This window comes from Phocoena sinus, chromosome 1 (genome assembly GCF_008692025.1).
Source record: "Phocoena sinus isolate mPhoSin1 chromosome 1, mPhoSin1.pri, whole genome shotgun sequence".
NCBI lineage: Eukaryota > Metazoa > Chordata > Mammalia > Artiodactyla > Phocoenidae > Phocoena > Phocoena sinus.
In genome coordinates this window covers 120,842,122-120,986,300 of record NC_045763.1, presented here as the reverse complement: position 1 = coordinate 120,986,300, position 144,179 = coordinate 120,842,122, and the positions used below count along the sequence as shown (strand labels likewise).

Genomic DNA, 144,179 nt, shown 5'->3' with positions numbered 1-144,179 from the left:
AGCTGGTCTGGTGAAAGTGGGTGTTAAAACTTGAAGCTCCATGACTCAGTCCTCCTAGATGAAGCTGTTAACCCCAGGGAATGGCTCAGATTAAACAGTCTATAATTCCAACATCATCAAACTGATTTGTATGCAGTTTTGGACTGTCATACTTAACTATATAAAATGAGACAAACCTGAATTTAGTTCTGAATTTCAAGTCACCTGAATTTTTTTTTTAACATTTACAAATCAAAACATGATGGTGCCCTTCCAAACTCAACTTTCAGAGATTTCAAAAAAAGTACATGCTAAATTCTAGGACACTTTTATCCTTTACCTAGGGTGGGCCTTAAGGGCACTCTGAGACCTCTCCATGACCCAACTCTGTTCTACCCCAGGGAAGAGAGGCATCTCCCTCTGCTAGATAAACTTTTCCTCACAGGATTTATGGCCACCCACTCTCAGGCCTGCAGGTCAAGGCACAAATGAAAAAGAAGGTCCCGGAGGGGAATTGCTAACATTAATGAGACAATCAGGGTTTTGGCCCTGAGGTTAAATGTCTTTGAAGATTTCAGGTTATATCTCAGGGAAAATGTTTCTAGCTGTGGTTCCTACAGCAACCTAAATTCTAATCTCATTCTCCCTAATGAATGACATAACAATTCTTGGCAAGTCTTTTTCCCCTTTCTGAAGACTCAGCTTTCTCATATTTGAAGGAGATTGGCTCCCTACAGGCTACACTGAGGGGCTCCAGTGACTAAGAAGATAAATAGAAGTAAAGTGCAAGTTTCTTAATAAAGGGGTGTTGCTGGAATATCAAGTCCTATCATGATTCACAGAGGAATTTGCCCCAAACATAGGTTCTTGGGGAATCATTAAGGCTCAGCTGTGTGTACCAAAGGAGGAGTGAGGGCTGAGCCTTCTTGCTGATGTATATGGTTTCACTGTTATCAAGTCAACATTGCACATAATGAAGGGGCACAGCAACCGTCACTGAATTGATGACTGAGTTGTTCATCCAATACTTACATGGTGAAAGTGGAATGTTAAGTGCTTTTTAACAGTCACTGAGCACATTAGAGCATTTACATCATGGTCCTTTTGTCTCTTACCAAGTTCCTAGTAAATAAGTATGGCATTGAAGTTAAATGGGGAACACTATTGAACTCAAATTTCTCCACCTAGGAGTTCTAGGACTAAACTGCAAGAGAATTGAAACTTTGGGGAAAAGCAATGAGTTGAAAATGAATAGAGCCCTAGTTCAACTGGTCTTGTGCCTGGCTTTTTCAGAGATGCTTTGCTGGGACCAGATTCCTTAAAGTGCATGGAATTCCACCACACCTCTGACACAGTGCTATCTGTAACAATTGACCATTGAGATGGCCACCAGTGAGGCAGACTAATCACATAATGCTGAAGTTGGCTTTTGTTGGGGGCGGGGGGAGAACTTAGCAAGAGAGACCCATGTACATGCTCATTAAGAATTACATATTTATGATAAATGATTAAAATATCATGTAAATAAGCATGCAGGTAGGTTCAACATGAGCCTGACCTCTGTAGATTTTACCAGCCTTTCACATTTTCCCCAGTCTTTTCACATCTTGTAGTGTGACAGAATCAATATATCTGATAGAAACACACTTCACTTCCCTAAATGATATAATTGAGTAAACATTTTATTAGCCTGCATTTTATTGGCTTAAACCCCCTTTAACTTAACACTTCCACGCATTGACAGTACAGTAATAACAGATGTTTCTAGCCCTGCATATGAGGTACAGCAATATCTCAATGGGTTTTTTGATTTCTAAAGAAAGATTATCTTGTGTTGAATTCATTTTTGGTTTTACATGTGTTTTATGGTCTATACAGGGTGAGCAAACTATGGCTCATTGGTCAAATCCGGCCTGCCATCTGCTTTTGTAAAAAATATTGGAGCACATCTACACCCATTCATTCATATATTGTCTATACCTGCTTTTGCATTACTATGTCAGAGTTGAGTGTTTGTGACAGAGACCATGTGCAGTGCGAAGCCTAAAATATCGACTATCTGGACCTTTTTTGAAACAGTTTGCCAATCCATGGTCAATACTAATTTGAAAATTAGCATTCTTGGCATGATCTATGTAGTAAGCAACAGTGTGCCAGAGACTGCTCATCTCATGAGAGCTGATTGTGTACATCTCTTCTCACCTATTCATTTTGTGATGTCCTGTTGGCAGCTGGAAATTAGCCATGGTTGGAGTATTCACACCAACGAACACCACAAATCAGATTATTTTTCCACAAAGAGCTGGTCATTAAATCTTTTCTGGCACACCATTGGTAGTAACCCTTTATTAGTCAGAACCCCTACTTAAGCTAGATAATAGATGTGCTGCCTTAGGACAGACATCTAATTAGCAATGTGGACCCAATCTACATTAAAGAACCTCACTGGATTTTGAAATATTTAATTTTGCTAATTAAAAAAACAATTCAGGGCTTCCCTGGTGGTGTAGTGGTTGAGAGTCCGCCTGCCAATGCAGGGGACACAGGTTTGTGCCCCCGTCCGGGAAGATCCCACATGCCAAGGAGCGGCTGGGCCTGTAAGCCGTGGCCGCTGAGCCTGCGCGTCCGGAGCCTGTGCTCCACAATGGGAGAGGCCACAACAGTGAGAGGCCCGCGTACCGAAAAAAAAAACAAAACAACAATTCAGCTTAACATAAAAGTCTTAGAAAACAGAAAGAAAAACATACTTGTAAGTTCACTATTATACATAATGTAATAGAAATGTTGATGTCTTTCTTCCATCCATATTATATAATTTTATTTAAAATATGGGAACATACTATTTGTAACATTTGTAATTTTGTTTTGATGGAGAATTTTTTCACATTGACAAATATTCTTCTGCAACATCATTTTGCTTGGATATCTGGTATTCTATACTATAATTTAATTAACTAAGTCTCTATTACGGTATATGAAAAAGGCTTTGATGGGAACTACTGGAAATACATATATATTCACAATTTTATACATTTATCTTAGTTAAATTCTAGGGCTTCATTTCATTAAAGCCCAAGTATTAAGGTTAAAGCTTTTTTTTTTTTTTCATTTTTCCAAGTCTACCTCACTCATTCCTTCATTAGCAAAATTAATGCAAGATTATTATACATCAGATACTTTTCTAGTACCTAGGTATAGTGCAACGAAAGAAATTAAGTTAACAAAGTAATTCTTGGAGATTGGTTCAAGATGGCAAAGTAGAAGGACATGTGCTCACTCCCTCTTATGAGAGCACCAGAATCACAATTCAATGCTGAACTGTCATCGACAGGAAGATGTTGGAACTCACCAAAAAGATACCCCACATCCAAAGACAAAGGAGAAACCACAATGAGATGGTAGGAGGGGCGCAATCACAATAAAATCAAATCCCATAACTGCTGGGTGGGTGACTCACATACTGGAGAACAATTATAGCACAGAAGCCCACCCTCTTGAGTGAAGGTTCTGAGCCCCATGTCAGGCTTCCCAAACTGGGGGTCTGGAAATGGGAGGTGGAATTCCTAGAGAATCAGACTTTGAAGACTAGTGGGATTTGACTGCAGGACTTTGAAAAGCCTGAGAGAAAAAGAGACTCCATTATGGGAGGGCACACACAAAGTATTGTGTGCATCAGGACCCAGGGGGAAGGAGCAGTGACAATATAGGAAATTGAACCAAAGTTACCTGCTAGTATTGGAGGGTCTCCTGTGTGTAGGGGTGTGGCTGTGGCTCACCGCAGGGACAAGGACACTGGAAGTAGAAGTTCTGGGAAGTACTCCTTGGTATGAGCCCTCCCGGAGTCCGCTATTAGCCCCACCAAAGAACCTATAGCCTCTAGTGCTGGGTTGCCTCAGGCCAAACAACAAACAAGGAGGGAACTCAGTCCAACCCATCAGCAGACAGGCAGGTTAAAGTTTTACTGAGCTCTGCAAACCAGAGCAACACCCAGTTCTACCACACCACCAGTCCCTCCCATCAGGAAGCTTGCACAAGCCTCTTAGATAGCCTCATCCACCAGAGAGCAGACAGAAGAAGCAAGAAGAACTACAATCCTGCAGCCTGTGGAACGAAAACCACATTCACAGAAAGACATACAAAATGAAAAGGCAGAGGACTATGTACCATATGAAGAAACAAGATAAAACCCCAGAAAAACAACTAAATGAAGTGGAGCTAAGCAATCTTCCAGAAAAAGATTTCAGAATAATGATAGTGAAGATGATACAGGACATTGGAAAAAGAATGGAGGCAAAGATTGAGAAGATGCAAGAAATGTTAAACAAAGGCCTAGAAGAATTAAAGAACAAACACCTAGAAGAATTAAAGAACAAACTGAGATGAACAATACAATAAGAGAAATGAAAAATACACTACAAGGGATTAATAGCAGAATAACTGAAGCAGAAGAACAGATAAGTGACTTGGAAGACAGAATGGTGTAATTCACTACAGCAAAACAGAATAAAGAAAAAAGAATAAAAACACATGAAGACAGCCTAAGAGACCACTGGGACAACATTAAACACACCAACATTCACATTATAGGGGTCCCAGAAGGAGAAGAGAAAGAGAAAGGGCAAGAGAAAATATTTGAAGAGATTATAGCCAAGAAATTCCCTAACATGGGAAAGGAAGTAGCTACCCAAGTCCAGGAAGGGCAGAGAGTCCCAGGGAGGAGAAGCCCAAGGAGAGATACATCAAGACACATAGTAATCAAATTGACAAAAATTAAAGACAAAGAAAAATTATAAAAAGGAACAAGGGAAAAATGACAAAAAACACACAAAGGAACTCCCATAAGGTTAACAGCTGATTTCTCAGCAGAAACTCTACAAGCCAGAAGGGAGTGGCACAATATATTTAAAGTGATGAAAGGGAAAAAACTACAACCAAGATTACTCTACCCAGCAAGTATCTCATTCAGATTTGATGGAGTAAGCAAAATCTTTACATACAAGCAAAAGTTAAGAGAATTCAGCACCACCAAACCAGCTCTACAACAAATGCTAAAGAAATTTCTCTAAGTGAGAAACACAAGAGAAGAAAAGTACCTACAAAAACAAACCCCAAACAATTAAGAAAATGGTAATAGGAACATACATATTGATAATTACCTTAAATGTGAATGGACTAAATGCTCCAACCAAAAGAAACAGGATCGCTGAATGGATACAAAAACAAGACCCATATATATGCTGTCTACAAGAGACCCACTTCAGAGCTAGGACACATATGGACTGAAAGTGAAGGGATGGAAACAGATATTCCATGAAAATGGAAATCAAAAGAAAGCTGGAGTAGTGATACACATATCACAGAAAATAGACTTTAAAATAAAGAGTGTTACAAGGGACAAAGAAGCGCACTACATAATGATCTAGGGATCAATCCAAGAAGATGATATAACAATTATAAATATATATGCATACAACATAGGAGCACCTCATTACAGTCAAATGCTAACAGCTACAAAAGAAGAAATCGACAGTAACAAAATAACAATGGGAGAATTTAACACCTTACATATACCAATGGACAGATCATCCAGAAAGAAAATTAATAAGGAAACACAAGCTTTTATTTTATTTTATTTTTTTAACATCTTTATTGGAGTATAATTACTTTACAATGGTGTGTTATTTTCTGCTTTATAACAAAGTGAATCAGCTATACATATATATATATCCCCATATCTCCTCCCTCTTACGTCTCCCTCCAACCCTCCCTCTCCCACCACTATAGGAAGTAACAAAGCACCGAGCTGATCTCCCTGTGCTATGCAGCTGCTTCCCACTAGCTATCTATTTTACATTTGGTAGTATATATAAGTCCATGCCACTCTCTCACTTCGTCCCAGCTTACCCTTCCCCCTCCCTGTGTCATCAAGTCCATTCTCTACATCTGCGTCTTTATTCCTTCCTGCAACTAGGTTCTTCAGAACCTTTTTTTTTTTTTTTTTTTTTACATTCCATGTATATGTGTTAGCATACGGTATTTATTTTCCTCTCTCTGACTTACTTCCCTCTGTATAACAGTCTCTAGGTCCATCCACCTCACTACAAATAACTCAATTTCATTTCTTTTTATGGCTGAGTAATATTCCATTGTATATATGTGCCACATCTTCTTTATCCATTCATCTGTTGATGGACACTTAGGTTGCTTCCATGTCCTGGCTATTGTATATAGAGCTGTAATGAACATTGTGGTAAATGACCTGTTTTGAATTATAGTTTTCTCAGGCTATATGCCCAGTACTGGGATTGCTGGGTTGTAAGGTAGTTCTATTCTAAGTTTTTTAAGGAACCTCCATACTGTTCTCCATAGTGGCTGTATCAATTTATATTCCCACCAACAATGGGTTCCCTTTTCTCCACACCCTCTCCAGCATTTATTGTTTGTAGATTTTTTGATAATGGCCATTCTGACTGGTGTGAGGTGATACCTCATTGTAGTTTTGATTTGCATTTCTCTAATGATCAGTGATGTTGAGCATCCTTTCATGTGTTTGTTGGCAATCTGTATATCTTCTTTGGAGAAATGTCTGTTTAGGTCTTCTGCCCATAAGCTTTGAATGGCACAATAGACCAGATAGATTTTATTGATATTTATAGGACATTCCATCCAAAAACAGCAGGTTACACTTTCTTCTCAAGTGCACACAGACATTCTCCAGGATAGATTACATCTTGGGTCACAAATCAAGCCTCAGTAAATTTAAGAAAATTGAAATCATATCAAGCATCTATCCCGACCACACCACTAAGAGATTAGAAATCAATTACAGGGAAAAAAACATAAAAAACACAAACATGTGGAGGCTAAACAATATGTTACTAAATAACCAAGAGATAACTGAAGAAATCAAAGAGGAAATCAAAAAATACGTAGAGACAAATGAGAATGAAAACACGGCAATATGAAACCTATTGGATGCAGCAAAAGCAGTTCTAAGAGGGAAGTTTATAGCAACATTCCTACCTCAAGAAACGAGAAAAATCTCAAAAGAACCATCTAACCTTACACCTAAGGGAACTGGAGAAAGAAGAACAAACAAAACCCAAAGTTACGAGAAGGAAAGATATCATAAATGTCAGAGCAAAAATAAATGCAATAGAAACAAAGAAAACAGTAGCAAAATTCAATAAAACTAAAACCTGGTTCTATGAGAAGATAAACAAAATTGATAAACCTTTAGCCAGCCTCATCCAGAAGACAAGGGAGAGGACTCAAATCAATAAAATTAGAAATGAAAAAGGAGACGTTACAAAAGACACCACAGAAATAGAAAGCATTGTAAGAGACTATTACAAGCTACTCTATGCCAATAAAATGGACAACCTGGAAGAAATAGACAAGTTCTTAGAAAGGTATAACCTTCCAAGATTGAACCAGGAAGAAATAGAAATATGAACAGACCAATCACAAGTAATGAAATTGAAACTGTGATGAAAATTCTTCCAACAGACAGAAGTCCAGGACCAGATGGCTTCACAGGTGAATTCTATCAAATATTTAGAGAAGAGCTAACACTGATCCTTCTCAAACTCTTCCCAAAAATTACAGGGGAAAGAACACTCTCAAACTCATTCTATGAGGTCACCATCACGCTGATACAAAAACCAGACAAAGATACTATCAAAAAAGAAAATTACAGACCAATATCACTGATGAATATAGATGCAAAAGTCCTCAACAAAATACTAGCAAACAGAATCCAACAACACATTAAAAGGATCATACACCATGATCAAGTGGGATTTATCCCAGGGATTCAATGGTTATTCAATAGAGGCAAATCAATCAGTGTGATACACCATATTAACAAATTGAAGAATAAAAACCATATGATCATCTCAATAGATGCAGAAAAGCTTTTGACAAAATTCAACACCTATTTATGATAAAAAATACTCCCCATTAAGTTAGCATAGAGGGAACCTACCTCAGCATAATAAAGGCCATATATGACAAACCCACTGCAAACATCATTCTCAATGGTGAAAAACTGAAAGCATTTCCTCTAAGATGAGGAACAAGACAAGGATGTCCACTCTTGCCACTATTATTCACCATAGTCTTGGAAGTCCTTGCTATGGCAATCAGAAAAGAAAAAGAAATAAAAGGAATACAAACTGGAAAAGAAGAAGTAAAACTGTCACTGTTTGCAGATGACATGATACTATATAGAGATAATCCTAAAGATGCCACCAGAAAACTACTAGAGCTAATCAATGAATTTGATAATGCTGTAGGATACAAAATTAATGCACAGGAATCTCTTGCATTCCTATACACTAAAAATGAAAGATCAGAAAGAAATTAAAGAAACAACCCCATTCACCACTGCAAAAAAAAGAATAAAATACCTAGGAAGAAACCTACCTAAGGAGGTAAAAAACCTGAACTCAGAAAACTATAAGACACTGATGAAATAAATCAAAGATGACACAAACAGATGTAGATATATACCATGTTCTTGGATTGGAGGAATTCATATTGTGAAAATCACTATACTACCCAAAGCAATCTACAGATTCAATGCAACCTCTATCAAATTACCAATGGAATCTTTTACAGAACTAGAACAAAAAATCTTAAAATTTGTATGGAGACACAAAAGACCCCAAATAGCCAAAAGAATCATGAGGGGAAAAAAAAGGAGCTGGAGGAATCAGGCTCCCTGACTTCAGACTATACTACCAAGCTGCAATAATCAAGAAAATATGGTACTGGCACAAAAACAGAAATATAGATCAATGGAACAGGATAGAAAGCCCAGAGATAAATGCACGCACCTATGGTCAACTAATCTATGACAAAGAATGCAAGGATGTACAAGGGAGAAGAGACAGTCTCTTTGGTAATGGTGCTGGGAAAACTGGACAGCTACATGTAAAAGAATGAAATTAGAACACTTCCTAGGACCAAATACAAAAATAAACTCAAAATGGATTAAAGACCTAAATGTAAGAGCGGACACTATAAAACTCTTAGAAGAAAACATAGGAAGAACACTCTTTGACATAAATCACAGCAAGATCTTTTTTGACCCACCTCCTAGAGTAATGGAAGTAAAAATAAAAATTAACATATGGAACCTGATAAAACTTAAAAGCTTTTGCACAACAAAGGAAACTATAAACAAGATGAAAAGATAACCCTCAGAATGAGAGAAAATGTTTGCAAAGGATTAACCTCCAAAATATATAAACAGCTCATGCAGCTCAATATTAAAAAAACAAACAACCAATGAAAATATGGGCAGAAGACCTAAATAGACATTTCTCCAGAGAAGATACACAGATTTCCAACAAACACATGAAAGAATGCTCAACATCACTAATCATTAGAGAAATGCAAATCAAAACTACGATGAGTTATCACCTCACACCAGTTACAATGGGCATCATCAGAAAATCTACAAACAAATGCTGGAGCAGGTGTGGAGAAAAGGAACCCTCTTACACTGTTGGTGGGAATGTAAATTGATACAGCCACTATGGAGAACAGTATGGAGATTCCTGAAAAAGCTAAAAATAAAATTACCATATGACCCAGCAATCCCACTACTGGGAATATACCCAGAGAAAAACATAATTCAAAAAGACACATGCACCCCAATGTTCATTGCAGCACTATTTACAATAGCCAGGTCATGGAATCAACCTAAATGCTCATTGGCAGATGAATGGATAAAGGAGTAGTGGTACATATATACAATTGAATATTAGCCATAAAAAGGAACGAAATTGGGTCATCTGTAGCGATGTGGATGGACCTAGAGACTGTCATACATAGTGAAGTAAGTTAGATAGAGAAAAAGAAATATCGTATATTAATGCATATATGTGGAACCTAGAAAAATGGTTCAGATGAACGGGTTTGCAAGGCAGAAATAGAGACAGATGTAGAGAATAAATGTATGGACACCAAGGGATGAAACCGGGGGGTGGGGGGGTGGTGGGATGAATTGGGAGATTGGGATTGATATATATACACTTATATGTATAAAATAGATAACTAATAAGAAACTGCTGTATAAAAAGGAAATAAATAAAAGTCAAAATAAATCTCCCATCTAGGAGTTTTCCTTTTAAATACAGTGGGTAGATGTTGTAAAAAGTAATCAATTCACAATTCAATTTTATTTGATAAAACACAAATTCACTGACTACCTACTATGTGCCAGACACTGTTAAGGAACTAAAATATCACATTTACTTGCACTGGAACTGACAGCTTAGTGAGAAAAAAAATCATGTATTAGTTATAAATCCTGGTTGCAATCAAATCCAGAGTAAACGAGCTTAAGCCAAAGGGATATGTATTATGAGGATACAAGTGTATAAGTGTATTTCAGGGAAAGCCCAATTATAGTAATAGAACTAGGCATTAAAGAAGATAATGCAACCAGGAACTCCAACTCTGTCAGCATGCTCTCTTTCTCTTGTTCCTTTTCCTTTCTTTGTGTTTACTTCAGTCTTCCTTCATGAGCAAACTTCTGTTTCTCTTTCCATTCATGGTAAACACAACTCGTGATATATATATATATATATATATATATATATATTTAATAAATTTATTTATTTATTATATTTATTTTGGGCTGCCTTGGGTCTTTGTTGCTGCATGCAGGCTTTCTCTAATTGCAGCGAGTGGGAGTTACTCTTTGTTGCAGTGTGCAGGTTTCTTATTACAGTGGCTTCTCTTGTGGCATAGCATGGGCTTTAGGCATGTGAGCTTCAGTAGTTGTGGCACGCAGGCTCAGTAGTTGTGGCACATGGGCCTAGTTGCTCCATGGCATGTGGGATCTTCCTGGACCAGGGCTCGAACCCGTGTCCCCTACATTAGAAGGAGGATTAAACACTGTGCCACCAGGGAAGCCCCTGATAGATATACTTACAGTTTATATTTCAGCAACCAAGGAAGATTGTGACTGCCAAACCCATAAACCTCAGATTGAATTATTGTGAGCAGAGTCAAGTGTCCATATGTAGTGATGTGGAAGGAAGGGAGCAGATAGGAAACTCCTAGGAGTGCCAAGCAGAATAGGTATAACTTGCCCTTTTCCTCTCCATCCCTCTGGCCCTCTGTATAACTTAGTTTGGCATTATTAGTACCTAGCTTATCCCCCTACTCCTACCTGACTCAGGAAGTTTCCCTCTGGAATTCTAGCATCCACTCTTTCATTGCTACTCACCTGTAGCAGGAGGACAGAAGCAATATGAAGATTGAGACAATGGAACGGTCTTATAGGTTTTAAGCTCAGAAGCTTTGGTTTCAAGTCCTTACTCTACCACTTACTAACCAGCAACTAGAACAAGTTGCTTAAGCCCTATGCATATACATTTTCTAACCTGTCAAAAAGGAGAGGATAGGTTTTCAATACAACAATGTAACTTCTACTAGACCCTAATTTCACATAGAAAACCAGTATAAGATATAAAAGAAAATAATATATATGTGACATACATATATTATAATAATATGGAGACAGTGGGAAGTGAACAAAAGCAAAGAAGAAACATTTTTGAAGAAGTGGCCTATCTGGGATAATTTTCCTGTTTTTACAGGCTATAGCCTGACAGCTGGCCAGAGTCAGTGCTGTGCTGAGCAGCTAGAACTCTAATAGAAATCTAGCAGTCTTTCTGAACTGAAGAACTAGAGACCAGAGTTTAAGGCAAGCACTAGAGAGTGAGAAAAAAATTCAGAAAAGAGACAGCCAGAGAGGCAAACTCCCAAATTCTGTGTACAAATTCTCTCCGAATCTCTGGCTATACTCTGAACTATGCATGCAGGAAATTGACTCAAAACATCCTGGCCAAGTCACCATATCTGAACTCAGATTGGAATGGCTATCCATGTCACAAAATTAGAATTTGAGCCCAACCAATTTAATTGCCTGCTAAAATGAAAACATAAAAAATGTTTTAAATGAATATAATAGAAACTAGAGTATGCAACAGAAATCAGAGTTTATACAACATTACATTCACAATGACTGGGGTACAATTCAAATTACTTGTTATACACAGAACTAAGACAAAATGACTGAGTCTCAAGTAAAAACACAAATAACTGAGACCACCTACAAGATCACACATATTAGAATTAGGAAATAAGAATTTCTAAAGTAACCACTGCAACTGTGTTCAATACTTTAAAAATATACATTAACAATAAATTTTATGATAGAAAATCCAAGGAAAGAAATAGAAACTATAAAAAAAAGAATTGAATGGAAATTCCAGAATTTAAAAGTAGAATATCTAAAAAAAAAATTGGACCTATTTGGAAGAATAGCAAGTGTCAATTTAGCTCTAAAGAAAGTAATAACTCAAAGTAGTCCAAGAAAGAGTCATTTTGAAGATGGCTTTTGTAAAGCTACTTTGATGAAAATAAAAGCTGATGAGTACACTTGGAAAAAATACAAAACAAAACACTGTAGGTACTTATAAGTATAATGGAGATAAAAACACTGTAGGTACTTATAAGTATAATAGAGATAAAAACAAGTTGGTTAAAATGAAGAGAGAACAATAGAAATTACTTAATCTGAAGAAGAAAGTGGAAAATTATTTTGGGGAGTGGAAAGGAGAGTTTTAAAGACCTGTGGAACAATATCAAAATGCTTAACATATCTTATCTGTCATTCCAGAAGAGGGAAGGCAGAGAATGTGGTAGAACATATTTTAGGGAATACATGTAGAAAACTTCTCATTTTAATGAAAGACATATTCACAGAATCAAGATGCAACAAATCCCAAGCAAAATACACTTGAGAACCTTACCTAGTAACATCATAGTCTGATGGGTCAAAGGCATAGATTTTTTTAAAAAGCTGGAAAGCAGCCAAGGAAAAAGAGCACAGTTCATGTAGAAAGAACAATGCATCACTTGTTTGGTTGACTTCTCATTGGAAACTATGAAGGTCAGAAGACAATAGAAGAGAGTGCACCAATAGCTTTAACATGGTGAAATTAAAAAGAGAAAACAAAAAACAAACAAAAAAATGGTTTATGCAAAGTTCTGTATGTAGCAAAAATACTATTTAAGAAGGAAAAGTCATTGAGAACATATCTGCTTTACAAGGAAAGCAAAAGTACATTCATCAGACTGAAGGGAAGCAATAGGAAGAAATAAAAAATTAAATTTTGGTAAGTATAAAAGGTTACTTTTCCTTATAATATTATTAAATTATTAGATATATTAAAATTTTATGCTTTTTCATTAAGTAAATTGCCTTCTAAGATTATAAAGTATGTAGATTTAATATCTGTGACAAATAAAGAATTAGGGATTTGGGGCACAATACATAGACCTCTATAGTTATAGGTTTCTACATTTTACAAGGAGTCATACAATATGAACTCTGATTAGGCTATGAAAAGTAAAATATACATTATAATGCCAATATCAACCACTAAAAGCAAATAATTAATAATTTAAAGAGGGACTTCCTTGGCGGTCCAGTGGTTAAGGCTCCACACTTTCACTGCAGGGGGCATGGGTTTGATCCCTGGTTGGGGAACTAAGATCCCACATGCTACACAGCATGGCCAAAAGAAAAAATTTTAAAAAAATAATTTAAAGAGAATATTTCTGTTTTCAGTAACAAATAAGATCATAATGAACCAATTTGTTTCCAGATGAGAACCATAAACTTTGGCCAAATAAGAAAAGAAACTATCTGAAAATACTGGAAAGTGAACAGAAACAAGAAGCTTCTTTTGGAGTACCCACACTAAAAGGAGGCTACTGTTTAGAGTTACTTACTTTTACTGATTTTAGGGTGAGGGCAGACACAGTCAAAATCATACAGGTACTGGAAGTACCAATGGAAAATAATGGCAGACATTCTTGCTTGGGTAATCAGAGTACCAAGTCTGGGCAACTGTGGAGACTGAAGTTGGGGTGGGGGAATCCTTCAAAGGAAAAATCAGAGAGGGATTTCTGAATTCTGTCTGGGTAATCTTTGGCTGACTTCTGAACAATACATACATGGAGCGTACGCAAACAAGCTCAGCTAAAGAAAGAATATTTAAATTAAGATTGAGAAATACCATCTGAGAAAGAGTTAGCAGTTTATGTCCAACCAAATTAAGTGCCTATTAAAACAAAAGAATCAACACTCATTAGAGAAGAATAATAGAATCCAGAGTTCCAACAACTTAATATTCGTGATGCCCAGGATATAATTCAAATTACTTTATGTATGAAACTAAAACCTAGTCTCAAGAGAAAAGACAACTAAGACCAACTCTAAAACTATCTAGATATTAAAATTAGCAGTCAAGGGTTTTCAAGTGGTTAATAAAATACTTTTCAATGAAGTAAAAGAAAATAAGTTTGCAGTACATGAAAAAGAAGGAATGTCAGCAGAAGGAAATGTTTCTTTAAATAGAAACAATAAAATAGAACCAAATGGAAATTCTAGAACTGAGAAATGCAATATTGTAATTACTGTTTTCTAAAACACTGAATGGAGATGACAGGGGAAAGTTTCAGTTAATGTTAAGCTAGATCAATAGAAATCATGCACATGAAGAACACTGAGAATAAATACATATAAAAAATAGAACTTCAAGGAACTGTTATATAGCATCAAAGTTTCTAACATATGTATAATTAGAGTCTTAGAAGGAGAGGAGAGATAGAATGGGGCAAGAAAATATTTTAGAAAATAATGGCTAAATATTTCCAAAATTTAATTCAAGACTTAAATTTACTATTTCAAGATACACAATGACAGCCAAGCAAAATGCACACAGAAAAAGTCATAAGTAGGCATATCATAGTCAACCATTAAAAAGCAAAGATGAAGAGTAAATCTTGAAAGTGTTAAAAGAAAAATTAAACATTACATGAAGAGGAAAAACAAATCAATTAAGGGTCAGTTTCTGATCAGAAGCTGCGGAAGCCAGAAGACAACAAGGTAATGCTTTTAAAATGCTGAAAGAAAAACCATCAACCCCAAACTTTACATGTAGCAAAAAGATTTCTTGAAAATGAAGAAAAAATAAAGATATTTTGGATAAAAGAAAGCCAAAACCTACACTATAGGAAATACTAAAGAAGTTCTTCAGGCTGAGGAGAAAAAAATGATCCAAATAAACAATATCAATTTTCTTGTTGGAATTAATAGAAACTTATACCCCTACAACTATAGAATGCACTTTCTTTTCAATTGTACATGGTACAATCACAAAGATATACTTCATACTGAGCTATAAAACAAGTGTATTTAAATTTTAACAATTTGAAAAAATATAGAGAATATTTTCTGACCACAATGGAATTAAGCTGGGAATCAATCAAGAAAAATATCTTTAAAATCCTGAGCATTTGGATATTAAACAATACACTTCTAAATAACTCATGGACAAAAGAAGTAAAATGATATATTATAAAAATTCTCAACTGAATGATAATAAAAATGTAATATATCAAAGTACAGAAGCAAATGAACTCCTTACAAGGAAATTTTTGAAAGAGAACAAAATTGTAGAGTAAACACTGCCTGATTTCAAGATTTATTTTAAAAAGCCAGAATAATCATGATAGTGTGATACTGGCATAAAGTTTAAAAAGTAAATTAATAGAGTAAATACCTAGCCCAGAAATGCACTTACAGTTATATGGCATTTGATTTTTGATAATGAACCTGAGCAAAGGGGGAAAGAAAAGTCTTTTCATCAAATGGTGCTAGAATAACTGAATTCTATGTGGAAAAAAATGAATCTCACAACATACACAAAAGTTAATTTGAAATACTTTATACACTTGAATATAAATACTAAAACCCTAGAACTTTTACAGGTAAAACCTGGGTTTAGATAAAGGTTTGATAGACAGTTCACAGAAATATAATTGATAAACTAGACTTCATAGTTAAATTTTTCTATCATCCAAAGATACCATTAAGAAAACAAAAACAGGGCTTCCCTGGTGGCGCAGTGGTTGAGAGTCTGCCTGCCAATGCAGGGGACACGGGTTCGAGCCCTGGTCTAGGAGGATCCCACGTGCCGCGGAGCAACTAAGCCCGTGCGCCACGGCTGGGCCTGCGCGTCTGGAGCCTGTGCTCCACAGCGGGAGAGGCCGCGGCGGCGGAGGGCCCGTGCACCGCGATGAAGAGTGGCCCCCTGCTCGCCACAACTGGAGAAAGCCCTTGCACAGAAACGAAGACCCAACACAACCAAAAATAAATTAATTAATTAAAAAAAAATATATATATATTACCTCCCTTTAAAAAAAAAAGAAAACAAAACAAAAACAACAACAAAAAAAACATGCAACAATAGGCAGGAGTGGGGGAAGGGAGAAATAGTCACAATATGTATATCTGACAAAGGATTGTATCCAGAATATATATAAACTCATACTCACCTGAATGTTTAAAATCAAAAAGAGTAAGACCAAATGTTGACAACAACATAGAGAAAGTGGTCCTCACCCATTGTTAGAGATATAAAATGGTTCAAGTACTTGAAAAAAATTTTGACAGTTTTTTATAAAACTAAAAATATGCTGACCTTATGACCTAGCAATTCTACTCCTAGGTATTTTCCCAATAAAAATGAAAGCATATGATGACAAAATCCTTGTAAATGAGTGTTCATCACAGCTTTATTTATAATACCTAAACAACTAGAAATAGCTTATATGTTCAAAAATAGGAGAATTGAGAAATTAACTGAAATAATATAATAGAATACTACTCAGCAGTGAAAATAAAGAAATTTTGGTACACACAATTTATTAGTTTTCTATTGGTGCCATAAAAAATCACCACAAATTTAGCAGTTTAAAACAGTACAAATTTACTATCATATCTTTAGGTCAGAGGTACAGAAAGGGTTTTACTATGGGTTTTACCCTTAAGTAAAACTCTTTCACGTTTCAGATCTCTCCTATCTCTTCTTCCATCTTATCTATCTCTTCTACCTTCCTTCCTCTTTCATTGTTAATGACCCATGTGATTACATTGGATTTATCAGGATAATCCAGAGCAATCTCCCTATAAGTATAACTTCCCTATATTAAAGTCCTTAATTCTGCTTATAAAGTTTTCTTGCCATATAACATAGCATATTCACAGGTTCTGGGGCTTAGAGCATGGGAATCTTTGGTTTGTCATTATTTTGCCTATCATATCAGGGTTCACTATAATATTATTTCAATCCTTTTTTGGTAATATGTTGGGAAAAAGGAGAGATGCAATAATATCTACTTTATCTAACAATAGGCTTATGGTGAAGTTCAAGTGATATAAGTAAACAATAATATAAAGTGACATTTAAGTAAAATTCATCATCCTATTCTTCTGCTTATAAACCTTTTTTTTTTAACATGAGGTATTTGTTGAATTAAAAAATAACATTCATTGAATGGATAAAAAGTAAATCTAGGATTTGAATTTTGACTTCTCTAATTTTATCCTTTCCAACTGTCTTTGATTCAATCTATGTCTTAAATATGGTAATCTTTTAGTCCTTGAAAACTCCAAATCTCTCAACTATTGGGCAATGTTATTTACTGTATCTGGAACACGCTTTACTTCCTTGGCTTTTCAAATCCTACTCCTTTCTCTCTACCATCCTATTCTTGCAATTCAGAAATGACTATTTATCTTTCAGATTATTAAACTTTTCTTTTGGGTACACTTTCCCTAAGCCCCTAAATTAAATTAGGTCCTCTTGTTGTGAACTTCATATATATTGAATAGATAAATGAGTTATTTATTTTCTCTATTCTCATACTTTATTCTAAATATAAATTTAATTCTCTCTTTTCCACAGTTAATTCTAGAGTCTATGAAGGGAGGAACATTATCTGTCTTGTTTATCACTGTAGGCATAGTGTGTATCACAGGACCTAGCAAATAATGGGTGTCCAATAAATATTTATAAAATGAATCAATGAATTAATGAATAAATTAATGAATAAGGAAAGTCAGCATTATCTTAGAACCATTATTCAACTTAGTGACCTTAAACTCCTAGTGTGCTTCTTGGACATTTTCTGATATCCTGTATCAATGTTTCCTATGAGGTACTTGGTTCACATTTTCTGCCTTAGTGAATTTCCCAAATATTCCCTCTGGACTAGAAGTCCTGTGCTTCCTGCCTGATTCATTCAGACTATCTAAACTTCTTGCTGGACGAATAGAAGATATCTGTCAAAACTGTCTTGCATAGCAAGATTTCTGGTTCTAGACCTTTCTAATCAGCCATGCTGAATTGTCCCACACCTCACTCTCAATCCTCCTAGAATAATCTTAAAAATAACAAGCTAAAGCAAGACTTACACAATGCCATCCAGTGATAGATATCTTTATTAGAGTTCTTTTTTATTTTTAACCTTTTCCCATAGGCATTTCAACTCCTTCACACTACATCCTATTATATCCTATTATTGTAATTGCCCATTGAATATATAAAGAAAATTACTGGACTGTCCCTAATATAAACACAATGAATATGTGTTGGAGACAGATGTAAGCTCTAGTGGTGCAGCTGCAACTCACACAGCACAACGCGGTGTGGGGAGATGCCAGAAAGATCCAGTTTTAGGAAATGACTGACAAAACTGCAAATAATCATTGCAGGGTAATCATGGCTCAGGGGCTGCTACACACAATTGTTGGTGTGGCTGCCTGTGAAGATGTGATTATAGGACAGAAGAGTCCATGCAGCTGGACTCACAATAGAGTAGAATTCTTTGAAGAAAATCGATGAACCACTGCAAGCTCCTAAGTCTAAGGTAAATGAAAACAGAAAGAATAGGTTTATTTTCCCTTTAGACTCTCATGTAAGCAAACTAACCACATTTCTATTGCTGATGCTGAAAAAGGGAGTTAGTTTGATGAAAGTTCAAATCTCTGGTTTCCATGTGTCTTCCAACTCAAATACACAGTGAGAAAATGGGGTGTCCCCTCCTTGGAAGTCATGAGTAAAAAAATTCCTTAATATCAGTGCACCTGATTCTCTCATCAAACCTCACCAGCTCTAGCTTGAGTTAGGATTACTTTGGAATTTAACTCTAGTCTGTGAATATACTGGGGTTATATACAAAGGAAGGAGAGACTTGATATGGGAAGAGTAGTTGGCTTATAAGTAGTCTCCTACAGCACTTAAGCATTTAAACAATGGTTCCTTATTTGGGGGTCTACAAAGTTTGAGAGTATTCTTCTGCAAAGTGTAGTACATGATACAATTGCATCAGAATTGTCAATTATTTCTGAAATATTTAGGTTCAGATTTCTTCTAGACCCAATGAACTCTGGGTTTCAGGATGTAGGGCATGTGACTCTGCATTGTAACCGCACTTTAAAGTGTTTCAAAGACACTCTAAAGTCTGAGAAGCTTACTAAATGAGGTCCATGGATGGGTTTCAAAGGACTTTCAAAATCCAAAAATTTCAGGTAAAATTTTATGCAATTGCCAAAAAGAAGGACTATAGCTTTCTAAGAATTTCAAAGCATTCGTGGCCCCCAAATGTTTTAAATCATCAGAGGACAACATCTGAAGAAGGATCTTGTTCCTGGTGAATTTACGGTTCTTGCCTTGTCACAGAAAGAATTCAGAGATGAGACAGGGAGGTCAAGAAAGTAAAGTGAGGATTTATTTAAGCAAGAATACACTCTCAGAGGGAGAGTGGGTGGTAGGTGGGTAGCTGTCCTGGGTTTTTTTTTTGGCAAGACAGTTATGAGGGGCATAAAAATGAAGGGGCAGAATATTCACTGGGGAGGAAGGGTTTGGGGGGTCATATTTCCTGATTTTCATCCCATCTCCACATTCCCCCAGCATAAGAGAGATTTTTATCTTTGTTTAGCATTTATCAGAAGTGTCATGGCATCAGTGCTTGATGGGTACTTCTTATCTGCAAGGCTAATTTCATTGTAAAGAGAACACAATGAGCAACAGATTACATTTGGATGCAGGAGATTCCTGCCTTTTCCCACTTTTCTTTGTCTGCCTCCAGGACACTTATCACCCCAAAATATGTGGTTTCCTGTCAGTCTGAATGTTCCTGCTTTTCTTTGTCTGCCCATGGAGCCCCACTGCTTACAAGATGCATGATTTCTTGCCACCTGGTCCCTGCCCCCTTTTCTCTGATCATATCTAGCTACCTGCCTGCTGTAACAGTCTGGCTTTTGTTGACTCATACCCGTGCTAACTACAGCCTTTCCCTGAAAACAACTGTGAGCCAATTCTCAGACAATCCAGATCTAAAATTGTTGGCAGGTATGAGAGCCACAGTGGAAAATCCTTCATTCCTTGCCTAATCATTTCCTTCCCTGTTTTTGCCTTCCTACTGTTGGATAAGTATATGTTCACTATCTCAAGTCCATTCTAAGTCTTAACCACCCTGACAAGGTTAGGCAATATACAAGAAGCCCTGCAATCTATCTGTATGCATCTAGAATAACTTGCTAACAATAGACATATAATCTTGAGAAACAGGTTTGAGCAGTATATACCTCTGTTAAAGTTACAACATTTTCTACCTACTTTTTTTCCTCCTTCTATGTGAGCTTCTTACTATATAATAAATATAATTCTTATACCACAAAATCAGTAAGCAATAAATGTTCACTGGTTTTATTTTCTTTAAATTAAACCTGGCCTCCAAGCTCCCAGCCCTCAGACAGGAAGAAATCAAACTTCAGCCATTACTATATTCCTTCAAATATCCAAGAATTTGCAAAGGTCCTGGGATATCTTACCCAGAAGGGCAAATTAGGCAAGGGTCCTCCAGCTATTAGGTCAAACTGATTAGCATTGAGATATCCACTGGCCCAGCCAGCATGGTCAAATTGAGTTCAGTTCTTGTGCTTTCTCCATGGCTTGTTTGGGAACAGGAAATTTTTCTGAAGTTGGGAACCCTGATGTCTTAGATCCAGCTTCCTCATATGAATCACATGAAGCCTACAGGTATTTTTACCTCCTATGGTACCCCAAAGCTACAGGCAAAGGTTCTCGCAACTTTTATAACCCTAGACCTCTATTTGTCTCCTCTCTAGTTCTGAGAAATTTCTTTTTTTCTTATTTCTTCCCATTAGTTCTTGGCTTGATCTGAATGTATGTGTCTCCTTCTCAAAATTCATGTGTTAAAGTCTTAACCCCCAAGGTGATAGAATTAAGAAGCAAGCACTTTGGGAAATGATTAGGTCATGAGGACAGAGCCCTCAAGAATGGGATTAGTACCTTTATAAAAGAGGCCAAGAGAGCTCACTTGTCCCTTTTGCCATGTGAACTTACAGCAAATAGATGACCATCTGTGAAATGGGAATAGGCCTTTACCAGACACTGAACCTACTGGCATTTTGATTATGGACTTCTTAGCCTTCAGTACTGTGGAAAATGTTTCTGTGGTTCATAAGCCACAAATTATGATATTGTGCTGTATCAGCCCAAATGGATTAGGCTCAAAATTTCTTTCCTATTATACAACCCCTCTGTATGTGCAGGTGACACTGACCCTGTTGCATTACCCTGTGGGATTTGGACATCATGGAATTCAGCACAAATGCTGACACTCCAGCAACTATCATTATTGTGAATATTAAAGTTTTATCTCTGACCCAGGAGTTTCATGTCTTCTACAAGCATCCTTGAAACTATAGAAGTCTAATATGTTAACAAGTAGGGTATAATCCCAGAGTCTGTACAATTCTTGGCACTCCTGTTTCCTGCCTGCTGGATGGAACCCCTTCACTCAATCCAATAGCAATATTTACGCCCAAACAAATCTGTTTTTGCCATATTCCTTACACACAGTATGGGATCTGCCAACAGGATTAAGGTTAGGTTCCCACAGATCCCTATCTCAAACCTTAATGCTAACTGTTCCCCAATTCTTCTTGTCTTCTTGAGAACTTGATGGTGAATTTCCAGAATACAATATACCTCAACCAGTTTGTGTTATGAAAAAAGTCTCAATCAACATTCAATGTGCAAATAGCAATTAATTAATTATATATTTTTTCAGTGTACTTACTAAGTGCCACAGATGTACAGGCTTTATTGTAAATTAAACATCTATTTTATTCATCTTTAGAGTGCATTATGATGGGAGGGTTAGAGGGACATTTATTTTTACAAAATATTTTCTAAATTTTAGTTCTACTTTCTAATTTTTTTCCTGTTTGCCTTCAGGCTCTCCTCCTCCTCTCTGCATGTTTTATGATCTTAATGGGTCATTGATCATAACAGCTCTCTTCCTGCTCATGCACAAAATCCTAACTGCCTTATGAAAGGAGCCATAACTATATTCTATGGCTCAGGGCATTTCCCAGTCTGCAGCCTCTTTTCCACTTCCCAGTTGAAACACTTTAAGTGCAACTCATAAACTTTCACCTCTCAGTTTCTTGGATATACCAATACACCCGTGTGTATATACAAACATGCATGCATATTTTTACATACAAAATAACACATTAATATGCGTATATAGTTTAGATAATATTAATAAAATTCATGTACCCAAAACCCAGCTTAAAAATAGAATATTATCAATGTACTAAAAATTACCTATATGACTTTCTCCAACCCCACCCCACCCTACAGTTAATTGCTTCTTGGAATCATTGCCTTGTTTTTGTTATTTTACTTCAACTTTATATATATTATTAAACAATATATGGTTTTAGCTTTCATGGTGTAAACTTTACATGAAAGAAATCATATGTATTATTCTGTGACTTTTCTTCCTGCAATGTTTATGGTAATAATTTTTACTGTTGTTGCATATGTGACTATATTTCATTCATTTTCACTTGAATGTTAGATTCCTGTTCTCTCTCAAGCACCTTTGGACCATTGACTCTATTGCTTTTCCTGCCTGGCTTTGGTCCCAGACAGTGATTCACACATCACTGTCAGCATTGTGCTCTATAATCTGGGCTTTTCCTATCTTCTTCCTCCTAGCTAGCCCAGAAACCCAGGATGTCCTGCACTCAAGACTCATATCTTCTTATGAGGTTCATCAAGGATCTTAGGCATCTATGAAAGCATTATTATTCCTCCATCTCTTTCCCCATCTCCTCTAGAGCAGGAGGAATAAGTCACAATCTTGCCCCACAGCACAACAAAGCCACCCATCAAGGTTTAGCTCCAGCACCCTAGTCCAAGTAAGGCAAAAAACAGGTAATAGGAGAACAGACTCAATAAGAGTTAAAAAAAAAAAACCAAAAAAACAAAAAAACCACTAGCCTATAAAGCTTATTTCAAGGATCTAAAATGAATCTTAATATTTAATTTGGATTAAGGGGAGATTGAATTAGATGTGAAAAGACCACATACTCTCATATAAAAAGATACTTCACTCCTCTCATCCCTCTACGTCTCCTCCTAATCTCCTCTCACTCCTTCCTCCTGTTCTTCATATCACATACCATGCACTTAGAACACATACTTGTTAGGCATGAGACAGTTAGATCCTATAGATCTAAACTATACCAAATACTCTCATCCCATCCTTTCTCTACTTTTTCTGTTGAGTTTTATAGGATTTGGTCTGAGACAGACTGCAGATTGGTTTTTCATGAAAGCAAATGTTGGTCCATTTAGGTTAGGAAACTGATGGGATAGGAATGTTGAAAAGGAGGGACTGGCATTAGTGAACCGGATAAGAACAAGGCCAACAGAATTTTGGCAGTTTTGCTGATTTTTGAAAACATATGCAAAACTAGATTAAAATACTCTTCAAACTAGCAAAAGCTGGGGCCAGCTTGTCTCTGCTGCAATGTTCAGGCTGGCTGGTACTTCTGACTCTGAATTTCTATTTAAGTGTCAAGTCTGACCTTTACTCAGTTTAATTCAGTAAAATTTATTGAAGCCAACTTTTACCAGGTTACTGTGCACAAAGATCCTAAAGAACATATCATTTAAATCTAAGACTATTTTTGAACATTAAGAAAAAATTCCAAAGTAAGAAAACAACAGTTCTCAGGGCTTCTTCCTTGTATGTGGCTTATCCATCTGATTTTTGTATTCATGACCAGCAATAATGACAGGCTCAGAGAGAAGGGGTAAAGGAAGAAAGGCAGAAGGAAAAGCTATAAGAAAAGAAAAAAAAAAAAAGAGGGAAAAAGAAGAGTAAGAGTTGCAAGGTGCATGAACCACATTGATGAGTATTTTGAGCCCCATCTTTCTCATTTTCTAATGAGAAGCAGCATGATGAAATGCAACGCCCATTGAGTAGGAGTTGAACGATCCTTCTTGACTTGCATGAGCAATTTCACCTCTCTGAATTTTAGTTTTCCTAGTAGTAAAATGACATGATATGACCTTATATTTCAAAATTGTTCTGAGGGTCAAATTAATGATAGTTTTTTATTTTATTTTATTTTTTTAACAAAAAAACTTCCCACCATTTTATTGACATCAAGAAATCTTATATGTAATCTTTTTTTTTTAACATCTTTATTGGAGTATAATTGCTTTACAATGGTGTGTTAGTTTCTGCTTTATAACAAAGTGAATCAGCTATACATATACCTATATCCCCATATCTCCTCCCTCTTACATCTCCCTCCCATGATCCCTATCCCACTCCTCTAGGTGGTCACAAACCACCAAGCTGATCTTCCTGAGTTATGCAGCTGCTTCCCACTAGCTATCTATTTTACATATGCTAATGTATATATGTCAATGCTTCTCTCTCCCTTGTCCCAGCTTACCCTTCCCCCTCCCCGTGTCCTCAAGTCCATTCTCTAGGCATCTTTATTCCTGTCCTGCCCCTAGGTTCTTCATAACTTTTTGTTTGTTTGTTGGTAAATAAAGGACTTTAAAAAACTCACCCATTAATTTGATCTTCAAAATTGTTCTGAGGGCCAAATTAATGACAGAGTTTTTTAAAGTCCTTTATTTACCAAAAATATAGATTTGAAAATATTTTACAGTCATATCTACATGTTTTTTTATTTTAGTGATGCTCTTCCCCAGGAGCTCTTCCTCAACAAGCATTGTGAGACCTGGGGAGATAAAAAGAGCATCATTTTACAAAGCACCAAGAGAAGAGTTAGAATTAGATGTCATAAGATCAGAGTTCACACAATCTGAATTCATGGTGGCACTGACTTGGTTCGGTGAACTATGGCAAGATGAAACATGTCCAGATTAGAAAAAACAAGGTAAAGATCATAATTATGTAAAATATTATTGCAAAATTGCTTTTCTGTAAGCCAGATGTACCTTTACATCTATTGACATGATTGTTCCAGTATCAATTTAGTACCTATAAGTTAGGGAGTTACCTCTATCCTAACCAAATTATTCACATATTATCTGTCAGCAGCATTGTGTTATATGTGTCTTCCATTCCCTGTGCTATACAAAGGTGCCAGACAGGCTGGTGTTGGCCCTATCTGAAGACCTGGTCTGTTCCTAGTCAATAAGAAATCTTGATTCCCAAAGCTATTTTGGAGACCATAGATTGTACATCTTTGCTCCATTAAGCCCTCCACTTTGGATGAGGAGGTCCTAGGCAGCACTAGTTGGAAGTAAAGAAGATTGGCTGGTATCCTCTCACCATCTCAGAGGGTCCTCACAGGCTGTATATCATATATCTTCTTATTTCTATCAGGTCTTCTTCCCAGCCAGCTGTTATAATCTAGTTTAAAATGGTATTTGACAAAGGTTTAAGGAATTAGATGTCCAAGGGATGCTACTCTTCTAATAACATATTCTAAAGAATGACAAGTTTTCAAATTCCCAAAAGAAGACACTTAAAACATGGAAATGCAACCATTCTGAAAATTTTCATTTCTCTTCGTCTTTTTGTTTCTTTAGGAGTGAAAGGAGGGTTAGGTAAGTAATTTCTATGGAGTCCCTACAATAAAAATCTGCCTGTATCACCTTTTCTTTAAACTTCCCCAAAGTAGAGCTATATTTTTGTTCCAATCAGTTCTGGGGTGATAACTTTCTTACCTAAGACAGACCAGTACTAGGTTTCAACTTGCAGTGCCACTTTATAACATGAATGAATATGTCCTTGGATTTAAATCTGTGTTCAAGCCCTGCCTCTGTTACTTGCTAGCTGTATCACTTTGGGTGAGGTCTCTAAATATTTACATCTCTGAGAGGAAGTATTGCACAGTGATTAAAACTGTGGTCTCTAAAATTAGAAAATTTGAAGTCAATTACATTTGTATTCAAGCCCCAGGTCCAGCTCTTTGTAGCCCTCTGGGAGCCACTTAACCTCCCAAAGACTCAGTTTCCTCATACATAATGTGAGGAAAATATTGTCATAAGTAATTATGACATTGGGTCATTGTGTGGATTGAATGGATATAAAGTTCTTCCACATAGTATGCTCTCCATCATGTTAACTGTTATTTTATTAGCTATTATTATATTCTTCTTCATCTGAAAAAAATGAGAGATGAAAAAATTAGGGTATTTTGAGAACATATAAATAATTATATAAGTACTAAGGTTTTTTGTATTCCTTTGTTTTTGCTATATTCAGCACATAATAATACTTCAGTAGATGGTTATTTAGTTTATAAACACTTGTGAATGTCATGTTTTGAACTTTAACAAATACTGTTTCTCTCAGTCTCTGTCTCCCCTTTAATATTATTTTCCCCCCTCTTTTTCTCCCTTTGTCTCTTCTGTTTATGCAATAAGAATCGTATTTTCTTGTGAGACCATGGTCTTAGCTGTTCTCACTCTTACTTTTCAAACACACTTGTAGCTGTTTTCATCTACAAGATTGGTTCCTGACTACAATTAAATCATATCCTCTCTTCCTCTATACTCTTTTTTTTTTAGGTGGGATTTATCACTCTTAGGTTTTTCTGGAGAGCTCGCCAAATGCATTTACTGTTAGATTCATCACATTTGCTTATCAGAGACAGAGAGATTCAGAAGCTGTGGTGGTCAAGTTGCTCCAAGACTTTGGACAATCACAACCTTTAATGAGGTGGCTAATTTCTACACACAGAGAAATGAATCAAAAGTCAGGATAGTTGTTTCCATTAAAATCAGTTCAATAGAGAATCCTCAGCTATCCATTACAAGTAAACTATTGTCTGTCTATATTCAAGACGGGTCATTTCATGGTAATAAAATCTTGACCCACTGATTTGTAGACACACAAAAAAAGTTGTTTGAAGTTGAAATAACTTTTGTTAAAAAATATTTTTCTATAGCAAGAGATGTGAGGATTATTTCAAAGACCTGTGTCTATAACTCTCCAGTGTCCAAGCTATTTGCCTATGTACAAAGTTCTTACTCAATGTCTCAAGTTGCTGGCTAAGCATTTTATAAATTCTCTAGGAGGCTCTGCATACCAGGTTTTTTTTTTAAGACATGTCCTTGAGGTTTGACTTAATCAATTGCTCCAGTAATCTGGTTCTCTCTCACCTGCCAACTGAATATACAGATTGTTGTAGAAATGTCACTGGTGAATTCTAACATAAAAATGGAATCTCCAGGCCAACTGTTCAATAAATAAAAATGCCCAAACCATGATAAGGTGGAAACACAGATGAGATCCAGGATCTTGCTGAAAGTGTCTGGTATAAAGAAAATGAAAAAAACATGCTTCAATTATTAACTAAATTGAAAAAGGTCAAGTTCCAGTGTCAAATGGTGGATGTCAAGTGAAAACTCTTAGTTGGGAAAGTACCAACCTTATTGCCTACCTAATGACACATAACTCATTCTTTTAAAACAAGAAACAAAGACTGAGGAATAAGATATTACCACTCCCAGTTGCCCTCACTAACCTAGTAGGCATTGAAGTAATTTATTGATTGTAGGACTTTATTAACTGCTCCAGTCAGTAATAATTTGGCTGGGATTTTTATATATGAGAGACTTAAAAATGGAGGAGAAAGATGTGGCTGATAGAAAGTATAAAATAATATTCATAAATATTATAAGACTAAGAAAACATCATTATTCATATTTTTAGAATGGAGTGGGGCCGAGGAAGATTATGATAAATCAGTAACCTTCCAAGATTTCCCTCCTTGCTGCCATCTCTGGTCAACTCATGTCTATTTCTAGCTCACAGCTACCATCAGTGTGATCCTCCACTGTGAAGTTCAGTTAGGAATATTCCTCTCACAGGACAGTTAGAGCCCACCCAAAGAAGAAACACTTTTTTTTTTTAATTTATCATCTTTGCAATGTATTTAATACATATGAATCCATTTATTTCAACATTTTTCAAGTGTCTACTTTGTGTCATGAACTTTCTGGAAGGTGGTGTTATAAAGATAAATCAAATATGGCTTCTCTCCTTAGGTAGCTTGTAGTTTAGTGAGACAGCCATGTAAACAAATATTCCCCTATAATTGAATAAGGGCAGTGACAGAGTTACTCACATTGGCACTGAGAAATGTGGCAAACTGGGTGCCCATTGAAAGAAAAAGTAAAGAAAAATCTAATTAAAAAGTATATATGTAAATACCTTTTAATGTAAATAGTACCTTTTTTCCCAAATTAGGAAGATGCTTCACAGCATCTACAAATCATATAGCACTAATTTTCTATTACAAATGTTACAGATGTGTTAAACTTATCAAGAAAAATTTTCCTTCAGATTGTGAGGCAAGAGAAGTGAGTTCTCATTGAACCCTTGTCATTTATTTATCTTCTCTGTCATTTATTATTTAACATCTAGTGTGTGTCAGGCACGAGACTAGGTCTCTTAATTGTTTTATAACTGATGTTAGAAAAGTCACTTGAAGACTATCTGAACCTTCACATCTGCAAATTGAGCATTATATATATATATATATTTTCTTTTAGGTTATTATAAAGATTAAGGGTCATAGAGTACATGTAGAAAATCTATACATTTGTATAACAGTAACTTGGAAAATTATCTATACAAAAACAAAATGCAGAAATGTCCCCTAATTTTCTTTAATTCATGAGCCTTTTATCTATCTACTCCTTGTTACTTTAAAGATCCCTGATACCTACTTATTCTTAATTATTTATTCCAGACTTGACATAAAGCCACACAAGAAATTTCCAGTTTCCCCTTTGAATATAGAAAAATGTAATCAACATTTTAACAACAAGAAAAAACCAGATAAACTACAAAATCTTAACTTTTCTTGAACGCATGAGAGAGCTGAGGTCACAGGACAATCAATTGCTTGAAGCTGAAGGGAAGACAGATGCCTCCAAGGAAAGATAGGACCCAAACACTGATAGAGCACAGGTGAAAGAGACTTTAGACACCACATGAGCTGCTAAGAAGAATTCAGCCTAATTTTTTTAACCAATTGTTGACAGTCATGTGTGGGCTTGAGTGAGAGTATAAACCTTCTGACTGCCAAAATACAAGGAGAGTTTGCATCACTCACATGTTCTTTTCCATGGACCTCACTGGGTGCTCACAAGGAAGATTGGGGCAAGGTGAGAGCCCTGAGAAAATCTTCCTCATGGTACAGTTGGAAGGTGGGGCACAGCAAAAGCCACAGGAAAGGATTTCTACCCAGATCCTTTCCCCTGGAGGAAAAACAGGAAATTATCATGGAAACAGAACATTTGAAACCCCCTGTTGCTACAGAAAGGAAGGATCACTGAGAAAGACCAGAAAGATGAGGAAGAAAAAGACACCAAGAAGAGAAAGATGGTGCCTATCTGAAATCGAGGCTGAACCAGGACAAAAGAGAATGACTCAAATCCCTCAGGTACACATGAGTAGGATTTATCAGCAGGCTACCAAAGGGAGAAGCAAGAGCATAGAGAACTTCTTCCTAAGTGAAGGCTCAGAGGGAAAGCTTAAAACAGAGAGTAGAACAGGAAACATGAGAAAAATCCTCCAACAAAAAAGCTCCCTTACTCAACTACCACAGAGCACAAACCAAGTTAGAGGAATTTGAAGCTGGTGGTATATTCAAGGTAACAATGTCAACAACAAAACCCATCTCAGATCAATGACTGACTAGACTGACTCAATCCCCTGTATTAAATGTCTGGCAGAAAGAGATGTGTGCTTATTTCCAGAAATAAATACTATTTAACTCAATTTCTACAGTGATGTTTGGCTTTCAACCAAAAATTATGATCAAGAAAAATAAGCAAGGTAAACAAGAAAAAAACAACACATTTTTAAGACATATAGCAATCAATAGAGAAATGTATGGTTATGACCAAGATGTTGAAATTATCAGACAGGAAATTTAAAATAACTATGTTTAATATATTAAAGCATCTAGTAGAAAAGTGAAGGGCATACATAGACAGATTTTCAGAAGGGAATGAATATTATGAGACAAAACCCAAATGACAATGTAACAAATGAGAAAAAAAATATGGTAACATATATAAAGAATGACTTTAACAGGGTCAGAAGTGAACTTGAATTTCAATAGATGAAATATAAAATCATAAAAACATGATTTTGATAAATAAAATACTGAAATACAAAGTTGAAACAGGAGATAAAAACATAATAGAACATCTAAGACCTATGGGATAATATCAAACAGTTTAATATATATTTAATGTAAATCCTATAAGAAGAGGAAATTAAAAATGAGGCAAAAAAATTTTTCAGAGGATAAAGGACAAGAATTTTCCAAAACTGATGAAAAACCTCCAAACACAGATCGAAGAACCTCAGAGAACACCAACAAGATAAACACATACACATGACAACATATTATATTCATAATTATTAAAAAACACAAATTAAAAGAAAAGTTTGAAGACAGCCAGCCCCCCTCGCTCTCCCAAAAAAGAAAACATCGTATACAAAGGAACAAAGAAAAGAATTACAGGAAATATCTCTTCAGAACCTATGCAATCTAGAAAAGAATATAATGACATTTTTAAAGGGCTGAAAGAGAAACACTGTCAACTAAGAATTCTATACTCAGTACAAATGTCTTCCAAAAGTAAAGAAGAAACAAAAACATTTTTGTAAAACAAAAACTTAGAAAATCTATTACTAACAGGTCTGCACTACAAGAAATCTTGATGTTTTTCAGGCAAAAGGAGTACAATACAAAAGAGGAACTTGAAACTCTACAAAGAAATGAAGAATGCTAGAAATAGTCTGAATGAAGGTAAATAAAATATTCATTAGTAAAACTAATGAACTGGTCTTTAAAATGATCAGTATAATTGATAAACCTCTACCCAGAAAAACTGTGAAAAGGGAGATAAGACATAAATTACAATTGTCAACATAGAAGAGGCTACATCACTACTTATAATTGTCAAGACAGAAACAATACCATCTCTGATTCTCCCCAGTATAATTAGATTACTACATGAAACCTGGGTAATTTAGCAAATTCTAAAGGTAGATGTGATGCATACTAAAGTTGGGAACAACTTTCATCTAACAAATAAGACAACTGAGAATGAAGAAGATAAGGAAATGATTTGCTAAGGTCACATGGATAGTTATTAGCAATACAGGAACATGAAATTGGGAAACCTAATATTTATTTCAGTGTGTTTCCACATAAATTTAATTTTTTCTCTTTAAAAACAAAACAATTAGTTCACCTCTTAGATGATATATTTGAATATTCCCCTATTGATTGAAAGGACAATTGAAAATATTGAAATTTATTACATAGTATAAGATCAGTCATATAATGCCAACTGATTCCAATTCAATTCAACAGCCATTTATTGAGAGCCTGCTATGATGCAATTCTTCAAAGAACGAAAGCATGATATATGTTCACTTCTCAGCTGGTGGAATCTTTTTTACCTTTGAATACATATAAAGTTTAATCTTTTCTCTCTCTTTACTTATTCTTTTATTATTATTATTATTGTTTTAACAGTTAACATGTATGAAATTCTAACAAGTGCAAATCACTACTATGGGATATGCTAGCTACATTATAGGAAGTACTTTGTTTGATCTTCCCTCACAGCACCCCTGTGAAACACTATTATTATTGTTCCCACTTTGTAAATGAGGAAAGTGATTTTTAAAAGTTAAGCAAATTGTTGAAGATCACACAGCTATTAAGTGGTAGAACAAAGGCATAAACCCCAATCAGTCTGATTCCAGAGGGCTTTAGTCTAAATAACTATGCTATAATATCTAACTTTACCCTGTTATTAGTCTATAAGTGCCTTACATGTAAAAATTATATCTAATTATTTTATGTCTTCTGTAGCTCTTAGGAGTCTTTTACCAATAGTAAGTGCTCAGTATTTATTATGAATGATTACTGGGTAATAAGTTATTTAATTAGATAGAACTTCATGAAATGAAGAACTTCATGAAAGGGGTTACAGTTTATTAGAAATTTAGTAAGTTTTCAACAATATGTAGAATTGGAAAGGACTCAGGAAAGCATTAAAGAGAAAAGAAAAAGGAAATAAGATTTCCAGGATGGTGGTGTTGCTCAGGGAAACCTCTCCCTGAAGAGGAAGCTATTAAAGTGGTCAAATAAGCAAAGACAATCAATCAAAGTGGAATAATCTTGGAATTGATCAAAGGGTTTACAACAAATTGAGAATCATTTATTCAAAAAAAAAAAAAAAACTATGGAAAGTTGTAAGAACAATGGGAGGATATTTCATTTCAGCTAAGCCTCATAGAAGAACTATTTTAGAAGGTTTAGCAGCTGAGTAGCATTTCCCATCTCTCTCAGCTCCCTTGTTTGGGAAAGTTAATCTGGGTGCTTTTGGCAGCCAATGAACATCAGTAGATCTCATTTTCTATAGTTCTATGCTGTAGAAGCCCTATGTCAGGAAGCTGAAGAGCACCCAAATTGCATTCATTTCCTGACCCCAAACTCATATTATATAGAGAGGATCTGAACATGGCAGGTAGTAAAGAAAGAAGTTCCTCTTTCCTGCATACTCTCTGCTGTCAAATAGCTGCTCAATGGCTCAGCAGCTGGTTGGCAATTCCCATGTCCCTGATCATTCTAGGCTAGAAGACCTATTGTGGTTAGATGCGGCAGCTGCTAAACATCAGAAAATTCCACTTTCTCTGGCCTATGCTATGGAAAATCTATACTAGGAGCTGGCTGCAGCATGGTGGCAGCACCAGTAGCCCCAAACACACACACATACACACACACACAGCTCCTACTATAGGGAGGATCCAAGTGGATCAGTCAGTAAAGAGTTTCCCACCAACTCCTCCCCATTTCCTCCATAGTGCAGTGGTTTTGCCCATGGGAACATCAGAGCAAGCCTCAAAGTCTATCCCTGCCATGGGACCAGACTTCGATTGGAACTGACTGCAGAAACATTTTTTTGCTCCAGGGCATTGTTGAAAACAACAGAACTATCAGTTAGCCATTAATGGAGGCTAACAACTGAGGGTGAATGTAATAAAAGAACAACGATATTTTAATAGGGATATTAGAGAAAGAGAAAATCAAAGAGAGCACAGCTAAAGCCTCAGTCATTGTTGCTGGTCAGGAACATTTTACTCATGCCCAAGGATGCAAACTCTGAGGACAAGCATTAGAGTTTGCAAATTGCAGAGGAAATAGATGTCACTGAACTAGTCTGACTGAGTCACAGTAATAATTAGTTAATTAAAAAAAGGAAAGAAATCAAGTATACAAAAGCACAATCCCCATAGAAAGAAGAATCAATATCCAGAGCTGCTACAATATACCTAAGATGTCCACTTTTCAACAACAACAAAAAAGACATTAAAAAAAAAAAACAGGAAAGTATGACCTATCTATAGGAAAGACAAACAGGCAATAAAAACTGCCACTGAGTTGATGAGAAGTTGTACATAGCAGACAATATTTCAAAAGAGCTATTATAAATATGTTCAAAGATCTAAAGGAAACCATCTTTAAAAAATTAAAGGAAGGGGTGGTAGCAATAACTCATAGCAAATATGAATAAAGAAATGGAAATTATTAAAAAGAAACAAATGGAAACTCTGAAATTGAAAAGTACAATAACTGAAATAAAAAATGTACTAAAGGACTCAACAGTAGATTTGAGCTGGCAGAAGAAAAAGTTGGTGAACTTGAAGATAGATTGATAGGGATTATGAAATCCACTTAACATAGGAAAAAAAGAATAAAGAAAGTGAAGAAAACCTCAGAGAAATGTAAGGCATAATAAAGTGCATCAACATAAGCATAATGGAAGAATCAGAAAAAAGGAGATAAAGATGTAGAAAAAAACATTTGTGTAAATAATGATGAAAACGTCCCATTGATGAAAACATTAGTCTACACATCCAAGAAGCACAAAAACCTCCAATTATGCTAGCCACAAAAGGATCCATACCCAGACACATTATATTCACCATATGTGAAGACAAAGACAAAAAAAGAGGCAGAGAAAAATAACCCACTACATACAAGGAACTCTAATGAGATTAACAACTGATTTTCACCAGAAACAATGGAGACCAGGAAGCAGTTAAGAAATATATTTAAAGTGCTAAATGAAAAAGTGTCAACCAGGATATCTACATTCAGTAAAAACATTTTTAAAAAAATGAAGGGAAAATTTCCCATGTAAAAAGAGAAATTGTGTTGCTGGTAGAATTGCATTACGATAGGTGCTAAAGGAAATTATTCAGGTTGAAATCAAGCACCATCAGAAAATAAGTTTAATGTGCACATAAAAACCAAGAACACTGGAAGAGGTAATTATGTACATAATTATGAATGACAGTATAAAAAAATAATTCTTCTCATTTCTTCTTTTGCTTTATTTAAGAGGTAAATGCATAAAACAAGATGCATAGAATTGTATTTTGGGGACTGTAACATATAGAAAATGTATTTGGAAAAAGAGCACAAAGGAGATAGATGGGCACAAAATGGTATTGAAGTATGAAATGATAATAGATGGTAACTCAAATACAAAGTAAGGAATGAAGAGAACAAGAAGTAGTAAATACAAAGGTTAATAGAACACTCTATAAAAATATACTTTCTTGCCTTTCTACTCTCAGCTTCTTTAAAAGAAAAAAATACAGTGGTAATCGTTACAACATATGTTTGGGTTAGTAACATATACAGACATAACGTAATAATAATAGCACAGAAAAACAGAGAATGGAGATATATGAGTAAAATTTCTATATCACACTAAAATTAAATTAGTATAAATTTGAAGTAGATTTTGATAACTTAAGATAGATATTGTAAGCTCTAGAGCAACAATTTAAAAATGTTAAAAAAATTATAATTATTAACTGAATTAAAATGCTACACTAGAAAATATCTAATGAATGCCAAAGGAAACAGTAATAAAACAAGAAATAAAAAATATATGAGACAGAACAAAGTGGCAGATGTAAATCCAACTGTATCAATACTAAACTTTTAACAATCCAATCATTAGTCAGATTGTCAGATTTGATAAAGATAACAAGATCCAACATTATACTATTTACAGGAGTCATGTTTTAGACTTGAAGATACAAATTGTTTGAAAGTAAAAGGATGGAAAAGCTATACCACATATACAGCACCCTTAAGAGACCTGAAATATCTATACTAATATTACACAAAATAGACTTTAAAATAAAAATATTGCTAGAGATGAAGAATAATATTTTATAATGATAAAAGACTTAATTCACTGGGTAGTTTTAACAATTATAAACATATATGTACCTAAACAACAGAAATCCAGAATATATGAAGAAACCTTGATAGAATTGAAAGGAGAAAAAGACAATTCAACAATAATAGTTGGAGACACCAGTACCTCACTTTCAGCAGTGGAAAGAATAGTATGCAGAAGATAAACAGAAAACAGAAGACTTGAACAATACTATAAATTAATTAGACTTAAAAAATATCTGTAGTACACTCCAGTCAATAACAGTAGAATATATATTCTTCCAAAGCACATGTTGAGTATTCTCCATACCATATGTTTGGCCATAAAAGGACCTCAATAAATTTACAAGGATTGAAATCATACAAAGAATGTTCTTTGATTATTACAGAAAAATATTAGAAAACAATGGCAGGTGAAAATTTGGGAAATTCACAAACAGCATAGTCCTAAATAACTAAAGGATCAAAAAAGAAATCACAAAGGGAATTAGAAAATACTGAGACAAATGAACATAAAAACACAGGTATCTCCTAAAAACAAGGACATTCTCCTACATAACCATAATATCATTAAAAAAAGAAAAAAATATCCAGGTTGAAAAAGAAAACTTAAAACTATTTCAGTTTGCATATGACACGATCTAATATATAGAAAATTCTAAGGAATCATTAAAATTATTAGAAATAATAAATGAGTTAACATGGCTTCAGGATTCAAGATCAATGCATAAAAATATATTCTTTATTTCTATTCTTTAGCAATGAGTAGACAGCAAAATCCCACCCTTCTCCATTAGCCATGATAGGTAAAGAAAAATGTCAATAAAAGCACTTTGACTGAAGAAAGAATTATAACCAACTTACATAGAATGAAACAGTTTTAAAAACTAAAGCTCCAGCTTTGCTCATTTCCCTGATTCTCAAAGATAGGTGGTTATTTTCAGTAGGGTCAGTTTTAACAAGCTAAAGAAAACAAAGAGGAAAGCGCTTTGGGCAAATAGGGGAATATTCCAGGCAGTTTTTAGTACAGAAATATTTCCTTTCCCCACATGAAGATAGAGAGTTCTAAAAAGTCCCTGTCATTGCAACAACATTCTCATGGACCAAAGAAAGCTGTGTAGAGCTGGGCAATAGCAATTTGAAACAGAAATGGAGAATGTGTGATCCATGGAAATGCTATTGATGAATTCCATGTAGGCAGGTCAGATGGTCTGTAAGGACAGAATATGGAGGGATTGCTGATGAAGAAACTAAATATTTATCATACTTAGCATCTCTGAAGTAGAAAGTGACCTGTCCAATATTGATGACTCTAGGTGACACTAACAACCAGGATGACCAAAGAAGGTAAGAGCAGAATCTGTGTAGAGACATTACACCAAACACTATGGCTGAGTACTTGACCAAAGCCTAGTGCAAAGATCTTGGGTATTAAACACTAGAATCTCATGACATTTGTCTATGTATATTATTGTCTATGTATTTTATTTCATAATGTTGTTTCCAATTATTATAGTATGTGTGTTTTGGGTTTACCATTAAAATGTCTTTTGTGTGTGTGTGTGTGTGTGTGTGTGTCCCAATATCTTTTTACTTAATCTTTGCTGACAGCAGTCACCTGCGGTTTTGTTTTGTTTTGTCTTTTTGTTTTTAATTTTTGAATTTTATATTATTTAATTTTTTATACAGCAGATTCTTATTAATCATCCATTTTATACATATCAGTGTGTATATGTAAATCCCAATCTCCCAATTCATCACATCACTCTCCCATCCCACCACTTCCCCGCTTGGTGTCCATATGTTTGTTCTCTACATCTGTGTCTCTGTTTATGCCCTGCAAACCGGTTCATCTGTACAATTTTTCTAGGTTCCACATATATGCATTAATATAACATATTTGTTTTGCTCTTTCTGACTTCACTCTGTATGACAGTCTCTAGATCCATCCACGTCTCTACAACTGTCCTGATTTCGTTCCTTTTTATGGCTGAGTAATATTCCATCGTATATATGTAACACATCTTCTTTATCCATTCATCTGTTGATGGGCATTTAGGTTGCTTCCATGACCTGGCTACTGTAAATAGTGCTGCAATGAACACTGGGGTGCATGTGTCTTTTTGAATTATGGTTTTCTCTGGGTACATGCCCAGTAGTGGGATTGCTGGGTCATATGGTAATTCTATTTTTAGTTTTTTAAGGAACCTCCATACTGGCTGTATCAATTTACGTTCCCACCAATAGTGCAAGACAGTTCCTTTTCTCCACACCCGCTCCAGCATTTGTTGTGTGTAGATTTTCTGATGTTGCCCATTCTAATTTGTATGAGGTGATACCTCATTGTAGTTTTAATTTGCATTTCTCTAATAATTAGTAATGTTGAGCAACTTTTCATGTTCTTCTTGGACATCTGTATGTCTTCTTTGGAGAAATGTCTATTTAGGTCTTCTGCCCATTTTTTCATTGGCTTGCTTGTTTTTTTAATACTGAACTGCATGAACTGTTTATACATTTTGGAGATTAATCCTTTGTATGTTGATTCATTTTCAAATATTTTCTCCCATTCTGAGGGTTATCTTTTCATCTTGTTTGTAGTTTCCTTTATCCTGCAAAAGCTTTTAAGTTTCACTAGGTCCCATTTGCTTATTTTTGTTTTTATTTCCATTACTCTAGGAGGTGGATCACAACAGATCTTGCTGTGATTTATGTCAAAGAGAGTTCTTCCTATGTTTTCATCTAAGAGTTTTATAGAATCCAGTCTTACATTTAGGTCTCACATCCATTTTGAGTTTATTTTTGTGTATGGTGTTAGGGAGTTTCTAATTTCATACTTTTACATGTAGTTGTACAGTTTTCCCAGCACAACTTCTTGAAGAGACTGTCTTTTCTCCATTGTATATCCTTGCCTCATTTGTCATAGATTAGTTGACCATAAGTGCATGGGTTTATCTCTGTGCTTTCTATCCTGTTCCATTGATCTATATTTCTGTTTTTGTGTGAGTACAATATTGTCTTGATTACTGCAGTTTTGTAGTATAGTCTGAAGTCAGGGAGTCTGATGCCTCCAGCTCCATTTTTTTCCCTCAAAACTGCTTTTGCTCTTCAGGATCTTTTGTGTCTCCATACAAATTTTAAGATTTTTTGTTCTAGTTCTGTAAAAAATGCCATTGGTAATTTGATAGAGATTGCACTTAATTTGTAGATTGCTTTGGGTAGTACAGTCATTTTCACAATACTGATTCTTCCAATCCAAGAATATGGTGTATCTCTCCACCTGTTTGTATCATCTTTAATTTCTTTCAACAGTGTCTTATAGTTTTCTGGATACAGGTATTTTGTCTCCCTAGGTAGGTTTATTCCTAGGTATTTTATTCTTTTTGTTGCAATGGTAAAAGAGAGTGTTTCCTTAATTTCTCTTTCAGATTTTTCATCATTAGCGTACAGGAATGCCAGAGATTTATGTGCATTAATTTTGTATCCTTCAACTTTACCAAATTCATTGATTAGCTCTAGTAGTCTTCTGGTGGCATCTTTAAGATTCTCTATGTAAAGTATCATGTCATCCTCAAACAGTGACAGTTTTACTTCTTCTTTTCCAATTTGTATTCCTATTATTTCTTTTTCTTTTCTGATTGCCATGACTAGGACTTCCAAAACTACATTGAATAATAGTGGCAAGAGTGGACATCCATGTCTTGTTCCTGATCTTAGTGGAAATGCTTTCACTTTTTCACCATTGAGAATAATGTTTGCTGAGGATTTGTCATATATGGCCTTTATTATGTTGAAGTAGGCTCCCTCTATGCCACTTTCTGGAGAGTTTTTTATCATAAATCGGTGTTGAATTTTGTCAAAAGCTCTTTCTGTATCTACTGAGATTATTATATGGTTTTTATCCTTCAGTTTGTTAATATGGTGTATCACATTGTTTGACTCGCATATATTGAAAAATCCTTGCATCCCTGGGATAAATCCCACTGTATCATGGTGTATAATCCTTTTAATGTGTTGTTGGATTCTGTTTGCTAGTATTTTGTTGAGGATTTTTGCGTCTATATTCATCAGTGATATTGGTCTGTAATTTTCTTTTTTTCTAATATGTTTGTCTGGTTTTGGTATCAGTGTGATGGTGACCTCATAGAATGAGTTTGGGAGTGTGGTTTCCCCTGCAGTTTTTTGCAAGAGTTTGAGGAGGATCAATGTTAGCTCTTCTTTTAAATGTTTGCTAGAATTCCCCTGTGAAGCCATCTGGTCCTGGACTTTTGTTTGTTGGAAGATTTTTAAACACAGTTTCAATTTCATTCCTTATTATTGGTCTGTTCATATTTTCTATTTCTTCCTGGTTCAGTCTTGGAAGGTTATACCTTTCTAAGAATTTGTCCATTTCTTCCAGGTTGTTCATTTTATTGGCATAGAGTTGCTTGTAGTAGTCTCTTAGGCTGCTCTGTATTTCCATGGTGTCTGTTGTAACTTCTCCTTTTTCATTTCTAATTTTATTGATTTGAGTCCTCTCCCTCTTTTTCTTGATGAGTCTGGCTAATGGTTTATAAATTTTGTTTATCTTCTCAAAGAACAAGATTTTACTTTTATTGATCTTTGATATTGTTTTCTTTGTTTCTATTTCATTTATTTCTACTTTGATCTTTATGATTTCTTTCCTTCTACTAACCTTGGGTTTTGTTTGCTCTTCTTTCTCTAGTTCCTTTAGGTGTAAGGTTAGATTGTTTATTTGAGATTTTTCTCATTTCTTGAGGTAGGCTTGTATTCCTATAAGCTTCCCTCTTAGAACTGCTTTTGTGGCATCCCATAGATTTTGGATCATCATGTTTTCATTGTTACTTGTCTCTAAGTATTTTTTGATTTTCTCTTTGATTTCTTCAGTGATCTCTTGGTTATTTAATAATGTATTGTTTAGCCTCCATGTGTTTGTGTCTTTTATGTTTCTTTTCCCTGTAATTGATTTCTAATTTCATAGCATTGTGTTCAGAAAAGATTCTTGATATGATTTCAATTTTCTTAAATTTACTGAGGCTTGATTTGTGACCCAAGATGTGATCTATCCTGGAGAATGTTCCCTGTGCATTTGAGAAGAAAGGGTAGTCTGCTCTTTTTGGATGGAATGTCCTATAAATATCAATTAAATATATCTGGTCTATTGTGTCATTTAAGGCTTGTGTTTCCTTATTAATTTTTTGTTTGGATGGTCTGTCCATTGATGTAAGTGAGATGTTAAAGTCTACCACTATTATTGTGTTACTGTTGATTTCCTCTTTTAAAGCTGTAGCAGTTGCCTTATGTGTTGAAGTGCTCTTATGTTGCGTGCTTATATATTTATAATTGTTATATCTCTTTCCGGATTGATGCCTTGATCATTATGTACTGTCCTTCCTTGTCTCTTGTAACATTCTTTATTTTAAATTCTGTTTTGTCTGATATGAGTATCGCTGCTCCAGATTTCTTTTGATTTCCATTCGCATGGAATAACTTTTTCCATCGCCTCACTTTCAGTCTCTATGTGTCCCTAGGTCTGAAGTGAGTCTCTTGTAGACAGCATATATATGGATCTTGTTTTTGTATCCATTCAGTGAGCCTGTTTCTTTTGATTGGAGCATTTAATCCATTGATGTTTAAGGTAATTATCAATATGTATGTTCCTATTACCATTTTCTTAATTGTTATGGTTTTTTTTTTGCAGGTCCTTTTCTTCTCTTGTGTTTCCCACTTAGAGAAGTTCCTTTAACATTTGTTGTAGAGCTGGTTTGGTGGTGCTGAATTCCCTTAGCTTTTGCTTGTCTGTAAAGCTTTTGATTTCTTTGTCAAATCTGAATGAGATCTTTGCTGGGTAGAGTAATCTTGGTTGTAGTTTCTTCCCTTTCATCACTTTAAATATATCATGCCAGTCCCTTCTGGTTTGTAGAGTTTCTGCTGAGAAATCAGCTGTTAACCTTATGGGAGTTCCCTTGTATGTTATTTGTTGTTTTTCCCTTGTTACTTTCAATAATTTTTCTTTGTCTTTAATTTTTGTCAATTTGATTACTATGTGTCTTGACATGTTCCTCCTTGGGTTTATCCTGCCTGGGACTCTCTGTGCTTCCTGGACTTGGGTGGTTACTTTCTTTCCCATATTAAGGAAGTTTTCAACTATAATCTCTTCAAATATTTTCTCAGGTCCTTTCTCTTTCTCTTCTCCTTCTGGGAACCGTATAATGTGAATGTTGCTGCATTTAATGTTCTACCAGAGGTCTCTTAGGCTGTCTTCATTCCTTTTCATTCTTTTTTCTTTATTCTGTTCCACAGCAGTGAATTCCACCATTCTGTCTTCCAGGTCACTTATCCATTCTTCTGCCTCAGTTATTCTGCTATTGATTATTTCTAGCGTGTTTTTCATTTCAGTTACTGCATTGTTCATCTCTGTTTGTTTGTTCTTTAATTCTTCTAAGTGTTTGTTCTAATTCTTCTATTCTTCTAGGTTTTTCTTAAGCATTTCTTGCATCTTCTCAATATTTGCCTCCATTCTTTGTGTGAGGTCCTGTATCATCTTCACTATCATTTTTCTGAATTCTTTTTCTGGAAAGTTGATCTCTACTTCATTTCATTGTTTTTCTGAGGTTTTATCTTGTTCCTTCATCTGGTACATATTCCTCCTCATTTTCATCTTGTCTATCTTTCTCTGAATGTGGTTTTTGTTCCACAGGCTGCAGGGTTGTAGTTCTTCTTGCTCCTCTGTCTGCCCTCTTATGGATGAGGCTATCTAAGAAGCTTGTGCAAGTTTCCTGTTGGGAGGGACTGGTGGTAGGTAGAGCTGGGTGTTGCTCTTGTGGGCAGAGCTCAGTAAAACTTTAATCTGCTTGTCTGCTGATGGCTGGGGTTGGGTTCCCTCCCTGTTGGTTGTTTGGCCTGAAGCAATCTAACACTGGAGACTACCTCCTCTTTGGTGGGGCTAATTGCAGACTCTGGGAGTTCTCACGCCAAAGAATACTTCCCAGAACTTCTGCTGCCTGTATCCTTGTCCTCACAGTGAGCCACAGCCAGCCCCTGCCTATGCAGGAGACCCTCCAACACTAGCAGTAGATCTGGTTCAGTCTCCTATGGAGTCACTGCTCCTTCCCCTGGGTCCCTATGTACACACTACTTTGTGTGTGCCCTCCAAGGGTGGAATCTCTGTTTCCCCCAGTCCAGTTGAAGTCCTGTAATCAAATCCCACTAGCCTTCAAAGTCTGATTCTCTAGGAATTCCTCCTCCCATTGCCAGACCCCCAGGTTGCTGGACCTCCAGGTTTGGAAGCCTGATGTGGGGCTCAGAACCTCCACTCCAATGGGTAGACTTCTGTGGTATAAGTGTTCTCCAGTTTGTGAGTCACCCACCCAGGAGTTATGGGATTTTATTTTACTGTGATTTCACCCCTCCTACCATCTCATTGTGGCTTCTCTTTGCCTTTGGATGTGGGGTATCTTTTTTGATGAGTTCCAGTGTCTTCCTGTCATTGATTGTTCAGCATTTAGTTTTTGAAAATGTTTTACTTTAAATATTAAAAAGAAAATGTCACATTAATTAGAGTTGATTATGATCACCATTGAAAGACTAATCGAGAAAGCTAGATAAGGCTGCCTTTTACAGGATGGTATTCAAATAGAGACCAATCCTTACAAAAGCATTAGCCAATTGCAACAATAGGTCTTTATATTAGTAAAACTAGACTAATAAATTAGAAAGCCCAGATTTTTCAAACTATAAAGAACTTCCTGTTTAATTTATATCACAGTGGGATAACCTGACTGATGGAATAACATGTTCTTCATCATGTGGAGGTGTTTATTTAGGAGCAAGATAGTAATTTATCAGAGATGATGTTGAAGGGGTCATGCATAGGGGAGAGTATTGTTTCACTCATTGAGAAATATTTATTGAGCACTAACTATGAGAATGGTAAATGGGCTTTTGCTGCATGGCAACTCCAATCAATTTGCAGAAGCTTCCTGGGACAATGTTGAGAGGTGACAAATGTGTAGAATGACTCTTACAATAGATTAGTAATGCTTGTCATAAAATCAAGAATAGGGAGAAATAGGTTAAGTTTTAGCTTGTTGTATTCCTGACCTACCTGTTTCCAAGCACTGTTGGATACCGAGACTACAACGGTAAATAGCAGAGGTATAGTCCCTGCTTTCATGAAACACATAGGAAGATAAAAAGACCTCTATGAATTACTACCAACTGGCTTTCTAGGATTACACTGGAAAACTTTTGTCCTAATAACTTCTCACTAAGCTTACTCTTGGGGTTAATTTGGGAAAAAATTTTCAAGTAGGAAATGAATGAATAAGAATGTTTACTATAAATACAGAAGTTTTCTGTGGGGTTATCAAGAGGTTTGCAATGTCATTTACTTCCTGAATGTCAATGAAGACCTTGTTGGGTAAAGCCCAGCAAGCAAGGAACACCCATTGAGGGAGCCTGTAGTTTCTGGAGTATCTTTTCTATTCTATAACCAGTGGATCAGAAACACCCATCTCAGGGAAGTTTTTGGTTGCTTACGTTTGTTTTATTTTTTCTGGAAGGAGCAACTACAAGTCAAGGTCAGAGGATAAGAAATAATGATATGAAGTGTCTGAGGGAAAAGATTCCTCATTAACTTAAACACTGTTGAGAGAAAGGGATGATGACATAATACCAGTTAATTGCAGAAGTCTTGATTAAGGAGTTGGAGCTACCTGGCATGAAAACAACCAAGGGAGGGAAGCAAAGAAGCAACTGCCTTGGGAAGAAGTGCACAGCCAAGCCTGCTCATGGAATGGACAACCCAAAGGAAAGTTATTAAGGCAAAAGACGTCAGAATGGTAACAGATCAAGAAAACCCTTGAGAGAGTCAGCAATGAAGATGCTGGAAGCACTGAAAGATGCCCTAGATTGTCAGTGAGATGTTGGAAGGACTTTCTGGCCCTCTCTGTACCTGACTTTAGAGGAAAATGTAAAAACTGGTAGATAAGTCATTTTATATCAGATGAAACTCACCCATGAGTAGCTCTCCAGGTGAAGGCTAAGAAACACTCTCAAACTCCCTGTAAAAAGATACCTGAATTCCTGAAATCTCCTGAAAAGAATGCTCTATTGTGACTCATTATTCCACACGCGTTGATTGGATACTAAATAAAGAAAACTGGGTCAGGCATTGTAGGTGATTCCCATAATATTTGAAAATATAATCTGTCTTCTATGAGATTTCATTCTAATTGAAAAGATAAAACAATCACTCAGTAGTATAAGAGGAGTGAAAGACAGATTTTGATAAAGGCCAAATGAGCAAGAAAAATGATTAAAATTGACCCTAAAGGTGGGAGATGAATTATTTAAGTAGAGGAGGGGAGAGAACCTCTTTCTTGAGTATCATCAAAAGACAGAAATCAAGAGTCAAAATAAATCTCCCAACATCCTCATAATAGCCTTACCCAATAATCTTATGGTTCTCTAAGTATGAAGGTGAATTTCACATATGACATGGTATCTCCTTTAAATTTAGTATCTTTACAGTCTCACTTTCCAGTATATCTCCAAGTCCTCTACATTACAGCCACATCAGTCTATTCACAGAATACAACATAACATGCACTCAATTCCATTATTTCTTACCTCTTCTCAGTCTGGAATGTCCACCTCTCTCCCCGACATCCACATCCGCAAAACATTTCTTCTCCATGAATCTTTTCTGATCCATCTAACAGGAATTAACTGCTCCTTTATCTTCAATCCAACATGTCCCTTGTAGTTTTTACTATATTCTACTTTATATCGTATTAAAATTAATTGATTGCAATCTATTTCCTCCATTAGATTGTAAACTCCTTGAGTAAAGTCATATCACTCCTTATTTGTTTTTGAAATTTCCTAGTTCCTAGTATAGTTCTTTGCAGATAGAAGGTGCTTAATCAAAGTCAACCATGCAACCAAACACCAAGCCACCTTCACCAATTTCCACACAAGCACTCTAAGTATTTTGGGATTCTGCTTTATTATCTGTTCATATAGAATATAATGCTATTTAGAGTATAGTTCTGGAGCCCAGAATGCCGGGGTTCAGATCCTGGATCAGCTACTTAAGAGCTATATGATCTTAAATAAACTAATTAATGTCTCTATGCTTCAGTTTCTTCATCTGTAAAGTGTGAATAATAACAGCACTTATAAGTTGTGAGGCTTAAATAATTTAATCAACATAAACCCCTTAGAACACAGGGTCTGTCACACAATAAGCACAGTAAATTTTAGCTATTTCCTCACAACCCTAATTAGCTAATTGTAATTCTACTTTGACTGGTAAAATTATTGTATTTGCCTGTACATACTTGAAGCAGGCACCATTGTTTGCCCAACAAATATTCTATCACTCTTTCTTGCTATTTGTTTCTTGTTATCCACCTCTGTGAAGATATATGCTTAGAGAAAGTAAACTCATCAGTTCAAAGGTAAATCCTAAATAATCTAAATGAAACATGGTAATTCCATTCTCCATGGTTTAATGGTAGGCATGTAATGAAACAATTAGAGAGATACACTGGAGAACTTCTAAATTCCTTTCTCTTTCCATCCCCACCTCTCTCATCTCCCCCTCCTCATCTTCCTCCTTCTTTTCTTTTCCCTTCCTTCCTCCCACCATCCCACCCTTTCTTTCCTTCTGTCCTTTCATTTTCTTTCTTTCTTCCTTCCTTCTTTCCTCCCTCCTTCTCACCCTCTCTTTCTTTCTTTCTTTTTCCTTTCCTCTTTGCTTCCTTCCTCTTTCTTTCTATTTCTTTCATTCTTTTTCCTTCCTTCCTTCTTTCCTTCCTTCCTTCCTTCCATCCTTCCTTCCTTCCTTCCTTCCTCCCTCCTTCCCTCCCTCCTTCTCACTCTTCCTTTTTTTCTTTCATCTTTTTTCTTCTTTCTTCCCTCCCTTCCTTCCTTCCTCCCTCCCTCCCTCTCTCTCTCCCTCTTTCTTTCCTTCTTTCTTCCTTCCCTCCTTACTTTTCAGCAAAGCAACATACCAGAAAAGACTGTTCCTCTTCTGCTCTTAACTGTGACACCTATCACTGCAGCAGCCATTTTGTGACTGAGAGTGTCATGGCCACACTGATGATAAACACACTAATGATGTCAGAGCAGAGAGAAAGAGCTTGGATCCAAACTGATATTGTTGACTCCATTTGTTTGCTAAACTTTTATACATATAAGAAACACCTATGATACCAATTTTAAGAGTACAAATTTTGGGCTCTTACCCTAAGCCCCAGAAACAGAGTAGCCAAGACAAGATGCTGGAAATTGTGATTTTTAATAAATGAGTCTTAACATCAGGGAAATTTAGAAATACTTCTTTAGTCTATCTTCAGTTTAGTTTCCTATTACTTCATCTAATACTATTTCTATTATTTCATTTCATATCCTACCTGATATAAACATTTACTCAATTATATGGTTAAGGTACCAATATTGGACTATTGTAAAATTTCAGTGAGGATAGCTCCTTGGAGTTGTAAATAGGTTTAATAATCCTTCACATTCCAACTGTGCTTAAGGGACTTGCCCCTTCCCAAGCTTCCCTATTCCTGTAATTCATGGTTGTTTTCAGTGGGCAAAGGCATCAAGGAATGTTTAAAGCAACCTTAAAAGGTAAAATCAATCATACACTCTTTTGCACTAATAGGCACTCATCTAGTAGCATGCAAGCAAATTATAAAGTGAAATGCAGCTTAACCAAGCCACACCTTAACTAGGCTCATAAAGGTACCCAACTAGCTACCTTGTCTGGATTTGATTTGCTTTCATTTTAGGATATAGTATCACCCTTTGTACCTGTTATGGGCTGAGTTGTCTCTCCAAAATTTGTATGTTGAAGTCTTAATCCCCAGTACCTCAGAATGTGACTGAATTTGGTTTAAGGTCTTGAAAGAGGTAATTAAATTAAAGTGAGGTATATGGATAGGCCCTAATCCAATATGATGGGTACCTTTGTGAGAAGAGGAGATTAGGATACAGACACACACAGAGGGAAGACCACGTGAAGACATGGAGAAGACAGCCATCTACAAGCCCAAGGAGAGATATTTTCAGAAGAAATCAACCCTGCCAACACCTTGATCTTGGACTTCTAGTATCCAGAACTGTGTGGGAAAAAAATGTCTATTGTTTAAGCCACCCAATCAGTGGTACTTTGTATGACAGCCCTAGTAAACTAACGCAGTGCCTTTTATACATGAATCTTTGCAACTTACCTTTCTACCTGCTCTGATATCTTCTGAATCATGGGCAAAGCCTGCACCTTATTTGTCAGTCTTGCCAATGACTGAGTCTATATTACGATCCTGTTTCTGCCAAAACCAGCCATTCTCGGGACTAGCATTGCAATCCGAAAAAAAGACTACACTATTTTGTAGTATCCTCTTTCTATTTAACTTTAAATTATTTGAGGGTAGAGATAGTCTTCCTGCTTGTGCATCAAAATCAATTTATGCTTGTCTGTTTTTCTCTCCACTGAGCGTGTCTTGAGGATAAAACTGTCTTGCTCAGCTTTATTATTCCAGCACCTATCACAGTGACTAGTACATAATAGGTTTGCCAAAAATGCATGTTAAAAAATGAACAGTGAATGAGTGAATGAATGAATGAAACACAAGTAACATGAAGTCCAGAGAAACAGTACACTATTACGCACCAACCAGGCATTTGATAAATATGCCAACTAGCTGACTAGCGAACAGAGCAACTCTGTAAAGATAACAAATTGCATCACTTTTCCCCAGCTAGATTGATTACATGTATTACTGTGGCTATTTCTTCCTTGCAACATTTTTCATTATAGGGAATATTAATGAGTTAACAAGAATTCTATCTCTGTTTATCTTCTTTCCCATTTTAACAAGTAATTCTAATGCTAATTGACAAATCTCTAGATTCATAATAACCTGACCACCATGAAAATAGCAGTGTGAGGCAATATTTTAAAAATTTTCTGTGCAAAAGTAATTATTGAAATTCCTTGGTAAAAATTTGGAAACATATCAATAACAAATACTATCCATCTCCAGGTAGGAAGATTTTTCAGGGTTTTCAGGTCACAACTTTTTTTTCTTTTTTTTTTCTTTTGCAGTACGCAGGCCTCCCACTGTTGTGGCCTCTCCTGTTGTGGAGCACAGGCTCTGGACACACAGGCTCAGCGGCCATGGCTCACGGGCCCAGCCGCTACGCGGCATGTGGGATCTTCCCAGACCAGGGAACGAACCTGTGTCCCCTGCATTGGCAGGCGGACTCAACCACTGCGCCACCAGGGAAGCCCCTCAGGTCACAACTTTTTAATCAATTAATCGATATATATTTATTTAGCCTCTAAAATGTTCAATGTACTATGCTAGGCATCAGTGGGGACAGAAAAAAATATGTAAATTTCTTCTTTCTTACCTCAGAGTACTTATATTTGACTGTGTTGAAAAAATATAGACAGGTGAAAAGTTTATATGTCAGAATAACACTACAGGTATTGTGAATGTCAAATAATTTATGTGTAATTTAATATGTAATAAATGATAAAAATAATTCATATGATGTAGAATTTCCTGCAAAAAGTTTCATTTTGGAGAATATATATTAAATATATTTTTGTGTATATGCATGTGTGCATAAAAAATATTGCAGGGAGTAATGAATATCAGTCTAGGAAGATAAATACCAAAATGTAACAGTAGTTGTCTTTGGGTGGTAAGGTTCTGAAATGTCTGCTTACTATATTGTGTGAATTTTTACAGTTATGCATACAATAGCTTTGTGTAATTAAAAATATGAGGCTGTGAATAGCAACTACCAAATGAGGGGGGAATATAAAGAGTAAAAGCAAAGACTTCTAAAGAAGAGGAGATAACTAGGGCTGGAATATTCAGGAAAAGCATTGTGGAGAAGGTTGGACATGAGCTAGGCTTTGAAGGATGGGTAGAACTGGGGTGATAGAAGATGCTGGAGGACACTCATATTTGCACATAAACAGTACCTTTAAGTCAACACAAAGTAACCCCACACACTGACCACCGCAAGAGTGATCCATAGGCCCCTCAAAAGTTGTTGACCCTGATACTCCAGAACATATCATTTATTCCTTGCCTTTCTTCCTGTTGCCATCTGGCCTCAGAATCTCAGTCTTGTCTCATATTTGTAAGTCTAGGACTGGTCTTTGGACTTGGCCTTGAAATTGATTTTTCCTCTTTGGCTTCTGCCCTTTCTCAAGGACCCTGACACAAATGCTCCTCTCTCAACCCACTTTAAGTAGCATACCTCACTATAACCAGCCCCAGGACCCACCCCTCTGTCCTGGTACTAGCTAGTCCCTCAGTGGGGTGTGTTTAGTCCTCATCAACCCTAGAGGAGAACATGTTTGACTCCAGACACAGGAAATGGAATGACAAAGTGTGTAATGTACAAAGCATGTTTAGAGGCCAATGTTCAGAGTTCAGAAGGAGGGTTCATCTAGGGTAAGTGAGGACAAAGCTGGGTAACATTGAGAAAGAACTTGAAGGTAAGTGTATTAGTTTCTTATTGTTGCTCTAACAAATTATCACAAACATAATACCTGAAAATAACAAAACAATATAAATTTATACGAGTGGGCTAAAATCAAGGTATTGGCAAGGTTGTATTCCTTCTGGAAGTAGCAAAGAAGAATCTGTTTCTTTGCCTTCAGCTTCTAGAGGCTGCCCACATTCCTTGACTCATAGCCCCTTCCACCTTCAAAGCCTGCAATGGCCAGTTGAGTCTTTCTCACATTAACTGACTCTGACTTTTCTTCTGCCTCTCTTTCCACTTTTAAGGACACTTGTGATTACATTGGGTTCACCCAGATAATCCAGGAGAGCCTCTCTTTCATAAAGTCAGCTGATTTTAACAACCTTAATTCCACCTGCTACCTTAATTCCTCTTTGCCATGTAATGTAACATATTCACAGGTTCTGAGCATTAGGATGTGGACATCTTTAAGAGGGCATTATTCTGCCTGTCACAGATAGATTAAAGATTTGAATTTTGTCCTCTAGATAATGGGGAAATTATCTAGAGTTGAGAGTTCTTAATAAGTTACAATGTAAAAGGAAGATTAAGATGCATAAAATCACTTGGCTCATTTATTACCAGAAAATTGTTATTTCCCCCTTAAATGATTAAATTCTAGATCATATCATCAGGAGATCCATGTCCACTTTTTGCAACTCCATTTTCACAAAGGGAAACAAGATCATAGAGATCTAAAACTGGCAAGTTACATACTACTTTGATCAAAAATTAAACCAGCAGAATTATCTGATGAGGTGAATTCCTCCCAGGCTCAAATATTCTGTGTCTGTGCACAATGATGCTTTCATTGTAGCAGATGGCAGTAGATTTGACTCAACCAATCTCAATTCTCGATCATACTATGTCTCTCTATCTTCCTATGACTTTCTGCCACCCCTCCAAAATTAATTTCAGACAGGCCTTTGTGCTTTGGCTGACATTCAAAACTGTCACCTCCATGCACACATTAACTCCAAGGCCTCTGTCATCTCTCACATTAAAATTCTATCACTAGGAGTCAGCACAGCTTGACTCAGCAAGCTAAGGGGCTGGTCTGAGCAAGATACAGTGACAGCAGGCTTCTCCTGTGACAACTTCGGTCAATTTGACAGCAATAAGTCACCCTCCTTAGAACCAGTTGCAGCTCTTGTTGACCCAAGTGGGAAGGTCATCTTTCTGAGCAATTCTCTCCCCTTCCCATGAGAAAGAAAGGCCAAGGGTTACAAGACTTAGGCTGTGAATATTTTATGGTTAAATGACCACAACAGTGAGGAGCAATTAGTGAATTCCACAATCTAGGTTTATATTCTAATTGTGAAGTATAGCTGTTTGCTAGCTTAAGAGGGACTCTTTAAAATGACAGCTCAAGAAATATACCCACAATGTGGGTAATAGGCAATTGGCAATTCTGTGTAGAATCCTGATATGGAAAATGATTTTGAAATCACCAAGTCTTCCTCAGTTTCAAGTAATGATCAGAGAGGTAAAATTTCCAGCGGCCACACTATTGATTACCACCAAGGCAACTCACCGTCTCCCTACCTTCCCCATGCCTGTCCGTTCTTGTGTGGTCTCTCATTTGGGTGTGTTGTGCAACTAATACCACGATCTGGGTTTGGAGACAAAAAATTCATGAGGATCATAGTTTAAGGATTCATTCACTCAGCTTTTAGGACTAAGTTAAATTACACACAAACACATGAAAAATGACGAACAATAAAGCATTCACTTCAAAGGTCACTTCCTCTATGAAGTCTTTTTCGGCCTCTCCCCAACTCCCGGGTAAAGTGAGTGTCTCACTCCTATATTCCCCCACTGTGGTCTTTTTTCTTAATTCAATTTAATTTTATAATATGTAAAATTGCATTGTTTAGGGCTTCCCTAAACAATGTAATGGCTGGGATTTTATTCTTAAGTGACTGTCACAACCATAACATCAGTGTCTATCATTTGGGAGGGAAGTAACAGTGAATGGCTACAGCAGACATGCCGTCCGGCTTAGAGTCAGCGGTACAATAGAATGGAGTTTTGCCCCTTTCAGAAATGAGTCTGAGCTTGGGGGGTGCCACTTAGAATACTGAGCTTGTTTCATTCTCTGTAAAATTTGGTATGAAGCACACTTCACCAAAGGTTTGTGTAGATTAAATGAGATCTTTGAAAAGAAGCTCTACAACTTTATTCCCCATTTGGAATGATTATACACCGTCTAGTTTTTCATGTAATGGACATGTTACTTTTTTAAGATAAAGTGTGGGCTATTTGGAACTCTTCTGCCTGACGTAATGCTCTTCAACCACAAGAGCACATTACCTGTAAAAACGGTCCCCATAGCTGTCTCTAGCTGCTTTTCAACTTAATTTTATCTTTAATAGAGATTTTGAGCAGAACATATCATATCACCAAATCACTACTGGAGGGGAGATTGGGATAGAGAGTACAGTGTCATGGAGAAGGAACTGTGAAGTAAACAGAAGAAAATCATCAAGTTCAAAGACTGTTATCCCAGACCTGATCTTCTCCAGACACTATTCACAGCCATCTCAGATTTCCGGGACTTCATACCACTGAAGCTGCTCTTGGGATGTCAGATTCTATCTGAAACTTGGTGTGTCAGCAAAAGACTGGCCAAATATTCAAATAAGCAGTGTTTACGAGAAACTTCATTGTAAGAAAGATGACAGAGGGGTAGACTTAGGTGACTCCATTCCAACAAGATAGATCTGTGCTGTCATATGGCAGCCAGTTGCCAAGCGAGGGTCACCATAAAAGCAATAAAAGAAATGGGAAGGCTTCTTTCTTTGATAATAACAACTAATATTTCTAGAGCACTTCAGAATTCACAGAGAAATTCATGTACATTAATTTATTTGAGCCTTTCTGCAATTCTGAATATGTTATTTTCCCCATGTTGTAGCTGAAGAAATAGAAGTTCAGAAAGATTTAGGGCTTTAATGAAGTTCATACAGCCCTTAAGCAACAGAACTGGGATTCAAATGCAGCTATGTTTATGCCAAATTTGAGGCTTTAGACTCAGAGCTGCAGGGACAGGAAATCACAGACCTGTCTGGTGATGTTTATTGTTCTCTGACCCACTGTGCACCCTTTTCCCTTTAGGTTTTGTGCTCTGCTGTGTCCCTTGCCTGAACCTCCCTATCTAACCCCTCTGGCTTATATGAAGCTTAACTAGGCCAAGTGCACTTTTTAAAAACAATTACAAGACAATTTTTTAGAGAAGTTTAGCTTTTCAGAAAAATTGATCAGAAAGTACAGAGAGCCCCCATGTAACCCCTCTCCCATCCCCCCTGAACACCCTTTCCCCTATTATTTATGTCTTTATTGTGTGGTACATTTGTTACAATTGATGAACCAGTATTGATGCATTATTATTAACTAAAGCCTACAGTTTACAACAGTGTTCATTCTGTGCTGAACATTCTGTAGATCTTGACAAATGTATGTGAGCATCATTACTGTATCACAGAGAATAGTTTCAGTGCCTAAAAGTCCCCTGTGTTCCACTTATCTGACTCTCCCCCCTTCCTCCAGTACTCCTTACAGCCACTGATTTTTTTTACTGCTTCCACAGTTTTGCCTTCTCCAGAATGTCATAGAGTTGGAATCATACAGTATGTAGATTTTTCAGATAGGCTTATTTCCACTTAGAAATATATATTTGAAGTTCCTTCATGTCTTTTCATGGCTTGATAGCCCACTCTTTTTTAGCACTGAATAATATTTCATTGTATCACAGTTTGCTTATCTACTCATCTATTGAAAGACATCTTGATCACTTCAAGTTTTATCAATTATGAATAAAGTTGCTATAAACATATGTGGATATACATAAGTTTTCAACTCCTTTGTATATACCAAGGAGCACGTATGTTTGATCATATGGTAAGACCACGTTTAGTTTTGTGAAAAACTGCCAAACTGTCTTCCAAAGTGGTTGCACCATTTTTCATTCTCCCCAGAAATGAATGAGAGTTCCTGTTGCTCCATATCCACACCAGAATTTGGTGATTTCACTGTTTTCAATTTGGCTTTTCTAAGAGGTATGTAGTAGTATCTTATTATTATATTTATTTGCATTTCCCTAATGACATATGATGTTGAGCAGTTTTTCATTTGCTTATTTGCCATCTGTATATTTTTGGTGAGGTGTCTATTCATATATTTTACCCATTAAAAAAAAAAAAACTGGTTGTTTGCTTTCTTATTAGGGAGAAAGCACTTTTTCTTTGAAATTTACTATGACCATGCCAGCATTCATGAGTCTTACCTTTCTGAATACCTGCAGCTCACATTATCTGTATAGTAATTCTCTCTCAGCTATTATGACTTCCACTAACACTTTACTTCCCATGTCTGGTACAGCCTCCCTAACTTGCTGATAAGCTTCTTCAAGGAAGGAATCAGTGTTGTACATCCCTGAACCACCCATAATATCTAACAACATGTTTTGTACATACTAGGCATTCAGAATAACGTGTACAGTAGTTCAGTTAAAACCAAGACTATGTTTTTAACCAAATTAGGATGGAACGAAGTAGAGTAGATGAGGTATCAGGATATCTGTATGCTAGTTATTAATCTTAGAGGCAATTCCTTCCTGGGCTTCAGTTTCTTTGTTGTGAAACATCTGGTATAAAGGGCAAACACTCTATGGCTACGAAATCACTTTGGATGTTTATGAAAGGAGAACTCGCTTCTACCATCCGAAAATGTTATATCATTATCACCCTATCCCCAACTTGGAAGAAGGCAAAAGCAAGATTAAAGCTTGTGTCTAACTGCAGTCAAGGACCTTTGGCTTGTAGGAGTTAGAACTTTAAATAATCCAGCAACCACTGAATTAACAGAAGTCTTAATTGGGCAGAATATCTTGTCTTTAATAGAGGCTAATAGAGAATGCAAGGTTGAAAGCAACACTGTGGACATATAACAGAAGACTCAAATAGAGTCCACTTTGGGACTGCACCAAGCCCAAGCACACAATAATTCTATTTATTCACTCAACTGATTCATTCATTCATTTATTTATTCATTCCATTTTTTCTATAACTGCAAAGTGTTAAACTCAGGACTCTTTGTATTGAAGCAGGGTATGTGCATGTGAAAAATGAAAACTGCCAGAGTCTGCAAATAAGGCTTTGTTAGGTTGTGAGATGATCCTCAGTCAATAGATTCCAGATGTGTAAGCATGTATTTGTAATTTCTTCCATTGAGGAAGGATTCTGGTAATCAAGACAAGACCTGAGAGAACAGTACAGCTAAAACAGAGGCTGTGTCAAGGACCTTTTCTGTTACTGGTTAATTACATTGTTCAAAGGGCTTATTTTATAAGATTGTTTAATATACCCAAGACTTTAGATAGTTGTGAATTATAAAATACAGGGGTAGGGAGAGAGGGAAAGAGTAGACAAAAATAAAAAACAAAGCAACAAATTCCAAGTGGTACAAAACTTCTTAAATCTTACAAATTTGTTTCAACACATGAAATAAATTGGTAGGTAGCTTTGGCAAATCTCTTGGGTGTGGAAAGGCTGCCAGAATGAATTATTGTTCTGCCTAAACTCCTCCATTAGCTGTTTGGTTGGGGTTACACCTTTGTACATGCTGAATCTCTGAGCTCTCCTCTGGATAAGAAAGCTAACAAATAGTCTCCTACACTATGAAGGGTTACTGAGAGAAATCAAATATTATTTATGTTTAACCATGTTAATTCAGTCAAGGTATATAAAAATATGAGCCATTTTCTGTATCAACACCGGAAATTGGTCTTGGAATAGGGAGGAAATCTTACTAAGCATCAATTTGTTTATAAGGTTAACTTTAGAAATTCGAACCTACTATAAAAGCAGATGCTTCTCATTTAATTTTTATTAAAGGAATTACAAATGATTTATTCAACTTTTTAAAAAATGTGTCATTTTATGTTAATATTCTGGTTATGCTCCTACACCAAGTGAATGAAAAATGAAAAATGTTAACTTTATTTCCAGGGTAATAGTGACATATTTAATTTAGAAGAAATGTGTTAAAGATAAAACCATAATAATTCTGGGAGGCATAAAAAGCACTAAAATAACTGATATATTTATTTAATAGCCCCTAAAATCAACAATTTTTCAGACATTTGGTGCATTGCAGGCATGTGGATATCTGCATTCTGAATTTCAAGTAAGTCTCCTTGATGTCCAAAATTAGGTAGATGCAATGCACCTTCGTTAGTTTCTTTTTCTTTCTTTCTTTTTTTTTTGACATTACTATAACCAAGACTTTTGGTAAACAGTGAATTATGAGTTTGGGATCATCAGAAAAAGGTTTTTTAAACAACTTTCCGGACTACAAAAAATCTCTTCAGGTAGTAGATCCATCCCAATGTCATGGCACCTAGAACAAGAGCTTCAAAGAAGGACCAAAGGACCAGTCTGCTGTTTGTGCTGTCATTGATTTCTCTGTGTATCTCTCCTGAACTTCCATGTATTCCTGTTCATGCTTTCTAGCTGTCATCGCTACTGCAAGCTCATTAATCATTTCTTCTAGCTTGTTCTGGTGAGCTTCTGTTTCCATGTCCTTTTGGAGCCTCCCCAATATCAATGGTGAACACCACTATCTTTGGCGTCATGTTGGACATTCTACTGCTAAAACAAAACTTATATGCTGCTGCTCCATCCATGTGAGCAGCAAATGTGTATTTCCCACTGGACTCCCAGTCTCCTTTATAAATTCCTTTATTATCAGGCCCTGTAATCTCCACGTCAATGTCCAGGCAGCCAGCCTCAGCCACCTCAAAGATGAGGCCCATCTTGCTGCCCGAGGTGACTCGCTTGAAGAAGCACTCCTGGGCATGAGCGTCAATGCTGACACATCAATGCTGACAAAGTAACCCAAGGCAGCGGCCAGGAGGGCGGCCAGGATTCGTTAGTTTTTATGGACTCTCAAAATAAGATTATTTGTATTTTGTTTTCCTCATAGTTTATCTACATGATAAATGTTGATAGTACAGAGACTGTTTAATTTTTATTTATTTATTTATTGGCCACGTGGCTTGTGGGATCTCAGTTCCCCGACCAGGGATGAACTCGTGCCCCCTGCAATAGGAGGGCAGAGTCCTAACAACTGGACCACCAGGGAATTCCCTGTACAGAGGCTGTTTTACATTTAACATTTCTTCTCAAGTAAATATAGTTAGAATGGCCCTTGATGCTAGAAGACACAGATGGCCCTGTGCATTATTCAGCTTTCCTCAAGTTAAACAGCCCTCAAATTTCAGTGGCTTACAGCAACAAAGGCTTATTTCTCACTCACATTACGTATTGGTGACTGTTCTGCTTCTCCTCCCTGTGTCTTCTTTATCCCAAAATCTGGAGTAAGAGAAAAGTCCCTCTCTGCTCAAGGCAGAGGAAAAGAACAAGAAGGCCGGCCAAAACTCTGTGATGACAGCTCAAAACACATTTCCTTGGCCAAACCTGATTTTAAACCAGATCCTTTGACCAAGCCTGATGTCCGGAAAGGTAAATTCCTGACCATTCCACACCTCCCACTCCCCTACCCTCCACTAAGCCTACTAGAGGAATGGGGGAAGGGAGTAATTGAGGACAATAATACAATCTGCCATACCATGACTCACATTTTTTTTAGAAAGATATGAATCTCTTGATATGGGAGAGATCATACTTGGTCTGTGTTGAACAAAATTTATGAAATTGTAGGCAATTATGATAGATTTCTTTCTTTTTTCCCTCCCTCCTTTTTTTCTTCTCTCCACCCCTCAAATTCTTTCTAAATGTTCAAGTACCCAGGAATTGCTCCAAATGATTCATCCTTTGTTCTGAAATCTAGGTAAGGCTGTGCTCACCTAAGGGTAGCTGAAGTTGAATAAAGCTATGTGGTACTGAGTGAGAGATAGGAGGAGATTATCAGTTTGAATATATATTTATCACAGAATTACAATCCCCTATATCTGTAAATATAGAATAAATCCAAGATATCAGTGGATTGATCAAGACTTTTCACATTTAATGTTTACAGGAATTGCCTGGGGATCATATTACAGATTCTGGTTGAGTGGATATAGGGTGAAGCCAAGAATTGTACATTTTCTTATAAGTTTCCAGGTAATGCTGCTTCTGCTGGCCCAGGGACCTCACATTCAGTAGCAGTGGACAAGATAACTCTTGAACTTCTTTCAAACTCTGATCCTCTGAATCTACTTCAATTAGTTTCCCACACCCATGTGGCTTAAATAAAGGTAAATAGAAAGTGTGCGTAATTTAGGGTGGTTAAACTTTTATTAAATTGCTTCTTCATGAAAGGGAGAGAGTTTTACCCATATTTTGTGTCCTTTATAACCAACAGTACTATGCCATATGGATAACTGAAACTGCACAACAGTTTGGATAAATGAACGCTAAGCATAGTTAGAGGAGAAGTGGATGCCAGAATGGAACTACGGGGCCTTTATGAATACCAAAGTAAAACTCCTTCCAGAAGAGAGCCTTGTTCCCTTTATAGACCCCATGATCATTGGGATAGTATGTTTTTTGCTAAACCATTCCTTATACTTCAACACACATCCTTGCCTCAGGGACTTCCCATGATTAAGATTTAGCATCTCAATCTTAGGAATGAGCTTCATTTACAAGGGAAAGCAAGGCCATTCAATTCCAATTAACTGCACAGTTCTTGTGTAAGAAAAACAACCTTACACTTTTAGACTATTTAAAGAAATGCAAAGTCCCCACCCTTAATTTTTCATAAAACAGAATTGTCCTGACACGGTTTTCCTGTTCTTTTGAGTCAATAAAGCCCAAAGAGTTTAAAAATAGATAATGGTTTTACATTTATCATTTGAACAAACATGGGAAATTCGGAAATAGTTGCCATGGAATTCCGGGAATAATTTTTCCATCCCCACAGTTGGCAAAGTGGTTCTTAGGGAACAGTAGACAACATAAATGCACACACTGGGGATGTCTTGGCATACAGCCTCCTAAGACACAATGTCATTTGAGGCCAATCTCATTGGGAGGGCACATTAGTGATTTAAAAAATGCTGCTAAGGAGCACGGTGATGCTTACTAGCTCAGTGAAACTTTCTCCCCTGGGGCACTGATGATTCTAAGACACCATGAGGACCTCATTTTCCACTCATACCATTTCCTTCTATTCCCAGTTGTATGTTGGCAGGAGGTAGGGAGCTGAGGGTTGAGGAACAAACCAATACTATAGAAAAGGGAAAGGTACTTAAAAGGCTACTGAACTAGAAAGTGTGTAGATCTGGGATGTAATTTCAAGTATAGAAGTTGTTAACTGTGTGACCTTGAGCAACTTATACACGACAGGCCTTGTTTCCTTATCTGTAAAGCAAGAGGATTTGATGGGATTTCTAAAGACCTTTCCAGTGTTAGCCTTCTAAATGGAAAAACAATAACAATACACACTCATTTCATTGATAGCTACATGGAAGGATTTACTGTGTAAGCATATAGGCTACATAATGTATGCAGTATGGTCTATATACATATAGAGACAAACTACACAGAAAGAAGGAAAAATAAAAACTTGTCATGGAAAGAGACTAGAACTGGAAGTCAGAAGAATTATTTCATTTATCTGTTTATTATTCATTCGTCCTCCATTTATTATTCAGAAATATTCATTGAGAGCCAATTATCTCCCACTCACTATACTGGGAACTGGAATCTGACAGTGGAAAAGACAGACTTCCCTGACCTATTGGAATTTATATTCTCCTGGGAAAGACACGTAAGATATAAATAAACAAAGAAGAAAATAAGATAATTGAAGATTGTTAAAAATTGAAGAGGAAATAAATAAGGCACAGAATTCCCAAGTTGTACAGGGGCTTGGAGTGTTTGACAAAGAGAAAAGAAGCCAGTGGGGCTAGAATGCACTGAGCAATGAAGAGAAAATGTGAGATCAAGTTGTAGTTAAGACTCAGCTCCGGCTGATACTGAGCAGGACCCTCGGGGGCTCCTGGGCACAAAAGCCTTTCTGTGTCCCCCATTTCTTGATTACAGGAAATAGGTTTCCTTCAGCCTCCAGGACCTCCCCTGAGCTCCAACGGGCAGGTTCAAACAGTTGCTAATTAGGGAAGGGAGGGGATGCCGAAACAAGGAAGAACAGTCAAGAGAAACAATAGTGCAGCCTTAGGGCGAGGTCCTGGTTCCCCATCAATTCATACATATAACAATGTCTTTGAGCTGTTTTGCAGATACTGAAATCCCCACCAGGTGGGAGAAATTAACAGTAGGCTCTCCACAAGCACTAGACACCAGACAGGTTAGAACCAAAAGGTTTATGATGCTGACTCCCACTTACCTCACCACCAACCAATCAGGAGAATGTCCACAAGCTGATCTCGCCCTTTTAAACCATTATTATAAAACTCCTCACTACCCGCTCCAGGTTGGGACACACAGTTTTGAGGGCATTAGCCTGCTGTGGCCCCCTTTGCCTGGCAAAGCAATAAAGCTATTCTTTTCTACTTCGCCCAAAACTCTGTCTCTGAAAATTAATTGGGTGTCGGGGTACAGAAGCCGGATTCAGCTTCAGTACATGGCCTTAGAAATCATAATAAGGATTTTCGATTTTAAGAGTAGAGGGGAATCATTGAGGAGTTGTAGGGATAAAAGTGACATTTTAAATCAGTCTTTCTTGCTTTTGTGTGGAGAAAGAGGGGTGTTGGACAAAGCAGAGAGAATCACTATGGACTAGTGCATTTTTATTTACCTATTATTTTACAACATTTTATGGCTAATTGGAGTCATTATTATTTTTCTGCTTAGATTTTCCCAAATTTGGCCTAGGGTGGGGAGTAGATGGGAGGAAGCTTAAAGATGACTTCTGTGCTTTTGGACTTGGCCCCTTTTGAGTGCCTCTTTGTTTTTCTTTTTTCTTTTTTCCTCCAAAACAAAATGTCCATTTTGTACTTTCCCTGACCTAGGCCAGAAATCAGCCGTTTCTTCAGGAGTGCATATTCCCTTGAGTGAGAATAATATCTAGAAATCAATATTTGGGCTCAGAGTATGTTTATTTCTATGGAATGTCATTGTTTGTAGGTCCTTCAACTAAATTTTTAGTCACATTCAGGAAGGCTTCCTCTATTCCCAGTTTATAAAGGAATTTACCCGTTTCCTAATACTTAGATTTAAAAAAAAATTTTAATCTCTGATTCATTGGAATTTAGGTTGATGAACAGTGGAAGGTTTACCAATTTTATCTTTTACAGAATAGCTATCTAGTTGTCTCAGCATTGTTTATTAATAGGTCATTTTTCTCCAGTGATTTGATATACTACTTTTACCATTTACCAAATTTCCAAGGTCTAATTCTGGACTTTCTCTGTTGTTTCACTGCTCAGTATATCCATTCATGGGCCATACTATCTTTATTTTAAAGTCTTTATGGGACATTTTAATATCTGTAGCGTTGACCCTCAGTCATTGATCATTATTGGCCTATTTCTTGGCTATTACTTCTCACTTATTTTTTCATATTAAATGCAGAATCAACTTATCTTGTTTCAGAAAAAAAAAAGTGTAGCTATTTAGGTTAGGATCACTTTCATTTATAACTTGGGGAGAAGCATCATCTTTGTGAAGCCAAATTACCCTATGGAAGAACATTGGATAATTATTTGTTCAAAACTACTTTTGCATCCTCCATGACTTTTTAAGTGTTTCCTTCATATAGATTTTAAACATTTCTAATTAAGTTTACTCTTAGTATTTTATCATTTTTTTTGTTCTTCTGTTAACTCTTTTAATTTGTTATTATGTTTATATATAAAAAGTTTTACTTTTTTTATTATGGTAGAACCATCATAAAAGTTTCCACCTTAATCCTTTTAAATGCATAGTTCACTAATGTTCAATATATTCACACTGTTGTGAAACTAATCTCTAGAACCTTTTCATCTTGAAGAATTGAAATTCTATACTCGTTAAACAACAATTATCCTCTGCCCCTTCCCTTAGGCCCTGCTAACCACCATTCTACTTTCTACATGTATGAAGTTAACTACTTGCGATACCTCACCTGAGTGGAATCATACAGTATTTGCTCTTTTGTGACTGACTCATTTCACTTAGTAAAATGTCCTCAGAGTCCATCCATGTTGTAGCAGGTGATAGGATTTCCTTCCTTTTTAAGACCACATAGTATTCCATTGTATGTATATATCACATTTTGTTTAGCCATTCATTCATTGATAGACATTTGAGTTGCTTCCACCTCCTAGCTATTGTGAATAGTTCTGCTATGAACATGTGTATGCAAATGTCTCTTTAAGACTCTTCTTTCAATTATTTTAGATATATACCCAGATATGTGATTGCTAGATCATATGAAACTCTAGTTTTGTTGTTGTTATTGTTTTGAAGAACTGTCATACTGTTTTCTATAACAGTTGCACTATTTTAAAATTCTACCAGCAGTGCCCAAGAGTTCCAACTGCTCCACATTCCTACCAATACTTGTTATTTTTTGTTTGTTTGTTTTTCAGAGTAGCCTCCCTAATGGGGTGAAGTGACATCTCATTGTGCTTTTAATTTGCATTTTACTGTTGATTACTAATGTTGAGCCTCTTTTCATATGCTTGTGGACCATTTCTATGTTATCTTTGGAGAGATAACAAGCTGCATGATGTGGCCAAAAATTAAATAAATAAATAAGACTAGTGCTTTTTATATAATTAAATATTCTGCAACTCTACTAATTTTAAATGATTTATATTGTATTTCAATAAACTGTCATGGGTTTTCTATATATACAACCATGTCATAACATCTACAAATAAAGGCATTTTTAACTCATCCTTTCTATTTTTGTGATTCTGCTTTTGTACTTTTATCAGAATATGTGATCTAAAAGCTCCAGTTCTGTAGTAATTGATAATGAACTGGCCATTTTTTTTTTTTTTTTTTTTTTTCTGGCCATTTTTTTGGTGCCAGACATCAGAAAGAAGATTTCAGTGTTTCCCATTTTAGATGTCATCTTTTGGATGGAGTATATATCTTTTATCATGTTAAGAAAACTATTCCTCGATTACTTTTATTATGTGTTTTTATTGAGAAAGTGAATTAAATTTTGTAAATGTGTTTCCAGCATATATGAATATGAACATATGACTTTTTTCCATTGAGCTAATAATAGGGTGAAATATATTAGTGGACTTTGTAATATTAATCTACCTTGCATTTCTGGTATAAATTCTATTTTGTCCCCATATATTATTTTCTTAATGTACTGTTGGCTGCTGTGATCATATTTATTTTGGACTATTGTGTCAGTATTTATAATTGAGAGTTGTCTATAGATTTGAGGAGAGCAATTTTTAAATCAAGTTTTGTTTATAATGTTACATTCTTTTTGTCAGAAAGATTTGGATGAGTTCCTTCTTTTTTCATGATTTTGTAAAAATAGCACTGGACTTTGAAATTTCCATAGAATTTCCCTGTAAAATCACCTTGACCTGCTGTTTTGTGAGTTGTGGGGAGTAGAAAGTAACTCTGGTAACTTTCTCCATTTCTTCTATAAAAATTGGTCTTTTTCTTTTTCTATTTTTTTTTTAATGGAGTCAGTTTTGGCAAAGTATGTTTTTCTAGAGAATTATCCACTTTTGCATTATTTAAATCTCCTCTCTTTCAATGGTTTTCTTTGTCATTTTTTATCTTGTGTATTTGTGTTTTCTCCCACCCTCGTCCCATAAACAATCTTAACTTTTTATTTATTAGATTAGGAATGATAGTTTAATTTTGTTTTTGTTACCAGATATTGACAATGATAAGGCTATTTTTCTCTTTTCTACTTCATTATATTTTGCTTTTATTCTTATTACCTCTATTTTGCTCTCCTTATTAACTGAATTATTCTGTTTTCCAAATTTTTGGATTAGATATTTAATTCATATTTTCATTTTTATTAATATGTATACTTAAGACTATAAAATTTCCTCCAATCACAGCTTTAACTGTATAAAGATATATAGATTCCGATACATAATGTCTTTAACCATTATTATTATTTTATTTTTATTTTTTATTTTTTGCTGTATGTGGGCCTCTCACTGTTGTGGCCTCTCCCGTTGCGGAGCACAGGCTCCGGACGTGCAGGCTCAGCAGCCGTGGCTCACGGGCCCAGCCGCTCCATGGCATGTGGGATCTTCCTGGACTGGGGCACGAACCCACGTCCCCTGCATCGGCAGGCAGACTCTGAACCACTGCGCCACCAGGGAAGCCCATTAACCATTATTTTTTATAATGTCTGTGATAAAGGTTTGTATTTCCTCTTTTGAACTGAGGTTTTTGCATAATAATGAGAGAATATTTTGTATAATATTCTGTGTAATTTATTGAATTTTTTGTGACCCAATATGTGGAGAATTGGTGAATTTTTATAAATATCCAATATGCATTAGGAAATAAGATCTATTCTCTATTATCAGGGTGCAAATATGTCCATCTTATTTATTATGTTGCTTGCGTCCTCTTTATCCTTACTTGTTTTTATTCATTTTACTTTTCTCAGTCTGAGTATGGTGTGCCAAAGTCTTCTAATGTTTGTTTGCTTCTGTCTCCTTGCATTTCCTGAAGTTTCTGCTTTAGGAAGGTGGCTGATATGCAGAAAGTTTCTGTCTTATCTTTTCTGTGAATTGTGGCCATTACCTTTATAAGATTTTCTTCTTTGTCTTATCTCTTTTAGTTCTGAATTCTACCTTATCAGATACACAATCACAGTCCTGTTTTCATTTTCCTTTCATTTGCCTTTGTTCATTTCTTTATTTTTCAGCTTTCTTCACCTCCTTGTTTTAGTTGTGTCTCCAGTGTACTGCAGAGAGGTTGGTTTTGCTTTGTGAGCCAATTTGAAAATATTTTCTTTTAACACCTGAGTTAAGCTTATTTGCATTTATTGATTATAATATGTTTCATTTCAGCTCAATCAATTATTTTACTGTATCATCATATTGTTTCATTACAAAGTTACTTGAACTGTGTGATCTCTTTTTCCTCTCTTTTTTCTTAACATTGTATTTTGTTTTGTGTTTCTTTTATTATTTAAGAAGGCTTGGATTCATGACCAAGTTGTTACCTCATACTGATGCCTTTATATGTCTAGAGTCTCTTTTTTCTTTACCTATTTTTGACTACTCTGCTTGTCAGCTTTAAATGATATTCTCTGATTCTGTTCTGCCTCATTCTTCTCTCTTCTCTGCTTTCCCCACTTATTTTCTCAATTAGTTGCAAATTAAAGTTTGTAAAGTTCTTTGTCTTTATGTTATGTTGCAAGACAAGATAAGGGTGATTTTATTTGCGCCCCTTGTTCATCTGGACTTTTTGTTTGTTTTTTTGAGGCTGTGTGGAGAGATTCTAATTTAGGCTGCTGCCATTATCCTATGGACCTGGAAGTTTCTCATAGATTTTTATGAGAATTAAATGAGCTAATCTATGTGAAAGTAAAGATCACTGATTACCCTTTGGTGCAAAGATTTTAGTAATTTTTTTCTTGCATTTAGAGATAACACACTTTTTCTAACTACTGTCTATTAACCCTTTTATGGGAAGTATTTTGCCACCTACCACTTCCTAACATGCTCTCTATTTTGCTGTGTGGAAACTTTCTGATTTGATACGTAGAAAAGTGCAAGAGGTTGAGGGCAGGGTGATGTCTCATTGGGCTCCCCTGGAGAGAGTAAGAAGAAATGAACAAGCTGGAAGAGAAAAAGCTCCAAAGAGGAAGATAAATTGATAAAAAAGAAAATAGGGAGGAAATAAATTGTCAGTTCTCTTGCATTCTACTTAAATTTGCTGTAGGCTGTAGACAAGGCTGAAAAATCCATTGGTTTTCAATGCACCAACTAGCTTAGGTTAAAAATAAGAACACCAGAAAACCTTTTGAGCAATAGCTATATTTAGTTAACTTATTATTTCAAGAAGGCATCACACTCGAACTCTAAAGAATAACAATATTATAGTCAATGACCTCTTGAGGTTTAAAATATATGAGAAAATAAGCACTAGTTTAACATTATGTTCACAACAGCCTAAGAACTTTGAATTTCTGTCATCTGCATTTTAAACACGAGAGACCATGAAGATTCAGATTCAGAGAGGTTGAGTGAATGGGAGAAAATCACATAGGTAAAACAGGGCAGAGCAGTGACTTGATTTAAAGGTTTCTTTGTTCCAATATAATATAATTTAAGAAGATAAAGAAGGGCAAGAGGAGTGGCAGTAACAGACATGTACTAAATGCTTAGAGGACAAGAAAGTTACTTGTGGTCAGAATGGTCTGAGAAGACATTTCAGAAAACGTTGGATTTATAGATTCCCTTCCAGTGCAAGGCACATCTGTGTTCATAACTCCTGTGTATCCCACTTGTTGCTGGCTGGGCCAGCATTGCAAAGCATACTTAGCATCTCTTCGGCTCTGTGACTTAACCAGGAATGGCTCTTCCTTCTTAAAAAAAAGAAATGTTTTCTTTGCACAGAGACCTTCATGCAGGAACCCCTTTTAAATTAGAGATTGTAATTAATATTATCTCTGGGTCCTGAGAGGGGAGCTTGATTGAGAGTGTAGGAATAGAGAGTGACAAGATATCGATTGCCTGTTATCTGATCAGGAGGGCTAGTGTTTGAATTCACTTGGAGGAATAAAGAAGGTCTATGAACTGATCCTTTGAGCCAGATAAACACCAGCAGGGTGTGAAGTGGTTTCTTGGCATGACCTAAGGCTGAATTTGCTTTGAGAACTGGGGTGTTATAAATATCAGAACAGCAGGGGATAGAAGTGGTTCTAATGGAATTAGATGAGATTATTGACAGGACCTGGCTCTGGAAGTGTCTCTTCAACTCCCCAGAGGTGATATTCCTGTTAAACCCATTATTTAAAATTGAGAATAAGAGAACAGAACCAAGGGGTGACAAAGAAAAGTTGGTCAGCCCAAAGTTCAAGCAAATCTCAAGTAATCTCCATTTCTGTATCCAGGCGTATGGCAATATCCTAGATCATTAGAACAGAAAGAACTCAAAGGAAAATGGTTCCATTAGTTCCATTTTATAGATGAAGAAACAGAGTTCTCACTGCTCAACCTCTGCCTTACTCTCCCAAAATAAAATTAGAATATTTGGCCCAATGACAGAATTGAAACCAGACTCTAAAGCTTTGAAAGGCTTCTTTTCAGGGCAGCTATTTATGGATTACTCCAAAGTAGAAGATAGGTGATGGGGAGGAAAAGCTCAGAGTACCAGAAATACCTGCGTTTGAATCTCACTTTCATTACCTATCTTGAGCTGTGTGGTTGTGGGGAAAATCACTTATCTGTATTGAAACTCAGTTTTTTTATCCATAAAGTCTAGATAGTAATCCTTACCTTGTAGAAAAAGCTAAGTGGAAGGAATGATTAGTTCTACTTCAAGAAGGCACATAAAAAGGGCATTTTAATCTGTTCATCAAAGACAGGTTGAGGCTGTGGGAAAGGAGGCAGTAGAGAATGGATGTCTTAGGCAGAGGAAATTCAGAAGCAAAGTCATGACTAAGAAAGAATACAAGATGTAGGGAGATAGTACTTTGTGGTTGAGATTTTAGTGCCATAAGGAGTTTAGACTTTATCTGGTGATAGCAGTAGTAGTAGTAGAAGAAATAATATATAGCATTTATTGAGTGTGTATTACAGACAAGGCACCATTCTAAGAATTTTACATTTATTGTCACATTTAATCCTTACAATAACACTGTCAGGTAGGTACTCTGGTCTTCATTGTACAGATGAGAAAACCGAGACACAGAAAAGTTAGGTTATTTGCTCAAGGTCACATACAGAGCAAGTTCAGAATCTGAGCGACAAAAGACATTGAGAGAAAACCAAAATATTCTTAAGCAAGGTAGTAGAAGAGCCAGCTCTGTGTGTGTATACATCATATATATATATACATATATATATGTATATATATATATACATATATATATATTCATATATATACATATATAAGTAAATATATATGTAAATATATATATATATATAGGCATGGACCTGAGTAAAGAAAGCTTGGACCTAGGGAGAGGCAGAGGAACCAATTAGAAATATGATATAATAATCCAGGCAAGAGATGACGGCAGTTAGAACAAAGGCAGCAGGTAAAAATAATGAGGTGAGTGACAGAAAATATATTTAGGAGATAAACTTGACAAACTTGACAATGCAAAGTGAGAACCATCAAGGATTACTGTAAGATGAGGAAATTGGATGGATGGTGATGATAATATAAACCCAATAGGTAAGAATATTTTAAAACAGTTGTTTACAAGCCTTTAATATGAAAGTGAACCAGCATCTCTACAATGGAGTGACCTCAAGTCCCAAAGTTTAACAAGTCTACAGAAATAAACAAGTATCATTTTTCCATAGACTAAGACTTTGCAAACAGGGAAGGATCTAATAGTCTATCTTTGCAACTCTGACACTCTACAATCATGAGAGTAGGAGGCAAGGAAGGAGACCAGTGCTGATGGATAGATATTTAGGGTCTGGATTAAAGATAATATGTCCCAGGATTGTGTCTTTTTGTGTGTACATGTGTGCCCACACTTATACATTACCCTGGGACAGAAGTCAAACAGGTGTGGCAAAATGTTCACCACAAGATTATGTAGTTTAAGTGCATACTTTTCCCCATTGAATTCTGTCCTTTCCATGTTAACCTCTAGCAGTTTTTTTTTTTTTGCGGTACGCAGTCCTCTCACTGTTGTGGCCTCTCCCGTTGCGGAGCACAGGCTCAGGACGCTCAGGCTCAGCGGCCATGGCTTACGGGCCCAGCTGCTCCGCGGCATGTGGGATCTTCCTGGACCGGGGCACGAACCCGTGTCCCCTGCATTGGCAGGCGGACTCTCAACCACTGCGCCACCAGGGAAGCCCCCTCTAGCAGTTTTAAAGACACAGTAAGAAGCCATTTTATTTTTTTTAGGAAAAAATCAGTGTCATAGTCATCAGCGGAATATTATGAAGTCATTAAAAATAATGCTTCTGAAAAAAACAGATGAAATATTTATTTAATGTTTCTTGCATTAAATAAATAAATAAATAAATATATATATATATATATATATATATAATGGTATGCAGAGTCTACAAAATACATGAACAGTACTCCTCAATCTATCAAGGTCATCAAAAACAAGAAAAGTCTGAGAAAAATGTCATAGTCAAGAGGAGACTAAATGTAATGTAGTATCCTGGAACAGAAAAAGCACCAAGTGAAAGAGCATATAAACATTGATTTCTATGCAAATTCCTAAGCATCTGAAAGTTTAACAGAGTCCTGAATTTTCATACATAGTCTCCTTAAAATCACATATTTTAAAAATATCACGTCAAAGTCTTTCAGAAAAATATTGGAGGTCTGTTTAAAAATGTGCTAAGTGACTTCTATTTTCTTTTATATTTTAATGCAGAAATTGACCCCCCAGTGCTGAGTAGCTCCGTAGGGAGATAAAGCACATGCTCAAGATGTTAGCAAAGCAAGGATGCTAGCAAAACAGAACCATTTCTTTAAAAGAAGATGATATTTATCAACCTCTTTAGGGTTAGGTGCTACTTAGATTTTGGATTAGTTTTGAGCCCTACGGAAATTGCCAATTTCGACCTGGAGAAGAAAAATGTAACTTCATATGATTCAATCTAGTGCCTTTAAGGAATGGGCAGCCTTATCTTTCTGTTGTTGGAGGCATCTAAGGTCTCTATCTGGCTCTGCTGCCAAGCCAGGCGCTTAATAAGCAGGCTCTTAATTTGAGTGGTCAACATTCTAAAATATCTGCATAGTGTCTGTTTCCACCCCTTTCTCTCATCGCACCGAAACCCACCTCCCACTCTCAAAATAAGTAACCTAACTCTGGCAATACCTGGAGGCTAGAGTAAACTTGGTGATACTTCGAACTCATCAAGAATCCAAGCAAATGCCAAACATTTTGTGGAAAGATTTTTGAAAACTAGGAAAACTCCATCCTCAGTGGACTCTCTAGGACCTAGTTTTTGTTGGGGGACCAGGTCCTATGACTTGGTGTGACATTTCCTGAGGGAGCTGAGCTTCTCAGTAGAGACAGAAGGAGGAAACATTGGGAGTGAGGGTCTGGAAAAAGTATTTGGTTTGTTAAACAGACTCCCGCGCCCCTCAGTTGACCTGCATTGACGAGTGCTTAGTAATAAGGCAGTATTTTATCCTAGCTTCCTCCCTCTCTCCTTCCCCCTCCTTCCAACTCCTGATTTTTTTTTTTTTCTTTTTCTTCTTTTTCCTGGAGTAGCAGCCGCAGAGCATGAGGTGAAAAGTCGCTGGAAGGACAAGTTGACAGATAGCATTTGGGTCGCCGGGTCACTAAAAGGCGTCGTGATCTGGGCTCAGACGGAGCGATTTCCTCGGTGATTTTAATCTTTCGTCTGTTCACACGTCATGCCACCTGGACATAATGCAGAGAAATCTGGAGGTTTAACAAACCCTTCCGCTTGGCCCAAAAGCTCCCTTGGAAAGAGAGAGAGCGAGAAAGAGAGTGAGTTAACTCTCTCCCTACCTTCCCCCATCAATAGCAGAAACCCTAGGAGTGGGACAGACCCCCCCCCCGGCAGTTAATAAGCTCAGGGTTTTGTCTGAGCAAGGAAGGCTTCGTCTTTATGGATACTGTAAATAATATAACAAGCTGCCCCGCTTACTGCCTTAGACACATATAAGTGGCAGCTTTATCCTTTTTCGTTGACCCTCTGTCCAGGTTTTGATTTACTTTCAAATCTCTTGTCGTAGATTCTTGGAAAATATTTATTTTGGTGGTGGGGGTGAGGCGCAGTCAGTGGGAGAAAGGATATAGCGAAAGAGAGATACCCGTGAAGGGGAATATTAATATACTTCCTGTGACTGTGGCCAGACAGTCTGCTTTTGTTATTTCCCCATAAGGTTCGGAGCTGTTGCTGACCAAGGGTGTTAAAGCTGAGAATTAATGGATTTCAGCAAAGTAGATGCTGACGTTCCAGAGAAATGTTTCTGCTTAACTTGTTAGAGATGTGTCTCGGGTCATGCTTCGTAGAACTGGGGAATGAGGAGAGAAAAGGTAGCCAGGGTCCTGCCAGGAAGCTGCTCCTTCAGGTTTCTTCCCTCTGGACCAATGGTGGAAAGAGAGAGACTCCAGCTCTCACTCTGTTTTCCCACAGAATGCACTTCATACTTCTGTGAAAGCACTTATCAAACTTGATCATGGTTATCTGCTCAAATGTCAGCACCAGACTAGAAACTCCACAGGGGCAGTGACTGTATCCTTCACATCTAAGTGCCTGAAATATAGTGTTTTAAATATTTGGTTGTTTATTCATCAAATGTGGTCTGAGCACCTACTATTGCTGAGGACAGAGCTAGCCAGAGAGGATACAGTGAGGAATAAGTTAGAGTCCCTTTCCTTAAGTTGCTTATAATCTGGTGGGGGAGACAGATATACAACAATAACATTTGCAGTAAAATATTGTAGATGTTGCCCTGGATGTACAGGCTTTGACTGGGGAAGGGAAGGGAGAATCAAGAAAGACATCACCAGTGAAATGACTGTACAATTACAAATCAGGAGCAACACAGGCCAGTTAAGACACTATCTCAACAGCCTTTGGGAGAAATACCAGGGTCTGATATAAGGGCACCATCACTGGGGCAGAAGGGAGGAGACAACATTAAAAGATAAGAGAGTGGAGATTCCACAAAATTCAGCAACCACTAAGATGAGGTGGTGGGAGGAAAAGAAGATGACCTCTAGATTTCTGGCACTAGTGATTGGATCATTAATCACATGGTTTACCAATATAGGGCAAAGAAAAGAACGGAGGTCATGATAGCCCAGTCACAAGAGGTCATAATATTGTGGCAGTGTTTACTAATCCCAATAACTAATTTAACTGTGTTTGTTTGCTCAGATTATCCCAGTTGCCTTGGCTTCCGGTAGACACAGCCTGCCTTGTTGCCATGAAACTTGGAACAACATCATTTACTTGTGCCAAAGTACAATGGAAACATCATAGGGAACTTGGAAACCTGGATTGAGTTTTGGCTCTGAAACTCTCTGAGTCCCCATTTACTCACTTTTATACTGGAGATGAAAGCTACTGCCCTACCTACTTCATTAGTTGGTTGTGAGGGTTGAATGAGATTATGCATCTAAAAACTACACAAATGTCAGAAGCAAGATAGGACAGATCCACAGGCTCTTCTAACCCAAGAATTTGGAGGGGTACTTTGACCTTTTAACTAGACTTGAAGTCATTCACTGACAGAAAGCTAATGAAAATGAAAATCACACACTGCCTCGAAGTCAGCAGGCCTGACCCACGAGGATGAAAGTTCTCTGAAGAGGATATTTGCTAAGTGGCACTTGCTCAAAGGAAAGTATTCTGTCAAATCTGCCCAGCGTGGGCTCCAGATTGCTGAGCTTTTGGGATGTCTATTTATCAGAAGAAAACTCCATTCAGTTCCTCAGTCTAGTGATTCTAATTTGCACAGGTGGTAGCCCTAAATCTTGGCCAAATTCCAGTTTGGATAATTCCATTAAGCTTCTCATCATTCTAGCTTCAATTTCATCAGGAACACTGTCCTTTCCTTCATGTCTTGGAAATTGCCACTAGTAGGAGAGCATGTCTACATTTTGCATGTTCAGAGCAGATTTTCTCTGCTTCATAATGAAGACATTTTTCCTGTGAGATCAACTTCCAGGTAGCTTATTCTTAGAATCTAGACCTGAGACCTTTTCTCACCAGCCAGGTAAGTTAGAGAATGATAGACTGTAATAGCTGTTTGGAAAACCTTGGTCACTGGTAAAGGACTGAAAGTGGCCAGGCAGATAACATAGATGTGTGAAGTGGTCAGTGGGGTCTAAAACAAGTGAGAGCGATGAGGACTGGAGAGTGCATTCCATACCTAAACTCATCTGCATTTTTTTTTTTTAATTTTTGGTCACGCATGCAGCTTGTGGGATCTTAGTTCCCCAACCAGAGATTGAACCCGAGCCACAGCAGAGAAAGAGCCGAGTTCTAACCACTGGACCACCAGGGAATTCCCTAAACTCATCTGCATTCAAAAAAGTGAGACATTGTGTACAAGGGTTCCCTTTTATCCACATCCTTGCCAACACTTGTGGTCTCTTTCTTTTTGATAATAACCATTCTAACAAGTGTGAGATGATATCAAATTTTGATTTGCATTTCCCTGGTGATTAGTGATGTTTATTCCCTTTTCATGCACCTGTTAGCAATTTATATGTCTTTTATGGAAAAATATCTATTCAGATCTTTTTAATCAGATTTTTTTTGTTGTTATTGAGTTGTATGAGTTCTCTATATATTCTGAATATTAATCTTATAGATGGTTATCGATAACCTTATCACATAGATGGTTTGCAAATATTTTTTCCCATTCCACATTGCCTTTTTATTTTGCTGATTTTTTCTTTTGCTCTGCTGGATGTTCCTCAAAAATTCAGAAATAGAACTACCATAAGATCCAGAAATCCTATTTTGGGGTATATATCCAAAAAAAAAAATGACATCAGGATCTGGAAGAGATCACTGAACTCCCATGTTCATTGCAGCATTATTCGCAATAGCCAGGATATGGAAACAACTAAAAAGTCTGTCTGTGGATGAATGGATAAAGAAAATGTAGTATGTGTGTGTATATATATATGGCATATATAGAATAAAATATTATTCAGCCATGAGAAGGAAGGAAATCCTGCTATTTATGATGATGTGGGTGGACCTTAAGGGCATTATGCTAAGTGAAATAAGTCAAATAAGTCAAACAGAGAAAGATAAATACTGTATGATCTTACTTATACATGGAATCTAAATGAGCTGAATTCACAGAAACAAAGAGTAGAATGGTGGTTGTCAGAGGTTAGAAAGGATGGTATAAGTAGGAAAATGTTGGTCAAAGGGTACAAATTTCCAGTTATAAGTTAAATTCTGGGAATGTATTATACAGCATGGTGACTTTAGTTAGTAATACTGGTAATACTTGAAAGTTACTAAGAGAGTAAATCTTAAATATTCTTACCCACCCCCTGCAGAAAAAAGCAAGTATGCGAGGTGATGGAGGTGTTAACTAATCCTCTTGTCGCAATCATTTCGCTATATATACATGTATGGAATCATTACATTGTACAACTTAAACTTACAAAATATTACATGTCAATTACATCTCAAAAAAAGATGGAAAAAAAATTTAAACATTGTGTAGCCTAAACAAAACTCATTTGTGAGCCCAGTTTGGTTTGTAGGTCACCAGTTTGTAATCCCTAATCTAACTCTTAAAACTTACTAAAGATTTAACTAAACAAAAAGTAAATAAATAACCGAGACATAGGGACCTACAATTCATAGAGCCAATTGAAGGTGAATCTGAATTATTGCCTGGCCTTCTATCTCTCAGTCCAAGGCTATTCTTCCATTCCAGGTTGCTTTCTCTTCCAACCTTTAGGGAGTCTCACTACTCTATTATGATTTCTTTGCTTTCCTAACCTTCTTTCTCAACCCTTTTGTAAGAGATATGTATTTATGTTTCAGTGGAAAGAACACTGGAATTTTGAATCAAAAGCTATGGGTCCACGAGGGCTTCCCTGGTGGCACAGTGGTTGAGAGTCCGCCTGCCGATGCGGGACACACGGGTTCGTGCCCCGGTCTGGGAAGATCCCACATGCTGCGGAGCTGCTGGGCCCATGAGCCATGGCCACTGAGCCTGCGCGTCCGGAGCCTGTGCTCCGCAACGGGAGAGGTCACAGCAGTGAGGGGCCCGTGTAACTTAAGGAAAAAAAAAAAGCTATGGGTCCAGTCTTGGTTCTACCCTATAGTAGCAGATCAGTCTGGACCAGCTTCCTAATATGTGAATTGATGCATTAGTGGTACTGGAGACTGCTCATCTAACTCATTGAGTTTAAAGTTTTAATGACATTCAAATTTTTTTGAATTACTGTGCAAATACTTGTGCTGTGTGCCCATTCTAGGATACTGTTCATTTGAAGACCAGAGTCACCACCTTCACTTATTAAACTAATGACATTTTCTATTATTGAGATCCCTCCCACCAAAAATGTCATCCATTTTACAATAGGTATCCACTGGAAAAAAATCAGATTCTTATAAATCTAATTAGCCCCCATTAGAATCGTGTTAGAAAAACTAGCAGTATAAATAATTGTTTAGGGGGCACTGGGTTTAGACAGATGTGGGATTAAAAATTTGCTTTATCATTTTAAATCTTTGTGACATTGGATAATCACTAAGGTTTAGTTTCCCAATCTTTAAAATGGAAGAATATTAACTACTTCATCGACATAAGTTTAAATGAGGTTACGTGCAATGCACCTGGCCAGTAGGGAATTCGAAAATGATAGCAATCTGTATTATATATTCAAGTATCTCCATTAACACTTTTCCTTCCTTCCCCACCGAAGTTTTGTATTACCAAAACACAGGGTTACTCTAGAGATTCTAACGACTTTGTGCATAGAAAGATTTCATGAATAATTTTTCCCTAGCTGAAAGAGTCTGGAAAACTGAAAAATGTGACATAATTTGAATGGAAGTAACCCTTGGTTGCTTAACATGGGTCTGACTGTAATAAATACATTTCCTCAAAGTTTCCCAGTAGGACTGTTCCCCAGGTGGTACCTTAACTAAAACAACATATTAGAGAAGAATAAAGAACGTATAGTTTTTAGAAAATTATGTGCTTTTGATTTTCAAAGATATTTATGTTCCAAATGAATGACAGGTGAGAAAAGCTCCTGCCATACTCTCCTACCTTCTCCACAAAGGGAAAATTTTGAGTGACAGTTTTGTGCTCGTAATTTAATGTGTAGAGAAGTCTCCAAAAGATTTCGTCTTTGAGCATGTGGAGACTTGGTTCAAGTTGATGAGTTTGATTGTAGAATGATGGGACTTGGCCAAGTGATGGTGTGAACGTTGGGATAGGACCAAGTAAGGAAGGAATCTTGGGTGGGAGAAAGAGTACAGGGGCTCTTCTTGTATTATCCCTTTGCCCCAATCCCTGAGGACTTCTAAAACTCTTCATCTTACGATGGAGGTAGCATGTTTGGACTCTTGACACTTTTGGCACACTCAGCTGGGAACGAAGTCCACTTGTGTCTTTGAATTTCAAAGGAAGCTCCCTGCTCAAGAGTTGCTCCCTGGTTGAGGTTGCTAATAGGACTTCCAGGATATCACAATTTCAAGCACTAGGACAACTCCTGGAAGATGAGTCCTTGGATGAAGAATCAAATAACTTTTTAACTTGAACTCTTTTTAGCTCAACTCCTATATTTGACAAAGAAAGTAAGACCCAGAGAAGTTGAATCAATTACCTAAAGTAAGAGTTGGCCAACTATGACTCATGGTTGACAAGACATATGGACCTCAAAGCCTAATATATTTACTATCTGGTCCTTCACAAAAAAAGTTTGCTCACGACTGATCTAAAACCACACAACCGGGCTTCCCTGGTGGCGCAGTGGTTGAGAATCTGCCTGCCAATGTAGGGGACACGGGTTCGAGCCCTGGTCTGGGAAGATCCCACATGCTGCGGAGCAACTGGGCCCGTGAGCCACAACTACTGAGCCTGCGCGTCTGGAGCCTGTGCTCTGCAGCAAGAGAGGCCGCGATAGTGAGAGGCCCGCGCACCGTGATGAAGAGTGGCCCCCGCTTGCCACAACTAGAGAAAGCCCTCACACAGAAACGAAGACCCAACACAGCCAAAAATAAAAATTAATTAAAAAAAAAAAAAAAAAAAATTTAAAACCACACAACCCACTGGAAGCAAATCCAGGATTAGAATTAAGGTCTTCTGAATCTTGATCCAGTGGCCTATCTTTTGCATCACACCAGAAGACAGAAATATTGTAAGAATGAAAAACACAATGTCTATAAATACTTGGGGTCCTCCAAACAAGAGAAATGACTGAATCTGAGATATTTCTATTATTATTACTTTTTTTTTTTTAACTGCTGTAATTGATATCAGGAGACCCTTCTAAACCTACTAATCCTAAACTGGGCTTTAACTAAGCCAAGAATTGAAGAGGAATTTTGTTAGTTCACTGAGTCCTCCATGGCCTCTGTATCCCCTTATCCCAGATAGCTGTCAATCTGCTCATTAGATATGCTATCCTTACACGTCCTCTTTCTGTGCCTTAAAAAATCTGTTTAAGGATCATTCACCATCCTAATAAGGATTTCACGAAGATTGAGCAGCAAAGGTATTTAAAGAACAAATCATACCCGACAAACTTCATAGCTTTTTGCAATGTAATTTCAAATTAGCAGATGAAAGGAAGGCAAGGGATCTTATATCTCTGCCTTTTAGTAAAACACTTGCGACAGGCTCTCTCACAAAATGTTAGTGGCAAAGCTATTTTATATCAGCCCTTGCCAATTCAAATGGGTTTGAATGCTTCCATGTAGACTGAAAAAAGATTGATGATAAGTGTCAATGCAAGGAGTTTGGGCATGGATGTGGCACCTCTGAGATTATTAAGTAATATCATAATTGACCTTGAATAGGGCACAATAAGGTCAGGATCATCAAATATGTGGGTGGTGCACAAATATATAAGAAAATCCCAAGGAAGTTCAAGCAAATAAGAAAAAGGAATTAAATAAAAGTAGATATATGTTCATGGACACAGCCAAATGGCAATCCATGGAAATAAATAAATAAACCAAAAGTTTACCACAGAATCAGCTCTTTCAAATTTCAGGGACCCAGAAATAACTGAACACCAAAAATATTGAATTGGAAGTTAGAGTTATTACTACTGAATATGAAAAATTGGATGCAGCTCCTCTCTATCCCAGTTGTGAAGCTGAAGAATTTGTGAGCAGCATGGCAGATTGGCAGTTAAACAATAAAAGAGGACTATTCATTTATGCATGTATTCATTCATTCAAAAACTATTTACTGGGTGCCTGCCATGTGCTTGTCACAATTTTAAGTACTAAAGTTGTAGCAGCAAACAAAGCAGGCACAGACGCTGCCCTCATAGATCTCCCTCTCTCTCTCTCTCTGTCTCTCTCTCTCAGACACACACACAGACACACATGCTTTATCAGAAGATAGTAAGTGCCAAGAAGTAATGTAAAGCAGAATCACGCGATACATAATGATGGAAGAGTGAGGGATGAAATGTACTACTTTAGATGGAAGAATGAAGGAAAACCTCTCCATGAGGTGGCTTGAGTAGTGAAGGATGTTCCAGACATAAGAAGCAGAAAGTGCAGAGCCCCTGAAATGAGAACACACTTGACAGTTGGGGGACAGAAAGGAGAAGTAGAGAGAATAAAAGGAAAAGTCCTGGGAACTGAGATAGGAGAGTCACACAGATGCAAAAGTAGATATTGTCGTGTAGCTTTTGGTAAGGATTTGTATTTTAGTTTTAAAGAGATGAGGAGACATTTTAAGATACGAACTAACACCTTAAATGATCACTCTGGCTGCATTATGAGGTTGGACTACAAAGGGCCAGGCAGAAGAAGGAAGACCAGTTGAGAGGTTATTGCAGTATTTGAAGTGAGAGGTGATGGTGGCTTGGACCTGGGTGGATGCAAGCAGTGGAAGTGATAAAAAATCGTTCGTTTGTGCATGGTTTTTGGGTATATTCTGGAGGTAGATCCAATAGGATTTATCACTGCTTTGGATATGAGAAGTAAGAGAATAAAAGAAGTCACAAATGCTTCCAAGGATTTTGGCCTGAGCATCTAGATGAGTCCAATAGCCATTTTAGTCAAATGGGAAAACTTGGGAAAAGGGACATTTGAGGTGGTAGAAAATCAAGAGTTCAGTCACCACCAATCTAGTGAGTTATAGGAATACATACACCCCCTTCTTTATACCTGATATTTCTGAGCATCTTCAGTAATTCTCCATCTTATGATTCTAACAGGTCACAATGAATTAAAGTTTATACCATGGTAACCAACTTTAATGAGCATCTATTAAGCTCAAGAAGAAAAACATTTAAGAACACAAAGAGAAAATGAGAAAGCCACAGAGCAGAAATAAAGTTGCCTCTACCAATAAAAAGCCAAATGTTAAATTTGTTGAGAAAAGTAGCAGAAAATGGCGAGGAGCAATTTGGGTTTGGTGGCATTACACTTGAAAACAGATCTTGGTGTGGGCAAATTTAGGGGTAGCAAAAGAAAAACAAAATGAAGATTAGGGAAGAAGATATTAAATTGTGTGCTACATTTAGAAAGTAGAGTGATGTGTGAGTTAGAACCTATTGTTCTTAACGATAGCAAAATAAAGTGTTCAATTGTAGAACATCATGACTTGTTGGTTACCTTCAAAAGTTATATTCTTTTCTGGAGCTTCAGTTTCTCTGTTAATTATAAGGTTTGGATTAGATAACCTTTTACAACATTTCCGCCTTCAACATTTTTATAAATTCTAGATTACAGCCACTCCCACTCTCTCATCCTCACTTCATAACATGAGCCCCTCCTACATGAAGATGCAAGTTAATAAGTGAAGAGGAACTATTTCAACACATTCAGTTGGGAAGATAGTAATAGCATCAAAAAAAAAAAAAAAAAAAGGAGGACCAAGAAAATGAGATTGGACCCATCTTCACTATCACAGGAGATTACAAAAACTCCCAGAGTCTTCTTATCCTAAAAGTTCAAACCTCCTATACCACTTCTCCCCAAGGGTTTTTCTTGAATTTCCTATATGAGACATCAGCCAGATACGGCAGGATCTGATCCTTCCCAGCCTCAACCCCTCCCACCCCACAACCAACCATCAAAGACTGTGTTTCTGAACTTCACCACTACTGACATTTTGAGCCAAATAATTCTCTTTTGAGGGTGGGGGGGTGTGGTCCTGTGTATTACAGAATGAATGTTTGGCAGCATCCCTAGCTTCTACCCACTAGATTCCGGCAGCAATACCCTTCCCATCCCCTCCAGTTGTGACAACGAAAGACATCTCCAGAAATTGCCAAATGTCCCCTGGGCTATAAAATTGTCTCCAGTGGAAAACCTCTGATTTAAGACAAGCAGGTCCAATGGATTCCACTCTCTTGCTTGAATGAAATGCCACCCTGGGCATCATGCCTTCTGACCACTGCTCATCAAAGTAGTTTACAGATAGCAGTATTTTCCCATGATATAAATTCCCATCAATACAATTAAGGGAGACATGGTTTATTTGTGTATTAGCATATCCAGCTGCTTGTTTGGCTTTGCTTGATATTTCCGTCCAAGTATAGGGCTTTGCCATAAATAATACCCAGTCAGCTGAAAGCTGAAAGATATTGTAAATATCCAAGTCCTAAAATACTGTGTTGTTTTCAAGCATAATCCATACAAACCACTCTTAGCTTGGAAGGGAAAAAAAAAAAAAACCCAACTCCTATGCCATTACTTAAATAGGCCCATTAAAAATAAGCTGTGAGTGAAACACGGCTTTATTAAACAGATGACATTACATCAGGAATGATGAATCATAAAGTTTCTTTTTGGTATTACAATGGTATACGACCTTTTAAACTTTAATCATTCACCTCATATTCTGAACTACCGTCAGGTGTGCAGGCTTCTTGCTGATTACATTAACATGAGGCAGCTGTTGGCATCAATTCCCGTCAGGCTTTTACCAGCATGGCTTAGCGACACACAGCCAGAGCTGGGACAGCCCCGGGCTTGTCTGCAAGAGGAAGTGTGGCCTCACACTGACTACCAAAGGCCAGGAATGACAGAGAAGGAACGCCTGCGTCTTACGTATTGTTTTATTCCCAGAACCTGGCAAAAGGTCTGGCCCATAATAGGGACTCTATCAATGTTCATTGAACAAATCTCAATGTCCAAGATATTGGAATAATGTGTTACATTTGGACGGGGCTTCCAGTTTACAAAGAGCATGATTCATTCTTCACAGGGACCTTGTGAAGATGGCCGACGTCACACTGGTAGTAAATGGAAGAGCTAGATGACAAGTTTGTTTACTTTTCACAACCTTCCACGGTGGATATAAGACAATACTGCGCTCAGAGCACAGTCTTGCTTCCATCCCAACACTTCTACTCAGTAACTGTGCACCTTTTCACAAGGCACTTAAACTCCCCAAGACCCATGGTCCTCAAAGGTCAGTGGTGAGGACTATTTGAGATGATGCACATAAAAAGCTTGGCATGATGGATGGCACATGGTGAGCATACAATAAATGTTATTAATAATTATTAACAGCTTCAAAAACTATCCTGGGGGAAACAGAAAACTGGCATCACAGAATCCTTAAGGGAAAAGCAGAATTTGAAATCACAGGGACTTAATGGGCTATCACCCATAAAAATTGATTGAGGCCCCAATTAATCTCCACATACCTTTCTTTTGACTTCTCTTCCTAGAGGAGAGTTGTTAGGAAGCAGAGTAAAGGACAATTTGTCACTTGCTCTCAACGACTCCATCCTGCAAGCTGGTACCAAAAATATACTTGGACCCTTTTTGAGAAGTTCCATATCATGATGTCATTATGTCAGTGATAATCTAACTAATAGGTAAGTTTTTCTTATTGTAGTTCTCCTGTCTCTGGTCTTCTCATTAATATTTTATATGGCACAGGAAAAATATAAAGAGGTTCAAGAAGAATTTTACTAAATTTTATATGATAGATCTGAAGCAGATTAATTTAAAAAAATAGGAAATTTTGAAATAAATCCAAAATCTTTGAGTTGTGACCATGTAAGAAAACTGTCATAATTTTTCCCAAAATGTCCACAGATCTCTCTTCGGGGACAATATAAAAATTTGAGATCAATCATCATTTTGTCCTAGGATAGCATATACTATATTTCTCATGAGACTCAATCTAAAATTAAGAGTTCATCTATCATTTAGTATGCTTTTGGATATACATTCCAGAAACTCCAAGTAAAGTAACATAAATGATAAGTAACAAAAAGTCCGGAGATATGTTGGTATTAGGGTTCATTAACTTTTGGTGGTACAATGATTATCAGAAAGAATACAGAAATAGACCCACAGACATAGAAAACAAGCTTATAGTTATCAAAGGGGAAAAGGTGGGGGAGGTAAATTAGGAGATTGGGATTAATGTATACACCCTATTGTATATAAAATAAACAGTAAGGACCTACTGTACAGCACAGGGAACTATACTCAATATTTTGTAATGACCTATAAGGGAAAAGAATCTGAAAGAGAATAGATGTATATGTATGTATAACTGAATCACTTTGCTATACACCTGAAACTAACACAACATTATAAATCAGCTATCCTTCAAAAAGATGTTTTTAATTTTTAAATAAAAAAAAAAGACAGTTTCTTTTCATCTGTCATTTGCCATTGTTAGTGTGCTGCCTTGATCCTTTCTCTGTCTAGCTCCTCCCAAGGTCTCTAGAGCTACCATATGTCCTCCACATAGTTATGTCCAGAGGTAGAAAAAAAAGAGAATTATTTCCTCACAGAAGTCTCTTTTGTTAATAGCAAAGAAAACTTTCCCATAATTTCTCCCCACCCATAGATAGTTTTCCCTATTACATTGGTTAGAGTTGGGTTGCATAACTACTCCCCAAACTAATTTTTGCCAGAAAGAATACACCTAAGGACAATTAAGATTCACCCCGTTGAACTGGAAGGGTCCCTGTCTTTTTGTACACATGGTCAGTTAATGCCTGAACAAAACTGAAGTTCTGTTGGTAAGGAAGAAAGTGATTAGGAATGGCTGTGGCGTAGGGAAGTAACGGTCATCATCTCATTAGCCATCCATAGGTCAGTGATTCCTAAACATGTCACCATATTAGAACCACCTTAAGCATTCTGATCACATGCTAGATCATTTATATTACACTCACTGAGGAGAACACAGGAGTCAGTATTTTTTGAATCTCCCCAGGTGATTCTATGGTACAGAGAAGTTTGGGGGTGACTACTCTAGCTATTGGTTCAACTAGCCATGCTAGCAGAGTCTATTGAGCTATTTCATTACTAGTCCACAGGGATCCTCTGAGTCCATTCAGTTTCACTGAGCACATACACAAATGTTTCATGGTGTAGTGTTGACTCGAACATAATGTGAAATATATCATCATACCACTACAGAATCTCTACAATAGTCAATATCTGAGAGTAAACTAAGAGTTTCTATAAGTTAGCTGAATGTTTTAAAATGCAAAGTGCTTTATTGTTTTGAGTTTTTAACCAGTTAATCATTTCCAAATGATGATTAAAATATGATGAGATGGCTCTGTACCTCTACTTGCATTATGGAGTTGTAGAATCATAAAGGTCATCTAACAACCACTGGGACATTAGCTTCACAAACACAAAGATTTTTTATCTATTTTTTTCACTGCTGCATCCTCAGTGCCCAGAATAATGCCTCATGCCATTCTCCATACTTATACCATGCCTTAGTTTTGTCAGATTATCACTCCATATTTCCTCATCTGTTGTATGGGGACATTACTACTTTATAAGCCACATACGGGGAAGGAATAACTACATTTTGAAGATGCAACACTGAAATCCAGTTCTTCTACCAGCCAGCTGAGCAACATGGTGGGAGTCACTCTGTCTTCCTGAGCATCTGCAGTAAGAGAAATACTACTTTGTATTTCAGAGTCTCTATGAGACTCCAATATGGTGATGTATGTGAAAGTGCCTTGCAAAATGTACATTCCTATACAAATATGACTTATTATTTCAAAAGGCATAAAGTTAAATGTTCAATTACTGCAACACAATATTCCGAGCACTTTCCCTCTCACATGAACTTTTCTCTTTCTCCCTCTTCCTCTGTCGCTCTCAAAATGTTAATACGGGTCTCCTCTATAAATAACGATAGTGGCATACTGACATCCAGTTTTAAATGCTGCAGCACAGCACCCTGTACAAGAAGGCTGACACAGAACTTCTATTTTTATATGTTTAGTGATATATCCAAGTGTCACTCAACAACAACAGGAAAGGAGCTACTGTGCCACTATCATTCTCTCAGATCTTCACTCCTCCTCTGCCTACCACTCAGACACAACCCTGACAAGTGCTGCATGGATCCACCTGTTCACCACCTGTCAATATTTGAGTTTTTTAAAAAAAAGACTCCAACATAGGACTCTTTTTATTTTTAACACTTTTATTGGAGCATAATTGCTTTACAATGATGTGTTAGTTTCTGCTTTTTAACAAAGTGATTCAGCTATACGTATACATATATCCCCATATCCCCTCCCTCTTGCACATCCCTCCTACCCTCCCTATCCCACCCCTCTAGGTGGTCACAGAGCACGAGCTGATCTCCCTGCAGCACATGACTCTTAATTTTCATTAGGGTGAGTGTGGATATTGTGAATAATAAGCTATGCTCAGCATTTACATGGCGAGTCCACCAGAATTTCATTGCTGTTCTCTCTTGAAATGCTCTCAGTATAAAATGATCTCTGCAAAGGCTATTCCAGAAATTCTGAGATGGGAATCGAAATATACTCTGGCAGTTGACTGAGGGCACTGGGGAAATACAAGGAAATACCTTGGACTCTAAGATTAGAACTTCAGTCAGGACAAGGCTAATTCTCCAGACTTCAGGGAAAGGTGACCCTATAGTTTTACACCCTGACTGAGCAAACTGATGATATAGCCCCTCTTGGTTTTTATAGTCTTTCCAAAGGCTGAACTGAGGCATACCATCAAGGACAATTAGGGGTAAGGGCTTCATCTACTGAAAATCAGTGTGGCTCACCACTGTCTGAAAGCACCTGGGGGAATGCTCACCTGTAAGAAGATCAAACCCCACCTAACAGACAAGGGACATCCAAACCTAACAGTGCTTATAGGCAGGAAAAGGAGTGGACACATGCTTTAATAATTCATTGTTTGGTGGTTATTCAATACGCTATATGTGATTTACAGGTTTGCATGTCTTACAAATTTGAGTGAGGTAGCTGGTCATAGTGACTTAGAGCCAGCTATGAAGCTAGACAGTCTTGGTTCAAATTCTAGTTCTATAAATTCCTGGCTCTGTGATTTTGGATTTTCTGTTTTTGGTGTTTTTTAAAAATCTTTATTGGAGTATAATTGCTTTGCAATGTTGTGGTAGTTTCTGCTGTATAACAAAGTGAATCAATTATATGTATACATATATCCCGATATCCTTTCCCTCTTGCTGTCTCCCTCCCACCTTCCCTATCCCACCCCTCTAGGTGGTCACAAAGCACAGAGCTGATCTCTCTGTGCTATGCAGCTGCTTCCTTCTAGCTATCTATTTTACATTTGGTAGTGTTTATATGTCAATTCTACTCTTTCACTTCGTCCCAGCTTACACTTCCCCCTCCAAGTGTCCTCAAGTCCATTCTCTATGTCTGCATCTTTATTCCTGTCCTGCCCCTAGGTTCATCAGAACCATTTTTTGTTTTTAGATTCCATATATATGTGTCAGCATACAGTATTTTTCGCTTTCTGACTTACTTCACTCTGTATGACAGTCTCTAGGTCCATCCACCTCATTACAAATAACTCAATTACATTTCTTTTTATGGCCGAGTAATATTCCATTGTATATATGTGCCAATCTTCTTTATCCATTCATCTGTTGATGGACAATTAGGTGGCTTCCATGTCCTGGCTATGATAAATAGTGCTGCAATAAGCATTGTGGTACATTTCTCTTTTTGAATTATGGTTTTCTCAGGGTATATGCCCAGTAGTGGGATTGCTGGGTCACATGGTAGTTCTGTTTTTAGCTTTTTAAGGAACCTCCATACTTCTCCATATTGGCTGTATCAATTTACATTCCCAACAGTGCAAGAGGGTTCCCTTTTCTCCACACCCTCTCCAGCATTTATTGTTTGTAGACTTTTTGATCATGGACATTCTGACTGGTGTGAGGTGATACCTCATTGTGGTTTTGATTTGCATTTCTCTAATGATTGGTAATGTTGAGCGTCCTTTCATGTGTTTGTCGGCAAACTGTATATCTTCTTTGGAGAAATGTCTATTTAGGTCTTCTGCCCATTTTTGGATTGGGTTGTTAGTTTTTTTGATATTGAGCTGCATGAGCTGTTGTATATTTTGGAGATTAATCCTTTGTCAGTTGCTTCATTTGCAAATATTTTCTCCCATTCTGACGGTTGTCTTTCCACCTTGTTTAAGATTTCCTTTGCTGTACAAAAGCTTTTAAGTTTCATTAGGTCCCAGTTGTTTATCTTTTTTTAATTTCCATTTCTCTAGGAGGTGGATCAAAAAGGAACTTGCTGTCATTTATGTCATAGAGTGTTCTTCCTATGTTTTCCTCTAAGAGTTTTATAGTGTCTGCCCTTACATTTAGGTCTTAATCCATTTTGCATTTATTTTTATGTATGTTGTTAGGGACTGTTCTAATGTCATTCTTTTACAAGTAGCTGTCCAGTTTTCCCAGCACCACTTATTGAAGAATCTTTTCCCTATTGTGTATTGTTTCCTCTATTGGCAAATATAGGTGACCATATGTGCGTGGGTTTATCTCTGTCTTTCTATCCTGTCCCATTGATCTATATTTCTGTTTTTGTGCCAGTACCATACTGTCTTTATTACTGTAGCTTTGTAATATAATCTGAAGTCAGGGAGCCTAATTCCTCCAGCTCCATTTTTCTTTCTCAAGATTGCTTTGGCTATTTGTGGTCTTTTGTGTTTCCATACAAATTGTAAAATTTTCTGTTATAAGTCTGTGAAAAATGTGATTGGTAACTTGATAGAGATTGCACTGAATCTGTAGATTGCTTTGAGTAGTATCGTTATTTTCACAATGTTGATTCTTCCAATCCAAGGACATGGTATATCTCTCCATCTGTTTGTAACACCTTTAATTTATTTAATCAGTGTCTTATTGTTTTCTGCATACAGGTCTTTTGTCTCCTTAGGAAGGTTTATTCCTAGGTATTCCATTCTTTTTGTTGCAATGGTCAATGGGATTGTTTCCTTAACCTCCTTAATTTCTAGTTCAGACTTTTCCTTGTATATAGGAATGCCAGAGATTTCTGTGCATTAATTTTGTATCCTGCTACTTTACCAAATTCATTGATTAGCTCTAGTAGTTTTCTGGTAGCATCTTTAAGTTTCTCTATGTATAGTCATGCCATCTGCAAACAGTGACAGTTTTACTTATTCTTTTCTGATTTGGATTCCTTTTATTTCTTTTTCTTCTCTGATTGCTGTGGCTAAAACTTCCAAAACTATGTGGAATAATAGTGGTGAGAGTGGGCAACCTTGTTTGTTCCTGATCTTAGAGGAAATGGTTTCAGTTTTTCACCATTGAGAATGTGTTGACTGTGGGTTTGTCATATATGGCCTTTATTATGTTGAGGTAGGTTCCCTCTAAGCCCATTTTCTGGAGAGTTTTTATCATAAATGGGTGCTGAATTTTGTCGAAATCTTTTATCCTTCAGTTTGTTAATATGGTGTATCACATTGACTGATTTGTATATATTGAAGAATCCTTGCATTCCTGGGATAAAACCCACTTGAGCATGGTGTTTGATCCTTTTAATGTGCTGTTGGATTCTGTTTACTATTATTTTGTTGAGGATTTTTGCGTCTGTGTTCATCAGTGATATTGGCCTGTAGTTTTCTCTCTCTTTTTTTTTGACATCTTTGTCTGGTTTTGGTATCACGGTGATGTTGGCCTTGTAGAATGAGTTTGGGAGTGTTCCTTCCTCTGCAGATTTTTGCAAGAGTTTAAGAAGGATCAGTGTTACCTCTTCTTTAAATGTTTGCTAGAATTCCCCTGTGAAGCCATCTGGTCCTGGACTTTTGTTTGTTGGAAGATTTTTAAACACAGTTTGAATTTCATTCCTTGTTATTGGTCTGTTCATATTTTCTATTTCTTCCTGGTTCAGTCTTGGAAGGTGGTACTTTTCTAAGAATTTGTCCATTTCTTCCAGGTTGTGCATTTTATTGGTATATAGTTTCTTATAGTAGTCTCTCATGATCCTTTGTATTTCTGCAGTGTCAGTTATTACTTCTTTTTCTTTTCTAATTATACTGATTTGAATCTTCTCCATTTTTTTCTTGATGAGTCTGGTAATGGTTTATCAATCTTGTTTATCTTTCCATAGACCAGCCTTTAGTTTTATTGATCTTTGGTATTGTTTCCTTCATTTCTTCCTCATTTATTTCTGATCTGATCTTTATGATTTCTTTCCTTCTGCTAACTGGAGTTTTCTTGTTCTTCTTTCTCTAACTGCTTTAGGTCTAAGCTTAGGTTGTTTATTTGAGACTTTTCTTGTTTCTTGAGGTAGGATTGTATTGCTATAAACTCCCCTCTTAGAACTGCATTAGCTGCATCCCATAGGTTTTGAGTCATCGTGTTTTCATTGCAATTTGTTTCCAGGTATTTTGATTTCTTCAGTGATCTCCTGTTTTTTTAGCAGTGTATTGTTTAGCCTCCATGTGTTTGTATTTTTTACAGATCTTTTCCTGTAATTGATATCTAGTCTCATGGCGTTGTGGTCAGAAAAGATACTTGATACAATTTCAGTTTTCTTAAATTTACCAAGGCTTGATTTGTGACCCAAGATATGATCTATCCTGGAGAATGTTCCATGAGCACTTGAGAAAAATGTGTATTCTGTTGTTTTTGGATGGAGTGTCCTATAAATATCAATTAAGTCCATCTTGTTTAATGTATCATTTAAAGCTTGTGTTTCCTTATTTATTTTCATTTTGGATGATCTGTCCATGGGTGAAAGTGGGGTGTTAAAGTCCCCTACTATGAATGTGTTACTGTCAATTTCCCCTTTTATGGCTGTTAGTATTTGCCTTATGTATTGAGGTGCTCCTATGTTGGGTGCATAAATATTTACAATTGTTATATCTTCTTCTTGGATTGATCCCTTGATCATTATGTAGTGTCCTTCTTTATCCCTTTTAATAGTCCTTATTTTAAAGTCTATTTTGTCTGATATGAGAATTGCTACTCCAGCTTTCTTTTGGTTTCCATTTGCATGGAATATCTTTTTCCATCCCCTTACTTTCAGTCTGTATGTGTCTCTAGGTCTGAGGTGGGTCTCTTGTAGACAGCATATATAAGGGTCTTGTTTTTGTATCCATTCAGCCAATCTGTGTCTTTTGGTGGGAGCATTTAGTCCATTTACATTTAAGGTAATTATCGATATGTATGTTCCTATTCCCATTTTCTATATTGTTTTGGGTTCGTTATTATAGGTCGTTTCCTTCTCTTGCATTTCTTATCTAGAGAAGTTCCTTTAGCATTTGTTGTAAAGCTGGTTTGGTGGTGCTGAACTCTCTCAGCTTTTGCTTGTCTGTAAAGGTTTTAATTTCTGTGTCGAATCTGAATGAGATCCTTGCTGGGTAGAGTAATCTTGGTTAGAGGTTTTTCTCTTCCATCTCTTTAAATATGCCCTGCCACTCCCTTCTGGCCTGCAGAGTTTCTGCTGAATGATCAGATGTTAACCTTATGGGGTTTCCCTTGTATGTTATTTGTTGCTTTTTCCTTGCTGCTTTTAATATTTTTTATTTGAATTTAAATTTTGATAGTTTGATTAATATGTGTCTTTGTGTGTTTCTCCTTAGATTTATCCTTTATGGTACTGCCTGCTTCCTGGACTTGATTGACAATTTCCTTTCCCATGTTAGGGAAGTTTTCAACTATAATCTCTTCAAATATTTTCTCAGACATTTTCTTTATATCTTCGTCTTCTAGGCCCTTATAATTTGATTGTTGGTACATTGAACCTTGTCCCAGAGGTCTCTGAGACTGTCCTCAATTATTTTCATTCATTTTTCTTTATTCTGTTCTGCAGCAGTTATTTCCACTATTTTATCTTCCAGGTCACGTATCCATTTTTCTGCCTCAGTTATTGTGCTATTCATTCCTTCTAGAGTATTTTTAATTTCATTTATTGTGTTGTTCATCATTGTTTGTAGTTCTTCTAGGTGCCTGTTAAACATTTTTTGTATTTTGTCCATTTTATTTCTGAGATTTTGGAACATCTTTACTACCATTACTCTGAATTTTTTTTGAAGTTGACTGCCTATTTCCTCTTCATTTGTTTGTTCTCGTGGGTTTTTACCTGCTCCTTCATCTGCTGCATATTTCTCTGTTTTCTCATTTTGTTTAACTTACTATGTTTGGGATCTCCTTTTCATAGGCTGCAGGTTTGTAGTTCCCATTATTTTTGGTGTCTGCCCCCAGTGGGTGAGTTTGGTTCAGTGGCTTGTGTTGGCTTTCTATTGTAGGGGTCTGGTGCCTGTGTTCTGGTGGGTGGGGCTGTATCTTGTCCTTCTGGTCGGCAGGGCCACATCTAGTGGTGTGTTTTGGAGTATCTATGAATGTAGTATGACTTTAGGCAGCCCCTCTGCTAATGGGTGGTGTTGTGTTCCTGTCTTGCTAGTTGTTTGTCATGGGGTTTGCAGCACTGGAGCTTGCAGGCCATTGAGTGGAGCTGTGTCTTATTGTTGAGATGAAGATCTCTGGGAAAGCTCACACTGATTGATGTTACGTGGGGCTGGGAGGTTTCTGGTGGTCCAATGCCCTTGACTCGGCCCTCCCACCTTGGCGGCTCAGGCCCAGCACCCAGCCGGAGCACCAAGACCCTGCCAGGCACATGCCTCAGAAGAAAATTAAGAAAGAAAACAGAAAAAAGAAACCCAAAAAACAAATACACGGACAGATAGAACCCTAGGACAAATGGTAAAAGCAAACCTATACAGACAAAATCACACAAAGAAACATATACATACACAATCACAAAAAGAGAAAAAGGAAAAATATATATATACATATTAAAAAAAAAGAAGGAAGAGAGCAACCAAACCAGTAAACAAATCCACTAATAAGCTCTAAATACTAAACTAAGGTAAATATAAAACTAGAAACAAATTAGATACAGAAAGCAAACCCAAATCTACAGTTGCTCCCAACGTTCCCTGCCTCAGTTTTGGGAACATTCATTGTCTATTAAGGTATTCTTCAGAAGCAGCATTTATCAAGTTGATTGTGGGGATTTAATCTGCTGCTCCTGAAGCTGCACAGAGAAATTTCCCTTTCTCTTCTTTGTTTGCACATCTCCTGGGGTTCAGATTTGGCTTTGATCCCACCTCTACGTGTAGACCACCCTCAGAAGTCTGTTCCCCACCTAGACAGGAGCAGGTTAAAGCAGCAGCTGACTAGGACTCTCTTACTCACTCTGACGGGGGGAGGGAAGGGTATTGTAGTCATAATTGGAATGCGGGGCGAGCCTGAGGCAGCAGAGACTGGCTGTTGTTGCAACAGCCTGAGGTGTGCCGTGTGTTTTCCCAGGGAAGTTGTCTCTGAATCAGAGGACCCTGGCAGTGGTGTGCTGCACAGACTCCCCAGAGGGTGACCTGCGTTTGCCCACAGGATTCTTGGTGGCAGCTGCCACAGGGTTAGCAGTTTATGCCCATCTCTGGGGTCTGAGCTGATAGCCGCGGCTCATGCCTATCCATGGAGCTCACTTAGGCGGTGCTCTACCTTCTGTGGGCACACTGGGAAGAAATTCCCTCTCCTCGAGCACCCTGAAACAAAGGTCTCTCATCTCTCTGGCAGGCCCAGACTTTTTCCTGGACTCCGTCCCATCTAACTGTGGCACACTAGCCCCCTTCAGACTGTTTTCATGCAGCCAACCCCAGTCCTCTCCCTGGGATCTGACCTCCAAAACTCGAGCCTCAGCTCCCAGCCCCCACTTGCCCTGGTGGGTGAGTAGATAAGCCTCTCAGGCTGGTGAGTGCTGGTCAGCACTGATCCTCTGTGCGGGAATCTCTCTGCTTTGCCCTCTGCACCCCTGTTGCTGCGCTCTCCTCCGTGGCTCTGAAGCTTCCCCCCTGCTCAGCCCCCATCTCTGCCAGTGAAGGGTCTTTCTAGTGTGTGGAAACTTTTCCTCCTTCACAGCTCCCTCCCAGAGGTGCAGATTCCATCCCTATTATTTTGTCTCTGTTTATTCTTTTTTCTTTTGCCTTACCCAGGTAGGTGGGGATGTTCTTGAATTTTGGAAAGTCTAAGGTCTTCTGCCAGCTTTCAGTGGGTGTTCTGTAGGAGTTGTTCCACACGTAGATGTATTTTTGATAATTTATGGAGAGGAAGGTGATCTCTACATCTTACTCCTGTGCCATCTTGAAGGTCTCCTCTGCCTCTGTGATTTTGAATATTTATTTTATTTTTCCAAACCTGTTTCCTTACCTGTAAAATAGATTTGGCAATGCCTAACTTAGAATATTGTTATGAGGCTGTGAAAGTATATTCACATGATACCTACACAGGGGTTGGTTTATCATAAGTTATGGCTAATACTTACTAAGCCCTAATGCATACTAAACATGGTTTAAGCACTTCCTAAGGTACCTCTAATTGTATTAGTAGTTTAAATGGCTTCTTTCTTTCTGAAACTTTACTTCCATAATTGGATTTTACCCAAGATAATAATATCAAGCCTAAGACTGTTTTCTATTTGTTGTTCCAGGACATAATAGTTCTTAAAGAAAAGGCATTGACTTATAGCATGAAGGGTCTAATCAGAAAGCAGCCAACATTGAAAATCTAGTGCAAGAATTTTGACTAGAGTGGACTATACAGACTACAAATGGAAAGATCTGACTGAGGGTGGGGCAGAGTTTGCACCCAGAGAGGCAGGCAGAGTCCTGAGTAGCAAAACCTACTTCTCTGCCTCCTGGGAATCACCATGTCTTGATTGACAAAGGACTTGGGCTTGGTGATTGAGACTTGTGGACAAGCGGCTCAAGGGAGTGCTCTAGCTCTGTATTTAAAATCATCCTCCTGTCATGGGGTAAAAGCACTAATCTTGCCCTGACTCTAGCACTGTGCTGGAGGTGGTTGACACAGGACTAGGAGGGGCTGTGGCACTGACAGCAGTACCAGCAATAACATTAGCAATGCAGTAACTTTGACCTGAAGGGAAGGCACCCAACATGTTTCTTCTTTTCATCCCAAGAGGACTTAGAAGGTCTTCTCATTCTATGTTCAGTCAACCAGAAACCAAAAAAGCAGATAACAAAGACTGTAAATGTATCTACCAGGATGGAAAAATCCTTCCTTTTTCCAAATTCAGATTTGGCTACATAAAGCAAAAGGACGACAGTATTTATTTTTGGAACCTTGTATAATCCAGGTACTAGGTGATTTAAATCTTTTAATTTAACCTTTATATTTTGATAATAATATTGTCTTAATTTTATAATGGGGATATTGAGTTTTAAGATTATTAAGAAACTTGACTAAAACCACATTACTAGATTCAGACCTAGATTCAAAATGACATCTGCCTGGCTTTAAAACTCTTTATATGAAACAACTCTCACTATAATTAGTGTGAAGAATAGCATTCTGTTATTTAAGAATTTCTAATTTGTCTCTACTGTCAGTTGGGTCATGTTTAACCTTCTTAGCTTTATATGCAAGTTTTGCTACCAAACCTATAAAATCTTATTTACAATTAACAAGAAAAGAGTCCTTATTAAAATAATTACAGATACCAGGTTAGCACAGAGTACCAAATAAATGCTCAGAAATACTCATTGAGGGGCTTCCAGGTCAGCACAGAGTACCAAATAAATGCTCAGAAATACTCATTGAGGGGTTTCCCTGGTGGCGCAGTGGTTGAGAGTTCGCCTGCTGATGCAGGGGACACGGGTTCGTGCCTCGGTCTGGGAGGATCCCACGTGCCCCACAGAGCGGCTGGGCCTGTGAGCCATGGTCACTGAACCTGTTCATCCGGAGCCTGTGCTCCGCAATGGGAGAAGCCACAACAGTGAGAGGCCCGCGTACTGCAAAAAAAAAAAAAAAAAAAAAAAAACAAAAAAAAAAAACTCATTGAATTGAATTTGAGAGAATTAGAACTAGCAATAAATAAATAAATAAATAATAAGGTTTGAGCTGAGAGCTAAATAAACCTAAGTATGTTCCAACAACAATTGGACCATATCTTACAAGAGAACTCAACATCTCAGAGTTATAATAGCATTAAAGGTCTACACAAAAGCAGATATGTACCATAAAACCCTGAGAAAGGATCATACAACTTCTTGGTGAACATCACCAATGATGGAGAATGCATAAACTCCTGAGATACCTACTTCATTTTCCAAAAGCTCAAATTGTTGGAAGAGAAAGTAGATTTTCCCTTGCTTTGCCAATACATTATAATGCAATCTTCCTTGTCTGTCTCTGCAAATGGTTATGAGACAACCCACTCCCCCCGCAAGTAGAACATCAGGAATCTGCAGCTTCACTGCAAGAATAAGCACCAATGTGTCTACTGCTGCATGCATTTGAGCAGTGGTTGCTTCTTCCTGCTGGCCATGAATTTCAGCTTCCTAGGGATTCATGGCTAAATGTCCTTCCACAGAAAAGACAGAGGTCCCTGGAACAAAAAGGATTACAAAGCATGAAAGCTTTCAGCAGAAAAGGGGAACTGAAAAAGTGCCAACTTGTAGGGGGATGTGGAAGTGAGAAAACCTTTGATCAGTACTTCATTAGAGGATTGAAGAGGAAAGGATTTGGAAGCTGACGGAAAATCAGGCAGACTAGCGGAGTCATAAGCTTTAAATGTTCTTTTCAAAGGGTTTACTTATTTGTTGAATTTTATTGTTTTTTTTTCAGTTCTCTTATTTGTGGATTTCTTCTAATTTACTAATTTTCTGCTAAGCCTACTGGTCAATCAGTGCTTAAAGTGAGTATGATAAGTTGATCTTAGAGCATTCTACCCTCTGAATATATGGGTACCATATGACAAAGTTATGCTAAATGGTGATGGTGAGGGCATGAGAGAATTTGTAGGCAAAAGGGAAGGGATTGGGGGTTAAACACTGTCACTGATATCAAATCACTACGCAGAAATCTCCTTGTAGGAAGATAGTGAGCCTGATTATCCAACACCTTTTAGGTTAGGTATAATATCAGCCTCTACCCTGTAACCCTCAATAAAAATTAGCTCAAATACTTGAGCTGTTGCTCAGTTTCTGGGGAAATTAAATATCACGGAGTCAAACTAAAGGAAGGATAAGTTTTGGAAAATTTTGAATAATAATATATTTTATGGAAAACAATCTTATTGCATTTGAATACTTGCACTATTAGGATTATTTGCTAACAGAATGTTAAGGTACTTTGTCCTTAAAAATACATTCTTAGATTTTTATTAATATACAAGTTTCATTATAATTAAGTAGCACTATGCACTAAACACTATGTCTATCTTAAAAATAGGAGTCAGTCTCCTAAATAGGCTGTTAAAGCCCCCTAATAATCCACTTTATTATCTTAGATTTGTAAAGTATTTTCTCATACATATAGAGAAAATAAATCTATACCAAGCCAGTATTCAGGATACCCCTATTCCTCAACTGGTGAACTTGGTACGGAAAAAGTTTTTCTGTTCCAGGAGGATTTTCTTAAACAACGAATACTGGTGGTTTTGTCCCACTTTCCATAAAACAGATTTTCCCCCATATTTCTTATTCCTCCCATTTTTCTAATCACTTTCCCCTCCCTTCTTCTTGTCATAGTACTGATTTTCTCAAGCTGTTCTCAGTTAGGCAGTGTCTGCAAAGAGCGCTGATGTTTCCACTCTGAGGAGTCTCCAGTGATTACCCCCAGTCTCTTTCATGCTAGAACTACATATTTATCAACCCCAGAGAGCAAAGACAAGGCGGCACCAGGGTTGTGAGTGATGTGAATTGCTGTCACAGCAGAAATTGTGCTCGGGAGGTCTCTAGATAGGAAAAAAAAAAAGAAATCTTTGGGTTAGGGAGGGGTGAAGAGCACAAAGAAAAAGAAAAGAAGAGATGAGTTTAAAAAAAAAAAAAAGGAAGAGGGCAGTGAGCAATTAGAGAGGACTCAGTGGTGTACACAGTCCCTGCTGGAAATGCCCTCCAGTGGCCAGAAGTGGGTCATAAGTGTAATGAGCCAGGCAGCCTGACATCTGGACTCTTCAATCCAGCCTCGGGTTTCCACCTGGGTCTAACAACTTGAGAACTTCAGAGCTGAGAGGTAAGTGAATGATTTTCTTTGACTCTTGTCTCCATCCTCAGACATGGGAACGTATTTCCCCACATGGAATAGAGTGTACCCTCTTGACTAACCAGAAATAAGCAGAGGAAGCTACAATCCAGACTGTATCTCTTACCTCCCTCAAGGCCTGCACTGATTTAAGAGAAAACTTGCTCTGACCCTTGACAAAGTTCATAACTTAAAAGTTTCTAATTAACATCCACCCCAGGCCGTTGAATTTGTAGAAATGCAGGTAATGCTCATTTCTAATAATTTAATTAATCCAACGACAGCCATCATTTTTGCAGACTATTTGGCTTCAGGAAAACTGGGTGAGAGTGATGCACAGTTCATCCAAACTATGGCTACTGCTTGTGAAACTTCCCAGAGCACCTTTGATCCTGACAATGGATTAGCATAGTCATATGGCAACCACATTTTCTGAACCTCAAACAGGGACATATTGGCCTAACAATAGGAAAAAATATTTGATAATGGAAAAATGGTAACCATCTTATTCACACTTCTTAGAATGTTTGCTGGTCCCTCTTTGCTATCCTCTCCCTGACTTTCTTCACAAATTATAGATTGAGAATAACTTTTCTTCTACATACTTAATTTTTCTTATCGCCAAGCTTTACCCTTTATTCCTCTAGCTTTGTGCTCCATCTTGCCACCTTAAAGATAGCATTCATCTGTGAAATTTGTGTAAAATCTAAATGCTACTTAATCTATGCTACATCATTGTCCCCAAAACACCAATGGTATCCAAGCAAAAGAGGAAAATAGGGCAAGACACATACTAATTCTATGAAATCTGCTTCAGTTCCTTGAAAGGAGCAGAGAACAAAACTCCAGGTTAAGAGGTTGGGCCCCACACTGCACTAACTTCCTCAGTTTCCTGGCATTTGGGGAAGTAGAGAGACTATTTCTACTTTAAGGAAATTCATGCAAGGAATTGTGGATCACTCTAAAAAAAAAATTGTGAACTGGTTAAAGTTTTACTTTGGCACTTCTGAATTTCTCTTTCTTCCCCATCTTTCCCTTGTCCCCTGTCTCCTTTTCTTTCTTAGTAGGTCTAAGTTGGATCCTGACATTCTGTATTTCTAATAAAACCATAGGTGATTTCAATGCTACTTGCCATGAACCACATTTTGAGTAGCAAGACTAGATATCCAAAATATGGGACAAAATGAGGTCAATACAAAGCTATGTCTATTTTCAGATCGTTCAGAAGAGCATCCTCTTAAGAAGGACTGAAGGAATGGCCCTCTAACTTAAAGAGTGGAGAGCAAACAAAACATAAAACTTGGCATCAAAGAACATGAGTTTATATGCAGACTTTGACATTTGCTACCTGAGCGACCTTGGACTAGTCATTAACATTTCTGATGCTTCATTGTCCCATCTGTAAAATGAGAATTTTAATAATACCTACTTCTTCTGGTGGTTGTGAAAAATCAAAAGGTATAATGTGTGATAAAGCCTCACAGTGAGAATCACTTACTAATACAGTTGAATTTAGCAGGCCATTGCAAGAGATAATTTTAGGTAGATGGGCTTCCCAGGGCCCATCAAATCATATAAGCAGATTATGTGTTTATTCTGCCACTTTAACAGACAGTCCTAATCAAGTAAATGGGAATGTACAAAAACAAACATCACAATTAGAATCCATTGATTTAAGCTGGTTACTTTGTTTTAATCAGTCATCCAGTAGTTTTGGCGTAATTTGATATGTTTTTATCTTGTACATATGCTTCCTGAGTAGTCTCAGATCCCATAGCTTTAGCAAAACTAAGATAAATAGCTGAGCAAAAATTCTGATCTGTTTATTCTTTCACTGTATCTGAGTCCTTTACTATTATAGTTTTTCTAGAGGCAGGTTAGAGGTGCTTACACATCCCAAGAGAAAGAGTAGTGTGCTTGCGTAACCAAACGCAGGTTCGGCCACTCGCCACTCAACAGCTAATAAATCGAGGGGTAAGTGTTGGTAGAAAGGAAAGATGCTTTATTCAGAAAATCTGGCAATCTGGGCAGAAGGTAGACTTATATCCAGAGACCATTTATGAACATTCTGCTCAGCCATGGCAATCTTTAAAGGGGAAAATGGAAAACAATCTCAATTAATCATTAAGGCAGGAGGTCAGATTCTTTGTCATTGTTTTATTGCATGCTTAAATGACCAGATGACTTCTCCCAATCTTCCTTGGGACTCTGTCTTGCATGGTCCACCTGCAGTTGAATGTTCTCTTGCCCTCGTCGTCCATCTGTGCCCGTGGGGTCCACCTGCAAATTTACTAAGGAGAAGCTAGAGGTAGAGAGTCAGTCATTCTTTAACTACTTAATTCTTCATTCTTACTTCTAATCCACGAAAGGAATCAAAAGGTTAGGCAAGGCATTGTGTACATTTAGTAGAGCAGAAATCAGGAGCTCTATTCAACGTTGCCTAGTGATTTCATCTTTATGATTAGGGTCTGAGGAAAACAAGGATGAACAAACAGAAAAGGGGCAAAAGAGCCACCTATACTTGGCATATAAAATACCCAGCTCATTGGGATTTCAAGGAACTCATGGTATTCTGTGCATGACTTCCCAATAAAAGGAAGGGGGAAGCAACTTGTTCCCAGAATAATTAGAACAAAGTGGATGCCACCTCCTGTTTGCATCCTGTAAAACACAGGGCTATCTTCAAATGTCATGAATGCTTTGAGGAGAGCTTAGCCACCTTGTGCTAAGATCTGACCCTGTTTGGTACCATTGATGAACCTAAGTTTTTAAGACACAAAAGACTTCTGGGATGTGGTGTCCAGCTCCATGCAAGATCAAATCCAGAAGTTCACAGTGGAGGAAAGAGAACTGGTAAGCAATATGAGATTGGTATTCAATTCACGAGACAAGTGAGTAACCAGTAGCATGAGAAAAAATGAATGTCCAGTATCAGAAGTTCATTAGACAAGAGAAGAAGTTGAGAGTTTCCAAATACAGAACTGACAAAACCAAATCAAGGATTGGTGCCTAGGAAAGTAGATGAGGTGACAGGAGATGGTAAGAGGGAAGCATTTATTAAGCTATCTGACAGTTCTGCTTGACTTCTTCCCTCCAGCTCAGGGCTGTTGGCATGAGGCATTAGCACCAGCCTACTGCTTTGGCTACCAGGCATCTTATAGGCACCACCCAACACCTAAGTGCATGATAACATGGCCTTACCAGGGATCCAAATGCAGCAAGGCCCTGTGTATTTTATGTCCATTGAAATTTTAAGTTATTGAAAAACAGACCTATATTTCTTTTCTACACTTTAGTTCAATGTCCCAAACAGAATTGAAATAAATTACTAATGAATGAAAATTGTGATAAAGCCTCAAGTCTAATGCATTTGGGATTAGAAGGAGTTACACTAATTTGCGGACTTAGTTGCACCCATTGCGTTCAGCTTTCCTGAACCTGTGTAGAAACACAGCTCCTATCTGCAATATACACAAGGGCATTACTGCTACTGGGTCCTTTGCCACAAAAAGCAAATAATTTGATTGACTTTGGACAGGTTCCAAGGCTGGACTATTGGGCAGCTTAAGCACTGGGATTTAGACAGAAGATGACTCCATATCAGAAAAGAATGTATTCTTCTCTGTAGAAATTCCCAATTCCTTGCTCCAGTTTGATCAGAGAAATTGTCAGCTGCAAACTCCTAGCTAGAAGTGAGTTTTTCTCTTGCCAATCTGGATTATGATAAATATCTACCCTACCCGTGTGTTTTATTAGTCTGCCTGCTGACAGGAAGGGACTCAGCAAGTTGGTAATGTGGGAGATCCCTTTCTGATATTTGGCACCACCTGATTTGATCTGTAGTTGTTTTATTAATCTTTCCCCCACTAGATTTTGGCTCTATTGGAGTTGAATGACATCTTTAAGGGGAGAAACAAAGAATTTGCAATTTTTTTCCCAGCAATGTGCAAATTGGCACTTAATTGAGAATTAATGGTGTGCTAACTGCTCGCTGCAGCCATTCCCTCTGCGAATTGTACTGGGACTGCTTGCACTTTTGACTTTGACATGCTTTTTATAGGGGTACATGAGTAATTTGATCTGTAAAAGGGAGAGAAGATTCAATCTCCTGAAGGAAAAGTACTAATTAGCAGCAAAATCTAACTGCCTTTCTCTGCCAGGGTCTCCTCTTGCTATGTTGGGCTTAATGCAAACCCCTGTCATGCTGAGTTTCTACACTGGATTGTCCAATACAGCCTGTTTAATTTTAATTTCCTTTAGCAGAGTTGGTATTCAATTAGCCACACCAATGAAGGGATGCTTTAGTACAGATAATAATTGCTTAACTTTGTATAGAGCTTTAGAGTTTACAAAGCACTTTCACAATTGCTCTTTATAGAAATAATTGTATTTAGCAACAATTATTAGCCCCATTTTATGGATGGATAAATTTAAGTAAAAGATGTTAAAGATATGTCCAAGGCCTCATAGTAAGAAATGGAGGAGATAGAGAATCGAGATTCCATCATTTTTAATCCATTGTTTTTTGCTACTACATCAAAAAACAGTATGGTTGATACTATTGTCTGAGATTCACAGCAACACCCTTTTTAATCCCATGTCCATATTGTTCATTTGTTCATTCATTTTTTCAACATAAAGATTTGCTGAACAATGCTGCATAAATAATACCTGCTAAATGTCCTTGGAGAAAAAAAATGCAAGATTGGGATTCTCAAAAACTTCTTGAAGACACGGCAAATATACATAGCATGTAAGTATTAATGTTAGACAAAAACCCAATCCTTGAGGGTAAGAACTACGTCTGGTTCATCATTGTATCCTTCTACAGTCCCTAACGTAGTGCAGGACCTAGCAGAGAGTAGGCAGTACATAAATACTTGTTGGAAAAAAATGAATAGCTATGCCCTGTCTTGTTATTACCTTCTTTGTCTTTTCTTTTATTTTTATTTATAGTATTGACACTACTACTGTAAACATATGTTTTCATAATTGTTTATTCTCTGTCTCCTCCACTGGAATGTAAGCGCCATGAGGATGGGAATCTTTCTCAGTTTTATCCACTTATATATTTCAAGCATGGAAAACAGTGACTGGATTTTATTGAATAGATGGCCCCAAACTGAATGATATCATTTGATACCTGGCTTGGTTGTCCAGAAAACTCTAAGATTAAATGTTGCATTTTTTGCTTCCCTGGTTTTGAAAGCCATAATCTGAGTTTGGAAGCTTCATTCATTTGCCTGTCTAAAAAGAGAACTGATATCATTCACTGAAACAAAATCTTCTTATTTGGGAGTTTCTTCCCAAGTATGCTGGGACAGTTTGGAGAAAAAATAATGTATATATAGATCTATAACCCTGTCCCTCTTTCCAAAGTGTGAATTTCAATGACCTCCTGTCTTAGAGGGACCACTGATTATAGGGAAAATCACAATAATAGTCTTCACGTCCCAGAAATGACTCCCTGTTGATTTAGAATAGCTTCAGAGAGCAACATGCAAATGGGCAAGTGGATCAGAGGACTTCAGTGCCTTCATCAAAAAGCCTGAGACACTGGGCCATTTTCTGATCTGTAGCAAAAATATCCTTCCCAGGATTCTTCCTCAACTAGGACTGAGGGAATGAGAAGAGGGGGAGAAGAGGCCTCAGCCTCCTGCTATGAGGATGTGAGATCTCCAGCTGTACCAATCCTCATTAGCACCCAGTGGGGGGGAGGGTGGGGGGGAGCAGGCAGCAAGTATGTGGAAGAGTTTTTGGCTCAGAGCCCAGCCTAAGAAGTCTCCTGAGATGGTCTTTAATAAACCTCCTGGGAGGGACTGGAAAAGTTAATTAGGATGTATAAAGGTAGTTTGACTACTTAAAATCAGAAGCAGTTGGAGAGTATCAAATATGTTTTAAATCCATTTGTTTTACCAAGGGGGGTGGATTTCTTGTTCATGGGGCTTTACCATAAAAAGCATAGTTAAGATTACAGCAGGTGGTTGTTAAGAGAAGTTGGGACATTCAGAGCATTATTATTTCACATGACAGTGGCATGTAGCTTCTGAACCTGTTCTGTCCCATTTGATAGCTACTAAACACATATGACTATTGAGCACCTGAAATGTAGCTAGTAAGACTGAGGAACTAAATTCTTAATATTATTTAATGCAATCTAATTTAAATTTAAAACTGGATACTGGATTCTGTTATTAGAAAATTTTAGAGTATATTTGGAATAACAGGGCTATGTACATCTACTTCTTCAACTGTAAATTTTATTAACTCTAAATGTTAACCATGTATTTCTGATGAATATTTAGTGTCTAAATTCAGATGTGCAATAAGTGTAAAATACACTGGATTTTGGAAGGTTTTATAAAAAATGTAAACTATCTCACTAATTGTTTATATTGATTAAATGTTGAAACACTATTCAGGATATATTACATTAAGCAAATTATATTATTCAATGTAATTTCCTCTGATTTTCTTTTACTTTTAAAAATGTGACTGCTGGAAATTTTTAAATTATATATGTGACTCACATATTTTCATTGGATAATATTTTTCTAGAAATGGTAAATCACTGTCTTGGGCTGAATTGTTGCCCGCCCCACCACCACCACTTCATGTGTTGAAGTCCTAAACCCAATACCTGAGAATGTGACTATATTTGGTGATAAAGTCTTTAAAGAGGTAATTAAGGTGAAATGAGGTCATTGAGGTGGCCCTAATCTAATATGAGGATGTTCTTTTAAAAGAGATGATTAGAGAACACAGAGAAAAGATCATGTGGAGACTCATGGAGAATATGGCCATCTACAAGCCAAGGAGAGAAGGCTTCAGAAAAACCAACCCTGCCAACACCTTGAACTTGGACTTCGGGCCTCCAGAACTATAGGAAATAAATTTCTGTTTAAGTCACCCAGTCTGTAGTCCTGTGTTATGACAGCCCTAGTAAGCTAATACAAGAACTAAACTTAAGCCTGCAACAGGAGAAAATGTCAGAGCAGCAGCTGCTAATCCATGTTACTTGTTCATTGTCCATCTCTCCCACTACACTCTAAGCTCTATGAAGGAAGGGACTGGTCCTTTCTTAAGCACTCTGTATTGACAGCACCTGGCACAGTTTCTGTCACAGAGTAAATGTTCAATAAATGTTTGTTGATTGAGAAAGTGATTATCTAACTCATTCAATCAATGTAAACAGCTAATTTGGGTGACTAGAAAAAAATGTCATCTATTTCTTGTTAGCATGGGTTTATGATCTGAATTTTTTTCAGATAAATTGTCACCATTTGTTTGACCAGGATCAACTCAAATATTGTGTCTCAACAACTGGTATTGGCTTTCTTAAATATGAACTCATCAACCATTAATACCTGGGAAAACATCCTCTGAGATTTTAGACCTATAGCTAGGTAATAGTTTCATTTTTTAAAGGGATATAAAATCAGTTTTAACATTCTTGGTTTCCTCACTAACGTTTCACTTGGCACTCATAATAACAATTTGATTAACTGAATTAAGTGAAAGCCTTAGAGCTGCTTGAAGGGCCATTCACGATCCAGTCATCCCACCAGTGCAGGGTAACCTACTTCAAAATCTGTTGGATACTCAGTTCTGATGGATATTTTTTCCCCTCTAATTTCCTCACCCTTGTGATTAAGACATCTTCTCCCCCAATTCAAACTACACTTGCTTCAGGACTACCATTAGATAGTCCCTCCTTTTTAGAGCCTATCCCTACCTCTCAGGGTTGACTTTGCCTGTCCAAGTATAAGTACTGAACAGCCTCCTCTCTTTGCCTGAACTAGCAGTAGTGCAAAGCCAGCCTGGATTCTGAAAAGTTCAGATTCTGCAAATTTGTGGCTCTATCAATTAAAGAGAATCATAGATACCTGCCTGGCATGGAGCTATTGATTTTCTACCTAAGCTCACTGTGATCATGTTTATTTCATTTCATCAGTAGGTAGGTATTGAGCATGTAGAATGTTCCTAGTTCTGGGGATGTAAGAGAGAGTCAAACAATTGTTTATATTACATGGATGGATGCTAGGGGTGGGTGTGGAGGCAAGAATTGGTAAGATGGATGTGGGACAAATAACTTTCTAATAAGTGTATAATCTGAAACTGAGAAAACTTACAAGAAACATAATTATTATCATATATATATATATATATATATATATATATATATATATGGAATGGGGTTGAGGGAGAAATGTCTATAAAGAAATAGTACATAAGAATATGTAACAAATGAGTCTGACCTAACCTTGACTGTCAGGCAATTATGAATTGAGATCTGAAGAATACAGTTGCGCTAAATGTGGTGAAAGTAAATAGGGGAACCATAGAGAGCATCATAGGCAAAAGTCCAGTGATGGAAAAATACATGGGACATTTGAGTGATATGAAATGAAGATGAAATGTTTGCCAGGGTACAGATTTTTGGAAGCACTCATAATTAGTTGGGATTTTTGTCTTTCTTTAAGATATAGTATTTGTAAAAGGGCTGATATAATCCTATTTGTGTTTTAGAGATGAACGTTTTGGCTTCTGGATAGAAAGGTAATACTCATGTAGAAAATTAAGAACACGTGAAGATATTCACGTCAGGAAGCTATTGCAGTAGACCAGGTAAGAATGGTAGCTAAGGGACTGGAAGTAAAGATGAAGTCAGATGGATGGATTTGAGTCTTCTGTTACAATGCTTCTGATACTTTAATGTGCTTGTGAATCACCTGAGAATCTTGTCAAAATGTAGATCCTGATTTAGTAGGTCTGCCGTGGAGCCTGCAGATAGACCTAGAATTCACTATTCTAACAAGCCTCACACAGAGGCAACTTCTGGTCCTCGGAACACACTTTGAGTAGCCAGACTCTAGTCTAGAATCCACTGGACTTGGTGATATAGTACAAATGTGGAGAGTAAGGTTTTTAGGGTAATGTTGAGCTTAAAGGGCTTTCAAGACTTCCAAGAGGAGATACTAACTAGGAAGCTATATAAATAGGGTCGATACAGAGAGAAGTTCTCGGCTGGGGATATAAACTTGTGAATCATCTGAATACAAGTGATAACTGAAGATAAGGTTGTGGATGTCATATCTAATGAAAAATAAAGAGTAAACAGTGAAGAAGGCCTAGAGCCAAGCCTTAATGAAAAATAACACATGAAGGTAAAAAGGAAATCAAAGCAGAAGAAAACCAGAAGAGTCTTGTGATGTGAAAACCAAGAGGGTATTTCAAGAAGGATATAGAGATCGAGAGTTGAATATTCCTGGCAGATCAAATAAGATTAAAATAAGTTGTTCTGTTTGCTTTCACCTCAGCTCCTTATTGGGACTAGAGTTGAGTGGCAACCTTTTCACCCACTTTCCCTTTGTCCTCTTTCATCAGACTGGACTCCATTTACATGCACTTTTCCCATCCCTCAGCTTCAGGCAGATTAACGCAGTGACCGTGGAAGCCAGGTGTTGAAAATTGAAAAAACTGTAATAAAGAAGGGACATGGAACTCTAAATCACTGCTTGGAGAAGGGCCAGTCAGAACTATCATTTTTAAACTTTACAAGGAGAAATACATTTATGCCATGTTTGAGCAATTATATCTTTTAGTGTTTGTTTTCCACAACAGCTAACATTATTGTTAACTGAAACATAGAAGAATGCATGCATTCCTCGATTACCAGATTACAACTCAAAATACATATTTTGTCTCCAGTACTAGAAACACAAGACATGGGTTAATCAAGTTTTGTTTTTTTTTTTCAACATTCTAGTTAAGAATTTAACTCTTGTTTTTAAGCCTCTTTATTGGTTATGCATTCTAAGTTTTAAACAACTAGTTTAGAATTAACTTTTGGAACCACACCCATTTCTAGGTTGGGAACCACTTACAAAGCAAAGGATTTATTGCTGAATGATCAGTTTGATATGCTTGTCATAACTACTAAACTATACAGACATGGGCCATTTATTCCAGAAAACATAATGTCTGAAATGGATTGAAGAAATTGAATCAATAGATCTTAACCATCGACCCGCAAATGGTCAGTCTGTACAGCCGTGGAAAGTCAACCAGTCCAGTTGTCTGAAAAAATAACATTGGCAAACAAATTACTTTATTAGTCATCTTTGTTTTTAGTGGGAAATGGTATGGCTTTAATTTATAAAGTGATATGATTCACTAAGCTTATGGTGACTGATATAAAAAAATTGAGAGATATGTTATATCACAAAGCGGATAGAATGTGGGTATTCAACTAAATAGACTTTTTTACTAAAAAGAAAATAATATAGATAAATAAGTTTGTTTAAAACTGTAATAACAATGATGTACTGGGTGATAGTAGCACTAGCATAACAAAGAATTTGGAATATTCTAAGTTACCACATTACATTTGAAGTGATATAGTGTTATTTTAAGATGGACTTAAATTAGTTATAAATGTATATTATAAACCATGGAAAAACCACTAAAATGTTTAAGATGTATAATTTATATGCTAAAGAGGAGGTAAAATAGAATTATATCAAGTACTCAATTAAAATCAGAGAAGGCAGGAAAAAAGGAGAAAACAAGAAATAACAAATGTAATGGATATAAAAGTTACAAACATGGTAGATATTAATCCAATTATATTAATCATCATTTAAGTGTGACTGGTTTAAATATACCAATTACAAAACAGATTGTCAACATGGATTAAAAAAAGACAAGACTTTACTGTATGTTGTTAATATGAAACACTTTAAAAAAAAATCAGGTTGGCTAAAAATAAAGGGATGGAGCCACCAAGCGTCCATTGATAGATGAATGAATTTTTTTAAAAGGTGGTGTATACATACAGTAGAATATAATTCAGCCTTAAAAAGGAGGAAAATTCTGTCACATGCTACAGCATTGATGAACCTCAGCATTATGCTAAGTCAAATAATCCAGTCACAAAAGGACAAATATTGTATGATTCCATTTATATAAGGTACCTATTATTGTCTGATTCATAGAGACAGAAAATAGAATGATGGCTTCCAGGGCTGGGGAGAAAGAATGGAGGTGGTTAGCGTATAAGAGGTAAGGTGTTTCAGTTGGGAAAGATGAAAAATTCTATAGAGAGATGGTAGTGATGTTTGCAAAACAATATGAATGTACTTAATGCCACAGAACTGTACACTCAAAATGGTAAATTGTATGTTATATATCTTTTTTACCACAATATGAAATAGTAAAAAAGGGATAGAGATAGATATTCCATGCTAATACTAATCAAAAGGAATCTGAAGTAGCTATATTAATTTCAGACAAAGCTAACTTCAGAAAAAGGAAGATAATCAGAGATCAATAGGGGTATTACATAATGATAATGAGATCAATTCTCCAAGAAGACATACAAACCTAAACATGTATGCACCTAACTATAGAACATCAAAATACATGGGGTGAGTCTGCTTGAACTGAAAGAAGAAATAGAAAATTCCACCATTATAGTTGGAGATTTCAAAATCCTTGCCAGTAATTGCTAAATCAAGAAGGCAGAAAATCAGTAAGGATATAGATGACCTGAATAATACCATCAATCAATTTGATTTAACTGACATTTAGAGAAAATTCTATCCAACAACAGCAGAATACATATTCTCCTCATCTCACATGGAATAATCACCAAGATAGACCACATTCTGGATCATAAAACACCTCTTAGCAAATTTTAAAGAGTAGAAATCATATGAAGTATATTTTTAGAGCAAACAGGAATTAAACTAGAAATCAATAATCCAAATATAGCTGAAAAATATTTGGAAATTAGCACAATTCTAGAAAACCTATAGGTCAAATGTCTCAAGAGAAATTTAAAATATTTTTAACTAAATTAAAATTAAAATACAAATTATCAGAATTTGTGAGATGCAGTGAAAGCAGGGCTTAGAGGGAAATTCATAGCATTAAATACATATATTAGAAAAGAAGAAAGATCTAAAATAAATAACAAAAATTTCCATATTAGGAAACTAGAGAAAGAATAGCAATTTGAGCTTAAAGGAAGCAAAAGAAAATAGATGATAAAAATTAAAGCAGAAATCAATGAATCTGAATAGAGAAAAACAATAGAGAAAACCAATGAAACCAAAGGTTGGTTCTTTGAAAAGATCAATAAAATTGATAAACTCCTAGCCAAGAAAACCAAGAAATAAGACAAAGGACATAAATTATCAATATTAAAAATGAAAGAGTCATCACTACTGAACTCATGGACATTACAAAGATAATAAACTACAAACAAGTCTATGCCCCCCAAAATTGATAACTTAGATGAAATGGACTAATTTCATGAAAGACACAGACTACAAAAACTCACAAGAGGGAAAATAAATAACTTGACTAGCTCTATACTTATTCAACAAATTAAATTGATAATAACCTTCCAAAGAAGAAAATACAAGTACCAGGCCCAGATGGTTATAAAAGAAATAATACCACTTCTTCACAGTATCTTCCAGAAAATTGATACAGAGGTAACATTCCCAACTTATACTATGAGATCAGCATTTTCTTAATACCCAAACTACATAAAGATATTATAAAAAAAAAAGGAAAACTCCAGATGAATATCTCTCATGAACCAAGATGCAAAAATAGTCAACAAAAAATATTAGTAAATTGAATACAACAATGTATAAAAAGAATCATCCACTATAACCAAATAATTTTTTTCTAGATATTCAAGACTCATTCAAAAATCAGTTAATGTAACTAACATATCAACAGGCTAAAAATAAATATTGTATGATCTTATCAATTGACAAAATAAATGCATGTGACAATATCCAAAACACTTCTATAATAAAAACACTCAGCAGATTAGAAATAGAGATACACTTCCCCAATCTGGTAGGGATTGTATTCAGTCTAACAATTGCTTTAGGCAGTGTTAGCATCTTAACAATAGTGAGTCTTTCAATCATGAAAACATGATGGGCAAGTATATCTTGCCCATTATTTGTATCTTGATCTAGAAATTCAATGTAATCCCAATAAAAATCTCAGCAAGCTCTTTTCTAGATAGCAACAAACTGATTGTAAAGTTTATACAGAATGTTCTGAAGAAGTTGGAAAACTACCACAACCTTATTTCAAGACTTATTGTAAAGCTACAATAACAAGACAGTGTGGTATTGGGGAAAGAATAAACACATAGGTTAATTGAACAAAATGGAGAACTCAGAATTACACCCCTACAAATATACTAAACTAATTTATTTTTAATTTTTTTAATTGTGGTAAAATATAAATAACAAAATTTACCATTTTAGGTATTTTTAAGTGTACAGCTCAGTGGTATTAATTACATTTACATCATTGTGCGACCATCACTACTATCCATCTCCAGAACTTTTTCATCTTCCCAAACTGAAACTGTTTCCATTAAACAATAACTATTCATTATTTCTTTCTCCAAACCCCTGATAACTACTATTCTACTTACTGTCCCTATGAATTTGACTATTCTTGGTACCTCATATATGTGGAATCATACAATATTTGTCTTCTTTTGTTTGAGCTATTTCACTTAACAGAATGACTTCAAGGTTCATCCGTGTTGTAGCATGTTTCAGAATTGCCTTCCTTTTTAAGGCTGAATAGTATTTCACTGTATTTATATGCCATAATTTCTTTATCCATTCAGTCAACAGACATTCATGTTGTTTTCCACCTTCTAGCTATTATGAATAATGCTGCTATGGAATTGGTATACAAGCTTCTGTTAGAGACTCTGCTTTCACTTATTTGAGTACACACCTAAAAGTGAAGTTGCTGGATAATATGGTAATTATATGTTAATTTTTTGAGAAACTGCCATGCTATTTTCCACAGTGGCTATACCATTTTACTTTCCCACCAGGAATACACAAAAGTTCCAATTTCTCCACATCCTCAGCAACACTTATTATTTGCTCTTTTTTTTTTATAATAACCATACTAATTGGTATGAAATGGTATCTCATTGTAGTTCTGACTTGCATTTTCCTGATGATTAGTGATATTGAACATCTTTTCATCTTCCTATTGATTATTTGTATATATTCTTTAAACAAATGTCTCTTTAACTCCTTGCTCATTTTTAAAATCTGGTTGTTTGTGTTTGTTGAGTTGTAAGAGTTCTTTATATATTATAAATATTAATCCCTTTTAACATATATGATTTGTAAATACTTTCTTGTATTCTAGTGGTTATCTTGGCACAACACAAAACACAGCACCAGAATATTTAACTTTGATAAAATTCAATTTATATATTTTTATTTTGCTGCTTATGCTTTTGGTGTCATATTCAAGAAATCACTGTCAAATCCAATGTTATGAAGCTTTTCCCTTATGTTATTTTCTAAGAGTTTTATAGTTTGAACTCTTATGTCTAGGTTTGTATTCATTTTGAGTTAATTTTTGTATGTGGTGCAAGGTAAGGGTCCAACGTCATTCTTTTGCATATGGATATCTAGGTTTTCTGAGCACCATTTTTGAAAAGACTGTCTCTTCTCCATTAAAAGGCACCTTATCACTAATCATTTGACCATAAGTGTGAGGGTTTATTTCTGGGCTCTCTATTTTATTCCATTGGTCTATATGTCTGTCTTTATGAAAATATCACATTGTTTTTTGTTTGTTTGTTTGTTTGTTTGTGTTTTGTGATATGCAGGCCTCTCACTGTTGTGGCCTCTCCCATTGCGGAGCACAGGCTCCAGACGCGCAGGCTCAGCAGCCATGGCTCACAGGCCCAGCTGCTCCGTGGCATGTGGGATCTTCCCGGACTGGAGCATGAACCCGTGTCCCCTGCATCGGCAGGAAGACTCTCAACCACTGTGCCACCAGGGAAGCCCCACACTGTTTTGATAGTTGTAGCTTTGTAGTAAGTTTTTTTAAATTAATTTTTATTGGAGTATAGTTGCTTTACAATATTGTGATAGTTTCTACTGTACAGCACAGTGAATTAGCTATATGTATACATATACCTCCTCTATTTTTGAGTTCCTTCCCATTTGGGTCACCACAGAGCATCGAGTAGAGTTCCCTGTGCTATACAGTAGCTTCTCATTAGTTATCTATTTTGTACATAGTATCAATAGTGTATATATGTCAATCCCAATCTCTCAATTCCTCCACCCTCCCTTCCCCCTTGGTATTCATACATTTGTTCTCTATGCCTGTGTCTTTACTTCTGCTTTGCAAATAAGGTCATCTATACCATTTTTCTAGATTCCACATATATGTGTTAATATATGATATTTGTTTTTCTCTTTCTGACTTACTTCACTCTGTATGACAGTCTCTAGGCCCATCCATGTCTTGTAGTAAGCTTTTGATCAGAAAAATAGAAGTCCAACTTTGTCTTCTTTTTCAAGATTGTTTTGACTATTTGGGGTCCCTTGATATTCCATATGAATTTTAGGCTGAATTTTCATATTCTTGCAAAAAAAGTTAGGATTTTGTTAGTGATGGTATTGAGTCTGTAGATTGCTTATGGTATATTTACATCTTAACAAATTTAAATATTCTAATCCATGAGCATGATATGTCTTTCCATTTATCTGTGTCAATTTCTTACAGCAGTGATTTGTAGTTTTCAGTGTGACTTTCACCTTCTTGGTTAAGTCTATTCTAGGTATTTTATTCTCTTTGATGCTATTGTAAATGAAATTGTTTTCCTAATATTCTTTTTTGATTATTAATTGTTATTGTATAGAAATGCAACTGATTTTTGTGTGTTGATTTTGTATCCTGCAACTTGCTGAATTTATTTATTAGTTTTAAATCAACTGCTTTCTGAAAAAAGTACAAAGGTAACTCAATGGATAAAGAATAACCTTTTCAACCAATGGTGCTGGAACAACTGGATGTCCATATACCAAAAAAAAAAAAAAAAAAAGTTAACCTGGACACAAACTTTATGCTATATACAAAAGTTAATTTTAAATGATTCATAGACCTAAATGTGAAATGCAGAACTATAAAAATTTTAGAAGAAATCATAGTGAAAAATCTCTATGGCCTTAGGTTTGATGATAAGATTTTAAGTGTAACACCAAATGCATGATCCATGAAAGAAAAGAAAAAAAAAATTGCTATAATGGTTTTTATTAAAATTAACTTTTTTGCTCTGTGAAGGAGACTTGAGAAAATGAAAATCAAGCCACACAGTGGGAGAAGACATTGTAAACAGATCAGTGATTTCCAGGGATTTGAAGGATGGGAAGTTAAATCTATGAAGTATAGGGGATATTTTAAGGCAGTGAAACTATTTGTATGATACTTTAATTGTAGACATATGACAGTGTGCATTTGTCAACACCCATAGAAATTTTACACATGAAAGGTAAACTTTGATGTATGCAATCATTTTTTAGGAGGTTAGAGGATCCTAGGATGAAATGCTGAATGTGATGATTTAATTGTTTTACAAACGTATGAAACAACCTCATGGAATGGAGTGGGGAAAAACGTGCTGATCTAACTAATTTTGAAAATGAGTGGAGTCTGTTATACTAAAGGTAAAGGGAACTGTACGGAAGCACTGTACTCTAGTTGGTAAAGTTTCCCATAGGAGTTGGGTTAAAATTCTGAAACCACTATACATGCATATTTGAATTGAACAAGTAAGTAAATAGATGGCAGATGATGGGATTAAGGATTTTTCATGGGAAATGGTCATAACCAAGAAGAATCCAAGGAGACATGACTACTAAATGTAATGTGGTATCCTGTGAGATACTATACCAAAAAAGAAGGACATTATGTAAAAACCAAAAAAATTTTAAATAAAGTATGATCTTTAATTAATAACAATGTATCAAGATTAGTTTATTAGTTGCAACAAATGTATCATTATCATAAGGTAAGAAATAATAGGGGAACTGGATGTTGGGTATATGGGAACTTTCTGGACTATCTTAGCAATTTTTTTCCTGTAAATCTAAAACTATTTGAAAATAAAAAGAGAGACAGAGAGAGAAACTGGTGTGGTATCTAGGTTCCAGGGCAAGTGTGATCACTTTCCCCATGTAGCTTTCATTTGTCCCTCTAGATCCTCTTTCCATTCATCGCTATACTGTTCTGGGCCCTTGGCCTCTGGCTTCCAGTTGTGTTCAGACAATGGTAGACAACAGCAAGGAATCAAGGAGGAAGGAATGAGACTGGAGAACAAGGCTGCAGAATTTGCTTCTCTGAGTATTTCCCTGCACAACTGTGTTCAGTAGACAGACTTTCCATATAACTCTCTCTTCAGGTTCCTTTAACAGATTGCTCTCTTGCCCTTTATGTCTGAAAGTGGTAATAACTCCCTTTTGTTGCTTAGCCCAAGGTACTGCACCATCCCTTCTTGGCTTCCCTAAGCCTTGCCTAGCTCTTTATAAATAATCCCTTTATTAAACTTTCTTCAATAACCTAGCTTGTGTGTGCCATCTGATACTTGCTGAAACCTGGTGAATAAATCCTAGATTTCCTGACTCAAGAAAGTGTCATGAAAATATAGTCCATGAGCAACACGTTTAACTTCTATAAGTCTCCTTTTTTTTTCATATGAAAACCTGGAATAATATTTCCTATCTCAAGGGCTCTGATGGATTTCCAATGAAAGATCATAAGATAAATTGCCATATATTTTTATATCACTTTTTATCATGGCTTTCTTATACAGCAGGGGTTTCCAGTATTATGAAATCTTTTCAGAAGGACACAAAATATTAGTGACTTTTACAGAGCATTTCAGGAAACTGTGGGTGGACAATGGGTGGACCGAAGCTAAGGCAGTGGAGGAATGGAAGCTATGTACAACGTAGCTCTGGTCAGTTAAGAGAACCATCTTCCAGGGACATTCACTTCCATCAGGAAAGAAACTGGTTACTAAGTTCAAGCAGAGAGTAGACTAAGGTCGGAATTTGGTTGGCAGTTTGGTTTTTGAAGAAGTCAGATCACATTAAAAAAGAAGATTGTTTACATTTGTATAACATATTATAATTTACAAAATATCTTATATTTTTCTTACTTGATTTACTCAGCAACAATGTGAAGTTAATACTTTTGAAATCAAGCAGGACCCTGTGGGACTCCTGGGCACCAAAACCTTTCTGTGTCCCCCAGTTCTTGATTACAGGAAATAGGCTTCATTCAGCCTCCATGACCTTTTCTGAGTTCCAAGGAGCAGGTTCAAACAGTTGCTAATTAGGGAAGGGAGGTGATTGAGAGACAAGGGAGAAACAGTCAAGTAACAATAGTGCAGCCTTGGAGCAGGGTCCTGGTTCCTCGTCAAAGGATATACATAACAATGTCTTTGAGCTGTTTTGCAGATACTGAAATCCCCGCCCCAGGTAGGAGAAGTTAACTGTATGCTGTCTACAAGCGCTTAGACACTAGACCAGTTGGAACAAGAAGACACTAGACCAGTTGATGATGCTGACTCCCACTTACCTCACCACCAAACAATCAGAAGAATGTCCATGAGCTGATCACACCCTCTTTGAACCATTACTATAAAACTCCTCACTACCCCCTCCAGGTTGGGACACACAGTTTTGAGGGCATTAGCCTGCTGTGGCCCCATTTGCATGGCAAAGCAATAAAGCTATTCTTTTCTACTTTGCCCAAAACTCTGTCTCCAAGATTTAACTTGGTGTCAGGGTACAAAGGCCGGATTTGGCTTCATTATTTTATTTTATTTTATTTAAAATAAACATTTTTTGCCTTCTTTTTCAAACTTATTTACAGGTGTTTATAGAGATCAAATTACAGGTGTTTAGAGAGAGTTTTAGAGAGATCCTGTAACCTGGCTAAGGTCACCCTCTCTCAAGTGGGTAAGCCGGCACTCTACAGTGCCACCTGAGGTCTGAAAAGGAGACAGGAGGCTAGAGACAAGTGGTAGGTATCAGAGTGGTAGTGCCAGAGAATGGACAGGATCAGATAACTATGAATATAATCAGCTTGAATACTGAATGCGGGTAAGGAAGGTACAATGAAATTTTGATTCCCTTATGCTGGTCTCTCTACTTTGTAAAGAGCTCAGGGCTAAAGCAGATCTAGGACCCTTAGGAGTTCTGACAGATGAACAAATTAGGATTTGGATCTTCATACTTCATTATGGAAATACTGTTTCCAGTGGAAAGCTTAATACAACTTGAGACAGTAAATAGCCAATAGGAACATTCCAGCAACCTCCATGGCCCAGAGTGTCAAGTGTTCTTTATCATCCGGGTGCCCTAATTTGCCTTCTCAGCAAATAAAGTTTCTCACTATTGGACTTCTGAAATACCAAGCTCTTCGGTATATCATTTTTCCATTTACAGTAACTTGAGACAGACAACATTTTTGTCACACCCAGAGGATTTCATTTTACTTCAATTATATAATAGGCTTCCTGGCATTTTTGTCCCCAAATGTAGGTTAAAAAGTGCTTGCTAAAATTAACTTGTTATTCCACACTCACGGGGCTTTGTGGGGAAGGGCTGTCCACTTAAAATAGCTTCCAAGGGAACTATTCAGGACTCTTGTCACTTTAGGTTTTATTAAATGAAAAGCTGCTTATGCCAGTTTTCCTTGACATGTAACTGAATCTCATTTGATCAGGTAAAAAAATGTTCCCTGTGTTGCTGGTGAAATAATGGGTTCCATGGTCACCCTGTATTGTCATTTTAGCAATCTGGATTGGGAGTGAGTGAAGTACAGTGTGCGGAGTCTGAAGATGGATGAATAGCTTGGTGGAAATAGTTCAACTCAGGCTAAAGGGCACTCAGAATTTGACCTCTCTCCTGGTGGCCAGTTGTGTATCTTGGAAAAGGCAGAAAGAAAGTGCAAATCATAGAACTGTCTTGCCCTATGGTAAGAGCTAGACATGTGCAATGTGCAAGTTTACCATGATACACTCTTGCACACACAGAGGTGAAAGGTTATTTTCATGTTATTTTTACATAGTCACAGAATTAGTGCCTACAAATAGTCTATAGTGATTATTTTCTCATGGGATATTCATGTATATATACATATATACACATTCATATATATGTGAATATACATGTTATATGTACACAATACATATGTGTATTATATATATATATAATGGTAGCCAATGGTAATTGGCTTCAAGACACTATGCTATTTTATTATCCTGATTCTTTAGTCCTGAGTGACTCACACTCCTCCTTGGTGGCACCTGTGATGATTACTCCCTGCTAAAGATCTAGTGCTGCCCACCAAAAGTGCCCAGAGCCACCAGAAGGGCCCATTTATGAGCTTCTCTGGTCATTAACTCTATTTTCCCCTCATCACCTGCTTCTGTAGTCCTCTCATTTGCCATGTACCACAGTGGTAATATTGGGTCTTACTTTTTGAGCTGTGGTGAGCAAGGCCATTAAAATATCCTGAGATGGAGGACAGCTGGTGCTGACAGCAGTGGTTCTCAGCACGACATGTAGCCCCTCTAGTCTTAGATTATGGAACATATGAATGGAGTAAATTTGAGGGCTCAAAGTTCCTTTAGGTCTTGGCAAGATTCTACCTTTCTTTCCTGCCCCTACTTCAGATCAGCGTCCATAGCCTCACCGCCACCATTTCTCTTGCTGTCGGGATTAATGGTTTATCACTGTTTCTGGAAATCAGTACAAGAGCCTCACGTAATTTATCACACACACACACCCCCCCCCCCCCCCGCCCAATACTCTTATTCCAATACCCATACTCTGGATATCCCTTACAGAACTCCATTTCCAAATCCTGCCTATTGCCTAATAGCTTTCTTTTGTGTCCTATGGAACTTTTGCTCCTTCATCTTGCCCTTTATGTCTATCATTATCATAAGGTAAGAAATAAACTATTTTCAAGCTATTCTCAAAATATCCTCCTCTCTTGGTCTAACTTGAACCTACACTAACTCTCTCCTGAGGATATCAGTTCCCTTGTAACCCCCTCCTATTGTAGAGGCTTCTCTTCCCCTCCAACTCCTCCCCCAATACCATCAGGTGGGATAGATACTCTTCTCACTCCTCTTGCTGCTTCCATTTCTGGACCATCATAACAGCCTTCCTCCCTTTACACTATCCAGGGAGGACATTTATGCCATCAGTGCACACCATCAGCTATGCCTCCTTGTTACAGTCATCTTCGGACACCTTGGTCATTATCTAACTACCACCTTTTATTCTTCCATCTTACTTCTCCTTGCATCAAATTCTAGCAATCAATCCTTCCACTGGGACATGAAATCTGAAGGTCATACCGACTTTTAATTGTCCTTTCCTCCCCCTCATGATCTTTCATCCCTCCTACCAATACCTAGCTTAAATTCTATCACCTATTATTTTTAAAAACCTATCATTGTGTATACCCTCATCTCCATTGTCTCTCTCTGTCATTATTACACTTACTTTACAAAAATCCCAAACCTAGTTATATGCAGCTCTCTACCTACCCTGCACCCACACTTACCCAGGAAAACACCCACAACCATCCTTTTTGATGTCACTTTAACATTCATGACCACTAGCTTCAAGTAGACTATTAACATCACTCAGCAATCCTGCTATATTTCCTCAGTCTATTTCCTTTTCCTCTTTCCTCATGAGTATTTCCTACCTTCTCCTTTGTCCCCTAACCTCCAGCTCCTTCTTCCTCATTCTCCTTCTTAGCTGACGACCTTACTTCCTATTTAACTATATATAAACAAAAAAGTAAAAGCAATTAGAACAGAATGCCCACACTCTTCCATTATCGCATTTACAAAACTGTCCTTATCTATGCCCACATACTCTGTTTTCCTTTTTGCTGCTATGAATGAATTGACCATGGTCACATCTAAACCCCATTCCATGGCTTGTGCAACAGGTCCCTTCCTCCCTTGCCTACTCAAAGACAATACTCTAGCAGTACCCCTTCTCTACCCTACCTCATAAGTTTCCTCTATTCTGAATAGCATATAAATATGCTATAATATCTCTCAACTTTAAAAAAAATATTTTTTCTTGATCTCACATCCTTCTCCATGTATTACTCCATTTATTTGCTCTTTTCTAGAGCAACTTTTCTTCAAAGAGATTTATATTCTCACTATCTCCAGTTCTTCTAGTCTCACTTTAATACATGCTAATCAGTCTTTTAACCCAAGACTTCACTGAAATAGCTCCTGACAAGGTCACCAGTGATGTTGCTAGACCAATACACATTTCTCAGTTTTCATCTTACTCATCCCATCAGCAGCATTTGACACAATTGATCATTTCCTCCCACTTGAAACACTTTCTTATTTCTTTTCTTAGTGTGTTTTGTCTCTGCCTGGCTGTTCATTCTCAGTCTTCTCTGTTTCTTTCCTCCTATTTCTCAAACCTATAGAGGCTCAGTTCCAGGACCTCCCATCTTCTCCATCTCTCTAGGTAATATAATCCAGGCTCATGGCTTCTAATACCATCCATATGCCAATGGTTTCCAAATATTTGCTTTCATCCTGGAAGTTCCCCTGAAATCCAGATTCCTGTATCCAACTGCCTACTTCATAGCTCCATTTAACATGTCCACAAAGAAATCCTTGATTTTCCCCACTAAACTTTCATCATCAGTAAATGGCAAATTCAGTCTTTTCCCCACTAAACTTTCATCATCAGTAAATGGCAATTTCAGTCTTCTAATTTAGTTCTAAAAGTTTAGAGTCACTCAATCTGTCAGCAAATGGTGTCATGTCATAGACATGACAACAATGTTTTGTTAGGTCAGTCTCCCAAGGTAATAGAAACAAAAGCAGCAGCACTATTTGCAATAGCCAAGACATGGAAGCAACCTAAAGGTCCAGCAATAGATGAATGGATAAAGAAGATGTGGTACATATATACAATGGAATACTACTCAGCCATAAAAAAGAATGAAATAATGCCTTTTGCAGCAACATGGATGGATCTAGAGATTATCATACTAAGTGAAACAAGTCAGACAAAGAAAGTCAAATATCATAGGATATCACTTATATGTGGAATCTAAAATATGATACAAATGAACTTATTTATAAGACAGAAATGGACTCAGAGACATAGAAAACATATTTATGGTATCCAAAGGGGAAAAGGGGTGGGAGAAGGATAAGTTAGGAGTCTGGGATTAACAGATACAAACTACTATATATAAACAACATATATATATATATATATATATATATATATATATATATATATATATATATATATATGAATCACTTTGCTGTACACCAGAAACTAACACAACATTGTAAATCACCTATACTTCAATTAAAAAATAAATCTGTCACCTAATGCTATTGGTTCTACCTCTAGAGGACATCTAGAATCTGACCTCTTGTCATGCACCTGTACTACAGCCTCCCAGCTCCAAACCACTATTAATTCTCTTCTCTATTATCTATTACTGTTTCTTCTCCAGAACCACTACAATGGCCCACTCCATAGCAGCTAGGATAGTGATTCCAAAACTTAACTTGCTTATATCTCTCCTATGGTCAAAATCCTCTAGTCGCTTTCTATATCATCCAGAATAAGAGTCAAAGTCCTTACTTTCCCAATAAACCCTTAAATAATTTGCCCCCATCACTTCTCTGATTTTATCTCTTACTTCTTTCATGCTGTTCCAACCAAACAGGCTTCCTTATAGTTCCTTGCCTCATCTCCTCCAGATATCAGTTTCAATGTCACTATTCATAAGATCACTCTAAAATACCATCCACTATCCCTGGCATTCCATTCCTCATTTCTCTGTAGTATTTTTTTCCATTGAATCCATCACCACCTGCCATACATCTGTTTTCGTATTTATTTTCTGTTCTCTCAGTTAGGATGTAAATTTCATGAATATAGAGACTTTTTCTGTTTTATTTACTGTTATACTTCCAGTGTCTAGAATAGGGCTTGACATGTAGTATACGCCCAATAAATATCTATTGAGAGAATGAATGGTGAAATTATGACACCAAAAATAAATATTCTAATAAAAAGGGAAACTAAACAAAGGAGGACATCTTGAATATTGCAAAGTTATGTGATCCTTGAGCTTTGAGGTGAATTTACAGTTCAAACTACTCTAGATGTAGAGTGAGAGAACCTAGTGAGATGGTGGGTATAAGAGACAGAACATTGACACTGAGCTGGACCCATTTTATTTTGACCTTCCAGGTAAGACAGAGCGAGAGAGAGATGAGAGATGAGATCAAAAGGAAGAAAGATCATGGGCAGGTAGAAAAAGAATACAAAAACTATAAAGTAAAAAGTCATTTGAATACTGAGGGATAGTAAAGAGGACTCAGAGGCATGGAAACGAATTAAGGGAAGAGAAGTAGAAGAGGAGGGAAGCTTGTAAGGCAGACACTCGTCTCTGATAACCTACCTTACAATAATTTAAGATAATACTCCATTAATCTTCATAGCAGAATCTTTAATTGCAAAATCTTTCATCAGCCCTGTTATTTGCTGCACCTGTCATTGGAGACTGTTTTTTTTTGTTGTGTTGTTGTCATTTCTCACGCTAATTAGAGGGCTGTTTTGCTGTATTCTCCTTCAGTGTGGTTGGGTTTAAACAGTAATGCTGTCAATTATGCTCCTGTTCCTCGAGCAGATTTCACATAGCATTTTGGGCAGATTTCAAAGGAGAGACTTTTTAAAACATTAATTAAATACCCCCACAATATTAACAACTTTCCTAATGCCCTTTAACTATCCCATAATCCATCCTGCAGCTGCCTCAGAGTCGTTAAACCTCAAATATATATGTTTAACATTCAATTGGGTGCTTAATGATCTTACCTTAACTGGGCCTATTAAATTTAAAGACATGTACATAATTGAGTTATTGCACATTAATTATAAATACCTATTGGCTATTAAAATCACATTCCAAGTGTTAACACCTTTCACTAGATTTGGCTAAACCTTGCCCAATCTGTGTTCTTCTTGGTGAAAAGACACTTGTCACAGAGAAATAAGGAAGCCTATCTCTTTTGGGGGTGATCAAGTCGAATTGAAACTGCAAGCCCCAATTCTAATCAGATAGTGTGGTTGCCTCTTACAGAGTTACACAGAGAAAACCAGTAATAATTCCTCACAATTTTATAACACTTAGTACATTTTAAAGGACTTTCACTAAACATCATTGCTTCTAAACTTCCCGAAATGCTGGCATCTATACAAGAAATATGATTCTCTTTATGACAGATGGGAACATGCCAGGCATGAAGAGTTCAAGTGACTTTCCTCTTCCATTCAGAACTGACTTAGGCACTAGAATCACAGATGGAGACCATGTAAGTATTTTGCTTTGCAAAGGCAAAAGGTAGGGGCAGTAAGAAAGCAGCAGGTGTCCCTAACCAACTTATTTGTCTTTCCTTCTTCTGCTGCTACATTATCCAACGCTACTCCACAACTTTAAAGATGCTACTGACTCTGTTTCTTCCTGTCTAACTTAATATGGACCATGCATCTTCTCTACATGTTCACAACACCCTTCTGTACCACTTATTTATCAGTTCTGTGACTTGGGTTATAATTTAGTCTTTAGTTGATAGAAGCATGTTAAAGCTAGTACAACTTAGCTGTACACTTACTGAGGGCCACCATGAGGTCTGATTTTTCTGATTCCTTTCTAACTCATGCAGTAACAGTCAATGGTGAGTGCTTAAAAAATATGAGTAGATTAATTCCCTTTATTGACACTCGTTCCGCCTTTCAGATGATGCTCATTTAAAGTACCTTGGAATCTTCTTTTGTACTGAATCTTTAATTTATCCTTGAAGACAATGTCTATAAGTCCGGATGCCATGGGAATAAAGTAGTGTTGCGTATCAGTCCCTCCCTTTTTTTTTTTTTTACCTGTGCCTGAGCTCTGAAGTTCCTCTGGGCCTTGCTCCTCGCAGTAGTAAAACATGACTGATAACAAGAAACGGCAGCCTTCCAAGTGGCTCCCTTTGTAGAAAATCCCCAAACACATTCAATTCAAATGTAAACAGCCACATTTGAAACAAAGACAGAGATGTAACAAATGACCCCCCACTCTGTTTTCTAATTGTCTCCAGAGACAGATCATGTCTATTTGAATCTTTTTCAGCCCAGTCACATCAATGCACTGACAGATCCTGTCCCTTTCCATCAGGCTTGGAGCTTTCCTTCTTAGGCATAGTGTAAGGTAGAGCAGCATGATCTGGGATTTCACATACGACTTTTGTGGTTTGTGGACCTCTCCATGGTACAGCTTTGAAACTTGGGCAGAGTTTTTGTATATAACAACAAAGCTTGACAAAATGTGAACTTTATGATGAAAGTATCATCTCTCAGCCCATGCCCAACTATTGTTTCTTCTCATTGGCTCTCCTCTGTTCATTTGAGGAATCAAGGGGTTTTACTTTCAATGCGGTCACTAAGAGAAAGTCAGTAAATCTCTCTGTACATTTCCTTTAATTGTCAAATGAAGAGAACAAGGCTACCCAGCTTATCTTGTAGAACTTTTGTGAAATCCAGTGGAGAAATGTATATAAAAGTTTTGAAAGAGGCAAAGCATTAAATTCAGGTAGAAAGATTGTATTATTTGTCCCAAATAAACAGCCTAACGGGGGCCATGTGTGTTCTACACAGGACTAAAACTATGATAATTAAGCGAGCATCACAGGAAAAGTAGTGAATTTAAAGGATGGCATAGATGTTCAAGAGGGTCTTCAATATGGGAAAGGAGGAATAACATCTTGAATGTTTACAGAGCTTTCTTTTTAAAAAATGTGATAGAGTGAAAAGAGAACTGAGCTCAGAGATTGGTGAACTGGACTTTAGCCCCAGTTCTGCCACTAGTTGTGTGACTTCAAGCAAATTACTGAACTTCTCTGGGGCCTTCATTTCCTCAACTGTAAAATGAGAGGGTTAGACTGAATGGGCTCTCAGGTCCCTGCTGGTTCTAAAGTTCTATGTAGTTTTATATTTGCACTCTGCCGCTCCATCGCGCAGGACACTGACATGGTTTGGTTGAGCACATGATGGGAATGAGGCTCCATGACTTATGAGCTTTATTATCCAAAGTGCAGATCAGAGACAGGGCTCTTGTAACCTGTGCTTGGACTCCCTCCCACTGTGTGAGTTTCACCATCTGCATATACATACCTCAGAGGCAGGGCCCAGAGCCCTACTAGGATAAGACTAGGTAGACAAGGCTGGTCAGATGATGTTGAAAGGCTGAAAAACACACTCCACAGTATTGACTGTGTTATACAGTGACAATTACCTGCTGTCATGTGTGCTCTTTGAAGCAGCATACCAATGGCTGGGGTAACGCCTTCATCATGAATCCCCACTCCACTTTGGCTAGCATCCTCATTGTCACCCACGTGCTCAGGAAATATATTTCTCAGCTCGTGGTGCTCATCTAATCCCATCCTCTCAATCTCATCCCACCTGCTGTAACTCTCCTCTGTACCCCTGGAGCACGAATCACCCATCATGTCTGTTGTTCTCTGGATTTTTTTTTATCTTGAAGCTTTTAGCTCCTGCACTGTGTCTTATACTATTTTTTTCTTATTTGAGCATATAGTGTCTCATAAATTCTATTTTAATTGAAGTAATGAATTTTCAGTCTCCTCTTGAATAATTTCCACTTTGTGTGTGTTTGATCTTGTTTTTCATCTCTCCAAAAGTTTGATCTTATATCACATGCTGTTCACCCTGGGTAGACAGCTTGTATATTTAATACAAAATAAAATAGGGAATACCATTTCAGAACTGGGGATAATCCATTAGCTAAGAGGCCTTGACAAAGATTTATAGTGAAATAGTCTTAACCATCAGTAGCACGTTTTTTAAAGGGTACACCATTTTATTAATTATTGCCAAACATACTATTTTAGGAGAAACCATTTAAAAGCTTAGAAAATATAAAGGATTTCACATAAAGAAAGTTATGCTGGTAAGATTCTTCCTTTCCCAAGGATGATTTCCACGCTCTAATCTCTTACTGACATGTCATGATGTTTTGAATGTTAACTGCATATTCCATTTTCCACCCAAGTTTCTGCAGATAGAGATATGTCAAAGAGAGATCAGATGACAGTTTCTAGCAGGGCCTCACAGGTGAAAACTTGATGGGGGATCTTCATAGGTGCAGAGTCCAGCCCTCAAGTTTGAAGTCTTGAAAACTCAATTTTACCAGCCCACCTAAAGATCGTCAAGCTCTTGGACTCAACCAAGGGAAGAAATCTGCATCTACCAAATTCACACATCAGAATACCAATTCATCTGGAGTGGGACACATGTATGGAAATATTATCTAAATTACAAATTCAACCATATTACTCCCCTGCTTAACATTTTCAGTACCTCCTTTCTGCCTGCAGATTGCTAATAAGACAATTCCCGATATAACCACTTTCTACCTCATCTCCTTTATACCTCCTCTCACACACAACCTATTAATAATGTTCCAATTTTCCCAAAACACACAGTGCTCTCCAATGTCTTCTTTATATTGCCTACACTTTTAACATCTGCTTTGAATATGCCCTCCTGCTTCATTTAAACATAATGCCAGCCATGACTTACCAACCTAATCCTCTATTTCCATTTCTAATCTTCATATTTAACGATAAATTCGGATCTCCCCTCATCTAATATGGCCTCATTGTCTCCTCCCCACCACAGCCTGGGTAATGTACCTTCTCTCTGTACTCCCAATCCATGCTATGCTTTTCTCTTTAACAGATCCTGTCTCTTCATATTATGATTTTATGTTGAATTCTCTGTTTGTCCAACTAGACCAGGAACCCCTTGAAAATGTTAACCATATTAACCTGTAACCTTAGTGCTGGTGTACTTGGGACGTGGAGGTACTTAAGAATGTTTGTTAAGTCAGTGAATGAACAAATATTCTCAGGATTCTCACTTCTGGTAGGTCAGGGCACTCAGAGTCCAAGTTACAGAACAGAACTTTGCTCGGTGAGATCCATTTAGGACAAGAATTGCTAGATGTTTGTAACATCTATTTTTATTTAGTCGAGGTCACCAGGTGAAGTGCCCTTCTTCTCTCTATGGATACTTCTGTTAGCATCCCAATGCCCTTTCCCCCATATAATACTACTTAAATTTCCATCCCTTCTTGCTCTGCAGCTCACTGTATTCCAGTCTCTACACATAATTATCTCAGGCAGTCGGTACTTATTATATGAACTTTTGTTTCTCAACACCATTTGCATTTCACTACTGAGACAGCATGCTGGTCATCTTGATTAGCATGAGAAATACTGTGGTCTTCTGTCTGGCTAGTTTTCTCAATTCCCCCAGATAGAAATTGGGGAGTATTTTAGTCTTATCATTACATCATGATCATTTCTTCAGAATCAGTTACTTCTGCCAATAGGTAATTTTACCTATTATGCATTGATCTTATTAACTTCCAATTCGGAGGCTGACTTCTACCTAGTCTGTCTTCTGTTTTTAAAACAGAACTACAGTTCATGTGCCTGTCATTATTAGACCTGCCTTTTAGGAACAGTTGCCAAATAAATCTAAATTTACATAGTGCCTGGGCCCTGACATTAGAAAGAATATAGCTCTACAAAGCCACCTTTCTAGGTTTCTACATCCCAGAGAAAGTTAGTCATGGAGAAGGGGTCCTGTGGTAGGTCCTTGGGAAGGATATAGCCTCAGATGCTGCCTAATGGCTTGGCACCATGGGAATTTCCCAGCTTGCTTTGCAAAGTCTGACCAAACGTGGCTCACCACACTGCTCAGATAGCCTTCCTAGGGAAGCTGGCTGTGCTTTCTTGTGTTCGTTTATTTTAAACACAGTGTCTTCTCCTCATCCCTTGATGCCTATTGTGTGGTTTAATTACTACCCTCTGCCTAGTAGTTGCCAGCATGGTATGCTGCGAGACCAGCACATACAATGCAACGTGTGCTTGGAGGGACTGACAAGCCCAGCTTCTAAACCGGATTCTCAAAGGGAGAGACCAATGAAACCCATCGTCGAGAAAGTGATCATTTCTGTGCCATGCAATTATACCCTTTAAAAAGTATACCTCTGGTGCACTATCCTGCCAACAGTTTACTGACGATGAGGAAACAAAACCAGCAGTTGAAGCTAGAATGGCTATGGAAACCCTGTAATCATCTTAAAAATAGATTTATATAGGGAACCTGGTCATTAGGAGTGTGGTTTTGCACTCTGTTTCAAAAGAAAAAATTCCTCTTCACACTTAAGCCATTTTAATTTCTATGGAACACTGTGGATATTTGGAGTTGGAGGAGAGGTGGGAGGATGTAAGGGAGAGAGGAGGAACAAAATATGTTGCTGGGATTATTTTTCTGTCATATGCTTACCCTCAACTTACCCACCCACAGACAACGGCACCACCACATACACCACACCCCTAGCATTATGGGAACATCTACCTACTGCTCACACCCACCAAGAAGCCGTAAAAGTAAACCTTGTTATCACAACTACCCACTCACAAATAACCACTGCCATAAGTTCTACTTTACCCTATTTCCCTCTCTCCACATGCAATACTCTTCGATACTTCCTTTCCCACCACGTGTGTATACAACGCACATGTAGATAACAGTCCTCTACTGAAGGATCCACCCACAGTGGAAATTGCTGGGGATGTGCCAGTGGAAATTCCCGCCCCCCCTTTCCCTGCAATTTGCAAGTTAAAGTGATAAGTGCCTAATAAAGTCAGGGAAGGTGTAATACCTGATCAGTTGATGGTACAAAATACCAGTTGACCCCAGCCTTGGGTGATTAGGAAGGTTGGCCTGAGAATTTAAATGCCATTTGCTAACGTTGTCAATTGAACGAGTGGTGTCTAACTGATTTTATGAGAGCTGTAGATACATGGTTGAGAGAGAAAACTCTACAAATAGATGATTTGGGTTTGAATCCAGTCTCTTTCATTTACTTGTTTATAATCTTGGATAAATTAATTCTCTCTATGCCTCATTTCTCTCATCTATAAAGTGGGAATTTAAATAGTACACACCTCAAAAAAGTTGTCATGAAGATTCAATTAGTTACTATATGTAAAACATTCAGAAGAATGTGCTATTTAGTATTATTTGTTATTGTCGTTATTGCTGTTGTTTGCATATCAAGATTCAGAGGATTAAGCCTACTGATTGAGAATTTCTTATCTTATTTAGATAACTACATAAATATTCAGAATCATGTGCTTTGGAGAACTTTATAGAATCCTTTGGAAAATACAAATAAATCACACAGCAACTGTCCTGTTTGGCCAGGAAAATGACATCTTATTTTTGATTCAAAACAGGACCAATTGTTTCCATTTTTGAAATGACCTGAAATAGAAGATAGGTGGTGGGGCAGGAAACAGGAGGGGCATTAAATTTAAAATTAAAAGGAGAAGAAGAAAGAGCATGAAAGGGATGGCAGAGAAATATAAAAATTAAAATATAATAAAAAATATAATCAGGAATATACTTCTAATTAGCACTTAGGTCCATATAACCCATAAGACTGTTTCATCAAAGTCAGGCTCTTTTTTTAAAAAAATGTAATTTTCCATTAAAATTGACCTTCCCTTTGAATATTGTCTAGGTGTTAGAGAAGTTGGACTATTTTATGTTCTGAAGAATTTTAAGTTCACCATAATATTTCAACTTCATATTCAAATCAGCTGTATCACTAGACAATAAACTCCTTGCTAGCCGAGATCCTGCCTATCTGGTCCACAGTTGTTGTCTCATACTGCATAGTGCCCAGGACATAGTAGGTGCTCAATAAATATTGATGAAATGAAAGAATGAATGAGTGAGTAAATGTGTGAACCATCTCACTCAACATGCTCGTGATGCAATGAACTATTAATCATGTGGGTGAAACCCATCAGATGTAGAAACAGATATGGGATCTTGTTCCAGGTTTGGCAAATACTGGCTCTATGTCATTTGCAAGTTACCTGAGACAGCTTTATAGCAGCAACAATACTAATTGGCCCCTCACAGGTATCATATGAGGATTACATGGGGAAATGTGTGTGTTAACCATAAATCCATGCACAGAGGCAAAGTCTACTGTTTAATTGGGTAAACTAAGGCCTCAAAAAGAAATTGGCTCCCCATTGTTTCGAGCTTTAATAAGAGAGATTTTTGGGTTTGTTTTTAATTAATTTATTCATTTATTTATCTATTTTTGGCTGCGTTGGGTCTTTGTTTCTGCACGTGGGCTTTCTCAAGTTGTGGCGAGCAGGGACTACTCTTCATTGCAGGGCGGAGGCTTCTCATTGCGGTGGCTTCTCTTGTTGCAGAGCATGGGTTGTAGGGGTGTAGGCTTCAGTAGTTGTGGCACGTGGGTTCAGTAGTGTGGCTCGCAGGCTCTAGAGTGCAGGCTCAGTAGTTGTGGTGCACAGGCTTAGTTGCTCTGTGGCATGTGGGATCTTCCTGGACCGGGGCTCGAACCTGTGTCCCCTGCCTTGGCAGGCGGATTCTTAACCACTGCGCCCTAGGGAAGCCCCAGTAGGAGGGCTTTAATCCGGGAGGCGAATTCATTTTGAAACTGTCTTTACATAAATCATAGGAAGGAAAAGAAACTTGAGAAGTGGAGAGAAAGAGAAGACGGTAAGGGAGAAATGAGGAAGAGTTAGAAGAACAGGGAGAGAAAGTGTTTTCACCTTTGACTGCAGTTGTTCAGTCATGGTGAGAATAAACAACATTCTGGAAATCATTCTTGAAAAATGGAAATCCTGCCCTTGATTCATTTTCCAGATCTCCTCGAAGGGTCGGGGCTGGTATTTGAAGTGACTTTTCAATTAGTCAGCCCTCCAGAAGTCTGGATCCAGGCTTGGAGATGCTTGCCAGGGTGGTGGCTTTTATCTTATTCAGTCATAAGGAACATGGAAATCAATTTTTCCCAATCTCAGTTATAGCTGGAAATCCATCCTTTTTAAGTCAACAGGAAGATTAATCTATAGAATAGTTTTGGGGATTTTGCTGACATATAAACATGTTAAGAATACATTACATTTTTTTCCTCCCTCCCTCGTACTATTTTTAAAATGAAGCCAATGTGCGGTGCCAGCCAGGGGAAGAAAGATGGCCACACATTCCCTCCCCACGAGAGTGCAAACCCATTTTTTCCAAAGCCTGAAGCACAAACGTCAGTTTACATTGGTCAGTGCCTTCCTCTCAACCAACTGTCCCAAATCACAGGAAAGTCTACTTTTTTCATACAGATATTTATGATTCCAGATAATTCAGTTTAGGAGGTCCTATACACTAGATAGTATTCCTTTCTGCAGTAACCACTACAATGATTTGGTTGTTTTGTTGCACCTAAAACTCTGGGTGTCTTGAGAAGCCCAACCCGCAGTATTTTTAGGTAGTATAAGGCTTAAAGGAGTAGTTTCTGAAATGTGAGTTGTAGAATTCCTGAGGTCTAGAAAGTCATTTCAGAAAGCTCAGAGACATACCTAAGCATCATCTGAGAGTGAATATAAAGCAGGCTCCCCACATATACGTTTCTACATTTCAAATGCATTTAGATACTCTTATAACAAATAAATAATACATTTAATAATAAAAATATATAAATAAGAAATATAATAAATATTATATACTAAAATAATAATGTAATAAATAAAACATTGAAATATGAATATGACAATGAAAAAATGTATATCATTAATTATACTAAATATACAAAACTTGAAAAGTGCTCTACACAAAGTAACTTTTATGTATTTTGTCAAGCAATACCTAAAATCACACTTATTAGTATAAGCAAGGGTGAGCACAATCTGGTAGGTCTATAGATGGGTCATCATACCCAAATAGTTTTAGAAGCACTGATGGAGAGTGGATACATACAGATGGGGTGGGCTTGAGTGACGTGGAGCTATTAAAATGAAACAAGCCTCAAATAACAATTATGTCATGTGCTATTACAGAATGGGTAATGGAGAGTGGAATTGGAGGAGTGAACATGTGGCTATACCTACAGTCATAGATCCAGTCCACTCTGTGAATGGCAGGGAGCTGAATGGACAGATCCTTGCCATCTATGAAGTGGTGCAGAATGTGGATACAAAGGCAGACATACCAAGAAGCTAATGAAACTTAAGCTTCAGGGCTCTTCCCTTGCATTGCCCCTCCCAAGGCCCTGGGAAGGTCTCTAAGAGAATGTTCACCTGATGATAAGATTTTGTAAAATTTGCAAAAGTAAAAATATTTTAACATCCATCAGTTAAATCTACTCTGCCTTCCACTCCGATACACTTTCCCCCTTGTCAGGAGTCATTAGAGTGACTGTGGCCATTTGGGGGGCTCGGGAAATTAGTTGGGGATGTATTTAAGTTAGATTTAGTGGGGTAGTTTTATGTAGTTTGCCATCACTTCTGCATATATAGTTAAGGTATTGCTAACCAGCACAGCGTTGGAATGGCATCCGGGACTACCCGTACCACCCTCTGAGCTGACCTACTTGTTCATGAAATGAAGCTGCAGGCTGGAAGTCTTAGGATGAAATAAATAAATGGCTCTGTACCAGAGCTAGGTGGGCAACAGAAGAGAAACAAGGTTTGAAAGGTGTAGCATCCGAAGTTAGTTTATGGTAAAAATTTCCCAGGAATCAGACATCTAAAATTGTAAGCAGAAGATTCACCCCTCATCAACACTTGGTAAAGATAGAAATCCACTCTTGTAAGAAATATACTTGATTTTTCTGCAGAACGTACCATTATAAAATACCATAGAATTTATGTTTTTGTTGGACACGAACCTGTAGCAGTATGATAAACAGTATATATATGTGTCCATGGGTGAGGTTGTGTTTTACCACTAATAATGAAAATCAAATTTTGATCAATCATGTTGAAGAAAATAATGAATTGTCTTTTTATTCTCTATTTAGAAAATATTACAAAAATTGCTTTCATATAAAAAGATGATAAAGAGTTTAGAGCAAATATCTTTAAGGAAAAATTATTGTGACATGTATAGAGATTAACTGAGCTCATTGATAAAAATGTTACTTTTATGCATTTTATTATGTTTGTAGTGTTTTAATTTATTATGATTTCTTTTCTTATTGTAAATAAATATTCACTTTTATATCTAAGGTTGTATTCATAATTTTGCATCATTTTTCTTCATCAGGGTCCCCTAAATTTTATATGCCATAAAACCTGGGGAATCATCAAGTTATCATATATTGTTAGGGTCAGTACAATTGTTAAGTAGCTAAGAACTCATGCTCTGAAGCTGGATAAACTTGAGTTCAAATCCAGATTCTACAGCTTACCACCTCTGTGTCCCAAAGAGTTTGCCCAAATGCTTACAGCCTTGTTCCATCATCTGTAAAACTAGACTATTTTTGTTGAGGATTAAACTACAGTGTATGTCAAACACTTACTACTCTGCCTAGTATATGGGATGCACTCAGTAAATGTGTTTGAGAGAGAAAGAGACACATGTATGCAATACACAGACACATATTTCTTAGGGAGATCATCATTAACAAATACACAGAAAGTACCTACCACATGAAGCATTAAATGGGACCAGAAACCAAAATGTCTAATACGTAGCCTTGCCCACAGGAAGCATTCTACCTAGGTGATAGTATTAAAGATGGTAACCTACTCCCTGGACCTGAACTATCCCTTTTTTTTTTTTTTTAAATGCTAAACAAGTAGTAATTCATTGCAGGTCTGGTTTATTTTCCTCCATGTGTACTTACAAGGGCCAGGGTAGGTTGCGCAAGTTGATATATTGTGTTTATTTATTGGCAGGACTGCACCAAATAACATGCAAATGATATGCAAAATGACATAGACATTCACATCAACGACTCAGCCACTTATGGTAATAGCACTCCGACCCCGCTCTGCCTCTGATTGTGGCATTATTGTTGTTTCATAAGTATCGATTGCTCTCAACTTCTGCTGATGCAGCCAGACAGTTTGTCAGGACATAGGCCAAAGAGACCCATCCCTTCAGTTTAATCTGTCCTTCATTCACCTCCTACATTTATGCTAGGACTTGCACCTTTGGGTTTGGGGTCCATCTACATTATATCATTGATTGCAGTATGGGTAATACAGATAATTCTTGCTCTCCAATGTAGAGTGTATGCTACGTAGGTTGCCTTTGTTAAATAACACTTTTATTTGGGGTCCCCAAACCTAACAATATAGCCTGTAGGATATAGCCAGATCATTTTTTATTACCCCCAGGAGGACCTATAGTGAACTCATATTCTTGCTGGCATCCGGCAGTCAACAGCAAGTCTTCCCTCTGAGCACTCGTCATGTGAGGTGGCAGTGTTCTTCCGGGAAGTAGATGGGCCCTGATCAGCCTCTCTCTCCATGATAAACATGTCTGGATGTGACAATCATTTCTTTCCCTGGGAATGCAATGATGATGTGATTTCCAAGGCCCTGCTCTGCATGTATGAGTAACAAACCCATGATCCATCATCCACAATAAACTGTCTTCATGTAGGTATTAATTTAGTCTTATGTAATATAGAGAAGTGATTTGTTGGCTGGCAAGCAGAAAGCATGTGTTTAAGCAGGCCAAAGATATTTGGATCTCTCCTGCACATCTCTCTAACTTGATCCTATATACCATGCATATCGATTGCTGCTTCATATTGGAGGCTATTTTCTGAAATGCTTTTTCATGGTCTTCATTACAATACAATGCTATTGTGGAGAAGAAATGGAGGATGGCTATGGCTAAACACACTGGGGTTTTTGGACATCTTAATTCATTAAGCAATCATGAGAATAAAGAACAATGCAAATGGAAAGGTTTATTTTTTCTCTTTAATGGTTTTGGAATAGATGCTAATTTTCATGGGCTATTTATTAATCTGAATTTGGACTCTTAAAGATATTCTCAAATTTCATGAAGGCCAAAGAATTTAATTTGTGCTTTAAGGAAGCAAGCTGGAAATAAAACAAATCAGGCTGCTTTTTTAAGTCGTAGTACCTTCTAGTCAACTCAAGCCAACAAAAATATAGTAGAGCCATGTATATAATTTTAACTTTTCTAGTAACTTCATTAAAAATATTTTAAAAGATAGAATAAATTTAATAATATTTTATTTAACTAAATATACTAAAAATATTTTATTTCAATATGCAGTCAATATTAAATGTATTATTTTATTTTATTGTTTCAACAGTTTCATTTGTGCATTTTGAAATGTATTTTAATGCACATTGATGTAATGAGATAGTTAACATCTTTTGTACTAAGTCTAAAAAACTCAGTGTGTGTTTTACTGCATACATCAAAGCCCAAATCAGATTAGCCACATTTTAAGTGTTCAATAGCTACCAGTGGCTAGTGGCCGCCATATTGGACAGCTTGGCTCCATATAGCCACAGGTAGGTCCCCTAACCTACACTAACCTAAGGCTTCAACTCCCTCTTTTAATCAGAGAAGGATAAAAGACATACTCTACTGATGCTTTACAGATTTACTAATAAATGTCAGTAAAATTGTTGAAAATAAGTAGAACAATAGTTCTACAGACTATTGGAGTATTTGATGGACTAGATCAATAAGTTCTATTCCTGACCCCATCACTATTTAGACGTGTGATAGAATTAAACTCTCTCCTTTACAAAACGGGTCCCTAGTCTAGATAACTTACGAGCTTCCTTCTAAATGTAAAATTATATATTTCATTTTTTGAATTATTAGCCTATCTTATCTTTCAGAGCAAGAACAGAATTGTTCCTCATTCCCATTGTTATGACCGGCTGAGTTTTATTATTTTAAGTGTTGGCTTTCTCACTTCTGCATTGGAGATCCTGTTTCTCAGACTGATGGCTCCTATACTCAAGAACTTTTCCCTATACTGAACTTAATTGATGTTTTCTTTTCCTGCGTTTAATTCTTCGATCTCTCATCATGATCTCTTGGACCTCTCTGAGCACTTTTTTCCCTTCCTTGATGATCTCTGTGGGCAATTAATACATCACTCCCTTTTCAGCCTTCCCCTGTCATGTTCTCAATATACACTCATTTCCTGTCAGCTCCCCTCATCAGCCAGGTCCTTGCTCATTTTTCATGGCTGTTCTTTGTGTCCCTAGTCAAGGGAGGAGGCACTGAAGTTTGGACCAGAATCTAACCCCCTCCCTACATTACTTCCCTCATTTTATATTTTACAGGGAGAAGACAGCTTGGCTAGTGAGGGAGACTGGACATGAACTATTGTTGGTTCCTGCCTTCTGTTCCCAGGGCCTCCATGGAGAATTGCAATGTTTCTGGATCCTTTTTTATAGACTCTGTCTTTCCCAATCTCACTGTCTTCTAGAGGACCCCTCTGTTTTCATGTCCCATCAAGACTGTGGGGAGGTCTCCCAGATCCTGCTGATGTGGTGTTAAAGGAAGATGCCCTTTCTAGGCCTGTGTTGTTCAATATGGTGAGCTCTAGCCAGAGATAGCTCCTGAGCTCTTGAAATGTGGATAGTGGGACTGAGGAAGTGAATTCTCAATTTTAATTAATGTGCATTTACAAACTGACAGGGGCTTCCCTGGTGGCGCAGTGGTTGGGAGTCCGCCTGCCAATGCAGGGGACACGGGTTCCAGCCCTGGTCCAGGAGGATTCCACATACCGCGGAGCAACTAAGCCCGAGTGCCTAGAGCTGGTGCTCTGCAACAGGAGAGGCCACCGCAATGCAATACCCACGCACCGCAGGGAGGAGTGGCCCCTGCTCGCGGCAAATAGAGGAGGCCCGCGCACAAAAACAAAGACCCAACGTGGCCAAAAAATAAATTAATTAATTAAAAAAAAAAACTGACAGTTAATTCAGGTATTGGAAAACATTCAAGAATATCTGTAACAGCTTGGGTATATGAAGCTGCTTTTTCACCTGTAAATTTTATGAAATCTAAATAGAGATCAAGTATTTCTAGTAAAATGTAGCATTCTTACTGAGATGTTTGTAGACATAAAATGCTCACAGGATTTCAAATACTTTGTATAAATAAAAGTAAAATATCTCATTGTTTATATGTATTATATGTCAAAATGATTACATTTGGACATGTTTAGTTAAATACAATATTATTGAAATGAATTATACTTGCTTCTTTTAATTTTTTTTTGGCTTGGCTACTAGAAAAATTTAAATCATATATATGACTCTTTTATGTTTCTACTGGACATTTGTGCTCTAGGCAAAACTTCTCTGTATTTCTGAATATTCTTAATTTAAATTATTAAACATGTTTAATACTCTGAATATGTTATTTCATGTAATCCCCACAACAACTATATTTAAATCAGATGTTATCCACCTTCTACTGATTAGAAAGAGGCTCAGAAGTTTGACAAAAATTTTTCAAAGTCACATAGTTATACTTAATAAGTGACAGCATTGGATCTGAATTTAGGCAAGTTTGGTTCACTCTACAGCCCATATTCTTTTCATTTCACTGTGCTGCCTCAGACCCTGACATTCAGATTCTGGTACTTGCCTCACTTGAGCCTACCAGATGCCCATATCTGATGCCTGTATCTGAGTGCATCAGATGCCCACTTCTGACAGCTATAATGATAACAATCTCTTAGTTTTACAGCTTAAAAAGTTTTTCACATTCATAATCTCACTTGGTCTACCTTTATTTTATGGATGAAGAAGTTGGGTGACAGAGTCTAGATCAGAATGCAGGGCTCCTTTTGTTTTCCTTTTAATAAGAATTAATGGATAAACATTGCGTACGTAAAGGGAGAGAAGGTTGAACATATCAAGAAGGCCAGATATAAGGCAGAAGAAGGAAAAGAGAGATTACTAACAGAGTTGGAAAGACTTTCTATCTGGTGTTTCAGAACCCAGAATTAAGGAGGTAAGAGCATCAATCTTTCCTTGTTTCTCTTCTGATTTTTCACAGGTGACTATTGGCAGATATTTTAAATGGACTTTGTATATACTAGCATTTTCAACCTGCAGGTCAAGACCCATTAATGGGTTGTGAAATCATATCAATGGCTCACAATGAGTATTTTCAAAAGTAAAATTGAATACAATAGCATCTATCAGAGTGTATCTCGTGTAATAATGGTAAATATTGTTTTATGACATTCTATCTTCATTTATGTGTGTATAAGTGCATGTGTTGCAACAGAAATTGTATTTATTACTCTGAGTGACAGTAAAAATAAAAGGCAAGTTGGAAAACACAGCTGTATGCCACCAGAACCATCACGGCCATACATTATGCTGCACTAGCTCTGTACCAGCACTGCCGTAGCTGTTTCTTCCAGTAAACCTTCTGACTCTACTGGATCAATCGAGCTGACTGTCTCAGCTAGTTTCACAAGGCATAGAATTGTCTCAATTGGTCCAAGAAGATGTCAGTCAGGATGATATACACTCAGTTATATAAGTCCACACCTTAATTTAACATTTCAATATATGGCCTCCTCTACTCCCCCAGATTACTTCATCATCATTTTTTACCTTCTGAAACTCAAAAAAATTAAACTCTTATAGCAACAGTTTCATGTATTGGCCACAGTAGTGGATGAATAGTGAGAGGGATTTTAGATGGCAAAAGATGTGCATGTATTTATTCATCTGGTACTTATTGAGTACTTTCTATGGGTAAAAGTTAACTTGTTATGTTTTGATACGATAAAGAGAAATCAATTGTGCTAGTGTATGAAGAATTCTCACATACACACAGAACTCAGCTAAGTACGGAGACGACTTGGTTTCTCTGAGAAAGAGATCTTTAAGCAAAGAGCAGAGGTAACCTTACCAAGAGCCGTGTTACTAAAGAGATAGGACGAAGCTCCAATGGATTGGGTTAAAGAAGTGGGTAAGAAGAGAGAGCATAGACCCAGAGGGTGTAGGCAGCTCTGGAGAAGTTTGGTTTTGAAGAGAAGAAAAGAGAACAGGCAATAGTTGGACAGAGAAGTTTGGTCAAAAGAGAAATTACTTTTTTTGTTTTGCATTTTTAGATGGAAAAGACTTGACCTTTTTTAAAGGCTATTGGGAAATCTCTAGAAGAGAGGATATGCCTCCTCATTTTCACTTCTTTAAATTTTACTTATTATTTTAAGGCCTAAGATGCATATCATCTCTTGTGTGAAATCCACTTGCCCCCTCAGCCCTCTCCCACCCATCCCCTTCCCCGACTGATAATTAATTTGTTCCCCTGAGAGTTCCCAGGTCTTATTTACAGTATTAGAATATTTATTCACTATAGCAGTGATGACTTTCTTGTGTGAGTATTTTCCTCAGCTTATTTTCTGTCTTCTTAATTGGGCTTTGAGTTTCTTGAGAGAAAGGACTGCATCTTGGTCAGCTGTGTCACTCGCTATGAGTGAAATATAGTATGCACTCAGTAAATGTTTGTTGATTGACTATGCAGGAGGGATTCTGAAAGCTAAGGAAAATTGCAGAACCAGAAGCAGAGAAGATAAGTGCTCTTATCCATTGCACCTCTTGTCCCCCTTGCACTCACAAACATCACTGTCCCTATTCCTCTAATGACCTAAAATCTCTGTCCCAATTCCTTTAAAAACTTTAATGATTAAAATCAACAAAAAAACCCAGAAGCTGTCTGGTGGTCCAGGGGCAATATTAATCCCTCAAAACTATGCTATTTGGCTTGCATAATGATTTCTAAACTTGTGAATTAGTTGTCAACATTTAAATACAGGGGATTTCACCTAAGATTTAGATACCTAGCTTCTTTTGAAAAAATCAGAACACTCAGCAGTACTGGGACCAATTTCCTGGCTGGCAACAACTTGCATAAGCTGATAGGTGCTGCTCATTTCAAACAGTGCCTGATATCTAAACTGGCGACAACCTTCATCACACTTGTTTTACTCCTGTGAGATATTTGCCTGGCCCGTGAAGATTTTTCAGCTTGTGACGCTTGAATTCCAACCGACTAATCTACTACCTCTCTTGTTTATCATGGGAGGAGTAAGTACCCTATTGGCATTTTTTTTTTTTTTTTTTTTTTGGCGGTACGCGGGCCTCTCACTGTTGTGGCCTCTCCTGTTGCGGAGCACAGGCTCTAGACGCGCAGGTCCAGCGGCCATGGCTCACGGGCCCAGCCGCTCCGCGGCACGTGGCATCCTCCCGGACCGGGGCACGAACCCGTGTCCCCTGCATCGGCAGGCGGACTCTCAACCACTGCGCCACCAGGGAAGCCCCCTATTGGCATTTGTGAAAAAAATGATTTTTTTTTATTATGTATGCCTGTCCATTCACTGCAGGACCTTCCACACTCATTTGAAAGACCAAACTCTCTCTATCTAGCTGGATCGTGGTGTCCCAAAATAAGATCGAATCCTAACTAGGAAAACACAAGGGAAGCTCATTTGATATCTGCTACATTAGGTCCTGGCCACTACTTTCTCCCCATCCCCAACAGACCTGCTGCTAAGGCCCTAGCATGCACAATAGCCAAGTCCTTTCCCAAACCAATGTCAGACCCGACTGTCACTTTACCCTTCAACATGTCATACGAAGGGAACATATCAGTGCTGGGCAAGGGCAGGGGCTACCCCTGAGGAGAGTAGAGGGAAATGCAGGAGAATATAGAAAGAGCTGTTGACATCACAGCTCTTGTATAAGCTGAGAAGGATGCAAAGTTTTGTAGATAGTAAAAGATGGAATCTCAGGGGTAGAAGGAGCATCTACTCAGATGTGAGCATTCTCTCTACAGCAATTGTATCCCACCAAGTGACGGTAACCCCGCCAAGTTGTTGTCCAGCCTATGAGGGCCCAACCTCAGGGACAGAGACATCTTATGTGGTAGCTAACTGTAGACAGTTATGATGACCGTTTCTTCGTCTGGAGCTGAAAGGCCCTTTACTCATTGGAATCATACTCTCATTTTCTTAAGAAGTAGCGGGAAAACAACATAATAATATGAGAACATCAATACTCCAACTACTCCTTATTGAATGCTCACTAAGTGTTCAAAAGGAGCTAAATACTTCACTGTCATGATCTCAAAAGAATAAGAGTAATCCTTGTTCCTTAGCTGTGATAGGCAGAATAATGGCCCCCAAACATGTCTACATTCTTTTTTTTTTTTAACATCTTTATTGGGGTATAATTGCTTTACAATGGTGTGTTAGTTTCTGCTTTATAACAAAGTGAATCAGTTATACATATACATATGTTCCCATACCTCTTCCCTCTTGTGTCTCCCTCCCTCCCACTCTCCCTATCCCACCCCTCCAGGCGGTCACAAAGCACCGAGCCTGTATCCCTGTGCCAAAACATGTCCACATTCTAATGCTTAGAACCTGTGAATGCTATGTTATATGGCAAGGGGTGGGGGGATTAAGGTAGCCGCACTGCTACTTTAAAATAAGGCGATTACTCTGGATTATCTGGTGGGCTCAATGTTATCACTATACTCCTTAAAATTGGGAAGAGGGAGAAAAGCCAATGTCAGAGTGATGCAGTGTAAGATTCAACTGGCCATTGCTGGCTTTGGCCTTGCAGTTGGAAGGAGGCCATAAGGAAAGGGATTCAGGCAGCCTCTATAGGCTGGAAAAGGTAAAGAAACAGATTCTCCTCTACAATTTTCAGAAGCAATACAGCCCTGCTAACACCTTGATTTCAGCAGAACAATGTCAGACTTTTACAGAGCAATAAGATAATAACTTTGTGTTGTTTTAAACCACTGAGTTTGTGGTAATTTTTTACAGCAGCCATAGGAAACTAATACAACATCGAAATTCCTTGCAAAGGCGAATCATACCTTACTTTGTATTTTGTCCCCAGGCTAAGCATCCCCAGCTCTCACCAGCTAAGCCTGGCTTACACACAAAGTAAAAACAAAGTAATAAAGTTGTTTGGCTTGATTTAGCTTAATTGGTATTAAACATCACATTTGAAATAGGATAACTGTTTTGCAAAATGGCCACTTTAGGAATAATGATATATTCCTCCTTAATTCTGTCATTGTGTTCAGTATTTTGAAACTTGCCTTCAGAGTACTGCAAAAACTGCTATGATTATACAGCCAGGCATTTTTGTTGCTTTTTAAAACCTCATTTTGAGACAGAGAAATATTACTTAACAGTAATAACTTACTGTCTCACCTTAGTATGTAAAGAATTGTGACTATTTGCAAAAATTAAATAGAACCCTCAACAGGTTGACCACCAAGACTACACTCAACAACGTGTTCAGAATATTCCGTAGGCAGTGCCCCCAAAAGAGATCTCAAAACACTTTTGAACAAGGGCAGTGTCTTTGAATAAGGGTGGCACAGAACCTGCTATCAAAGGGAGAAACTAATGTGCATAGTTCTTTTGTGTTTCTTAAAAACAAAGCATATCAATTTGAAACCAAACACATACACTTCTGTACTAGCCATGGGAACATTTGTTTTTCTTCAATACTTAAAAGAGAAGGGAGACAGAAGAGGCCATTTGTACTCTCATATCTCCTCTTCATTCTATCATGAAGCTAAAGATAAAATCTCTCCCTCATTCCCCAGCCTCCACCCATGCAAGAAAAAAGAAATGGGTCAGTATATTACTTAAACAATCCTGCTGTAATTATATATGGTCTAGGTGTGAATTACTTGGGGCACTGAGAGTCTGGGGAGACAGCTAGACGACTCTCACTGCCTGGGTTGCAGTTTTGTTTGTGTGGTTTTTAAAATGTTGATCCCCAAACAGTAACCATCTTAATAACACTCGACACTCCATCACTAATAAACTTGGTAATGGATTTCTTCTCTCTCTCAACATTTCATAGGTTTTGCCCAAGCTGCCAATGAAAGTGAAATGTGCTCTGTGTTTCTCTCTCTCTCCTTTTTTTTTTTTTTTTTTTTTTTTTTACCTTATTCCTTTTAAGTTATAGTCACTGGAGAGGCTTGATAAGTTTCTCTCTTATCTCACTGAGACATCTGAGACTGATCCATAGTAACTGAATAATCAATTAATTCTCCTGCAGAGTTCCATTTACATAATGAAAATTCAACATGCTGATATTTTATACAAGTCGTTTTTGGTCGTTTAGACTGATAATATATTATGTATTGATTGAGAAGGAAAGCTTAATGGATCTTCTGTTGTTAAAGTTGCAAAATTACAATTAAAGTAAAATGACAGAAGCAAGCATCTATTGGATTTATACCTATACATCTCTCTTTAATATAGGATTCTAAATGTCTGGGCCTGATTAAGGCTTTGCTCTCATTTGAGCAAAAGGGCATATAATGTGTGGCTTTTCATGTTCTCATTCCTAGGGCCAAAATCAATACTGTACTGTTTGCAAACTTTGTCAATGTACAAAGCTGAGTCCTGTGTCCTCCGTCTGATCAGGGCACCTATGACTTAAATCATCCCTTCACTGTTGATTCAGTGGTCTCTTAACCTGGAAAGAGAAGGAATTTGAGTAGAGCTTACATTAAAAAAAATAAAAATTAAGGCTCCTGTGGTCTGTATAGTCCTGTGTGGAAAATGAGACTTGGTTCTTAGTCTCAGTTCTTCTGCCTTGATGTGTTTACAGAATCAGATCATCATCAATAATTTTTATGGCATCTCTAACAGAGAAGGCAGTAAAGTGTAATGGTTAAGCTCATGGGTTCTGAAGCCAGGCTTCTCTGAGTCACAATCTCCTACCTCCATCACTTAATAACTGTGAGATGCAGTATTAGTTGTTTGACTTCTTTGAGCCTCAGTTTTCTCATCTATAATCAGACATAATATTAAAGCTCATCCTACAGTTATGTTGTCAAAATTAAATGAGCTCATACTTCTTAGGTCCCCAGAATAAGATCTGTCATATAGCAAATGCTCAATAAAATTAGCTATGATTACTAACGAATCTACAATGAAAAGCATCACGGTCCCGGCCCTCCAGGTCAGGGGCTTTTTACTTCATTGGGGAGAATGGATGCAGATGCATACCTGAAAAGGGAATGGAAAAGAATAAAGTTGAAGCACAAGGAATTGGTAGCTATTTATTTAAACATAGGTGGTAGGATTACATTTACTATTTTCCTTCATTTAATTTTCTCTGTATGTTCTAATATTGCCATAATGGACATGAATTACTATCTCTTAAAAAATAAAATCATTTCTACTTTGAAGGGGAGAGGAGCACCATCAACCCAGAAAGAGGCAGTAGCCTCTGAAGCTCAGATGCTGTAGTTCTCTATTTTGTTCCCACCACACCTTATAGTAGTTCTTTCTGAAATGGTATCCATGTTTACTCTCTGATTTCTCTAAAAAGCAACTCCCACCATATTTTGGGACACCTTCAGAGCAGGAACCCTTTCACAAATCAGGGTTAAGTGTAGCTATTGCACCTTTATTTGTATTTATATATTTTTCATTTGCCCATAGAGCCTTTCCCTTCTCATCACAAAAAACAAAATAAAACAAACAAACAAACAAAAAACCCTCACAGTCTGGAAACAACAAGTGACACATGTTTTAATTTACCATTTTTTATGGGCAAGCCCCAAAGCCATCCCTGAGGTGGGAGGAAGCCCCGAGATGCTAATAAAGATGCTTAAGAATTCATCATCCCCTCTTTGTCCTGTAACGGGACAAGGCATCCTTGGAGCTTATTCAGCCCTGGAAACAGGGAATCCCTTTGAAGAGCAGATATGGAGTAGCACTGACTAGGAAATGAAAACTGAGTTTTCCAGGAAGTTCAACACAGCAACCAACAGCAAAGATAGAAACATCCACCTCCTATAAATCCAGTTTAGCATGTGCCTGGACTCAGCTCTGGACTCTGCTTTCAAGAAAGAATTGTTTGACATGTGAAAAGGAAGAGGAAGCTATACAACCTTTGTGTTTTGATGGTTCATTAATTACCCTTTCCGACAATGGAGTATGAACTCAAGTTATTCAGAGTTGAGTTAAAATTAGCATTGATGGCAGGCATAATTGCATTCTCATCCCAAGGAAAGGAATTCTCCCATAAAGCCCAGAATAAACTATATACCTTTACAACTCGGTAAAAATGTACACAGATTCTTAAAACACACAGTGTAAAAATAAGTTAGAGTCTATTATTTGATATTTACTATTTATTATTGGCTTTGTGCCCTAATTAGTCACCAGGAATAACACTTCATACACATATCCCATCTTCCTTCTACATGTGGTCTTAATTCTCTAATGTTTTAAGTGTTATAATGTCTCTGGTCTTTACATTAATATCGTGGTGTGAGAAAAAAAATAAACAAACAAAATAGACTAATAACTTTTCTTGATTGCCTAACAATGCATCCCAATAAAATCCCTGTGGAGGAAGGATATAATTGTATACAATGGGAAACTGAGATACAACGAAAGCCAGTGGTAGATTTAGGATTCTAGGTCACCTGAATAATCTTTAGAGCTCAGGATCCAACTCAGAGGCCATGAGGATGCAGGGGCCATGTCAGAGGGTCCAGGCTATCTAAAGACACCTTGCGTCTGCTCCAGAGTGATGTCCCAGGGAGATGATCCCAAGAGTAGAAATGATGTTTGAATGGATTTAGTTACAGTTCTTCCCAGCATTCAACGAAGACACGTTTTTCCAGAAACCTAAAAAAAAATTATCTGAGCTTATAGAGATTAAATGTAAAAGAACATTAAATGAGATATTTCCTTTTGCCCTGGAATTAGGGAATAGGCTCCAAACCAAGTGGCAAAGAAGTGCTTAATGACCCATTTCTAAAGAAACCTGCCAATAACTGGGATAAACACTACTCTCAGGGCTTCTTAAGAATCAATAGTCAGCATCAAAAGTTGTGAGCCTGGTGGGAAGATATATGGCTATCTTTCTGCCCTTTCCTTGAGGAGGGCAAGGAAGGGGTATTTTCCCCTACCAAGATCCAAATGAAGCAGGCTTCAAATATTAGCCACGTCTACAAGAAAGAGGATGTTTGGATGGCTGTGTGCTCAAGCACTGGGTTTGTTAGCTGTGACCTGCTCCTACTTGAACAGAGGGAAAGGGGATTGAGAGAAGGCACCAAGGAGCAGGTATCTCTAGCTTCCCCATGACCAGATGAAGC

General features: G+C 37.2%; 1 pseudogene; it reads right to left on the bottom strand.

Annotated features, from left to right (window-relative positions):
* Window positions 1-56,429: 56,429 nt before the first annotated feature.
* On the bottom strand, window positions 56,430-123,577 carry LOC116764614 (annotated as a pseudogene).
* Between the last annotated feature and the right edge of the window lie 20,602 nt (window positions 123,578-144,179).